The 120,903-nt window shown below is 31.8% G+C and overlaps 13 protein-coding genes, 4 non-coding genes and 1 pseudogene across 33 annotated transcripts in view; 9 read left to right on the top strand and 9 right to left on the bottom strand.

The window, feature by feature from the left end:
• The first annotated feature begins 4,779 nt into the window (after nucleotides 1-4,779).
• LOC105641677 (kinesin-like protein KIN-14B) lies at nucleotides 4,780-24,005 on the top strand. Of its 2 annotated transcripts, XM_089718997.1 has the most exons (23): nucleotides 4,780-5,207; nucleotides 7,390-7,513; nucleotides 7,886-7,972; nucleotides 8,191-8,361; nucleotides 8,523-8,629; nucleotides 9,090-9,221; nucleotides 9,379-9,557; nucleotides 10,598-10,759; nucleotides 11,087-11,178; nucleotides 11,815-11,966; nucleotides 14,166-14,339; nucleotides 14,694-14,840; nucleotides 15,243-15,431; nucleotides 15,701-15,772; nucleotides 16,184-16,239; nucleotides 16,344-16,563; nucleotides 17,145-17,336; nucleotides 17,450-17,641; nucleotides 18,031-18,381; nucleotides 21,181-21,279; nucleotides 21,392-21,532; nucleotides 21,627-21,785; nucleotides 23,284-24,005. In XM_089718997.1, exons 1-23 carry the CDS (start codon nucleotides 4,992-4,994, stop codon nucleotides 23,737-23,739), a joined length of 3,870 nt encoding a protein of 1,289 aa, XP_089575123.1. In that variant the 5' UTR covers nucleotides 4,780-4,991; the 3' UTR covers nucleotides 23,740-24,005. The 2 variants fall into 2 exon arrangements, with proteins under 2 accessions (XP_089575123.1, XP_089575124.1); XM_089718998.1 differs by lacking the exon at nucleotides 4,780-5,207 and having other exon boundaries at nucleotides 7,827-7,972.
• Nucleotides 24,006-24,823: 818 nt separating this feature from the next.
• Nucleotides 24,824-33,516, top strand: LOC105641676 (Alkaline-phosphatase-like family protein). 9 transcript variants are annotated; one of them, XM_037641762.2, is made up of 18 exons: nucleotides 24,824-25,137; nucleotides 25,263-25,362; nucleotides 25,443-25,487; nucleotides 25,579-25,746; nucleotides 25,828-25,912; nucleotides 26,020-26,126; nucleotides 26,547-26,627; nucleotides 27,565-27,617; nucleotides 27,707-27,809; nucleotides 28,178-28,321; nucleotides 29,169-29,265; nucleotides 30,354-30,579; nucleotides 30,705-30,798; nucleotides 30,949-31,632; nucleotides 31,864-31,962; nucleotides 32,394-32,486; nucleotides 32,615-32,898; nucleotides 33,269-33,516. In XM_037641762.2, the coding sequence occupies exons 1-18, from the start codon at nucleotides 25,010-25,012 to the stop codon at nucleotides 33,381-33,383; spliced, it is 2,706 nt and encodes a 901-aa protein (XP_037497690.1). In that variant the 5' UTR covers nucleotides 24,824-25,009; the 3' UTR covers nucleotides 33,384-33,516. The 9 variants fall into 9 exon arrangements, with proteins under 9 accessions (XP_037497690.1, XP_089575540.1, XP_020537988.1 ...); XM_089719414.1 differs by having other exon boundaries at nucleotides 27,552-27,617; nucleotides 27,726-27,809; nucleotides 30,949-31,962; XM_020682329.3 differs by having other exon boundaries at nucleotides 24,825-25,132; nucleotides 30,949-31,962.
• Nucleotides 33,517-36,231: 2,715 nt separating this feature from the next.
• On the top strand, nucleotides 36,232-39,015 carry LOC105641745 (hypothetical protein). The gene is made up of 2 exons (XM_089718765.1): nucleotides 36,232-38,028; nucleotides 38,181-39,015. The coding sequence occupies exon 1, from the start codon at nucleotides 36,596-36,598 to the stop codon at nucleotides 37,409-37,411; it is 816 nt and encodes a 271-aa protein (XP_089574891.1). The 5' UTR covers nucleotides 36,232-36,595; the 3' UTR covers nucleotides 37,412-38,028; nucleotides 38,181-39,015.
• Nucleotides 39,016-39,413: 398 nt separating this feature from the next.
• On the top strand, nucleotides 39,414-40,846 carry LOC105641744 (transcription factor bHLH131-like protein). Its single transcript, XM_012226340.4, has 2 exons — nucleotides 39,414-39,605; nucleotides 40,393-40,846. Exons 1-2 carry the CDS (start codon nucleotides 39,423-39,425, stop codon nucleotides 40,789-40,791), a joined length of 582 nt encoding a protein of 193 aa, XP_012081730.1. The 5' UTR covers nucleotides 39,414-39,422; the 3' UTR covers nucleotides 40,792-40,846.
• A 460-nt stretch (nucleotides 40,847-41,306) lies between these two features.
• LOC105641743 (O-fucosyltransferase 1) lies at nucleotides 41,307-47,000 on the top strand. 4 transcript variants are annotated; one of them, XM_012226338.4, is made up of 9 exons: nucleotides 41,307-41,556; nucleotides 41,682-41,813; nucleotides 42,184-42,262; nucleotides 42,356-42,426; nucleotides 42,706-42,794; nucleotides 43,604-43,721; nucleotides 44,284-44,567; nucleotides 45,982-46,111; nucleotides 46,255-47,000. In XM_012226338.4, exons 1-9 carry the CDS (start codon nucleotides 41,542-41,544, stop codon nucleotides 46,834-46,836), a joined length of 1,500 nt encoding a protein of 499 aa, XP_012081728.1. In that variant the 5' UTR covers nucleotides 41,307-41,541; the 3' UTR covers nucleotides 46,837-47,000. The 4 variants fall into 4 exon arrangements, with proteins under 4 accessions (XP_012081728.1, XP_020537967.1, XP_089574760.1 ...); XM_020682308.3 differs by having other exon boundaries at nucleotides 41,308-41,573; XM_089718634.1 differs by lacking the exon at nucleotides 41,307-41,556 and adding an exon at nucleotides 41,985-42,065 and having other exon boundaries at nucleotides 41,681-41,813; nucleotides 42,356-42,794.
• A 1,500-nt stretch (nucleotides 47,001-48,500) lies between these two features.
• Nucleotides 48,501-49,671, top strand: LOC105641742 (putative long-chain-alcohol O-fatty-acyltransferase 5 pseudogene; annotated as a pseudogene).
• Nucleotides 49,408-52,942, bottom strand: LOC105641675 (ribosomal protein S5 domain protein). 2 transcript variants are annotated; one of them, XM_089718636.1, is made up of 6 exons: nucleotides 52,389-52,942; nucleotides 52,277-52,318; nucleotides 52,080-52,195; nucleotides 51,875-51,980; nucleotides 51,639-51,692; nucleotides 49,408-49,546 (listed from the first exon to the last, which is right to left on the bottom strand). In XM_089718636.1, exons 1-6 carry the CDS (start codon nucleotides 52,650-52,652, stop codon nucleotides 49,514-49,516), a joined length of 615 nt encoding a protein of 204 aa, XP_089574762.1. In that variant the 5' UTR covers nucleotides 52,653-52,942; the 3' UTR covers nucleotides 49,408-49,513. The 2 variants fall into 2 exon arrangements, with proteins under 2 accessions (XP_089574762.1, XP_012081653.1); XM_012226263.4 differs by lacking the exon at nucleotides 49,408-49,546 and adding an exon at nucleotides 50,559-50,938 and having other exon boundaries at nucleotides 52,389-52,920.
• A 227-nt stretch (nucleotides 52,943-53,169) lies between these two features.
• Nucleotides 53,170-59,785, bottom strand: UBP17 (ubiquitin-specific protease 17). Of its 2 annotated transcripts, none has more exons than XM_012226261.4 (11): nucleotides 59,140-59,785; nucleotides 56,952-57,669; nucleotides 56,748-56,833; nucleotides 56,364-56,428; nucleotides 56,090-56,252; nucleotides 55,870-55,984; nucleotides 55,589-55,746; nucleotides 55,035-55,119; nucleotides 54,712-54,924; nucleotides 54,079-54,140; nucleotides 53,170-54,000 (listed from the first exon to the last, which is right to left on the bottom strand). In XM_012226261.4, the coding sequence occupies exons 1-11, from the start codon at nucleotides 59,403-59,405 to the stop codon at nucleotides 53,484-53,486; spliced, it is 2,448 nt and encodes an 815-aa protein (XP_012081651.1). In that variant the 5' UTR covers nucleotides 59,406-59,785; the 3' UTR covers nucleotides 53,170-53,483. The 2 variants fall into 2 exon arrangements, with proteins under 2 accessions (XP_012081651.1, XP_012081650.1); XM_012226260.4 differs by having other exon boundaries at nucleotides 56,343-56,428; nucleotides 59,140-59,784.
• A 1,526-nt stretch (nucleotides 59,786-61,311) lies between these two features.
• Nucleotides 61,312-61,391, top strand: TRNAS-GCU (transfer RNA serine (anticodon GCU)). Its single transcript has one exon. It is a non-coding gene; the product is annotated as a tRNA-Ser (tRNA).
• A 2,127-nt stretch (nucleotides 61,392-63,518) lies between these two features.
• On the top strand, nucleotides 63,519-64,971 carry UCP5 (uncoupling protein 5). Its single transcript, XM_012226259.4, has one exon. The coding sequence runs from the start codon at nucleotides 63,808-63,810 to the stop codon at nucleotides 64,774-64,776; it is 969 nt and encodes a 322-aa protein (XP_012081649.1). The 5' UTR covers nucleotides 63,519-63,807; the 3' UTR covers nucleotides 64,777-64,971.
• Nucleotides 64,972-67,755: 2,784 nt separating this feature from the next.
• Nucleotides 67,756-81,404, bottom strand: LOC105641671 (uncharacterized). Its single transcript, XM_089719047.1, has 23 exons — nucleotides 81,042-81,404; nucleotides 80,918-80,961; nucleotides 80,293-80,811; nucleotides 78,773-79,002; nucleotides 78,626-78,697; nucleotides 77,900-78,037; nucleotides 76,954-77,072; nucleotides 76,549-76,854; nucleotides 75,770-75,857; nucleotides 75,583-75,688; nucleotides 75,397-75,510; nucleotides 75,082-75,245; nucleotides 74,860-74,980; nucleotides 73,911-74,135; nucleotides 73,643-73,830; nucleotides 73,277-73,444; nucleotides 73,089-73,194; nucleotides 71,713-71,850; nucleotides 71,463-71,624; nucleotides 71,175-71,375; nucleotides 70,253-70,447; nucleotides 69,277-69,348; nucleotides 67,756-68,410 (listed from the first exon to the last, which is right to left on the bottom strand). The coding sequence occupies exons 2-23, from the start codon at nucleotides 80,936-80,938 to the stop codon at nucleotides 68,258-68,260; spliced, it is 3,606 nt and encodes a 1,201-aa protein (XP_089575173.1). The 5' UTR covers nucleotides 80,939-80,961; nucleotides 81,042-81,404; the 3' UTR covers nucleotides 67,756-68,257.
• A 5,327-nt stretch (nucleotides 81,405-86,731) lies between these two features.
• LOC105641670 (CURVATURE THYLAKOID 1D-like protein) lies at nucleotides 86,732-90,253 on the bottom strand. Of its 2 annotated transcripts, none has more exons than XM_012226257.4 (5): nucleotides 90,011-90,253; nucleotides 89,688-89,887; nucleotides 87,285-87,389; nucleotides 87,105-87,176; nucleotides 86,732-87,020 (listed from the first exon to the last, which is right to left on the bottom strand). In XM_012226257.4, exons 1-5 carry the CDS (start codon nucleotides 90,132-90,134, stop codon nucleotides 86,949-86,951), a joined length of 573 nt encoding a protein of 190 aa, XP_012081647.1. In that variant the 5' UTR covers nucleotides 90,135-90,253; the 3' UTR covers nucleotides 86,732-86,948. The 2 variants fall into 2 exon arrangements, with proteins under 2 accessions (XP_012081647.1, XP_012081646.1); XM_012226256.4 differs by having other exon boundaries at nucleotides 89,993-90,250.
• LOC119371501 (small nucleolar RNA snoR128) lies at nucleotides 87,912-87,991 on the bottom strand. The gene has a single exon (XR_005179124.1). It is a non-coding gene; the product is annotated as a small nucleolar RNA snoR128 (small nucleolar RNA).
• LOC119371503 (small nucleolar RNA snoR128) lies at nucleotides 88,174-88,257 on the bottom strand. The gene has a single exon (XR_005179126.1). It is a non-coding gene; the product is annotated as a small nucleolar RNA snoR128 (small nucleolar RNA).
• Nucleotides 89,483-89,577, bottom strand: LOC119371502 (small nucleolar RNA snoR128). The gene has a single exon (XR_005179125.1). It is a non-coding gene; the product is annotated as a small nucleolar RNA snoR128 (small nucleolar RNA).
• Nucleotides 90,254-91,806: 1,553 nt separating the features above from the next.
• Nucleotides 91,807-94,718, bottom strand: LOC105641669 (14-3-3-like protein G-BOX factor 14 kappa). Of its 2 annotated transcripts, none has more exons than XM_012226255.4 (4): nucleotides 94,062-94,718; nucleotides 93,287-93,409; nucleotides 92,268-92,384; nucleotides 91,807-92,058 (listed from the first exon to the last, which is right to left on the bottom strand). In XM_012226255.4, exons 1-4 carry the CDS (start codon nucleotides 94,557-94,559, stop codon nucleotides 92,044-92,046), a joined length of 753 nt encoding a protein of 250 aa, XP_012081645.1. In that variant the 5' UTR covers nucleotides 94,560-94,718; the 3' UTR covers nucleotides 91,807-92,043. The 2 variants fall into 2 exon arrangements, with proteins under 2 accessions (XP_012081645.1, XP_012081644.1); XM_012226254.4 differs by having other exon boundaries at nucleotides 91,807-92,064; nucleotides 94,062-94,717.
• A 10,573-nt stretch (nucleotides 94,719-105,291) lies between these two features.
• CYCD2;1 (Cyclin D2;1) lies at nucleotides 105,292-107,861 on the top strand. Its single transcript, XM_012226253.4, has 6 exons — nucleotides 105,292-105,921; nucleotides 106,256-106,342; nucleotides 106,476-106,574; nucleotides 106,711-106,909; nucleotides 107,001-107,128; nucleotides 107,324-107,861. The coding sequence occupies exons 1-6, from the start codon at nucleotides 105,616-105,618 to the stop codon at nucleotides 107,561-107,563; spliced, it is 1,059 nt and encodes a 352-aa protein (XP_012081643.1). The 5' UTR covers nucleotides 105,292-105,615; the 3' UTR covers nucleotides 107,564-107,861.
• A 7,788-nt stretch (nucleotides 107,862-115,649) lies between these two features.
• The window catches only part of PFK5 (phosphofructokinase 5), an 11,232-nt gene continuing 5,978 nt past the window's right edge, over nucleotides 115,650-120,903 (bottom strand). The window contains exons 11-13 of the mRNA XM_089719124.1: nucleotides 120,354-120,434; nucleotides 119,021-119,149; nucleotides 115,650-116,208 (exon numbers count right to left, since the gene is read on the bottom strand). Of these exons, the coding sequence (XP_089575250.1) occupies nucleotides 116,041-116,208; nucleotides 119,021-119,149; nucleotides 120,354-120,434 (378 nt within the window). The 3' untranslated portion in view covers nucleotides 115,650-116,040. The remainder of the gene's footprint in view (nucleotides 116,209-119,020; nucleotides 119,150-120,353; nucleotides 120,435-120,903) is intronic.

Below are 120,903 nucleotides of genomic sequence, written 5' to 3'. Positions count from 1 at the left end.
TCGAACCAAAAAACAATGTAAATAGGTTTTGAAAATATGTTATTGACAACTAAATAAAGAAGCCAATGAGGTATTGGTGGCTAAATTACGGTCCTTAGAACCGAAACCATCGGTTTTGAACCAGTGGGAACCAGAATTGGTCTGAATCGAACCGGTGGTCTATGGTTCGGTTCCAGTTCCACTATTTTTAGAACCGTGAATCGGCCGTCCAAGAACAGGCCTGAACAGGTCGAAGAGTCGGCCGATTCGAAAATGTTCTCTACTTTTTTATTTTACAATTATGCGATTCGCCGAAAAATCGATCGAGAACCGATCGGAAAATTGGCTTGAACTATTGATTTTTGAACTATTAAGGAATCGAAATCAGAATTTAAACCGTTCAGTTCCAAACTGGAACTGAAACCGTCAATTTTTAATTGGATTTCGATTTTAAATTTTTTGAAATCAATACCAACAGTTTTAAATCAAAATTGATGATTCTGAAACCGTGGCCGTGTATACAACGAGGAAATCACCTTCTAAAAAAACAATGAATAAATAAATAAGCTAACGACGCCTCACCAAACGGCAAGTCTTGGTCCTGGGTTTGAACTTCTATGCCCCTTGTGACATCTATCCAAGTCCAATCAATGGGCTTTGCAGTTTCACAGTTGTGAATTTGTAGTTTGTTTCGATTGTAGCGTTGTGATAATATCCTGATATTAAAAAAAATTAAATAACGAATTACTTTATTTTATACATAGTGCGTTTGAAAAAAAAAATAAAAAAAATATTTTTTACCAATAAGATTGAATTCTTGACTTGAGTTCCAAACCCGAAACTGAGTCGCTACTGTTAGAAAATTCAACCAAATAAAACTTCAGGAGTTACTGCTGTTGAAATGGTATCACTTGATCTTATTTTGATGTTAAATGTATAGGATTTTTTTCCCAAAAATTTGATAGCTTTAGTATTGAAAAATATGGTTTTTAACTGAATTAAAAGAGACAAAATTAATATAACAAATAAAAGTTGATTTTTAATATCACCTTATTAAGTGACTTATTATTACTAAAAATATTAAATAATTATAAAGTTTCGGTTGTATTCAACAACTTTTTAATTAACGTTTAACATTTTGACACTTAAAAAGTTACTCGATAACATAATATTTGGACTAGCTTTTATATATTATAGTAACATTTTGTAAAAAGTTAACTTATGTAACATTTAGTTTTTAACGTTCGATGAAAAGCTACTAAAACAGTTATCAGTTAAATACTACTAAAACAACTAACTTTGTCGAACAGACCCAAGTCTAATGTCAATAAAATTTATCGATTTTAGCGATAATAACCGATAATAATGATAATTTTAAGCATTAATCTTGAATTTATAATTATGGAAAATTCTTGACAAGGGATGGAATAATATATTTTAGTGAATAATATTGATACGTGGCAATATAAACAGACACTCAATCACTTAATTATCGATATAATAAATAGTTTTCCTAACAAAAATAAATAAATAAATAATGGTCTCTAACCCATTTGGTTCAACGGTTCACACCAGTTGATAGTTGATAGCTAATGGTTGATGGTTGATAGCAGTTAGCTGATTATAATTCGTGTTTGATAAAATTTGAGTAAATACCATTACCGATAAAATATGAAATAACTATAATAGACATAATTATTTTTATATATTATGATGTGTAATGTATATATATCTTTTTAATTTAAGGTTAATATATTATTTTTTAATGTATAATATCAATTAAAAATTTAAAATAATATTTAAGAAATTTTTTTAAATAAATAATTATAAACAAAATTATCATAAAAAAGTATTAATTTTAAAAAAATAATTTTATAATAATTATCTATTTATCATGATAATGAAATCTAAAATAATATAAATACGAATTAGCTATCAGCTATTACGAAGAATCTATTAAACTATTTTATAGTAACAACAGTTGATTAAAATTTCTATCAGCTCTGATTAAAAAAGCATATGAAACACATATAATTTAGTTATTGGATACGAAACAGTTATTAGTTGTACTGGTTGCACGAATAGTTAAACTAAACACACCAAGTTGTTTATTGGACATTTATAGTTTGCTGCTGTAACCTGTAACGTGTTGTGAGTCCATAATTGAGTTCGTTCCTAATGTTATGGGTGGCCCTGAGAATTTAAACCTTTACCCGTTCACATGCATGCATCAACCCTAAAGTTCTTGTTCATTGGTCCAGGGCACCCACTGCCAAGTTCAGGTTATAACTGTGAAAATAACCTTTCAATCTCTGACTTGAATCCGTATTAGACTTTTAGAAGATCTTGTGCAACGTTTGTAATTATGCTTTTATTAGTTGTAGTTTTATAAATTAGAGTAAACCTACAATACAAAAATACTCTCAATTTTAGTGTTTATTGTAAAATCACTTTAATTTGATATTTTTTAATTGGTGCACTTCATTTTAAAATATAAATACAGTAGTCTCTTTTTTGAATTGAGGCTAGAGTCCTTAAAATAATATAAATGTAAGTCTCACAGTATAATTTTGGATTATCAAAACACACCGTTTTGATGGGGAATTGATTAATTTTGTTGCAACCCATCAAAAAATATTAAAAAAACCAACAAATTATGATTTAAATTCAATGAACAGACCAATAAGAAAAGATTGATTAATGGATTGAAAGTAGAACAACTTCTTTGTTGCGATTAAAATAGACATATCCACTTAGCTAATAACATACTTGGGCTTAAAAATGGGCTTACTGGAAGGCCCACCAAACTTAGATTAGTTTCATTACAAACGAACCTTGTTAGCTATGAATTCGAAATGGTCCAAGTCCAACCAGCATAAAAAACCAATAATTCAAAATTTTTAAGTTAGCTCTAGTCTGAAATTTAATTAAAAATATTAAATATTTAGAAAATAGTAATTTTTTTTTCATAAATTGAGGTTGATTACTCGATTCATGAACGAATAGTTAAAATTCATCGAATGAACCAAAGAGACAAAGCTACTGCTATATGAGACGTAGGAATTTAAGGTAGGTTTTAAACTGGAGCTGGATTTTAGTACATTTTGTGTGAGCTGTTCGGTTAGGACTACGAGTTGTGGATCGCACACATGTTCGCCATGAGTACAATCAATTGAGTTCCAATATGGCATTAATGATTCCCTTTCAAGGCAACCAAAAAGAAAATGCCCCACTCTTCTAAAGTTTGAGCTTTCAACTTATTTAATTTGAAATTCAAATAATAATCATTTTTCACCTACAAATATATATTTTTTAAACATAATAAACTCTATAAATAATTTTTTACACGTGTTTTAACATTTGGGTCGAAAATAGCACTCAAGTAAAATTTTTCTTGCAATAGCAACTCTAGGTTGGTAAAATTTATTTGATAAGCTTATATTATTCAATTAAAGCCAATAAGGAAGTGCGGTTTAGTTAGTCTCTGTTGTAAAAGTTATCATCAATTTAATGAATGTTATTTAAAAGGGAATCTACCCCTTCATGTATAGCTCACGGCATAAAGGAAAAAGTATATAGGAACCTATTTTTATAGGTTGGTCATGCCTTTCTTATGCTTTGATAAACAAAAAAAAAAAAAAAAAAAATCAAAATCAGATATCACGAATTTATCTATGAGTACAATAAATAAATAAATAAATAAAATAGTAAACTCTTAAATGCTTAGACAATACAACTTAGTACTATGTAAAAGTTCAAACATCAAATGAAAGACATCATTATATCCATAATGTCCCCTACAAATCTGTAATCTAATTAACAATGGAGTACTAATAATAAACTCTACATATGAAGATATAATCTCCACAAAATCCAAATATTCATATCACACAAATATTTCAAATCATTATATAGCAATTGATATGGAGGTAATTATCATTGCCTTGCTTTTAAGGATAACATAGATGTATGAGTTTCTTATTATATAGTTGTGTACATTAATTTCAAATCATTATGCCTTTCTTATGCTTTTTATATAAAAAATGACAAAATCAAAATTATAGATCATGAATTGATATATGAATACAATAAATAAATAAATAAATAAGAAATCATTATATACAACTATATTTAATTTCTCAATATACCCCTATTTAATGTATATTTATATTCGAATTGTATATACTACAATGATTAATAGAAGGATATTTTAGGGAAAAAAAGAATAATTTTACTATATTAATTAGTTTTTTCTCCATCTATGTAAAAATTAAATGTTGTTTATAAAACAGGGAGGGAAAGAGTATCAAATATGACAAAATTTTTAAATAACCTTTAGCCTCATTGTTTTTAGTGGATAGGACATAATAAAATCCTGAGGGTCCAGCATCCAATAAGAACCAACCATTACTAACCTGCCAATGCATGTTTGCCAGCTCGGCAAAAGACAAAAGCAGCCAATGCACATTTTTCTTTTTTTTTTTTTTTTTCTTTCTGTTATTTTTTTTTTCAATAATTTTTCCTTGTATGCAGTGATTGATTTAGGCTTGTAAAATTAATTGTTTTAATGAAAGAAATCTAAATACATTACAATAAATAATAAAATGTATAAGAAAGTATTTTGAAAAGAAAGGGAGCGAAGAACAGCGGTCACGTGCACCACATCAACTCCTTATCTGGAAAAACACATGAAGCCCAAAAATACCAAAATCTGATTCGTGAGAGCGAAACGTAACAAAATACCAAACGCACATAAAACTAGTGTTTCTAAGGCCCATACGGTGTCTTCAAATTTTCAAAAGCTCCACAAAACGTCACCGTTTATCCTCCACGTCTCCACTCCAATCCTCCACCATTAAAATCTCCTAAGAGGGAAAACCAAACCAATTAACCAACCAGTAATGCAGAGAAGGAACTCAAATTTTTAGACGATGATGTCTAGAGAATCTACACATTGAGTTTTTTTCTTTTGGGTTTGTTAATTTTTTTAGAGAAACAGCAAGGTAGGTTTAATGGCGGAGCAGAAAAACAGGTGGAACTGGGAGGTCAGTGGTTTTGAGCCTAGGAAGTCATCGTCGTCGTCGGTGGAGCCGGAGGAACATAAAGTGTCTGCGCCGTTCGTCCGAAGGTACTCGATCTCGGCTGCTTCGGTTTTGCCGCGAGAGAATTTGGAGTTGTCGAAGCAGGCTTTGGTTTCTAAAGTTCAGCGACTGAAGGATAAAGTTAAGGTAATTTAGCTCTAGAATGCATTTTTGAATAGTGTGTTTGTTTTTGAGCTTGTTAGTGAGACATTTGTGCGTAACTAGAGGTTTAATGATGGACGAGAGTAGAAATGTGGACAATGTTAGTGGAAATTTGAGTTGCAAAAGACTGATTTAGAATTGTTTTGTTTTTTCACTGTACTTTACTAATGATGAATTAGCAACGGTATGGTGTCCGGTTTTCACTAACTCTAACACTCTGCAAAACATTTCTCTGGAGAAACTGGATTAAATGGCATGAACGGGGCCGCTTTGCAACCAATTTAACTTTTAAGTTTAAAATTATGAGGGTGGTAAACATTTTTAGGATTTGTAAGCATAGGGGCATGTTCAGTTTCATTTTTCCTTACTACTGAAGCAAGAGAATAGCATGTAAGGATTTCTGGGTGTTCTTCTTGTACGTTGTATTACCATTCATGTCCTTCCAATGAATTTAAACGGATTTGGAAGAATGGGCAGACAACAGTGAATTTGGAGGAAACTAAGTTTTGATGGTGCAGGTTGAGGTGAGTTCATGTATGCACAGCATCAACATAAAATGAGTTTTGAGATCAAAACCTTGTTTTCCTTCTTTGCATTGATGCGAATGGGTTAATTTGCAATCTCATTTAGTGTTTTATAAGACTATTTATGGGATCTACCTCCCTTGAGAAGTAAACTGGGAATAAAGGCAGAATTGATATTTATTGGATACAGCTTATAATACGTGACTTTGCAACAGATAATAGTTGTGATTCAGACTTGATTTTGTTGGAAATGGATTAGTCATTTGGGCCTTAAAAGGTGCAACCCTATTGTATTTTTTAGTTTGTTATTTTTTTTAGTCCAATAGACTATTCTTCACAATTTATGATGTACCAAAGTGATTGTTGCTGGAATATAGTAAAGTTGTATGCTGCCGTTCTTGTAAGTCTTCCTAATGTGTAACGAGCTTGCTTTAGTGGGGACTTCAAAACAATCATTTTGATTTGTTGGATGGGTAAAAAGAATTCTGTGTCTGGATGGCCTCTTTTTTGCTATATGGTTGAAGAAAGGTTTGTGGTCATGCTCGGAATTTACTTATGTAGTTATGTGGTCTAGGATACATAATTTATCCATCTCATCATCAACATCAAGCTGTAAAGAAATTTGCAGTTTTGAGCAGTTGAATAAGAACTCATCATCCTTTGGGAATTGGATGTAATTCATGACCACAATGCCTTTTCGGAAAGAATTCCTTGAGGTATTCTCTTTTTGTTTTTTACATTCAATGGTCAGTATCCTCCCTCCCCATGTAGACTTTTTTCTAGAACACCTATATCACCAGTGATCCAGGATTGCCAATTGTGACTTGGCAATGACTAACAGAACTTAGCTATGGTTGGTGAATTAGTGTGTATATGTGTCTGGTTTCTTCTGAGTTTTCCTCCACTCCGTCCATACCCCCCACTTTTTCTACTTAGTAGAAGTCTAGGAAGTCATTTTCCTTCAAATGATTTAGTTATTTCTGTATTGGGAAAGTGTTTTTACTCGCCACTTTATCAAATACTAGAAAATGTAAAAATTAGAAAATATCTTTGAATAAAAAAAACGGGTCCTAGCAGTAAGGTATAATATTATCGCAAAGGGTTAAGGACATTGAGGGATATCATATGCTTTTGACATGCCAATCATCTATTATTTTCAATTAGGACTTTGCTCTGATTGGCATAAACCATTAGACTATTAGAGAAGATTGTAACGTTACTTGTATTATGGGGCAGAATTTATGTTGGTGTACATTCTTTATTGTTTTTCTTTGCCGATGTTCAAACTGCTTTAATATGCATGGATAAAAGGGATGGAGGGGAAGGGAAGGGAGGCAAAAAAAAGTTTCTTATCATGTTAATGATCAATACATTATTAGGTATAATGGATAATTTGAAAAGAGTCATTTTCCCCTTCATTAAGTTGAAAAGGTTTATACCCTGATTCAGGGTGTAAACAATTTCAACTCCTAGGAGGAGAATGAAGGGGTAGTATAACCATCTTTTTCTTCCTCTTTTAGAAACAATAAATGCCAAACAAGATAAGAGAGTGATTTCCTTGCTTTCTTAGCATTGATGCGCACCTTCAATAAATTCTCTTTTACATTAATTGAAAAAAATATGTATTCACATATTCTGAACAGCTTGCAAAGGAAGACTACTTGGAGTTGAGGCAAGAAGCAAGTGATCTACAGGAATATTCTAATGCAAAACTTGAACGAGTAACACGTTATTTAGGTGTTCTTGCTGAGAAAACTCGCAAGCTAGGTAAGGAATCGAGCTCGTCTGTGCTATGCTATTTCCTCTATTATATACTTTCAGAAAGACAGTCTTTCCCCCTTTGGGTGATGATTTGTTCCTCTGCTTGAGTATTTAATTTAATATGTAAATGTATTTCTGAGATTATTTTCTAAGTTTAGGGGCTTTGTATTTGTATGCATACCATAAGTTGACATACATGCTGAACAGAAGTCTGTTTTGGACGTTGTTATATCGTTGAGATTGTGTATGTATAAAATTATTCAAATCTGTAAAGTTTTATGTGCTTCACACTGTCACACCATCTTTGCTTCTTTTCAAGGTTTTGTTGTTGGTGGGTTCTGTTGATGGATTTGAACTTTATCTGAATATAAATGCCAGATCAAGTTGCCCTTGAAACTGAGGCTAGAATATCTCCGTTAATCAATGAGAAGAAAAGGCTGTTTAATGACTTGTTGACGGCCAAAGGTACTATTCTTCTGTAGCTTCGCCCTTCTGAATATATATGCACATAAACTCTCTCTCATGCATACACATTTTTTTTTTTGAGAAGTCATGCATAGACATTCACATGTGTGCAGTATGTTATCTTTTCTAAATTTGCCATTTTTATTCTAAAATATGCTTCATTCAGCTTAAAAGATTCTCATAGCAGTCATTTTTCTGAACTATATTTTCAATTTCAGGAAACATAAAGGTTTTCTGCCGTGCACGACCATTATTTGAAGATGAAGGTTCTTCTGTTGTTGAGTTTCCTGATGACTGCACTGTCCGCATCAATACTGGTGATGACACCTTTGCCAATCCCAAAAAAGATTTTGAATTTGACAGAGTGTATGGACCTCATGTTGGACAAGGTTTGTTTAAAATTTTGCTTATTCTATGTGAAACTTATTTATTTTTTCACTATTGAACAATTCCATAATAAATGGGGTCATTGTGGCACTTCATTTGTTTATTTGTGCTATCTCATGTGCTAGCTTCTTGCTCAAATATCTTGGCATTTTTTGTCATGCAGGTGAACTGTTTAGTGATGTTCAACCATATGTGCAATCAGCTTTGGATGGATACAATGTTTCAATATTTGCATATGGACAAACTCGCTCTGGAAAGACACACACTATGGTTGCTCTCTCTCTCCACATCTTTGTTCATATATCTGTTTGTGTAAACCTATAATGATTGTCTATTTTCTTTGTGCATACTTGCATGATTTTTTTTCCCATGTTAGGTTGATCTTATCTAGTTTCTTAGTGTGGTAAGCTCTGTAATAATATATCACAGCTGCAAATTCTTTGCCCATCACATTAAATATAAAATTGTCTGGAAGAAACTAAATTGGCGTGGTTAAGATAGACTGATTTGTGATATATATATATATCTAATACTGTGGCTGAACTTCCTTTCACCATCTTTTTGTTGAAACTAGCTTTCTGATTTCTAGAGAGACCAGATGATATAGAATTATGTGTTCATATTGATTCTGTGGTTTTCTGGCCTTGCAGTGTTACTTTAATTCCCCTTTTCATGTAGGGTTATAGTATATATTGAACATTGCTTCATTGACATGATTATACTTTCCCAGGAAGGATCTAGCCATGATCGTGGTCTATATGCTCGCTGTTTTGAGGAGTTGTTTGATTTAGTTAACTCTGATTCAACCAGTACATGTCGATTCAATTTCTCTGTTACAGTTTTTGAGCTCTACAATGAACAGGTTATGCATTGATCTCATACTATCATCATACTTCTTTTTTCCATTGATGTATATTTGAGTTTCCTACTTTCAGTTTTTTGCTTTTCAATTGAAGTGTGGCTTTGAATCAACCACATTTCTAAATGCTCTAACGTGGGCCCTTCTCATGCTGCTTTAGATAAGGGATTTACTATCAGAATCACAGACCAGTCTGCAAAAAATTTGCATGGGATCAGTGGAATCTTTTATAGAGCTTGTGCCAGAAAAAGTTGACAACCCTTTAGATTTTTCTAGAGTCTTGAAAGCTGCATTTCAGAGACGGGGAAATGACACATCAAAGTTCAATGTATCACACTTGTATGGCCCATATTTTTGACTTATAAAAGACTCCATTTTTCTCTCTCAGAATACACACACACACACACACACAGACGAGCAAACACATGATTGTTTTTTATAGGGCAATGGTTGATCATTTAACTAGTTTAACCCATGGGAAATATTATAAACCTTAGCTTTTCTATTTAGAAGGAAGTCCCTTAACATTGCTATAGAAGGATACCATGTTAGGTTGTGAAAATTATTCAAATGAATTGACTATTAATATATTACGCCTTCTGAACATAGTCACTTAATTAGGCATGATTAACAATACTGGTTTTCTTCATGAAACTAAACTTTGTTCCTTATTGAATTCATGTATGTCTATTGACTCTCAATAAACACCACTCCAATTAGAGTTCTCAACTAGAAAATTATAGATCTTATAATAAATAGTTAAGATTACATATAAAAGGTGAACTAGAGTTCCACATGTGTGGGCTTTGGGGAGCGTTGATGTATGCAGCCTTTCCCTTGCTTTTATAGAGAGGCTGTTTCCATGGCTCGAACCCTCGGTCTTCAGGTCATAAGCAAAATAACTTTACCATTATACCAAAGCACCCTCATTAAGATATTATATAAGACCTCAAAATATTTGTACCTCCAATCTAAAGTCCATGCATACATGCTTTCCAACACATTTTGAATCATTAAAAGCGTGATTGTAACTCATTAGACTCTGACAAAATAACTAATGGTCCCATTTGGCTTCATTAATAGTAGAACGTAGTTTTGAATAAACCTTTTTTTTGCAACCTCTCGTGTGCTAAAATCACCTGTTCTCTATTTTATTTTTAAGAGTAGCTTTAATGAACAGAAGCATCAAAACTGTAATCCTTAAATCATTTGCATTCATCTTAATAAAAGAAGATCATTACAGAAAAACTTGCTATCTGCAACAAATTTAAGTATGATTATGAGTATTTTAATATATTGAGTGTTTATGCCAAGTGTGTTATGGCCCTTACTTTCTGATCTCTATTTGCTTATTTAAATTTCTTGTCTTCCCTTCTCAGGATCATAACAATACACATATATTATCACAATATAGTCAGTGGAGAAAACTTGTATAGCAAGCTTTCTCTTGTTGATCTAGCAGGAAGTGAAGGTTTAATTACAGAAGATGATAGTGGGGAGCGTGTGACAGACGTTCTGCATGTGATGAAATCACTTTCAGCGTATGTTGTATTAGCTCTTTTGTTCATAGAGTATTTTTTTGGTGCCAATTGGTAGAGTCAAGAATTTTTTAATCTCATGTTCCCGTATTTTTTTCCTGAAAATATAATTGTACATAATCCTATAACTTAAACTCTAACTTTGGCATTAGTCCAAAAAAAAACTAACCTGGCATATTAAACTTCCTTTTTGTATAAGTTACGCTAGATGTACATGGCATGGTGGCGTATTAGGATCCTTTCATCTTGGCATGTAGGACTTGTGTTGTCTGATTTTACCCTTGTCATCTCATTCCATGACCTAATGGCTATGCATATTTCTTATGGCAGGTTGGGAGATGTTATGTCTTCTTTGACTTCAAGGAAGGAAGTTGTTCCTTATGAAAATTCAATGCTCACACAAATACTTGCAGACTCCCTAGGTATCACACTCTTGTGCATAGACAGAATATTTTTTGCACCATTACAATCAGAATTGTAAAAGGAGTGCAAAAATGGTCTAAAGAATGGAATGTATAATAGTTTCTGATTGTGCCCTTAGCATATTACATTTAGTTCATTGTTAGATTGTTTGTTTCCAGGTATATTGTTGCCAGTTATTTAATGCTTAATCCATTACCAATCATTATATTGGGTACAAAGGTAAATTGGTAGGTCGCTGAAAGCTTCAGAATATTTTTAGGTCCTTCTGATGGCAACAATATAATCAGAGATGAATGCTTAATTACAAATATTTTATCTAACTCCAACCAGGACATCACACCGGTGGTGGGGATCATCTATCCCTCTAGTCCTCTGCAATACATGATAATTCTTGTTCTGACTTTTCTTTTGTGTTTTATCTAGTGATCTGTCTTGAATATGTTATTGTTATTGATCTGTTAGAAAAAGGAGGTTCTATAGTTGTTATTTAATAATGTATCAAGTTTGCTTCTTGTCTCATTTTTTCATTGTTTCTTTGTTTCTTTTTTTTTCTTTAACTTCCATTAATTTCTTGCTACTGTATATCTGTTTATAATTCAAGATTCAAATGTATAAACACGTATTTTTTTCTGTAGGTGGAACTGCAAAAACTTTGATGATACTGAATGTGTGTCCAAATGCTGCAAACTTGTCTGAGACATTATCATCCCTTAATTTTTGTTCCAGAGCTCGAAATGCTACGCTGAGCCTTGGAAATCGCGATACAATCAAGAAATGGAGAGATGTGGTAAGTTCTTGTTACTTTTGAATGCATTGGTAATTTCTCATAATTTGTTTAGCAACATTTTCTTTCTGGTATATGTTTTCCTTTTATCAACATGTGCCTTTGGTTGCAGCACAAGTCCAAGGTAAATTCATAGGTATCAAAGAGGGTGACATGTATTTGTTAATTTAGGATAAAATGAGGAGCAGCTTTCTTTTTTTTTTTTTTTTTTTTTTCCTTTCTTTCCCTTTGCACAACTACATGTGGAAAAAGAAAAGAAAAAAGAAAGACAAAACAATTTTTGTCCTCCTATTAAGCTAAATAATAGTAACAAAATTTAGAGGTGCCCCCCTGAAAAGCTCGTATGAGTCCATGGAAGCTGCAAACTGCCTTTCCACACAGCAGATTAATGGCCAGATTTTTGATTTTTGAAATATGCGCATTTGCATCCATCAAATACTCCTTGATACTACATAAAGAAGCACCGATAATAAAGAATTGTGAATATCTCCTATCTCAAACCTTTTCTATTTTAAACCCACAAAAATTTTGACATTTCCACGCTCCTCAAAAACACCGAAAATATGATTCTACATTGTGCGAACCACCTCATAATGTAAAGTTATTTGAAAATGACCTTATATGCTTCCTAAAAATGACGCACCAATGAGAAGATTTTAGTGTTTTGCTAGGCCTTCTTTACTATAATACAAAAATAGCATTCACCTTATGGAGAACTATAAACCAAATAAAAGCTCTTATGTTGAGCAACACTTTTAATTTCTTGAATTATGTTGGCCAAGTGAAAGGACTGGTCATGAGAGGGTCTTGGAATTGCGTCTGAGGATTTTGACAAAACTGAGAGCTACATGAAGGACTTGTCTGGCTGCATGAGGTTCCAATTTCAAGGGACTGAATTTAATAAAAATGGAAAAAATCGAAGCACAAAACCCTTCTTTATATCTTAGCAAGGTGATTAAATATAATAAAGATAGCCTTTTCATCTCCTGGTCATTATGATTCCTATAAATAAAAATTAAATTTCTGGGACAAGACACTAGTGTCACTGAGGAAAAAAGTAGACCATTATGCAAAGCAAAAAATTTATGAAGACTAGTAAATGGATGGGAAAAATATTGCTAACTATAGCCAACATATTCCCAGAAACAGTTGTAGGCCCTTTGCTTTGTGTATGAATGAAAGGAAAGAAAATGGAAATACCAGGGATGAATTTCTATGGGTTCTCATGAATGACTTTTATCCTATCTTCGCATCTTACCATTCTACTAATTCGGTTCCATTTGCTTTTAATTTATTTTTGTTATACTTTTGATTTAATAGGAAGGAGTTGGCAAAAGACAATGAGGCCTGAGTCTGTAAATTAAGTTTGGGCTTGTGATGAAGTCCGACCATTGCCTAAATGACTAGTCACTACCCAATTGGATAGCTGGCCGCCCTTTGTATTTTTCATTCCCAACTAATATGAGATAACATTCAACACTCCTGCTCGAGTGACAAGTACATCCACTTGGTACATGCACTTGAAATAAAGTCCAACACTCCCTCAGACACAATTAGATACCAGGCTAAGCCGGTGGGACTGGACATCTAGACAGGAAATCGGACAACAAGATTAGTCTTTCTCTGATACCATAATTTTGAATAAATAGAAGGAGGTGATACATGACAATGGGGCTTGAGTGTATAAATTAAATTTGGGCTTGTAATGAAGTTCAGCCATTGCCAAAATGACTAGCCACTTGAAATAAAGTCCCACACTCCCTTAGAAATGCAGTTGGATACCTGGCCAAGCCGGTGGGACTGGACATCCAGACGGAAATCAGACAACCAGATCAGACTTGCATTGATACATGTTATAATTTTGGGTTAATAGGAAGGAGGTGGCAAAAGACAAAGGGGCTTGAGTGTATAAATTAAGTTGAGCTTGTAATAAAGTCCAACAATTGCCAAAAATGACTAGTCACTATCCAATAGTATAGTTGACCTGCATCACTTATATGCCTTTTATATTTATTATTCCTAACTAATGTGTGACTACACTCAACAATTTTTTCTATCTTTGAGTTACTGTTGGAAAGGTGACCTTTTAGATGCACAACCATTTTACTTATGTATGCCATATTTTGAAAGTTTCATGCCATCTCTTCATGGATGATGTCATTGTGGAACGTGCTAATTCTTTAATTTGTGATGTTCTTGCAGGCAAACGATGCACGGAAGGAGTTATATGAGAAGGAAAAGGAAATCCAGGATCTGAAACAGGAGGTTTTGGAACTAAAGCAGGAACTTAAGGAGGCAAATGAGCAGTGTGTCCTACTTTACAATGAGGTTCAGAAGGCGTGGAAAGTTTCTTTCACATTGCAATCAGATTTAAAGGTTTTGTGACTTCATTTTTGTATAGTTTTGAGTTATACTGTTTTGGTATTGGTTTTTGTTTTTAAATATTATTGGTCATTAGCCTACTATGTTTCTGTTTCTTTTTTTGCTTAAATGCTTGTATGCATTAGGAGTACAAAGATCCTTGATTTTATTAAAATATGTAATATTTATTTTCCTGAATGATGGCATGCATTCTGAAGATCCACATTTTTTTTTTTTTTTGGGGGGGGGGGGGGGGTTGTTGGGGTGACGGGTAGCTTTAACGTCATTCTACAATTAATTGTGCTGTGCGTCAGTCTTTAGGTAAGCATGATGCCGAGTTGTTACATTGCTCTTGTATAATTGATGCAGTCTGAGAACATCATTCTTGCTGACAAGCATAAGATAGAAAAGGAGCAAAATGCTCAGCTCAGAAATCAAGTAGCTCAACTGTTACAGATGGAGCAGGAGCAGAAAATGCAGATGCAGCAACGAGATTCAACAATTCAGACATTACAGGTTGGTGGTGCATCAATTTTCCTTTATCTCTGAGTATGTGTTGCTACATTTAACATGGTTGATTCTGAAATTATTTGTCCACCTACATGGACTAATTGTTTAGTTCATTGTATTTTGCTAATTTTATGCAAATATACGTTATTAATTTGATATGCAAGGTAGAGTTGTGGTTGCGGATGAAATTTGTTCTTTAATATTCTTTCTGTAGAACTGCTTTGACACTTCTCTCCTCCTTGAACATAGTTCAGCTTGTGTTTTATTCCTAATTTTTATTGACAATAGAGATCAGTTTAATTTATGATTGAAAATAGAAAATTATAATTATGTTTCCAACTTACCGTTCTTCTAGTCAAATTCTATTCTTCATTTGCATCAGGACGTAACGTTCACTTTCTGATGTAGGCCAAAATTAAAAGCATGGAGTCACAACTCAGTGAAGTGCGTAATTCTGGTGTCCCTAGCTCAACATTTGGCTCACAACCTGGGCCTGGAATTTCATCAATTTCCAAGGCAACAGGGGACAGTATAGATTCTTCAATTGTTACTAAGAAACTTGAAGAGGAACTCAAAAAACGTGATGCACTAATTGAGGTGTGCTTCCCATTTAAACACATATTTGGAAATTGGAAATTACTGCACAAACATTGAGCTGCTTGTCAGTGAAAACTCTAGACAATGGATATGCATAAGCATGCTTGCATTTGCTTCCCTATGGTGAAAGAAGGAAAAGAAAAATGGTTGGCAGCTTATGCCTCTTCAATAAAAAAATGGCATTTTTTTTTCATCAGGTCCCATTTATCTAAATCCTACCTCTATGAACTTGCTCCCTTAATGTAGTTTACTCCTCTGTGTTTTTACAGAGATTGCATGAAGAAAATGAGAAATTGTTTGATAGATTAACAGAGAAAGCATCTTTAGCTGGATCTCCTCAGGTACTTTTTTCATCCTGATGTTAGTAAAAACTATTTCACAGCATTGTTCTTGGTACCCTTTATCAGTTTCTTTGTATGTTTGTATGTATGCATCCATGCATGTGCAGACAAGATTATTATTTTTTCTCTTTGCTTCTGGTGACCTTACTGGTTTTCAAAATTAAGTTTATTATGTTTGTAGGCAGATAAGCATGCATTGCAAATGCATTTTTAGGATCAGTGTGTACTGTGAAGGTGGCTCTTATACTTCCAAACTGTAGTGCTTTCAAACCATATTGTTGCTAATGCTTCTTCCTCTTGTGGGCTACCCCATTTAGTGGGATAGTATTGGTTTACTTTTGGTACCAATTCTTCTGTTGTCAATCTAACAAGTGGCTCCATATTTCTGACTTTGTTATTTTTTTTCCTCAGCTGTCAAGTCCATTATCCAAAGGAACAATAAATGTCCAATCTCGGGACATTGGAAGGTGTTATTTTTACACAACTTACAGTAGTTATGCTTGTTTGTTTTTTTTCGTCATTTATTCATATGTTTGTAGTCATCATTTTCATTGTGCTTCTTTTGCATCAGGAATGATTACAACAATAAAGGACGTTCTATGGATGTTGTTCCTTCACCACAAGTGCCAGATAAGATTGATGGCACAGTTGCTTTGGTTAAATCAGGTTCTGAGAAAGTTAAATCGACGCCAGCTGGAGAGTATCTTACAGCTGCTCTAAATGACTTTGATCCTGAACAATATGATAGCCTTGCTGCCATTTCAGATGGAGCAAACAAGCTTTTGATGTTGGTATGGATCTTTGATTGTTCTATTATTCAGTTGGAGTCTGGACAAGTTCCAGTCTCACTATGATTTGTATGTTCTATGAAATTTTATTTCAGTTTGAAATATATTATCATTTTAAACTCTGAATGAAAAGGGGTCCTTCCAATGATTTACTCCCATATGGATAAGGACAGAGATTAGATTTATTGTGGTGTCTGTATCACTAAAAAGCTTACACATTCAAGTTTCTTCATCTTTGTTTATGTTTTTCTTGGAAAATGTTTGTTGGAAAACGGCTGTAGGAATTTTGTTATTTATCAATTCCTCATCCACTGTTCTCTTCTTTTTCTGGTGGTTTAAATTATGCTGTATCAGGGTGGAACTGGTTGTTCGGGGTCAACTTGATGCTTTTTGTCTATCCAGCTATCTAGAGTTAATTACATATATGGTGTGGCTATTTAACCATGCATTTGCTATTATATCTTTCATTTGCCCTGGATGAAAATCTTGCATTGAATAGCCTCACGTTTTGTGTTGGCAAACTGGGGACTTTGTACATTTTGCAACCCTCGAACCCTTCTTGATGGTAACAGCTATTTTTGCAGGTTCTGGCAGCAGTCATTAAAGCTGGTGCTTCTAGAGAGCATGAAATACTTGCTGAAATTAGAGATGCTGTATTCTCTTTTATCCGAAAAATGGAGCCTAGAAGGGTTATGGATACCATGCTAGTTTCCCGGGTCAGAATTTTGTATATAAGATCTCTACTTGCTAGGTCCCCAGAACTGCAGTCCATTAAGGTAAACGCATTAGATGCTGGGCTTTTATTCAGTTCTTTTCTTGAGCAGAGCTGCAGTCACTTGTAGTTTCACTGACATCTCTGTGCATGCCATTTTTCCTGCCACATTTATAGGTTTCTCCTGTTGAGTGCTTTTTAGAAAAGGCTAATACTGGACGTAGTAGAAGTTCCAGCCGAGGTAACAGTCCTGGAAGATCTCCTGTGCGGTATGCAGAAGAACAAATCCAGGGATTTAAAGTGAATATAAAGCCAGAAAAGAAGTCTAAGTTGTCATCAGTTGTTCTGAGAATGCGAGGAATTGATCAGGTAGTTGCTGTCAAATTGGCTTTTTGTTTTTCTTTTTTCCTGTTGTTCCTTCAGTGCTAGATAAAATGTAAACATATAAGCCTGGCTGCCTCCAATGGACAGAAAGTATTCGCATGCAGGGTGCATTAGCAAAATTATGTTTAATCCAACCAAACAGATAAGGAACAAAAGAAAAGGTTCAATATTTGGTTTCGGAAGAATAATGAGAGTTTAATTCTGAAGTGTTCACTTTGCTCATGCTATTGCATTGCCACCAAGTGGTGTTTTAGAACCACGTACTGATGCTTTTGATGATCATATATTTTCTTAATTCCTGTAGTATATAGGAAACAATCTTCTACAAGACTCGTTGCAAACGGGCCCTAAGAATCTTCTTATCATGTCTACAGGATACATGGAGGCAACAGGTTACTGGTGGAAAACTAAGGGAAATACAAGAGGAGGCAAAAAGTTTTGCGACAGGAAACAAGGCTCTTGCTGCTCTCTTTGTTCATACTCCAGCTGGTGAACTGCAGCGTCAGATTAGGTCCTGGCTTGCAGAAAATTTTGAGTTTCTTTCTGTTACAGGAGATGATGCATCAGGGGGCAGCAGCGGGCAGTTAGAACTCCTTTCAACTGCAATCATGGATGGTTGGATGGCTGGACTCGGTGCTGCACTGCCTCCCAACACAGATGCTCTTGGGCAACTTCTGTCTGAGTATGCTAAGCGGGTCTACACTTCCCAATTGCAACATTTAAAGGTGTGCTTTTCATTGATTGAGACTTATTATTAAATTAGATAGCTGTATGTGGCTGAACATGTTATCCAAGGATTGAACCTGGCAATTAGGACTGCAAATGAACCAAGATGCTCGTAAACTGCTTGAAGCTTGGCTTAATAAAAGCTTGCTCAAGCTTCTGTTTTCATGCTTTTTTTTAATGAATGAGCTGAGCTTGAGCCTGAGCTTTGCAAAGCTTGGCTTGTCTAAGCTTGTGAGCTACTCGTTTATATGTGTGTGTGTGTGTAAAGTGTAATATATATATGATTTCATTTAAAACTAGGGGTGTAACTTGGATTGGAACATTCCCATCCAAATTGAAATTCCAAAATCCAAACCAAATATTAATTTGGAATGAAATTTTGAAATACGGAATTTAAAATGGAATGTACTTTTTAAAATGTTGGTATATGGAATATGGAATGGAAACAAACAATAAAATTCCATATTTCAATCCATGTACTAAAATTTTATTTTATTATTCTTTAGTTTGTGATTATATGTTTTAAAATAAAATATTAAATTTAAGATTAGAATAAAATATCTTTAATTTTTCATATTTTTTTAAGAAAACTTCTATTTAATTCTAAAATTACATAGTTTAATAGAATATTTCAACCTTGACCCTAGTTAGTAATAATATATAATATGTGTTTGAATACTTATATACACTTTCTTGGTTTGAAATGTTTTAGTATGCTTAGACTCATAATATATACTCCCTCCGTCCCATAATGTTTGTCCATGTTTCTATTTTTGGATATCCCAAAATGTTTGTCCACTTGACTTAAAATATATTTATTTTTCTTTTATACCCCTCATTATAAATGATTTTAAATTCTAGGAATAATTTTTTTTTGTTTTAGAGGAGGACAATTTTGGAAAAATATAGATATTTTGGATGATGTGACACTATAATTAATGTGTTTTTTAAACATTTTGGGATGGGTGAAGTATTTTTTTGTGGATTTAGCACTTTTGATGGATTTTTTTTTTTAATCATAAAAAGCAGCATTTTTTAATGGATTTGGTGATTACATATATTGGTATATCCTAATATGAATAATATTATCTTTTGTTGATTTTATAATAATATTATTATTAATTATATAAACTGAATTATTAAATGTTAAGAGTGAAGTATACCTACTATTTATAAACATGTAAGATTAAATATTTTGATTTTTAGTTATATATGATATTAATTTATTATTTTAAAATTTTAATTATGTCTTTTTAGCATGTATGTATAAAAATATGGTGATTATTCTTTATTAAATTTAAAAATTTACATTTTAAAAAATGTCACAATGTATTAGATTTGTATTTATGATTAAGAAATTTGGAACTATCAAATTCCAAACCGAATTTCAATGGAATAATATGGAATAAAATTTTAAATTCCAAAAAATATTTGGAATGGAATGAAATACAATTTCAAATTCCAAAATATTTTGGAGCAAAATTGGAATGATGGTCAATCATTCCATACCATCCGAATTACACCCCTATTTACAACTTTTGTTCATAAATATACTTTATAAAAATTAATTGCTAATGTAAATGATTTTCCTTGGTTTCTCATCTATCAAACTCTACAATAGTTAGTATTTATCTACAAGTATAATAATAGAATAGGAAGCTGTACAATTATAGAGGTTCATAGAACAGGAAGTAACAATAACCCCAGTCGACAAAAAATTTAAGCTTGATTAAGCTCATTCAGACTTGCGACTTGCAAGTTTACATGAGCCTGACGATACTTGGCTTGACTAGTTTATTAATGGGAGCCAAGCCTGAAATAACCAATATTGGCTAACCTCAGCTCGATTGCACCCCTCTAGCAATCTCTTGTTGTCCCTCATGTCTGAGTATGTTTGCTTTGCTATTTAAGGGAAGAGCTAGCTGCATTTGCCGCTGAACTTGAGGGAAAAACACTAGAAAACAAATACGGTAAAAATTTCAAGGGCTTTTACTTAATGGACCCACTGGAAATTTTTTAAGAAGATGGGAGAGATGAGTAAGAGAAATTTTATACTTCAATTGAATAATTAATTATTCAAATTTGGACACATTATAGCCTTACATAGTTTACTAATTTAAAAGTTCTCTTTGGCAATGATTCCATTCTAGTAATTATTTGATTGTTTGAAACTTACACTGAGAGTTTGAGAAAGGAAAGCTAACAAAGATGGCGTGCATCCAAGAGTTTATTTACGACTGTTGTTCATGGTTATCTTCATTTTCAGGGCTATATTCAGAAAGTATTCATTCATTCATCCAGCTCAGAATCCCTCATTATCTCGACCTTTGTGCTAGGAATCCCTCAATGAAACAGAAAATGCTGGGAGCTCCTTGATTCTGTGTTTGCTTCAGACTTTAGATCTTTCTGCCAATTGTCTTCTCTCTCTCTAATGTTCGTTACTTCATGGAATCTTAAAAACTAAAAACCTGTGCTAATCGTCCCAAATACTGAAGGTTCACTTTGTTGCATCACTGTATGATTGGTCCGAGTTTATTATATGTTCCAATGGTACCTTACATCAAACTGCCTATTCTTTAATTGTCAGCAGTTATATATTGATGCCAAATGTCATCTGCTATACCTGGTGATGTGGTTTCTTTATGATTGTAACTTAAAAAAAAAAAAAAAATTTTGGCATCTGAAATTTATTTATTTTTCTTCTTTATTTTCTGAATACTCTTTAGTTTTGCTTTTTGGAGGATGTGCTCATGACTGGGCATTATTTGGGATTTTCTGATGTTTCAGTTTGTTCTTAGGATATTGCTGGCACCTTAGCTACTGAGGAGGCAGAAGATGCTACACAAGTAGCAAAACTGCGTTCAGCTCTTGAGTCTGTTGATCATAAAAGAAGAAAGGTAGAGCTCTTCACCTAATTAGCATGCCTTGGTGTTGTCCTTCCATAACTTTTTTTTCCTTGGTTCTTAAAGGTACTATCTTTCTTGGTTTATATTGTTTATTTTTCATTAGATTTTGCAACAATTGAGGGGCGATGTAGCCATGTTAACGTTGGAGGATGGAGGTTCACCTATTCATAATCCTTCTACTGCTGCTGAGGATGCACGATTAGCATCTTTAATTTCTCTGGATGGCATACTGAAGCAAGTGAAGGTTTCCTATCTTTATGAAACTATCCTGTCTTTTATGGTCATTGGGTTGAAAGTGGAGTAAATGACTGACGATGGCCAAATTACTTTTTGAACAGGATATATTGAGACAATCCTCAGTAGATGTCTTGAGTAAAAGTAAGAAGAAATCAATGCTCAGTTCTCTAGATGAACTTGGGGAGCGGATGCCTTCCCTTCTTGAAATTGATCACCCTTGTGCTCAGAGACAACTAGCAGATGCTCGCCATATGGTTGAGGTATATATATATATATATATATATATATATATATATATATATATATATATTATTGTTACTCTCTTTATAGCTGCCAGTTTCTATGCATGGTCCCTGTTTCTTGGGCTGAGACTGGAATGTAAGAAATATGCATATGATTTATTGAAACATTCACATTTGATCGAGGGTTCAACTAACTTAGAAACTTTGTGTTGCACAAATTGATTGGGTTAGTTGAGATAATGGGCCAGAAAGTTTACATTTTGAGGGAAGCGTCCCAACTTCATTTATATATCCTAATCATCTCAACTCAAGTCTATACTTTGTTTCAAAATGCAAATTCTTTGAAATAAAATATATTTAATTCAATTACAATATGGTTTTATTATGTAGATTCCTGCTGTGTCCTCTAAGCAATTAGTAAAGAAAAAGACGAATGGAAATGAACCAAGTTTTATTTTTCAGTGACATTTCTTTCTGAATCAATGTTATCAAATCGCTATTCACCTCATGAGATCATACGAGTTACGATTTCAACATGGAGAAATGTGACATTCGTATACAAAATCGTAATTTTTAAATCATTGTTAAAATCGGATATATTTTATATTGGCACTAAAATTGACTAAATGGAATGTTTTTTTATCAAATGGATAATTTCTGCAATTAAAAAACCCATATGAAGCCCGTAAGGCATCAGCCAAAAACATTGTGTTTAAATGGAATTAGGGATTCCAATTTTGTCTTCTTTCTAATGAATATTTCTAGTTTTTAATTTTATTCTATCTATTTATTGTTGTTATATTATATTTTTGTTATGTTTGATGTGGTGAACTTGGTTTATTTGAGTGAGCAAATATTACTAGAACTGATACGAATTGTATTTTTAATCACCAGTGTAATGTGTGTTATGCAATATGTATCTGGAGCTGTGCTGTTTTAGGTGATTTCTAAAGTCTTCCAACTCTATGATTCGATTTAGTCAATTGTCCACTGGTTCTAGTTAAAAAAGCAATTTTGATAACCTTGTTCTGAACATTAAGTTTATAAGTTTCAAGTAAAGGAATGAGAGTGAACTTGCTCTTCTACAAGGTGATTTTGCTTTTTTCTTGTAAGTCATTTACATGAACAAAACAAAATTATCTTATACTGAAAAAATGTGCCTAGATTTATTCTATCTCGTAGTTGCAGGCTAAACCTATATGAAAAACATTATTAAATGATGGCACAATTTTAACATTCATTAATGGTGAATTTGTGAATTTACCATTCAAGTGAATGTCGGAGTTTGATTTTTGATCATTATCTAGTGATGCCGTCCCATTTTGATAGGCTTAATCTGCTTGACTGATGGACTAAGTTCACCTAATTATTTCTCTGTTATATTTGTAAATCTTGTTGGGTATTTATTAATACTTTATCTTCCAAGTTCAAGAAAAGGTATTTTGTCCAAGTTTGCACTTGATTGCGAGTCAGTTTACTCCCCTCCCCTGACTTTTCTATCTATTTTCCATTGCAGTCAATTCCTGAAGAAGATGATCACCTTCATGATTCAGTACATGGTAGGAAAACATCTGCAGATTTGGGGTCTGGTACAGAAACCGATGTGGCACAGTGGAATGTTTTGCAATTCAACACAGGATCCACAACACCATTTATCATAAAGTGTGGAGCAAATTCAAATTCAGAATTGGTCATTAAAGCAGATGCTCGAGTTCAGGAACCTAAAGGCGGTGAAATAGTAAGAGTTGTTCCAAGACCACCCGTATTAGAAAACTTGAGCTTGGAGGAAATGAAACAAGTATTCTCTCAACTTCCTGAGGCTCTAAGCTTGCTAGCCTTAGCAAGAACAGCAGATGGCACCCGAGCTCGATATTCTAGACTGTATAGAACTTTAGCTATGAAAGTTCCTTCATTGAGGGATCTAGTTGGTGAGCTTGAGAAGGGAGGAGTACTGAAAGACGTGAGATCATGAATGCAATGTGTATGACCTCTACTGTGATGTATTGTGCTTGGATGTGTTAATAATTTTAAATTTTCTATTATTGGTGGGAGAAGGAACTTGGAGGAAGAAGGGTTGCCTTGTATGTCAAAAAAAATTGTTATAGTTCATCATGGGCGGAGAAAATCTTTGTATTTTGAAACTTGTAGTGCAAAGACAATGTATTGTATCACACGTATGCTCTGAAACTATTGTTGATGTAATGGGCAATTTTTTGTAATTTATTAATTTATTCGCAACTTTCTAGTTGCAGTTTTCTGCCCGAAGGATTTTATTTTTTTCTGTAGTTAAAAAATTTTTCCTTACAGAAACACTGAAATCTTTGTCACTCCACTTACAGATACATCTTGGCTTAATATATTATTTTACCTTGAAGATTTCAAGTAGTTCCAATTTCACGAGAAGGTGAGTTGGTGTGAAATTGCAACTGCTAAAACAATATATAAAGCCCTATAGAGCTGCCATTGTTAAGTTCTTACCTATCGAAACCAGAGTAGAAGAGTCTAAATTTTTATTGGAACTTTCAATGAATATATAGTTATTAGACTAATATATTATAAATTGATTAATCATTTTAGGGTGAGAAATGCCATTTGCTTCGGTCTTTTCATCTAAATAATTAAATCTTCAATAAGTCACCAATTTAAACACAGAAAAAAAAAAATTCAAAAATTCCTTAAACAAAATACTAAATAAAGAGAATCTTTATTTTTGCTTCAGCTTTATATCAATATACAACAATACAATAATAAATATAAGTAGTATAATATATGATACTCCCTCCGTCTCATTTTGTTTGCACAATTTCACAAAATACACATTAAAAATTTAATCAATAAAAATATTTTATCATTTTTTCACCTTTTAACTCGTTAAGATATTAATAAAAAATTTTTATTCAATAAATCATCATGAAAATTATTACGAAAAATAGTAATCATAAACATTATATCAAACATTGTAAGATATAAAAAATAATAATAATAAGCAAATATAACGAGATCAATACGGATGAATATGTAATACATATTCAGAGATAGACATAGATACTGATTTTATCGAAAAATTTTAAAATTTAATGGCTATCAGCTAAAGCCTTTCTTTTATATGAACTTGTATACTAATTGCTTATACTCGATTAACGTCGTCTCTGCTCTCGGGTAGCTAACTAGCTAAGTAGCTATATTCTGCTGGTTCATTTACAAACAGCTGAGATCTCTATGAGACTTTGACGAAGAAGAAGATGACCAAAACGACATCGTGTAGTAAATTAACACTATTAACAGTTGCTGCGGTTATCATTCAAATGATCGGTCTCTCCCTCTTCGTCTATGGCTTCTTCCCCGTCAAACCCGCTCTTTCCGGCGTTAGGTTCCATCTTTTCCCCCCACATTTTACATCCTCCGCCGTTTGGTTTCCGAGAAACAATTTTTTTTTTTTTTTTTTTTTTTTTACCTTCTATGTATTTTTTGATAACTGCAATTTGTTAATGGCAGTGGCGGGGAGAGCTTCTACGCACCGGATTGCAATTCCTTTGACAATCAAAGTCAAACAGATGCGATTTTACATCCTCATCAACTAAAATCACTATATCAGGTATCGTTTTCTTCCTTCTCCTTCTCTCTGATAATATTGGTAATCTGGATTTCCTAAATGTGTGTTATAATTATATGTAGGAGCTCTCTGGAATCCCTCCTTTATTTAACCGGTTGATTTTAATGGTATGTGATATGTTCTATTAGTTGCTAATGCTATTGATGTTATTTTATAGAGTTAGTTTCAGTTTGGCGTGTTCAATTTATGTTAGTTTAGGTTATTGATGGTCTTCCAGCAGAATTTGTGCTTGGCAAGGATGGCCAGCCTGCGCGTAAAGATTTGATGGAAGCTATGCCTTATACTCAGTCATTGCTATCTAGTGGAATGGCTATTGGCTACCATGCAAAGGCTGCACCTCCAACTGTTACTATGCCTCGTTTAAAGGTGTATTTTTGTTATGGCATTGCTTTGGTCCAGCTGAAATGGTATGGTAGTTTACTTACCTTTATTAGCATATGATTACAGGCTATGGTTTCTGGGGCAATTGGGGGATTCTTGGACGTGGCTTTTAATTTTAATACGCAGGCTTTATTAGATGACAATCTTCTTGGTTAGTTGAAGTGAATTGTGTCATTAGTATTGAGTTGAGCTTCTTGTGTATTTTTTTTTTTTTTTTTTAGGTTGCTAATTACCAGTTCCAAATTTTTTATGTTGCAGGTCAGTTTTCTAGAATTGGTTGGAAAATGGTGATGCTTGGTGATGAAACATGGCTCAAGTTGTTTCCAGGATTGTTTGTGAGACATGATGGAGTTAGCAGTTTTTTTGTAGGTTTATTTACATCTCTAGCTTTTGTTACATTTCTTTTGTGCTAGTTTACATTGCAGCTTTATCTCTTGAGTTCCCCGAGAGATCATAGGTGCATCTTTTTCAAGTTGATGGCGTTTGGTTAAACTTTTATGTCTTTACATATATTTCATCAGCCATATAACTTGAAAACATAGCTGCGTCTTAATCAAGACTGTGCTGCTGCTTCTTCAAAGCTAACAAAGGTCTTTTTGGTTCCATGATTTCTTGAATCTCTTCTGCCTTAGCTCATGATTTCTGGCTGGGGCAGATGGAAATATTAAGTCATTAAGTAGAATGTTATTTGTCATTTATTTTGGTGTATTAGTGAGCTTCTTTCTTATTTCTGACTCTATTTATAATGTAATTATCACTGCTACTTATATTTGTGCTCGCTACAGGTTAAGGACACAGTACAAGTTGATCAAAATGTTTCTCGGCATCTGGGGAACGAGCTTGGCAGGGATGACTGGAATCTTCTGGTTGGTGTTTTTCGTTCGTTTATATCCAATAATTTAGTTTGAATCTGGCATTTGAAATGGTGGCCCCTTTAAAAAATTAGTATTGAAGTGTTACTACTTCAGCGATATTTCCTTTTAAATCTCTACCATTGCTTTATCTTTTCTGGTCTATTATTTCTAATTTTTTTTTTCTTTCCTCCCTTTATCTGTTTAGAAGGATTTTTTGGGGGCTGGGGAGGACAACAGAGTGTGGAAGTTTTTGCAACTTGTTATGTTTTTATGCTGAATTAAAGGAGTTCTATGTATGAGCTACATATTATGTGCTTCATGTGAATAACCTGAAGAGTTCTGTATATATCTGTCTCCCTTTGTTTTTTGAAGTTTTTATGAGATTTAGCATATCCTATTGCCTTTGCAATTGAAGAGTGCATAACTGAGCTCATAGTAAGTTAGTAACCTGTCAATTTGGGAACCACTCATGTTAAGGCCATCCTATCCTGACTCTTCCTTATGCTTAAAATTGAGACTTGGATACGAGGCAACTGTTCTATAGGAATTGTTAGAAAGTTAAGATTGATTACATTTTAAAATCACAGAATGTAATGGGAAGAGCCATGTTTCTGTTCACAATATTGATCAAGTGAAATTCTCTGCCAGTACTTTTAGTTCATTCTTGGTATTTTAGTCTACCTCCAATGTTCTTCTGTACTCTTTAATTTTACTCCTTTCTTGTCTTATTCTCCTATGCTTGAAAATGAAACTTGAAAATGAAACCTTAATCTTCTGTTGTAGCTCCTCTTTAAAATGGGATGAGGAATACTGATAATAACAAAAATTGAGGAGCATTTTTCATTTGGATTGATATCTATTATATGATTGATTATAATTTATTCAGTTCCTCAGCAGAGTGCTTTACTCTTCTTATGTCATTTGATTTCACTCTAGCTTTTATTTTTAGATTCTTCATTATCTGGGCTTGGATCATGTTGGACATATTGGTGGGCGCAGCAGGTATTTCTAGTCCATTTTTCATCAATATTAATATGGGTTTTGGTTCTTCTTTCTTGAGCTTCAGTTGAATGTTTTGTCAACTATTTTAGTTTTTTGATGGGTCCAAAGCTTATGGAGATGGATGAAGTGGTGAAGGCAATTCATTCAAGCACTATTCAGACTCCGGATGATAATCAAGGATGGACGCTTCTGGTTGGTGCTACATCATTTTTACTCTTGTCAGTTAACTCTTACTTTCGTCAGTTAAAACAAAGGATGTCTATCATGTGAAAAAACATGCAAACACTGCTCAAGTCTAACAAATGATGGTTCATAGATCTTCATAGGGTACAGCAATCAGTTAACTGTTAACACAATTCCTAGCTGTACACAAATCGCTATTTATATTTTTACACTCATCACTGCCATGATACACGTGTCTAACATGCACATAGATTGAGATTTTCTATGTCTGGTTAGAGTGTGGCACTTTCATTGTTGCTTAATCTTTGATGCAATGTTTTCATCTGTATTGATCCATGTGATATTCTCCTGTATCACTTTCTTTCATTCTTATGTAGGTGGTAGTGAGTGATCATGGCATGACTGAGAGTGGTAATCACGGGGGTTCTTCTTATGAAGAAACTGACTCTTTAGCTCTTTTTATTGGCCTGAAAAATCACGTCTTTCATTATGCACCATCTACCCATAATTCTGTTCACCAGGTAAATAAATTATGCAATCTTTTTGCTATTCACATTCACTTACTGTTCCAGAAACTGCCTAGTTCATTGCATCTACATCCCACAAGACATAATATCCTTTTGAAATTTGAGATCAAATGTATTATGTAACAAAATACAATAATATGATCCTTAGTTTTCCATGTTATAAGTGGAGAACCTTGACTTTTTCCTTGGTCTTTCTATTTTATTCCCCACCAAAGTTGCTTAAATTTTTGCTTTTGTCCGTGACAGAAATTTTTTATTTGTGGGTGAAAATTGATTGTTTATACGACTTGTTGATTTTAAAGAACAAAATAATTTGTGCTTCTTCCAAATTGTTTGTCTAGATTTCCATTTTGGGATGTCCAAATGCTTGGAAACAACTACAATTGTCTAATTAAAAAATAAGGTAGTATGAGGTTTATTTGGAGCTTGCTTAGCATAGCTCTGTCCTATGAGCTTCTGTTAGATGCTCCTGAACCTAAATTTCTCTCTTCATGTCTTGACTTTCTTCAATTCCAAAAGTTGTCAAAGTCTATTTTTTTACCTGATTAGAAGCTTTTGTAACTTGCAAGTGATAAATAAAGCCCAGAACTTACCTTGCTGCAAACTGGAAATGAAGGAATCTTGGTGATTTTCTTGATGTGATATTCAGATTCCATCTTTTGAAGATTATGAAAATTCTTTAAAATTGCCAAAAACAGAAACTTGGTTTTTAAATTTCTTCCATTGTGTTTGAACTTTGGTTACCTCCTACTTAAGCTCCCCCTATTTTCAAATTCATTTATTTTTTCTATTGCAGTGTGAGACAAAATTTAATTGTAGCAAATAATTTCAAATGGGCCAGGTTGACATTGCTCCAACTTTAGCTCTACTATATGGTGTGCCAATTCCTAAAAACAATGTGGGTGTCCTGATTTCTGGAACTTTTGATTCTTTGACAGGTCAGTCTATTTAAGTGTCTTTGTTCATGTCTATCTTGTATTAATGATAGAAAATATTATAAAATAAAAGAAAACAAAAAATTAGAGGAAAAATCTTGTTCGTAACTTATTTAGAGGAAATAACAATAGATCTATTCCAAAGAAAGTAAATAGGAAGATACATCTCTGTCGAGACCTGTGATGAGATTAGTCAAAATAAATGGGACAATGCATATTTCCTTAAAAGCACCTGGACTTAATGGACAGGGTTTGGTGGTAGAAAAGATGCCAAAGTAGTTGTGCTTTTTCTTTTTTTTTTTTTATTTATTTTTTTAATTTTTTTTATTGAGATGGAGAGAAATATATAGAAACCGTGTTCTTGTGCCCCTTTGTCTCTTTAAGATACGGTTGGTTTTTTCAGCTTTTTAGAGGCTTTTGTAGGATTATCTTTAAATTTTATTCAAGCTTTGGGGTGTCAATTTTTTTTTTTCAAAAAAAAAAAAAGAACATGTTCCTTGTTTAGTTGTTCTTATCCATGTGGCCTTGGAGGATAGCTTTTCATATCCTCTCTTTCATCCCTCATAAAATTTCTTTTTTAACAAAATATTTGTCGATCCCTCCCTAGTCTTACAGTTTGGTCTAGTGTATTTTGTACTACATGCGATTTCCTTTGGTATTTCTGTAGGACATGCATTTACATGGGAATTAATTTACGTTCACATTGGCTGCATTTTAAATCATATCCTAGCAGAAGAGGATTAATATGTATATCTATCTTGGTAAAGCCATTTATCCATTTGAGGTAGACTAGTTTCTTGGAATGCTTGTGCATTTACAGACTTTTCCAGATCTGGTCATGCATCTGTGTTGGCTCATAGGCAGTTGTTATTTAACCTAAATGGTACAAACTCTTGTTGTTTATTTGCTTCCATAGAAAGATGAATATCCATTCAAACTCATAAATTACAATGGGCAAACAGATTTTTATTGGTTTCATTGTGCTAAGTCATGCATTTCTTCCGACATTTAAAATCAGTATCTGGATCCAGTTTGATGCCGGTATTCGTTTGAAATTTTATATTTTCCATCTGTGCTGCTTGCGAATTCAGATGATCAACAGCTGAGAGCACTGGAGTTGAATTCCTGGCAGTTGCTCAGATTAGTGGAAGCACAATTACCTGGTTTATCATGTGGAAATTTCCCCTGCAATGGTTTCATTGCTGGTCTGGGGCTTGGAAGTGGCGAACGTAGTGACAATATGGAGAAGATACTATGTTGCTTATTTATGAATGCTGCAAATCTTCATGATTCCTGGAAGTCTAAAAAAGAATCAGGGTTGGTTTCTTACATGAGTATCTGATTGATGATTACCATGGAAAAAATATATATTGAATATATTTAAATTGCTGTCTTTGTAATTGAAGCAGTGATATTGGTTTTACCTTAATTGATCTAAATAGGTCTGAAAGCAAGGATGATTATAGCAGCACTGTTGCAGGATATTACGAGTTCCTGAAAACTGCAAGTGAGTGGTTATCACGCAGAGTAACTGATGTATGTATATTCTTTTTCAAAAGTTGAATTGGCTAAAAAAGTCATCTCTCAGGAAAATTAACAAATGTTCATTATATATATATATATATATATATATATATATACTGTAAATAAGATGATTACTATGTTCTATTCCTTCGTTGTTTGCAGAAACCTGTTTCTTTACTTGCTTTTGGGGTTATGGCAGTGGCCTTATCATGTCTGATATTGTTAGGCCTGGTAATTTGCTTGAGCAATGAAGTTTACTTTGAGGAGAAGCAAACCCTCTCTAACACAAGTAATGTCAAGCATAGATGGTGTTTAGATGAGGTCTTTATTTTGGGTGTTGTTTTGATCCTTGTCATGAGTATGGGCTCAAGTTCTATGGTAGAGGAAGAGCATTATATTTGGAATTTTGTTATATCTACATCATATTTGTTATTACTTCGGAAAGCAGTACAGTCTGTTCCTGGGAGAAGTGGAAGTGCATTATGTTTGAAGGGACAGAATCAAAGGAGTAATTTTCAAGTGTATTTCATATTTTTGCTTCTTATTTCTGGACGAATCTTGAGAGGTTGGCATCAGGGTGGTGTAAACTGGACTTATCTTCCAGACATTTCAAAGTGGCTTGAACAGGCTGGGAGTCACAGTATAAGATTAATTCAACTAGCCTCAGGTCTCCTCATGATCAGTTTGGGCTTATTTGCTTTATTTTTGTCTCGATGTGAAAGAAAAATTATTCAACTGGTTGGATTTTGCTTTTTGATATCTGGACTTCTCATTTTATGGCATATTATGGAGTACAAAGACAATGCATTTGTGTCATCCAGTTATGGAGCTACTATATTGGCACAGGTAATCTATGCAATTCTGGGTTTCACTGCAATTGGCACTGTTGTAGCCTTGCCATGGCTTATGCCCATTGGGGTACCTGGTACATATGTTAGACTCAAAACCACCTCATCAAGTTTAGTATCCATTGACATTCAACACAATTCTCTATTGCTGGAATTTAGGGATTTTTCATATTTAATCGGCTTGGCATATGTATTAAGTTGGTGTTTTCTGCAACTGTTGCTGCAACAGCCAATCAATTCAATGCCCATCTTTTTACTTCTCATGCAAGTCTTGACTAGCATGCTGTATTATTCCTACGGCAGGCCACGAAATAAGGAATGGCTTGAGGTTAGTTCCTATATCCTATAGTTTTAGGATTAACAACTAGATATGTTAGCTTGAAGTCTCATTGATTACAACTCAAGAATCTTGCATTATTTAGCCAGATGTATCAAGAACAGGCTGAAGTTGGCAACTATAACATTAGTGAATAAAATATGTGAAACTATGTGATCATGTATATCTTTGATATCTTAAGCTGGTATGAAATGTTTCTAACCAAATTTTGTTCTTGCTGAAGTTAATAAAATTTGTGTTCTCTATAGAATGTGACTGACACTCAGTGAACCTTGTTGTATCTTCTGTACTTAATTATGTTGGTATCAATAAAATAAGTGGACATTGATTTATGTTCTGACAAGTGTTGCAAATTTGTTTATAGAAAGGCTGACTGTGTTTCAAGTACTAATGTTTGGCACCTGTCCTCTCTCTCTCTTCAGGTCGCTTCCTTATACTATATGGGAATGGCAGGCCATTTTGCTCTTGGGAACAGCAATACCTTAGCCACTATTGATGTTGCTGGAGCTTTTATAGTATATAATCTTAACTTTCCACTGCAGTCATTATTTCTGTTTTCAACTTCCAGTTCTATCCATAATATATTTAGACTTAGGCTGCCATGCTTATCTAATTTTCAATGTTGTTTTATGTTCAATGCCAGGGCCTCTCAACTCACTCAACATTACTTTCTGGCATTTTGATGTTCATCATCACCTATGCATCCCCCATGCTAGTTATTCTTAGCATGGTGATATACATTTCTGTGAAGGATACAAGCTACTTAGCAACTACCCAAATTGTAGATTCAGGGCATTTTCTGAAAATGATGCTTGGCTTTCCTTGCCTAGTTCCTCTAGCCTTGAATTCCATTCTGTTGACTGCATACACCATTATATTGCTGTTAATGAGGAACCATTTGTTTGTTTGGAGTGTTTTCTCCCCAAAGTAAGTCACACCAAACTTGCTGTTATTTAATGCTGGGTAGATTATGTGGGATTACAGATTACTAAACAGGGTATTGTTTGTTTATACATTATGCCCTGTTTGGTATAACTGAATTGTACAAAATTTTATACAATATCTTTGGAATTTCATGTTACCCGAATTCAATATTATGAAATCTCAATATAACTAAACCAAATTCTATCTTTTATAACAAATTCTATATTTCAAGTTGATCTGTATTAAAGAAGAGGTTGGCGAATTTATCTCAAGTTCATGTTCATGTTCACGTGACTCAAGAAATTGCTATGGTGCCATCTATGCCAAGAGACAACACCTTTTGCGGTAACTAATGGTTGTTTTGTTACTTCAGGTACTTGTACGTGTGCATGACAACTGTTTGCATTCATATCGGTGTCGTTGTGGTGGCTGCAACAGAGGTTTACATATATTTGGTCCTAGCCTGGAGGAGAAAGAATCAGGTTTGAATCTAATGGCACTAGATAGAGCTTTGCATGCCAAGAAACTCCAGTTACAGTTCTTTTTTAAAACCATCACAGTCCATTTTTTTTTTCCCGTTTCTCCGCCGATTATCTCTCCCCTTCAATTCTTTGATTCTTCAGAAAAATATGTGATATACAATACGATGGACACTTGTAATGAACTGTACAAGAAATTGTTGTATTGCAATAGCCGAGACACAGTAACTTCATGTGGTTAATTGGTCTGGAATAATTTACAAGTCCAATTTTTTACATTGAGCACTTGATATTATGTGGTTTTGTGATCGGAGTTCAATTCAAGTATGATTTCTTATAGAATTATTTCCAATGTATTAGTATTGGGTCTAATACGTCCGTGTTTCTGAATAATGCTTTGTAGGAGAAAAAGGCAAAATTTTATGTAGTAAACACTTTTCCAGTTCCAAAAATTGACATCCAATGACTTAAGCATCAATGATGAAACTTCCAAACAAGAAGCCTATTTTCTGAAAATGATACTATTTTACACTATTAGAATGGAATGTTTTTCTCAACGGGAAAAAAATTTGTTGGATTTAACTGAAATTTATTTAACATTTAAAAGTACGTTTTATTATAAGATGAGAAATATAATTCAAACCAATTTATCGTTTCCTTAAAATTTTTGAAAAATATAATTTGATTAGCTAACTTAAACATCAAATATATACAAAATTATGAAATACTAGGAATATAAACTTAAAATGTTTGTATGTATAACTCCTGAATTTGCAGGGTATGCAATTTACTTCCATTAATCCAACTAAAGAAAAAATTGAAAGGGTGATTCCATTAATTCTTATTCAACCAAGGAAAAAAATTGAAAAGGGTGACATCGATTAAGAAGTTATATACTTTCAATTTTAAATCAAAGTATTTTCATTCTCAATTAACTTTAAAGGAATTTATTTTATGTAACTTTCTATTTTGTAAATTTTAAAATTACAGAGAGCTTAGATATTCTATTAATTAGAAAGTTTATTTATTTGGAAACTCATATATTTTCTTAATTAGTAAGTATGATCTTTTATTTCCTAGTTAATTACTTAGGTTATAGCCTATAAATAGGGCTAACACCACCTCTTATAATGCAGTTTTTGAAGTTAAGAATTTTCACTATATTTGTGTCTCGGATTCTTAGGGATTTTGAGTGAATCGGATCCTTAAAAGTGGTAATTTAGTCGTGTACTTCTATCGTTGCATCTGTAATGAGGTTTTACTCTCGCTAAGATCAGATTCTACCGTATTGTACAACTTTAACATAGACACTAGTAAAGTTGAAGCTATCACTAGTTGGCCTGCACCTCATTCAATGAATGATATTCAAAATTTTCATGGTTTGACATCTTTCTACTGTCAATTTATAAACAACTTCAGCTCTGTTACTCCTCTGATTATTAAAGAAAGAGAAATTTTGAGTGGACTTCAAGTGCTTAAAAGAGTTTTTAGATATTGAGGCAGATGGTATTTGAAGTTGAATACGACGCGTCAAGTATTGGTATTGGAGCCAGGGCTGGGTAATTCTCGATTTCTTTATTGAAAATTGAACTAGATTGACCCTTTTTGGTCGGATTTAGATATTTATTTTAGAATTTCGCTTATCAATCTGCTTGGCTATATAAAACCGTTTGATTTTCAGTTTTAATTCGATTATTTTATATTACTAACCGAATTTATTTTTAAGTTCAAAATAGTTAATTTGATTTGAAATAATTAAATCAAATTGATTAAATTTGGTTTGGATCGGTTACTACACCATTTGATTTCGGATTCAAAATACTATAAAAAAATATTCGAATATACCGAGACTAAGCTAATTCAAACTCACTCCTAATTGAAGCTGTGCTTAGTCAAGAAAGTCGTTCAATTGCTTTCTTTCGTGATAAACTCAATGAATCTAGAAGCAAATACTCAGAGATAAAGAATTCTATGCAATTGTACGTACTTTATTTACTTATGAGAAAAGAATTTGCATTGTACATAGATCATGAAGCTTCAAAGTATTCACATAGCCAACATAAATTTAAAAGATGTAATAACATCACGTGAATTTCTTTCGTCATTCTACAATATTCTTAAAAACAAAAGTCAAATGCTGATAAAGGACTGGACTCCTAACTTCACCCGAAAAATTAATTCATAAAAGGATGACTAAATCCAGCTTTATACACTAGTTCAGGAGACACTCCGCGGGCGATGTGGGACGCATCAAGTGCCCAAAACAAAGTAAGAGATATTCTAAATATTTTCAAAATAAAGTCAGAAAGCATCCATTGGGAATTTATATAATTCCAATTTTACATTAAAGTTGACCTCTACATATTTTCATTTTCAATTAATTTTAATTAGGAATTTATTATATATAACTTACTACTATTTTGAAAATTTTAAATTAAATTTTATTTATTTGAAAGGTCATATATTTTCTTAATTAGTAGGGTTTGCATTTACTATCTTACTTAGTAGGATTTTTATTTGCTATTCTTATCTATTGCAATGCAGTTTTTGAAATAAATAAAAATTCAAAATTTTCTCTCTCTTTCTCTTGGTGGATTCATATGAATTTTGGAGAAGCTGTATTCTTGGAGTTTTAGTATGGTTTAGTTTTGTTAAGATCAAACTCTATCGTATTTATTTATTTATTCTACAGCTCTGCGTATTTTATCATCTTAGTTATACTACAACAATATGGTATGAAGTTTTTGATTCTAACAATGTTAGTTGCATATATTACATAATGCTAGTAAATAGTATGAAATTTACTTCCATTAATCCAATCAATCAAGAATTTGAAGAGCTAAAATAAGGTTTGCATATTGCAAGAGCAAAAATGTTAATGCCAAAACAACAATCTTTTGTTATTTGATATTCAATTCGTGTAAAAATAAAAATTTGAATTTTAAAATCTCAGTCAATACTTGATATATGAATGAGGTACCTTTTAACCTCTTCTATACCAGCCCTGACACAAAGAAAGCTCACAGGAAACGTAACTTCTTTAATACCCTAAACGGCTGACCCTTCTCGGACTCTCTTCTAACCTCGCCTGAATATTGAAATTTAAAAGCTTTCTCAAACAATCTCCTCGACTGGTGCTCTATTCTCTGCTAGTAACTCGACCTGTTTCCCGAACCCGTCCCGCCTTTTAGACCCTTAAAGGCAACTCCTTTTCTTCCAAGATGCATAAAAAATTGAAAGAAAAGAAAACCCAAAACGAAAATGGCGACAAACCACCAGAGGACGCAAATGGGACTTTCTGGACTGTCTGTCCGTACTGTTATTACTTGTATGAATATGAAGGCCTTTACGAGGAGTGTTGTTTAAGGTGTCAAAACTGTAGGAGGGCCTTTCAGGCTGTGGCTGTGGCTGCGCCTCCGGCGGGTATGGTGGTGGAAGGGAAGGAACAATATTATTGTGGAATTGGGTATTTCCCGTTGAAGTACAATTTAGAGTGTTTCTTGGGTGACAAGAAAGGGAAAAGTGGTTTGACTGGTGGTCATGATTCTTTCTTGGATGAAAAGAAAGAAAAAAATGAGGGATTTAGATCTAGTTATGAAAACTTGGTGGTAATTTCTGATGATAGTGATGATGATCTTAGCAATAAAGAGCAAGGAGAAGACACAAATGGGGAAAATGGTGGTTTGGGCTTAGAAAGGTATGTGGTGAAGAGTGGGGTCCATGGAAATGTCAGAGTTGTTGAAGAAGCAAAGTCTGTGATGGAGGGGAATGAGGGAACTGAAGTAAAAAATGATGGTGAAAAGGTGATGAGGAAAGTGAATTCAGTGGCAAGGAACACCAAGAAGCTAATGGGGAGAGGGAAGAAAAATATGAATCTCGAGTCAGGTGGAAATCTTATGATGCCAGGGGCTGAAGAAACTTGTCAAGAAAGTGAAAATGGAAATGTAAGTTTTAAGGAGTCCTTTGATTCTGAGTGCGATTTGGAATTATTTTTGGAAGAGGATGATGTCTATGTTGGTTTCAAGGATGCTGTTTGATGGTGGAAATTGCAAAGATAAGGCTAATTGGAGTTTTGTCCAGAAAAATTATCATACTGTCTATATAATTCTAGTTCTAACAGTAGATGGTGTAGGAAAGAGCAATCGGAGGATTAGAATAAAAATTTGGTTGCTACTTATCATTGTTGAAAGGGGAACTGGGAGTTACCTTATAGTTGCCCAAAATTAATGTGGTTTGATTTCAATGCTGACAAAGAAATGAAATTGTTATGTTATAGTTTTTGACAATCTGCCTGTTTCTGTTTCTTAATTTTGTTTGTATGAGAATGGAAGGAAGTTTCTAGTACTGTTCATTGACTGTTGGTTTTTTTTTTTTTTTTTTAATTTCTGTGATGTCTAAATTGTTGGCTACCCAAACAAACTTATTTCAAGTTATGTATAATCCAGGGGGATGTTCAACTTATTTCTCTATGTGTTGTGTATAATTGATCTCTATACTCTTGACATAGTTTGCTTCCTTGCTTATTTCAAGTTATCATAATCCAGGAACATGATCAAAGCATATTAATTTGCATTGAGCAGCAAACTTCATGCCTCAAACATAAGGAAGCTGAAAGGAAAAGGCGAGTTTGATCAATAATGAGTATGCTAACCAAGTAGGTAACACACTCAACTGCAGAAAGATGTATAAATGATCCATTACTTTTTGTTGTGTATGGAATTCTTTATTCGATTTATTTTGAAATTTATCAATTTGGATTTGAGTGAATCCATATTATTCTGAGTATACAATTGTGCTAAACCACAGGGGAACAAAGCATCTTTGCTTGCATATTTCCTGGTGGGAACAGAAATGTTGAGTGTAGATTAACAAGAAGAGGCAAGGCCAAAGGCCTTTAAAGGTCATGTTCAGCTGTAGAGATAGTGACAATTTGTGGTTGGACCTGGAATGGTTTGTGGGTGCAGATGCAGTTAGATACACATTCCTTTTAGGTTTGACATTATCTAGAATCTGAACTACGCCCTCACCATATTTTGAAATCTAATATATCCCAGCTCTCTTTGTTTGCTTTGCTTGGTATGACATTCATTTCTATCTTTCATGCCACGGTTCGAATGTAATCAGCTCATTATTGGACAAACAAAGCTAAATAGCTGCGGTTCTTGCATAAAAGGAAAGGTATGGGACTTTGATTCTCACAGAGAACCAATGTGAGAAATAGCTAGCTATAATTGTAGAAGGTGAAAGAGATTATTTATTTTATTTCTTTAATTTCTTTTTTGAAGGAAAATAGTTTATGATCATCTTACAATATAATATAATAAAATATTTATTTAAACAATAGTCATAATTAAACTATGCGCAATAATTTATTGATATATTTTTTATTAATAAACTTTAATTATAATGATAAATTTACATTCTAAATAAAAATTTTGAACGGATCCCCGCTAAGCCCTTTAATTTTCTTCAAGATGGAGCTCAGGCAGTCAAGCTCATGTCTTCGCGAATAGAACAAAATGAGTCCCAGAGTTCAATACTACGTCAATTAACATACCATGCTTTGTTCATCCTCAGGCTTTTAAGAATCCGTGTTGGAATTTAATGGAGTCTTGCCACAAAAAGATTCAGTACTCAAATCCTACTCCAATGAATAATGTGAATCACAGTTTTCTCTTTATCACAAAATCTGTGCAGAAGAAGTAAAAAATTGCAATTGCCAACTCTAAATAATTATTAAAGATAATATATCTGCGCAGGACCCATTTGAAGATTGTATTATTTATTAAATTTGATTTGTAATCTTTTCTCATTATGGGATGTATCTTTTATAGTAATCCATCTTATTAATCCTCATTAATTAGCATTTACAGCTCTTCATGTGTACAAATAGCGGAATTGTTTCATCACATTAGGTATCTCTTCCTCTTGCAGTTTCTCTTTCGCTTCTGTATGTGTTGTGTATTGATTGGTTTCTTTTCACTTCTAAAATAGTTTGCTTCTTTGCTTATTTCAAGTTACCATAATCCAGGAACTTGTTCAAAGAAAATGAATTTGCATTCATCTGAAAGCTTCATGGATGCATTGAATTATAGAAGTTCACTTTCCATGTCAAAGGGAGAGGCCAAAGTAGTTTCTGCCCTGAAACATAAGGAAGCTGAGAGGAAAAGGCGAGTTCGAATCAATAATCAGTACGCTAAGCTGCGCAGCTTCCTTCCAAACTTAATAAAAGTAGGTAACACACTCCACTGCAGAAAGATGTACAAATGATCCATTATTTTATGTTGTGTTTGGATTCATAAATTTGAAAGGTGGAATTTGGATTGAACAAAAATTATTGTTTGGATTAGTTAAATTTATGGATTTGGAATTGAGTGAAATCCATAAAAAGTTTTTGTTAGAAAATGGGAGAGGAGAGCTGGTTTTAGCATTTTCAAGGAAACAACAAAAAGTATATCTTAAACACATGACAAAGGAAGAGATAAAGATGAAGAGGAGAAACATAAATTCATTACTCATGGTAAAAGGATTTACAAAGCATAAAAAACAAAGTTTGTTTCTTCTTCCTCTTTCTTCTCATAGCTATCCAGCTCTCTCTCTTTTCTCTTTTTTTTTCTCTCTCAAATCTGTCCCAGCAGCTACATTTATACAAAGAAATGGAATCTTAGTTTTTAACAACTCTCTACCAAACCCAATAACTTAAGTTAAACGAAACTAAGAAGTAAGCTTTGCTGTCATCATTTTGTTCAAGTTTACGAGAAAGGAAAATATCAAAAACACGAGATGAATGACATGGGACAGCCTAAGTGTCACTATTGCTAACAGTTTTAGAATCTTTAAGATGATGAATTTCATACACCTTTAACATGTATGTAATTTCCAATACACCTGATAGACTACTTTTGTTTAAAATTTACAATTCACATTTGCAATTCAAAATTCAATCTTCTCAAATCAAATTCAAAACCCAAATACAATATTATTTTAGTCTGAACAACACAATTGTGCTAAACCACAGAGGAACAAAGCATCAGTTCTTGCAGAGACGATCCAGCGGGTGAAAGAGTTGGAGAATACAGTATCAGAATTGAAAGAAATATATGGTTTTGGTCTATTTCCTGGTGGAAAAGAAACGCTGAGTGTAGAGTACAGCAAGAGGCAAGGACAAAGGCTTGTAAAGGTCATGTTCAGCTGTGACGATAAAGAGAAGCTAATGTCAGATATTGAAAGGGCTGTGATGTCAGGCAAAGGGAAGGTAGTGAGGGTAGAAATAGTGGCAGTGTGTGGTTGGACCAAGAGTGTTTTGTGGGTTCAAGGGATAAATGGGAATAGACAGTTAGATGTTCTGAGAACGGCTTTGGACGCCATTATAGACCCTATAATGCCTAATAGTAAGCCTGCAACATGCAGAGATTGATCATTTGCTATCTTTAAGTGTTGTTTTAGTGAGGAAATTGAGGATTTATACCATAAAATTAAAAATTGCATACATCTAGTTTTAGTTGTAACAGCCAACAAATTCAGATTCCATCTTCTAGGACATGGTTACCTATATTGTAAACATTGTACATGAATTGTAGTTTAAGAATGATATATGATATTCTCAATTAAGCAGTTAGACGGAGACACCGACTAAATATTAAATATATTTACAAATAAAATTATTAGAAACATATTTTTTATTTTATTTAGTAAAATAACATATTAGTTAAATGAAATATTAAGCACTATAGAATAAAAATGATTTAATAATACTATTTTTTCTATTTTATGAATGATGTTGGATTTTTTTAGCAATATAAAATTATTTATAATATTATAATTTATAACAATTATAAATAAAATTTAAATTACATACAAAAATTAAGGAGTACAAATTTGGCCAAAAAAAAGGGCGGGAAACATATATATTACGTTTGGGTAAGAAGACAGCCGGATTGAAAAGTTCAATTCTTTCTTTTTCTATACACGCGTCATCCCCTTATCAATCCTCAAAACTCAACTAATCATTGCTCAGTCAGGGTAGAAAATGCCGGAAGACCAAACCAACATCACAAAATTCATAGAGAGACCGAATGGGAGAATCCATTTTTATTTTAGCCATTACTCTTAACAATTTGAAATTGAATCATTAGAAGCTTCTTGGGTCGGGTTTTTTCCGAAAGAGATGTCAAATGAGAAGGTACGAGACATTTTCCGGTAAAATCTCTCTCTTTCCATTTTCTTTTTCTTTTTGGAAATATTTTTTATGCGTTACTTTCCTTGGTATTTGACGATATTGTTCGTTTACGCGTTTGCTGATGAAAGGTTAGGACACCACAAGCAGCATTCGAAGCAAGCACTATAGGAGGCCTGAAGGGAATGCTCGTGAAGCTATCGATTGCTGTGATTTTTCTCTTGATCTGTACGCGGAGTAGCGGATCCTCTTTTCCATCGGAGGTTAGTTGGAGCTGTATATTGGAAGTTATTTTTGATTGCTTTTAAATTCGTTCCGTTCACAGTAAGGAAATTGTTTTGAGGTTCTCGGAATTTATGGGGAATCTGAAATAGTATGGTCGTGGAAAATTTAACTGTACGAAAAAAAAATGATAGCACTTGCTTTTGTTCTAGGTTTGTATTTTGTCTTGTCAGATCAAATTCTGAACGGATTTGGTTGATTGCTTGGATGATTTTGTGGACTAATTATGAAAGGTTTGCTGTGTATAAGACTTTATTTATTTCCTACTTGCCTGTTCCTTTGGGGTGGTGCTTACTAGTACCCATAATTAATCTGGAATCTGAATGTTCCTTTCTTGCTTTGTTCGAGTAGATCCATGTTGAAGATCTTTGGGAAAGTGCTAATTCAGGTGGCTGGAGGCCATCATCTGCTCCAAGATTTGATTGGCCTCGTATGTCTTCCCTGTTTTCTCAAAGATATAGACCTTGGACAAGTCCCCTGATTGCATAATAATAATATATGTTTTATTCTATTTTTGTGACAGCTCCTCCAAAAGAGACCAATGGATATCTGCGTGTTCGCTGTAATGGTGGTTTTAATCAGCAACGAATTGCGGTTGATATTCTACTCTTTAAACCTGCTTTTTCTCGTCCATATGCTCCCCTTGTAGCTTCCCCCGATTTTCCTCTTATTTTTCCAGTGTGTTACATTGGAGAAAATATGAAGCCATATAAATTCATTTATTTTGATAAATAAGGAATCAATGTGTCTTAATTGCTTATAGCATCAAACTAGATTTTGTGTCAAGCTACATGTGGCCAAGATCAGGATGGTAATGCCTATTCAGTGGATTTTGCTTGAAAATAGTTAATATGCACTACTTTGATGTTACAGATTTGTAATGCCGTCCTTGCAGCTAGAATCATGAATGCTACACTTGTGTTGCCTGAGTTGGATGCTAACTCTTTCTGGCACGAGGACAGGTATCTGTTTCTAGCGTGCGGATTCTTCAAATTTCTGATTTATTTATCTGTTAAATGAAGTATTTAACAATTCTTTTCCGGCTGAATATTTTAAATGAAATCATTAATTGAAGAATTTTTTTAATTGGACCTGGCAGACATCATTGAATTTAGATACATGATTTAATGCAAATTCCTAGTTACTACATAATGGAAGGACTAGATAAGGTAGCATTTGGAGGACACCATATTTTCCTCGGCATTTCCTTTCGGCATTACAATAAACACAATATGACTGGGATCATGAACCGTGATATTACATAGTCTGGAACTGGTGGATAGAAGTTTATATAAAGCTAGCGATTGCAATTTTTTTCTTTCTTTCTGCACAACTCGTGTGATAAAAAGAATTTTGCTGTTCGCATTCTTCATTGGAGTAGAATTTGAATACTCAACCTTTTCCTGGCAAGGTTCCAACTAACTTCCTACATGAGATTCTTGAAAAGCTTGAGGTTGACCAAAGCATAGTTTGTTAATTGGCTTTTTTGGTCACATGGAATTGACAGCATTTAAAGCCTTACTATAATTATCACCTGTCTTCTATATGGAAACGGAGTCTATCTCGTATAATTTGTTACCAAAATCATGATCATACATTGTTGATCGGTAAATATATTGTACAGTAGGACTCGGTAAAATTCCATTTTTCATTCATATGCCTTTTGTAGGATTTGGGTAAATCTATTTCTATTAAGTCACTTTATCAATTTTGACATAATGTTCTAGTGCATATCATGGAATTGAAACATATTGTCTTTTTCTGTGTTCAGTGGCTTCCATGACATTTATGATGTTGAGCATTTTGTCCAGTCACTAAGGTATGATGTACGTATTGTGGAAAGCATACCAGAATTTCGTGAAAATGCCGAGAAGATAGAGTCTTTAGAGGTAGAAAATTTGTAAATTATACCATCTTATCCACGAAACTAAGCAGATCTATTAGCAATATTGACACTTAGGCTGTCCCATCTCATTCGTCTTCTGTTTTTGATATTTTCCTTTCTTGTAAACTTGAACAAAATGATGACAGCAAAGCTTACTTCTTAGTTAGTTTAACTTAAGTTATTGGGTTTGGTAGAGAGTTGGTAAAAACTAGATTGCATTTCTTTGTATAAATGTAGCTGCTGGGACAGATTTGAGAGAAAGAAAAAAACAAAGAGAAAAAGGAGAGAGCTGGATAGCTATGAGAAGAAAGAGGAAGAAGAAAAAAATCTTTGTTTTCTATACTTTGTAAATCCTTTTACTATGAGTAATGAATTTATGTTTTTCCTCTTCATCTTTATCTCTTCCTTTGTTATGTGTTTAAGATATACTTTTTTTTTGTTGCCTTGAAAATGCTAAAACCAGCTCTTCTCTCCCATTTTCTTAGAAGATCATATATTTTAAGCTTCTGAATACTTTTTGCATTACTAATTTTTTCTTCCCTTTTAAATTTTCCTCCTTACCTTAGTTGTGGCCACCTATAGATGCTCCTATTAGATGGTATACAACTGTTGCTTTGGAGAAGATGAAGCAACATGGAGCTATTTATCTAACTCCCTTTTCACATCATTTAGCTGAAGAAATTGACAATGCTGAGTACCGGCGGTTGAGGTGCAGGGTTAACTACCATGCCTTGAGATTTAAGCCACAAATTATGGAGCTGAGTGAATCTATAATTGACAAATTGCAGGCACAAGGTCGCTTCATGGCAATACATCTTCCTTTTGAGATTGATATGCTTGAATTTTTTGGGTGAGATAATCAATTAATTATTTATTGAGAATTAATGTGCATGAGCATGTTCAAAAGATTGGACAAAATTATAATTCCCCCAAGGAAGTCATTTGGATTGATGGAATTTAAATGGGTAAATGATCAAAAAAATCTTGAACTATGGTTATTTTTGTAAATTTAACCAATTCTTTTAATTTTAAGAACTGTATTACTGAACTTATTTTTTAGTTGCAATTATAATTTCTTTTTAATTTTAAGAATCGTACTACTGAAATTATTTTTTAGTTGCAATTATAGCTTCTGTTATGTATATGTTGTAGTTAGTGGGATCTGTGTTTTGACAGCATCATTACCACATGGCCATGCCACGTCAGCTAAAAAAGAGTCAAATAATTGATAATTGATGTCATATGATTTATTTCTTTCAATTTGTTATATTTTTAAAAAGTTATTTATTTTAAAATTAAATTTTGGGTTACAATAATTTATTTTTTAATTTAAAAACTTTCAAATTTAAGTTAAATAGAAAAATATATAATATATTTGTGTGTTATAATGTTATTTTAGTATTTTGAAATTAAATTCTTACTTTTGTAAAATATATTAATTATTTCACATGATTAAACTATAATGAATTATGTGCTAAGTATGTATATATAAATACTGTGAAACAACTTGTATGATATTTTTAAACTTAAAAAAATTGGCTAAAATTGTAAAAATAGGCAAAGTTCAGGCTTTTCTTAGTTATTCGGCTTCTGTTTTTTTTTTTTTTTTTTTTTTTTTGACATGACACGGTGATGTGGTGCTGATGTGTCAAAATGTGGATTCCACTAACGGCAACATAAGCAATTTCATAATGGATATGCTGGATGCTATAATAGCAAAAATAAAAAATAAATTCACTATTACAATTGTTAAAATTAAAAGAATTGTTTAAATTTATAAAAAATAGCATATTTCATGATTTTTTTTTTTTTTATCATTTACCCAATTTAAATACTCTATAGATTTGCCAGGTTCCTCGTTAGATATGCTTATGTCACGTAGGAATTATGAAGCCTCTTAATAAATTATTGGATTAGGTATTTAGATGCATGGTCTGTTTCTTTGTGATTAAATTACTATTTCGTTTTCTTATTGTTTTCTTGATATTTAAACCACCTTAGCGTTCTTCCTCGTAATCTAGCCCTGAAGAAATTTTAAAGTTCTTTGTGTGAGGGGGCTTCTGACATTTGTTTAGTCATGCTTTTGGTGAACTGTTTTAATATTTTCATATGTTTCAATAAAATATGTCATTTACAATCTCACTTGAACTGTTTTCTAGCTTTCGCTGCTACTTACGGGAACTCCTTCAATTCATAATAATGCTTTCTATATGCTGTAGAAGAAAATGATGATGTACTGATTGATGGATGTGAATTTGTTTCAGGTGCTTCAACATATTTACCCATGCAGAGATCAAAACATTAATGAAGAAGTACCTGTATCGCAAGTACGATTTTGTACCGATTTACGGTGATAGGAAATCCAAAAGAAAATGCCTTTTAACTCCAGAAGAGGTAATCTTTTCTGGTTTCAACAACATGTAATCTTTTTTTTTTTTTACTCAATCAAGCTTAGAAATGTTGTTATACATTGTTGGTTGATATCTGACTGCCATTAAATGACATATGTTCTAATGCTGTAATTCTTCTTACTACAGGTTGGACTTATGTTACGGGCAATGGGGTTTGACAATTCCACCCGGGTATATCTATCAGCTGGGGAACTGTTTGGTGGGGAGCGTTTTGTGAAACCATTCAAAGCTCTATTCCCTTGCCATGAGAATCACAATTCTGTTGAAGCCAGGAACACCCCTGGATTGTTAGAATCTGCTGTAGGTTACATGGTCTTTCTCCTTGCTGACATTTTTGTGTTTACAAACGATGGACCAAGAAATTTTGCAAACAATCTTCCGGGCCACCGCCTCTATTCTGGCTTCTGGACTACAATTAGACCTGACACAAAAGGTCTTGCCCCAATTTTCTTTGATCGAAAGAATGGGCGGAGAGCTGGTTTTGAAGAAGCTGTTAGGCGTGTCATGCTCAAAACAAACTTTGGTGGTCCTCACAAACGAGTTGCACCTGAATCATTTTATACAAATCCTTGGCCTGAATGTTTCTGTCAGACAGATGCACAGGATCCTGCTCATAAATGCCCACCAGAGAATGTTTTGCAAATTTTAGAAATCCGGATAGAAAGTGAAGTAACCAGTGATTTAGAATACTTGGATCAATGTTTTTAAAATGAAATGAACACTGAACCAGTTTCATAATTGGGTTGGGGTTGGATCAAGTCAACTTAGTTCACCGGATCATTTTCTAAATGTGATTTTGAGGTACTGTTTGAGAGGTAATGTTATTTGCCTATTCTTATTAATAGAAATTTATTAGTAGAAATTAATAGAAATTCATTTTGTTGTCATTTGTATAAATTACCTGTTCTTATTTGAGAAATATTATATCTTTATCATACTCACGTTAAAACTTTAATTGATATTAAATGGATAAAGTATAAATCTTTACTCAAAATAATGAGTTATAAGTGACTCAAAAGCAATAAGTATGCTATACTAATATTAACCTTATCATCTAAATTTACATTTCACTTGGTATATGTAAAAAAATTGATGATTCTTAATGTTTGTTTCCTTTGTGTATGAGAAAAACTTATCTAGATTGAATTTATGGCTTCATTAATTGATCAAACTAATAAAATTAAAAATTCATATCGAAAGGAGTGTATTTCTTACCATACGCTTAGAAAAAAAAAAGTCGAAATACTAATATGGTTCATAATTAGAGCCATAGACTCGGTTTAGATAAATAATTTTCAATACGCTTAGAAAAAAAAAAAGTCAAAATACTAATATGGTTCATAACTAGAGCCATAGACTCGGTCTAGATAAATAATTTTTAACTTTAAAATATTTATTTAAAACTTACTGATAAAAATTAATATAATTATCAATAAAAATAAATTTTCGTTAATTTTATTATTACTTAAATAATTTTTTCTTTTCAAATGCATGGACAGAAATAGACTTATTTCAATAAGAATCCTTACTTTTATTGATTTAGTCTATTAGTAGGGTAAATAGAACTAGGTAAGTTTTCCCTTTAAAATTATAGTATGTTAGACAATAAAAATATATTGTTTAAATAAATTTAAAATACAATAATTAACTTTAAGAAAACTAAAAATTAACATGCCCACCTCAACATTTATTGAAAGGAGATTAATATTATCCATAATAAATTATCTATCTATTTATCTATAATTATAAATGGTATCAGAGCTTCAAAAATTAACAATTGGCATGATAGCTTATATTTGTACTAAAGGATCTAAATTGGTTTGGAAAAAAATTTTAAAAATGAGGCTTATAAAATTAATTAAATGGTTTGTACTTTGAAGCAAACGTGCATTATAAAATTAATTCTCATCCGCAACTGCATTATTGAAAGATGCAGTTCTTGAAGGAGGCTTTTCATTTAACATGGCAAAGATCCAAGATTCAATTAAGGTTTTTAACAAGGCAATGTTTGCCCCTTCTACCACCACCATGAAGAAAATTCTTGAAACCTAATAGGATTTCCTTAAAATTATTGTTTTAATGCTACCGATAGATTGAAATCCTGAGCCACAATTTAAAAGTTAATTTAAACATTATATTATCGAATACTATAAAAATAACGTTTAGTATTTTAACTAGTCGAAATGCTAAAAACTACTAAAAAAAATTATTGCCGTTTATAGTGTCAATTAATACAAGGATTTATCATTATGGTAATTTCTTCCACCAAAGTATCTTTAACCCTCCATTTGGACGGATTTTACAATTCGTTTTATTAACTCGTCTTCCTCAACATGTAAAACAATATGAGAACATTTCTCTTGATTTTATCGAATTATATATATATATATTCATCATCATCATCAAGAAGAAGGAATAGAATTCAAAGAAGTAATATATCATGCAGAATGAGATACGTAACTTCATCAAGATTTGGGTTTCAGTTTTTATCTCTCTAAGCTATTGCTATGCTTTGGGTCATGAAATTCCAAAGGGACCTAAAAGACTCTTTTGCGTACTCCCAATTATATGCCTATTTCTTTACCTTCCTCTCCATCTTTCTACAATGCATATTGGAGGCCCAACTTCTTTTTTCATTGCTTGGCTTGCAAATTTCAAGCTATTGCTCTTCGCTTTTGACAAAGGCCCTCTATCTTCAACTTCCTCGTTATCTCTTCCCCAGTTTGTTGCTTTAGCTTCTCTACCCATCAACATCCAAAAGAACCCATCTCAAAAATCAACTCTAAATTACACAATAAAAACCTTAGTAGTTGCTCTTTTAATACATGTTTATAACTATAGTGACCATATTCACCCAAAGATTATACCTTTTCTATATTGTCTTCAAGTTTATGTTTCTCTTGAACTAGTCCTAGTCATAGTTGGAGCTCTGGCTCGAGTCTCGTTAGGGCTAGAGCTAGACCCACAGTTCAATGAGCCATATGTTTCAACCTCTTTACAAGACTTTTGGGGCAGAAGATGGAACTTAGTGGTTCCGGGTATACTGCGACCCACTGTTTACGAACCCACCCGCAACCTCTGCACATGTCTTGTCGGCAGGAAATGGGCCCCGGTTCCAGCAATCTTGTGGACATTCCTTGTTTCAGCTCTTATGCATGAACTTGTGTTCTATTACCTTGGACGTAAGAAGCCAACATGGGAACTCACATCTTTTTTTCTCCTCCATGGATTGTGTCTGGCTATTGAGGTTGCTTTGAAGAAGGCAGTTTCCGGTAGGTAGCAGTTGTCACCGTTGATCTCAGGGCCTTTGACAGTAGGATTTGTGACGATTACCGGCTTTTGGCTGTTCTTACCATCATTGCACCGTTGTAACGCTTTTGAGAGGTCATCTGTAGAGTATGCTGCTTTGGTTAGGTTCCTACAAAATGCCAATCGGTATGTTATTCCTACATCAGGGTGAATAGTGTCATGCAATAAGATCTTAAATAAAAATGGTAACTATCAGCTCCATCAAATGATTTATTAGAATCTTTACTTGATTAATTGATTTCTTTATTAAATGAATTCAGTTTTACATTTTAATTGACGAGATTTGTGCATTCACATGTTTGCAAATATATACTATAATACAACATATGTCTATCCTTCGGAGAGTTCCGTTCCAACATGAGATTAATGGGAGACACGTGTACAATTTTACTTCTCACAGAGATTATCAAATTAGAAATAGAAGTCACCAACGAACCCTATTTCAAACAAAATAACAGAGTCATGTACCTATGCAATTCCATTTCCAGAGCAAATAAAACGCCCTCTGTGGTATAGAACAGGCTGGAGTCCGTGACATATGGAGCAAGAATACCGCAGTAATTGGCCATTTTGCATGACACGATTAGCCGGCAACAACTTGCATATGCTAGTAGGCTTGGCCGCTGGTTCAAACTGAACCAGAACCAAACCTTCTGCTTCCAACTAGGGGAACTGGATGAGAATCAGCCGGTCCTTTTGGTTTTGGCCACTTCCAGCTGTTTCTCCCTACTCTTTTTGACTATGTTTTCAAGGCGCCTCTCTTTTTTTTTTTTTTTTTTTGGTTAACTGGATTGGAACCAGCACCAAACCTTCAATAGGAAACAAGGGTTTAATTCTGGTCCAATTTCTCAGAATCAGAGCTGGAACCATTTCCTGGAGCAGGTGGTTCCATTTGCTTTGATTAGAACAGTTTCCGATGAGGCAACCAGGCCACCTCTAGCTAGTACACCTTAAAAGTGTATGACAACATCGTACTCGCAACAATAAGAAATTAGAATGAACAAGCATTGCAGACAAAGGTTCTATTTCTATCCAAATCCAATCAGGTGGAAATGCACGCAACAAGTAAAAGAACAAGATGGCAACTAGGGTTGTGTATTGTTCACTTTGAAGAGAGAATCTCAATAAAAACAAGCTTATATTAAGCAACTCAATAGTGCTTCGTCTATAGCTGCCAAAAATTAATTGTTTAATAAACAAAAAGAAGACTAACTTTAGATTTACATCTAACCTTTTACTATACAAAGGACATGATTTGCTTCAAAAGTGGTGTAGGAGCATACATACTACTCATCACATTCAACAATGTCTGTTCAATGTATGCTTAACATCTAAGTCTCTCTCACCTCTTATAGAATACAAGTTCTCGACTACAGTTAGATTTTATAGCATCCTCCAATTGCTCAACCTGGTCATAATCAACTTTGAAAGAAACAATGGCGATGCCATCTTTACCGGTCTCATAATCCTGCCTGATGTTCTCAACTTGAAAAGATTGTAGCTGTTTCAACCAAGCACTAGATAAGAAAACAGTTGAAGTTGCAAACTCTTCAAAGTTGCTTTTGCAAAGAGGACAAGCTACACCTTTTAAGCATAGAACAGCATAAAACGAAAGCAAAAAAAAAAAAAAAAAAAAAAAAAAAGAAAAGAAAGGAACAAGTGGCAAATGACAAGAAGATGGTATTTAAGGAAGCAATTAAGTGAAGCAGCTGATTTACACCTATATTCTAATTTCCAAAACTGTGTAGTACTGAGTCCAAGTTCTGATGGTGGCCTATGCTGGAGCCAGAAATTATCATGGATGAATTTTAATCACAGAATTTCCAGAAACCATGTAAGCAACTATTGCCTCCTTTACATAACCGTGATGAATAAGTTTTGATCACAAGGTCAAGCTGCTCAAGCAACATGATAGAAAACAGCAAGAAGCAACAAGCTAATTCCAAGAATGTGAAATTATGTAATAGGATTGTTAAGGGATTGATCAACAGAGAGATAATTCAATACAGTTAGAGCAGACAAAGGATTACATGGATAAAGACGTTTAACTGCTTAATGGAGTAATAATACCATTGACACACACCAAAACAACCACTAGAAATGCATCTCAAGAACTACCTCCTTTCTTTTCTAAACAATTGGCAGAATCAGTTCTATCATGTATAAAAAGGAGATCAAAACAGCAGTTACATCATGCTCACCTGATGGTGCAAAATTCCTATGAGATCAAACGGAACCTCCACGCCCATTGCTACCTACGGAATCCAAAATCAATATCTAAATCCAATACAAGTTAAATCCCACTCACAGATATAATATGAATTGACAATTTTCAATTATTCACATGAAATCATCTTGAGTAACTCTTGAATAAATTGGATATTCAACAGAGTCAAATATGCAAATGCATGGAAACCCAACAAAAGAACCAAAATACCTTAGTTTTAACAAGACAAGTTGGGGCATTTCTCAAGCATTCTGATGCAACTCCTCCATAAGCCCTGACCAATCCTCCAGTGCCTAATTTGATACCCCCAAAATACCTACAAATGATTCAATTCCATAATCAAATTAAATTCCAAGCTTTTCAAACCAAACCTAAACACACAAAGAAGGAAACCTGAAATAAAACAATAAACCACCTTATCACTACAACCATAACTCTATCAATTCCAGAAGAATCAATAGCAGATTGTATTGGTTTTCCAGCAGTGCCTGATGGTTCACCATCATCATTAGACCGAAATTGATCTCCAAACTATAACGCCGGAAAAAAAAATGTTAGATTTAAACAAAATAACAAAATCGATTACCTAAAATCAACAATAGAGCGAAGTACCTTATAAGCCCAACAATTATGAGTGGCGCGTGGATCTCTAACCTATAAAAATAGAGTGAATAAATGGTTAGGTTAGATTAAGTCAGGCTCCTTTCTATTTATGTGTTTGTACCTGAGAGAGAAAGGAGAAGGCGGATTGTTCGTCGGAGATAGGACCAGCAATGGCGATGAATTTGCTCTTTTTGATTTCTTTTTCGAAAGTGACTCTCTCTTTGATCGTCGTGTAAGCACCGGCACTGCTACTGCTGCTGCTGCTGCTGCTGGTGGTGACCATTGTTCTCTTGATAGTTGAGATCGCAACTATTGAGGCGGATATATGGTGGCTCAGCTTCTGACAGTGGTGGTGGTAACTGGGTAGCGTTATTGCTGCAGGCATTTGGTTTCCTTTCTAATGGTTTTTGAGAGGCTTCTTTTGGTTTAGCCGATTAGCACCGATCTTGAAGAGATAACGGGCCTTGCCGTTGGTGTTGGGTCACAAATTCGCACGACATCTTTGAAAAATTAAAACAGAAAAAATAAATATTTCCCTCTTTTTTTTTCAAAATTACCTTTTTTTTTATATATATAACAAGAAGGTGTTCCTCCATTATTTTGACGTGAAAGAACCTTTTCGAGTCCTCAAGAGTTATCCTCCCAACAAGAGAGTACTTTCCAATAACGTAGATGGAACTATATGTACAATGCACAATAGATGTTAACTTAGTGATAAATACACTACAATCTGACGCTTTAGACATTAAATGAGATCATCGAAACCAGCATTGTTTTAGATATTTCATCAATCACATTCATCGTTTTAGAAATGGTATATGATATACATAGGAAATTGTAGACAACTGCAATATCTAAAATGGCATTACTACATTTTAGTAACTCCAAATGGAAGTGAAAAGGAATAGAAAGAGTAAAAAGAATTGATGATTAATTTATGTTCCACTTACAGCAACAATGTCTAGAAGCTTAAATTCATCTCAACTCAAACCTCAACAAAACGTTTTGAGTTGATCTATCCCCACTTTCCTCCTAATATGGAAGGGTTAGCCTACACTAATTGTTCCGAGTCAGGTTACCTACTGTTACTACCAAAATTTTGGGGGGGGGGGGGGGGGGGGGGGGTTAACTTTCCACATTCTCTTTTTTTTTTTCTTTTTTCTTTTTTACCTGTATCAGTGTACAAAGAATGCAGGTTTCCATGCCCATCTACATCCTATCTCCAGTCATTCTGTGGAGGCGGTTGTCTCCAACTATCCTTTCTCCTATGCAAATCTGCATCACCATTTCTATACAATGGAGGGGCAGCAGCATCTGATGAAAGCCCGCAATGGCCATGGCCACACCAACCAGGTCCCGCTTCACCAAATAGGAAATCGGAAAAGTCTTCACTCTTCACTGAGCCCTTTGTGCTCGCGGTGCTGCAAGAACTTGCATCAGACCAACTAAAAAGGGAGGAACTCTCACTTGATGAGTCCACAAGATGGAATCTCCAATCATCTGGTTCCAGCAACTTATTACTGATCGAATCATCGGGAGTCATCCGGTATGGGTATTTGCCATGCTTCAGTTGTGGCTTTGATGGATCAGCAGTTGGAAAGTGGGACTTTGACTTTGACTTTGCCTTTGATGTATTAAGGCTGGAAGGTACAGCTTCCAAATTTCTTTTCTCGAGCTTCACTCCGTATGTCTCTACATTACTCTTCAATACAGATGGGGCTCGAGGATGGTGTCTAAAATAAGAGAACTGAAATGTAAATACACACATAAATAAGATTTCATGTCAAACTGAGATGCAAAAAGCATTTTACCTTGCATAAAGGAGCATGTATGCCTCTTCCAATAACACCCTTTCCAATTCTACAGGCATTACCTACAGAAAATCAGGATCCACCAATCAGATAAAATAATTTTGAAAATAAAATTTGACCTCCTTATCATAATTATCAAAAATTGTATAGACAACGTAGTTATACTAAAATACTAATCAACAGGTGTAGGAAACAAAGAATTCATCCTAAATTAATTTTCGTATTTCTCACACTATGCAACCAAAACTTTCTTTCTTCAACAGTCCCATCAAGTCTGTTTGTACCCATTACGAAGAAGAGAAGTGCAAGATAGCAGTTGCGGTTATCTTAACTTAATGCACTATCTAATAAGAATGCCTCTTAAATGTAGGTTATAAGTGCAGTTTTTAATAGTCACATGCCTACAAACATATAATCCTCTAATAACATAGTCATGTCCATGTTCTTTTTCTTTCTCTAAATTCCTCTTCTTCTTCTTTTCTTTTCTTTTTTTTTTTTTTTTTTTTTTTTTGGTAGAGGAGGGGCAAGGGGGGATGAGGGAGAGAAGAGGATGGAGGAGCATCTTCAAAAAGAAACAAAGTTAAAGCCTCCATTTCAAATAGAAATTTTATCAATGAAAGAGAGATTACGTACTATACTATCGTTAACCCCAAACCATTCGCCATGGGAAGTCTTTATGTAACAGACATAATGACCAGTAGAAGTATCATTCAGCATATCCCTATGAACAACCACTGCATAAAGACTATACTGAGGAGATTTATCACTTTTTCCACACATATATGGAGCCATATCAAGGACCTCAGGAAAACGAACTGACTTGTTCAGCTTCCCAAAATTACCAGACTGCAAGAATATAGAACCAGCAATGTTTTAAAATCATATGAAGAGAACAAGTTTATCTTCTGTCAAAAAATTACTATAAATTGTGCGGAATCAATCCAGTACTTAATTACCTGGAACCGCTTTAACACAATTGTAAGGATATTAGGTGCCTCTAATAATGACAGCTTCTTTTTAGCTTTCACATAAGATTTACACCTGATTAAACAACAACAATAATAATAATAATGAGATGAAGAATTCAATTTTTGTGGCCAAAACCTCAAACTGATTAACCTATGTTATAGATGCATTTCTAGGGTCCAAAGAACCTTTTGAATCTATGCGACAAGGAAAGCTAACATGTATGGGTTTGCTTGCACTTTATTTTTCCATTTAACTGTGCTTATACAAATTTGCCTTTACTTAAAAGCAAATACTAACAATAAGAAACTATATTTAATAAATATATGAATTCCACTTCACAGGAGAAAAGAAAAAGGCAATTACATCAAGGAACTAATTTTCTTTGTTTCATAAAAAATAACAATTTTGCTTTTTAAGCATTGCTTTCTGTTATCCAAACCAAACACTGCACGAGTAGCCTAATGGCTAATAGAAAGTAATGAAACTAGCCCTCAAACACCTCTAATTCTTAAGCAACAAATACCCAAGCTACTGAACAAACCTGCTGCAGATGTACTTGTTCCCTCCATCCAACATTTCACAAGCCGTAAATTGCATTAAAGCTTCTTCAAGGGTGTCAATGTCCCCATCTATCTCAACAGTTAAATCCATAATCCGTTCAAATCTTTCAGATTTGCCAAAGCACTTCATGCACGTTATCTGAAAATCCCAATCACAATATTCCAAATGGAAGAAATATAATCAGGACAGTTTGATCTTCAATTGGGTTATAGCAGTTAAATAAGACTGTGAACATTAAAGTACCAACAAAACATAAACAACCTTTGATCGAAGGTAACCCCCAAAAGTTAGTCCTACTAGAGTTGTTTCTTCAGCCAATACGCCCAAAGCTCCAGCTTCCTTGAGGCATACAGACTGCATTGTATCTACAGCATACCTGCCACATCAACAACTAACAGTCATACACATTTTAGAATATATAAATTTTGATACTTCATCGATGGGAATTAACAGACGAGCAACATTTTCATGACCAGTTCACCTCAAGAATTCATGGGCATCTTCTTCTTTCCCATGACCAAGATGACTGCCAATTTTTTCTATCTTTGATAAAATCCTAATTGGTGACAAGGGGGACTCCCCTTCCCTTGCTTTCAGAATCAAAGATTCAAATTCACATATGAAACACCATTCCTTCTTTCGACCTGATAAAGAAGACAAATACCATAAAATGAGGAAACAAATTCTAAGAAACAAGTAACAAATTCTAACATGAATCAGTAATGCAAACTTGCATGTGCCAGAATGGAGCCTACGAACAAAGTAGGAAGTCAGAGGCCGAGTAAACGCCAGGCATTGGAGCACTGTGTTAGCATAACAACTGCAAAAGATTTCAAGTGAAGTTATATTGCTACCAAGAAGAAACTGCATAAGTTGAATGATAAAACTAACTTTTTCTCGGGAAAAGGAAAACAAGAAAAGGATGCTTCTAAGATCCTCTTGTAAAATAAATAAGAAAATGACAACATACAGCCTACTCAAAAAGGCAAACCGCTAGTCCAAACTTCAAGGTTCTAAAAAACAATCAAAATATCAATCTTGTACACTGACTCACAACAGGGCTTAGCATGCATTATAAAATAAAAGGCATGCACCAGTCAAACACCAAAGAGTCTTGGATCTATATTAAAATTCCTTACCTATTCCCACAATTTCTCAGCCCAAATGGGCTTAGTTCTTCGTCACAAGAGTAAAGCTTCTCAAACAGTTCATATGGAAAAATTCTCTGTCAATGAACAAATTGAACAATATTAGTTCAAATCATCTCAGCAAAATATGTGAAGCTCTCATTATAAACATATCATAGTAAACATCAAGCACATTATAGAAATAAAAATAAGCACCTCGTGACTGTGAGATTGCTTCATTTTCAACTGCTGAACTTTCCTCCAGACAGAATTTTTCAAGCCATTAGAAGCATCTCGTGAATGATCACCGGAAGCGTTAGATGACAAAGATCTTGCATGTTTACCCTTAATTACTTGTGAATCGTCTTCCCCATCATCAGTCACAGAATCTAACCTCAAACTGCTCAAGGATGTTGAGCCCTTACACTTTGCAGAATCCGTAACTAACATTTCTGGCAATGCAGCTTTTTTCATGAACTTCTTATTGCCCGATTTTGCTGGCCTGACATCATCAGACATGACCTTGCCATTTGGAAGCTGAGGATCACCATCAACCGCTTCACCATTATAACTGGGTTTCACCTTATTTAACTTACTTGGCCGAGAAACACTATTTACATAAGTGACTGTCTTATTAGACTTTGGAGGAGGCAATTTAGTTTCTTGCATTTCCTCAGAACTAGCCCTACTGCAAGGTATATCAGGCAAAACATCTTCAGAAGGTGTCTCTGATCTGCCTGTACAACTGTAACCAAGTTGTTTATTGGTAGAAACATTGGCTAATAATTCACTTCTCAAAACATGCATTTCAGATTGTTTTTCTGAAGATCTTTCACAAAATTCACTATCAAGTTTCAAATGCATTGCAGTAGTTAGGGGTCGACATTGATCCTTGTGGCCTCGTCTCCAATGAACTATTTGACACTTACCAGAACTACAAAAGAGGCAAATCTGGTGGTCAATACAACAGAAGGGCATAAAATGACAGCAGCTAAGCACATTAAAATGCAAATACAACAGACATTCAGCAAGGAAAAACCAAAAGCCTAAGCAGCCATTTTGTCCAAGCATTTACAATTTTTTTAGCAAATATATTGTAGTCTACATTATAAAACAGTATGAGTAACATAAAGGAAATGAGGTTCATGCTCCTGCCTAAACAGGATGAACTCGATTAAATAACTCCTGCTTACAGGAATGCCTTCTTAAAACGTTCAACAAAAGATATGCAGGAAGTTGCTCAGAGGCATCATATGCTGTAAAAACAGGAAAAAAAAAAAAGAAAAGAAAACATCATAGAGACCAAGCTGCCATATTTAAACCTGTGAATAAACCCACACTAGCTAACCCAACCAAACATAGAAAATAATGGCAATCAGAACATCACGTAGGTAAAACTGTTGGCTCATATTCTTTTGTTTAAGAGCCACCAATGTTAATGTCACGTTTACACTGCTCTCTGTAGAATAACCAAGACGCTGACAGGTGAAATTTCCACATTGGATGGAACAGATACCAGACCTAAAAGTTCTGAATAAGTGTCCATTTTCAACTATTCTACCATATATACCAGTCTTGTCACAGGACATGAATACATAGGCTACAGAAAAGATTAAAGACTATCATAGTTTCTTAAAGCTGGAATTTAACATGTTATCAAATGAAGAATTCCATCAGCTTAATTCTACAGGATTTGCAAGCACAAACAGATTGATACAGACAAACACAAACACATTTATAGCTCCCACCACTCAAATTATCAAGATTCCTATACTGCAACATTCTCCATTCGTCATTCACATGTCCCCATCCCACTTGCAACTTAAAATGGAGAATTTTGAAAGAAGACTTAGTTGAAATAGTCAAAAGCTTAATTATAAGTTTTTCTGGTTGGTTACTATTCTTTGCACAAGGGACAGTTACACATATAGTATAAATACCAAGCAGTTATTCTTTATTGTACAAGTTACATAAAAAGGAAAATATATACACAGGATTATTTTCTTCCTCTTTTTCTTCTTTGGTTATCTTCTTCCTGATTCCATTTCTTACTGGCACGTTCCACATTTTCGTATTCTTTTCAAAATTTCATAACTCCCATCTATTTTGTTTCCCATTTCCACTGGCTGAATCAGAAACAAAAGGCTGAAGCCAAACCAATCGCATTGGCAGTTAACATTAAAAAGGGAGCATAACAATAGCTACAAGAGCACAAATTCCTCCCAAAGATTCACAAATCCTATCCCCACCACCATTTCCACCTTATTTTCTATGATGCAGGTTGCAGGGTATTAAAATAACCCACACAACTTGTAACACGAAATCAAACAGCAAACATGCACATAATAAAATTTACATATCCAATCAATTGAAAGTGCGATGTAAAATATAGCAAAGAACGCACCAGTAATGAACAGATTTGCATTGAGAACAGCGCGTGGTGGTTGGGCAAAAGCAAACGGCGCATTGGTGCGGTTTTGGAAAAGAACTATACTCGTAAACAGCCTCAAATTCTACCAAAGCAGACTCCTTTGAGACCAAATCGACAAGCCGTCTGATCTCCTCCTTCCTAGCCACCGCATTTCGCCACTTATGGTGTAACCAAAGGCAAAACAAGAACACAAAGAAAAAGAAAAGGGTTTGAAACCCAATAATTCCAGGGATAAGCATTTAATTCACTACCCAGTACCAAGAATTAGACCAGAACAGAGAAACCCTAAAATTGTAAATTTGTTATACATGAATTCTAATGGCGGCAATGGGGTGGTAAAAATGGTGGCGCGTGTAGGTTGAGTAATGAAGGGTAAAATGGGATTTTGACACTGTGGAAACTACTGATGATTGGAGCATCTGAAGGTAGAAGAGAGAGTAAGGATTACGCAGAGAGAAATGAAATAAAGCTTACTTTCTTTTTTTTTTTTTTTTTTTTTTTTTGCCTTGGTGTTTGAGGAGTTTCTGGTTTTGGCTTGTCGCGGTAAAAGACAGTGTTTTTGTCGTGTTGGAAAGAAAGAGTTGGATTTGTAGCTGTCCCATGAAAGTGTTGTATTTAATTTTAAATGCTTAAAGCATGTGATTATGGTCCAAAAATCCGTTACACATGAGATATGTATGTGTGTCAGTGTGTGTTGTAACTGTAAAGCTCATCATTCTTCCCATTATGTTTAGTATTTAAGCAAAAATAATGCTTTACCTTAACCAATTATTACTTCACACATCATTCATATTCACTATTTTTTATATACTATTTTAATTTTGTTTTTGTCAACCCTACTAATTCATATATTACAATTGATTAAAGAATATATTAAAAGAAAAAAAAAACTATATAGATTCACAAAGAAAATATGATTTTACATATTAAAACCATCACTTATTATTATTATTTTTATAACCAGGAGGTTAAATTCTTACGAACCATATAGCATAAAACTTTTTTATCATTCCAACAAAATATACTTTCCGAAATAAAATTGAAATTGCTTATCACTCCAACGAACACCTTGTTAGCCACTTATTATTTATTTTGTTAAAATAAAAATTAAAAATTGTTAAATTGAAAGGATTTTATAATGTAAAAAAAAAGTAAAAATTTGATCAAAAACTAAATTTTATCTCAATAAAAAAGCTTTTGGTAAACTATGTAATCTATTTAATGAATAGACAAAGTCACCCTCTTCAATTATAAAATAACATTATATACTACTTTGTAATTATTTAATAATTAGTTTTTGATACAATTGGTTTATCATTTAGCGCGATAAATTATTGATTTAGATTCATACTTTACAATTCAACCAAACAAACGATGCTCAAATCAATAACTTTTTTATTGCCCATAGTGGCAAAGTCACCTTATGAAAATTTATAGTTTTGTGTTTATGTTGACTATATGTTGGCTTAATATTTATATTTAATGCTCTCTCATTCTCAAAATATAAGTCGTTTAAAATTATTATTTGTTTTTAAAATATAAGTCGTTTTGAGTATTTTAAAGTGTAATAAATGATATTTTTTAATTTTACCTATATTTATATTATATATAATAATTATCTTCATAAATCATCCTTAAATTTAACTCAAATTGTCGTTAGTTTTATTATAATTTAAAATAATTAATTGTTTTCGTAATCCCATACAAAAAATCTAAAACGATTTATATTTTAAAATAGAGAAAGTAGTTTATTATTTCTATCTTTAAATCTTAGTTTTAACGTTCATCAAATGCTATATAATTTATTTTTATAAACTCGAGATAGTGTTAGAATATCAATTAATCAAAAAAAAAAAAAAAAACTGAGTTAAAATCAATTACTCCATCTTTATATGATTATCTCATTTTTAGCAACCATGCTTAGTACAATTTTCTTTTTTTTTAATAGATACGAAAATTGTATTATTTCATAAATAAGAAGTAAAAGAGAATCATAAATCCAAAACAACCGACAACAATCAAGATAGAAACATAAAATAAGACATACGTGGGTGTTAAAAAAGCCTTTAAAACCTGTAAAATATAAACAGTTTTTTTGTTTTTTTGGCATATATATTATTAGATTTTAATTCAATGAACAACGACGTCGCTTTGGCCGAGTGGTTAAGGCGTGTGCCTGCTAAGTACATGGGGTTTCCCCGCGAGTTCGAATGTCTCAGGCGACGCATTTGATTTTTGCACTTACTCCCTTCGTTGGAGTCTATATCAGAATTTCCTTCTTCTGTCGCCCTGTCTTTTGGGGCCCAAAGCAGCAGAAATCGCGAGTCAAGGACAGGTGTAAATATAGCCTCCCCTAAATCCAACCTGCTTCGACCTCAACCGGGTTCCTGTTGTGACTCGTCAGAAGTCTTGTCAGATTCCAAATCAAATTTTGACACTTGGACGCAATGAATGGAACGGAACATTAAGCAACGGGCCAGATTGGAAAGTTTCAAGTGGGAATCCAAGTCAATAATAGCACTCGGCCCCAATGAATGGTCGGCCTTCTTTTAATTGGATTTGCCCCTTTTCTCCACCATCCTTTACACATCATTATTCAGCTAATCAGGTTCCTCAAAAGGTCATTTAGGTAATGCGACCATCATCAAGGCATCAACTATCGACTATTAAGGTTAATTATGTAATTAGAATTGGACCACTGACGTCATTTGTTTTATAATCAGCAGTAGATCTGGTGTATTGATTAGAATTACAGCAGATCTGTTTTTTTTTTTTTTTTTGAGCTTTTGCTCCATTTTAACGTACCAAAAACATATCTGCTATTTTAAAGAGAAAAAAAAGCAGTAATTCATTGGCAATATTTAGGGGATTTGTTTAGAATAAAATATCTTTAAGATATTTGAATTGGGTGAGAACGATAAAATAAGGCTTTGACTCCTGAAGTTGTGGATTGGTTATCTTGGTGAAATTGTCATTCACCCATTAAAAAGAGAAGAAGAAGAAGAAGGCATAAATATTAATTAATTTCAACATATAAAATAAAATTGATTTATGGATTTGTAAGAATGTGTAAAATCTTTTAAATATATAATTAAAATATGAAAGTGATATTCTATGAATTTTCAAATGATTATTTTACGTTCTTCAATTCACTTCTCCAACTATATTCTTTATATTTTATATACATGAATCAAAACAATATATTATATTTACGTAACCCCATTTTTAGAGCGTCGAGTAAGAGAAATTACCAATTAAGATTGCATTATAAATTCTGAAAAGCTTCTTTTATGGCTTATTATTATTACTATTAAATCGTCTTTCAAACATTTTATGAATTACATAAAAGTGCAAATTAGATTACGGAACACTTTGGAATTTGCTTTTAAAAAAATTTAATATCACAATAAAATTGATCTGACATATTTGATCTCATGACTCTTATTAGCGAGACATTTGATTAGTTGATAATTAACGTGCACCTAATTACTAGACTAAAAGTATTAAATAAGAGTTTAAGATAAACATTGATAGTTAATAAAAGTCATAATCAATTGTCATCTTCGTAGCTACATTTTCAAAAAAAAAAATCAACTCTTAACCAAATTTTATTTATATTATATTTAAATTTTAATTATATTAACTTTATAAAAATAATTATTGTTTATAAATTAATATTTTATACGATGATTTATTTATGATTATTTAAAACTAATATATAATTATTAGATATTATTCTAAAAAATTTAATTAATACTTTTATTTATAAAATAAAATATAAAAATTCACCTTCAAAATAAATTTTATATATATATATATATATACATGACAATACATAAAAAATAATTACCACCTAATAATTATTTTATATTATAACATCAACTGTTGTTAAATAGCTATCAATTAATGCTATTGATATAAATAGCTAAACTAAATAAACATATCCTACATTCATAAATCATACTCTTTTTAAATTTGATTATTTGTTGTGTAAATATATTTTGGTGTTTTGCTTCTTTTAAGCCATAACATAAGATAGTGATGACTTATTCAATTTGATTTGAAGTTTCATAAAATCATTTAAGAAAAAGAAAAGTAAACCAAAATTATATAAAAATAAATTTCAACTATATAAATATTGTATACTAGACAATTAAACGTAGACTAGCCTTGGAGTTGGCCCAATTTTGGCATGTGCCAGCATAAGCCAGTAGACCCTTCAAAGTCCAAAGAGCAACTCTTAACCGCGTCAAACATTACCCAAAACTTCAAAATTTCACATGTTTTCGCGTAAGAAAAGAAAGCTAATTTGCACCACCTTTCCCCTTCAACGCACACCACCCACTATAAATTCTCCTTTCTCCCCTTCCTCTCAAAACCATCAGTCTCACCTTTTCTCTCTCACCTAACAAATTAGCATATGTCTCAGAGACCTACCGTACCTCACTCTTCTTCTATAGCCTTCGGTCTCCATTCCCATCTCCTGGTTTCCAGTGAGATGAACCCTAATTCCAACTGGTCTTGTATTATTTGTCATTGAAAATTTTTCTAGCGTTTCTTTTTCTGCTTTTCCCGGAAAAAGAAAAACAAGCAAGATATCATTTTTTTGATTGTTTCGATTCTTGAAATCATTCTTGAAAAATGGGTTTGAAAGGTTTTGTTGAAGGAGGCATAGCTTCAATTATTGCTGGTTGCTCTACACATCCTCTTGATCTTATTAAAGTCCGCATGCAACTCCAAGGTGAATCCCACGCGCCGAACCCAGCTCTCCAAACGCTCCGCCCTGCTCTTGCTTTCCACCACGGGGCCACCACCATTCACGTGCCTCAACGACCACTAACGGTTCCACCACCTCGTGTCGGTCCCATTTCTGTCGGTGTCCGTATTGTTCAACAAGAAGGCGTCGCTGCTCTTTTTTCCGGTGTCTCCGCCACCGTCCTCCGCCAGACTCTCTATTCCACCACCCGCATGGGTCTTTACGATATTTTGAAACAAAAATGGACTGATCCTAACACAAAAACCATGCCTTTAGCGAGCAAGATCGCTGCTGGACTTATTGCTGGAGCTATCGGAGCCGCCGTTGGAAACCCTGCAGATGTGGCAATGGTACGCATGCAAGCCGACGGTCGTCTTCCTCCAGCTCAACGTCGGAATTACAAGAGCGTTGTCGACGCCATCACACGTATGGCAAAACAAGAAGGCGTTACTAGCCTGTGGCGCGGCTCATCGCTTACGGTGAACCGCGCTATGCTAGTAACAGCATCACAGCTAGCATCATACGATCAATTCAAAGAAACGATTCTCCAAAAAGGATTGATGCGTGATGGGCTGGGGACCCACGTGACAGCAAGTTTCGCGGCAGGGTTTGTGGCTGCGGTGGCGTCGAATCCGGTGGACGTGATCAAAACAAGAGTGATGAACATGAAGGTGGAGCCAGGGAAGGCGCCGCCGTATGCAGGAGCGTTGGATTGCGCGATCAAGACGGTGAAGGCGGAGGGGCCCTTGGCCCTTTACAAGGGGTTCATACCTACGATCTCAAGGCAAGGGCCGTTTACGATTGTGCTGTTTGTGACCCTAGAACAGGTCAGGAAGGTGTTTAAGGAATTCTGATGATGACGATAATGGAATTTAGCTGGGTTAATTAAGATTTGGAGCTTTTCTCTTTTTTAATAATAATTTTGAGATACTCCTAATCAAAAATATAATTGCGCGTCGATTTGGGAATGTTTGGACCGGGTCTTGCTAGATTTGTACTTCTAGAAGCTATATGAATTGTATATCAATGAAATTACATATTGTCGTTCAGTTTATAGATAAGGAAGAAGATATTTCATAATTATCAACTAAACTAATCTAAATCCTAGAATTTTAGATATTAAAGAAAAAAAATATTCAGACAATTATTTATCTGTTCAATATTATGAAATTTATTAAATTAAATTTATTACTCTTTCCGTTTCACCTTAAAAAAAATCAAAATTTGTTATTTAAGTGTATTAAAAAAAAATATATATATATATAATAACAAGGATGAAAAAGCACAAAGGAGGCCAATAATTGAATTATCAAGATTTTCTTGTCTCCAAATGACCAAACAAAGATCAATCGCATTTGTATGGTGGCAAATAATTGTGGGAACTGGATGACATAATGCTATTAGAATAGCATATTCTTGTTTGTAAGGCTTTGGCCTTCTTTTTCATAAGAAAAAAAAAAAAAAAAGCATTGCCCAGTGTTCTAATAATAGAATCTCCTAATACATTCAAGTTGAAATTCATTCTCTTAATATCGTATTAAAAAAAAATAATTCGAATCAATGCAATATAGAAAAGGGAAATTAATTATGTGATACTCGATGTTTAACCAAATTAATTAATTCATCTTTGTATTTTTTAATATTAATTAATAATCCTATTTAGTCTTTTCATCCAAATTATGAATATTTGCAGTTATAATCATAGGGAAAATACTGAAATACCTTTATATTACTAAATTAACCTGGTCTATTTCTTTTATTTAGAACCATAAAACTCTTATCCATCTCCATCTCTCCTCTTTAATTCTTATGTGCCTCTCTCTTTCTCCATTCTCACCCAATAACCACCAACAGCAAACATGTTATAAAAAAAACCTATTTTTAAGAAAATTTGTATTAAATTTTTAGTTTTATGTTGCTAGTGCAACCACCAGCAAATACATAAATTCAAATCTAAAAAATCATATATTTAAATTTTAAGCCCACAAAATGCATGTACTCAGAAAGAACATTTGATATCCAGATGTAGAGAAGAGAAGAGAGAAAGGAAGAGAAGGAAATGTCATGAGAAATTATTATAGTCATTTTAGATTAATTATCTCACATCTCTCTTACTTTTTGATTCGTTATAATGAAAAAATGTGGACAGAAGGACTAAGTAGTTAGATGAAGGTAAACCTTAAGAACTATTAATTAATATTATCAAATTAAAAGGACAAGTTACTTAATTTGATAAAACGACGAATACTAAATAATCATTTTTGTATAGAAAAAAAAAAGAATTATTTTTATTTTGAACTGATTTCGTTCTAGTTTTAAAAAAAAAAAAAAAAAAAAAAAAAAAGAAAAAGTCATTGATACGACAGATTAGAGTCCGTTAACAGAAGGAAAGAATTGTGCATTGAGATTATGCTAAAATTCCTTGCTTTTGACAGAAGAGTGTAACATTTGCATAAATTGTAATAGACAACAGCTTTGCCACTTGTACAAGGCAAACTAAGTCAAACTCAATTATACAATTATATAATAGTTTAAAGTCTACTGAAATTGCAGCATTATAAAATATAAAATTAATATTTTTATCTAAAAATTAACATTTTGGTTTTGGACATTCTCATTGATTTTATTATTATTATTATTATTATTATTATTATTATATATTTATTAATTTATATTCGTATTCGTATTCGTATTCAAAGCTTTGGTTTACCAAAAGCAAAAAACAGCGTTGTATTGTTTTTTCCTGGAATGGCTCTGAAAGTGGAGAATATACGTTTGAGCAAATTGCTTCAAAGAATGGCGCCTAGATTCGGCTTCATCAAATCAATCTTGCATACGACACGTGGACGATTCATGTCATTTCACTGATGTTCGAATATTTTATATACAATATATATTACCAACGCACCTTTCAATATATATATATATATATATTAGATTTGTGTGTAGACATTACCTAAGCTACTGATGAGGCAGAAGATGCTTCACAAGTAGAACACTTCACATAATTACCATGTCTTGTCCTTCCATCTATCTTTTCCTTGGCTTTATATTATTTATTTTTCATTAGATTTTACAACAATTGAGGGACCACGTACTCATTAGAAAATTTTTAATTATTGATCGATTAAAAAGTGTATAATATCATATAGGACTTTTAATTTTATATTATTAAAGATAATTTAATTGTATTCTAATTAAAAAAACTTCTAATTTTATTGATTGATTAAAAATTATATAATATTATATTCCAATTCTATATATAATAAATCAAATTATGATTTAATATATTATGATTTGAATATTAAAATTTCGATAAGGGAGCTCATGAGAAAACATATTTATAGGGATGAAGAGAGTATTCTACAAAATTAGTTAGGGATTCTCCTAATTAGTTTGGGTCATATAAATATTCCGATACAAAAGCAATTATGTAAATACTTTTAAATCTCGGCCCAACCGTAGAATATTTTTGCCTTTTAGGAAATATATATGTATACATGAAATTGTAAATTACTATCAAACAAAAACTTTAATTTTAATGAAATTTTATATTTTAACTTTTCTAGCATATAATTAATTGAGAAAAAAAATTACAAATTTGACTCATGTTGCAATAAAAAAAATATCATTACCACAGTTCCCATAAAATTAAAGAAGCTATAAAGTTTTTTTTTTTTTTATATATATGAAAGTTCAAGATCATGATTGAACTCTTGCAAAATTAATTGATTGTTGGATGTTCTTTCCACCGTTATATGATATAATATGATATAATAGTAAATAATTATATAAGTATAATTTTTGAAATTTAGAACAATAACTCAAAGAAAGAGAGAAAAAAACTATAAAAATTATAAACTGACTTGTACATACTTGTTTATCTACTATTGGTTTGTCATTTCATGTAGGACACCCTACATTGATTTACAGTTGTATTATATAATTTTTCGAGATGAAGAGAACAAGTCACGTTTCATGCAAATTCCTAAACTCATATGCTTGGTAATTAATTTAGTAATAGTAATTTAAGAATCAACAGAAAATGTAAAAAGAACCAAAGAACAGCGTAGTTAAGATGGGTTGCAATGGAGCTCCCAAAAAATATTGACATTCTTTGAGAAAGAGGAGGAAATTTTACCATGGAGGCCATGGCCACGGGAAAACTTTACAGAAGGGACAAAATTGACTGAACTTTCTTCATTCTGAGGTCGAATGCGTATTACTGGGAAAATGTGTGGTCTTTTGCAACTAAGATTTCCCCTTTGCTTCTTCAATGTAAAAAATGCTGAACCAGAATAAGGATATGAATCTGTATGTACAGGAACCAAGAATCTATAAATAGTAGTTGCTGTCATGATGATTTACTGCGTCTTTACAAAGCACTGATCGAGCTTCCATTATGGATCTTGGTGGCTCCAAGTCTTTCTCTTGTAATGCATTTCCAAGTAATTGCTGCATTTGTGATGCAAATATGTCATCTAAGATCTGCAAGTTCAATAGTAGAGATGTATCAGACAGGATAGATGATGCAATAGAACGGGTAACGAGAAAGGAACAAAAAATGAAAGGATGATTTGAATTCTCAATCACTGGCATATTTGGCTAATGAAAAGTTCACTTATGAAATCAACTTACAGTAGCACTCAAAAGAACAAAAAGCTTATAAAGGAGTTCACTTGTGTATCTGCACCTATAAGCTTTCTTCAAGGTCAAATATAAACAGAAACTATGAAAAGAGAACAATTTCTAGAAGCAGCTTGAGCAAGTTTTATGCTAAAGCAGAAGGATAAACGACTATAGTTTTCACAATCCACTTAAATTTCTGGATATGCTAAAAATTACTCAAGTGTAGTAAAATCAAAGCCCTCAACTCGAAATGCACTATCTCTCTAGCAAATTGAATGTTAATATTATTGCAAGCGAACTACAATGGCAAATAGCATTCTGTTGTTGAAGCATCAGCTGATAAGTATCCTTAACCGAGGTGGCTTCAGGCTTGGACTAAGAAATGTCAACTTTAGAAAAGAAAGAGGGTTCTGTTTGGTGCTTTTCGTGATTACAAACTCATATTTCAGTACAAATGTATTTCTTTCCCACATTTACTTCAATTTCCATCCAAGATAAATTAAAATATATCTTTCAAATGTGCGAAAATCTCAACAAGATAATTGAGCTTTGCATAGGAGTTTGCAGTATTAAATTTTTGCTAATAGAAATTCAGTTGTTCAAGACTGACGATAAAGTTACAAGTTTTTCAGAGCCTCTAATCCAAACTTTCAAAATACAGTCAGATGAAGCAGATTATAAATAGAGAAACAATTATGCAGCTAACTGGTTCAAGGACGACTTACAGAAACAGCAATTCGTGAGCCTTTATACCAAGACCTATTCTCTTTCCTATTTTGCAAAATGCGTAGTATCTCCTGGTTAAAATAATGACAATAATAATAACAACAGTAAGTACAAGCATTTAAACAAGGGATTTTCTAGAATAGATTCAAGGAAATTCAAGTTATGGAAAGTTGCCGGATTACAAAATAATAGCTCCGGTTGGTAATATTTATAATACTTCTAAATAAGTTCTAATATGACTTAGCTCTGGTTACCAATAATTTTAATTCAATCTAATATTTTGTAAAAGTTAGTGGTTTGCAAACTAATAATTCCAGTTGTTAATATCTTGAAATATTTTTAAATATTTTATAAAAGGTAGTTATTTTTTATAAAAATTACTGGATTACAAAATAACAGCTCCGGTTGTTAATATTTGGTAAAAAGTGATTATTTTTTGTAAAAGTTGATGGTTTATAAAATCATAGTTCAAATTACGAATATTTGTAAAAGATGGTTATTTCTTGTAAAAGTTGCCGGATTACAAAATAATAACTTTAGTTGTCAATATTTTGTAATACCTTCTAATATTTTGTAAATTTTTTTTTTTTAATTTATAAAAGTTGGTGGTTCATAAAATAATAGATTCGGTTATCAATATTTTGTAATATTTTCAAATATTTTGTAAAAAAGGCTTTTTTTTTTTTTGTAAAGGAGCTATTTACAAAATGATATGTCCTATTATCAATATTTTGTAATATTTTCAAGCATTTTGTAAAGAATACCTTTGTTTTTGTAAAATGAATGTTTACAAAATAATATGTCCAAATGCCAATATTTTGTAAAAAATCACTATTTTTTTTTGTAAAACTCAAGTAAAACCAAGTAAATTTTACTTAATTTTCCTTGAAGGCATGATAGTAAGTTCCTTTAAACAAAAACCATCAAAACATTCATAAGCATAGAAAAAGTAAGAAAATATTTAATCCAAAATACCTGTCCCATGCGGTCCCAGAAACCTCGGCAAATGGCAACAAACACATGAGGTTCAACAACAGAATGCAGATTATCTATTGTTTTTACCATAAGATCCTTCACAGGCTGCATTCTATTTCGTAAGTCTGACTCCACCATAGTTTCATTTGAATCTTGGATTATGTTCTTCAGTTTTGTTGCATTCTGCATCTTTGTCTGCATCAAATTATGAAACAAAAGCATCACTGAATGTGTGGTCACAATCTCATAGACATAATTGGATGTACAGAAAAACAACACACAAACATAGAATTCCATTATTTTTTTAAAGAAAATAAAAAACCATGTTTCCTTAACATGGAGGGAGGAGATCTCTCGCAACTTTACCAGCCAAATTTAGTCTTAAATGTCTAAGAATAAACTGCATATTTGAAAAAACAATATTATTACTAACCATTGAGCTTTGGAAAGGAAATACGAAACAAAAAACAACAATGGCTGCTAGCCAGAACACATATGAAAGCAAGAACCTATCATGCAAAGAGTAGCCACCATTGCAAAAAGGGGCTCTTCATAACCTGAAGTACATTAGAAATTAGAATTTGAGAGAGCTACTTTCAATGCTATTGACAGTTGCATTTTCAACAGATGAGTAGGGCCTTGAAATAACTTGTCAAAAATTGCACACAAGCTACCAAATGTTAACCATGCTAAAATCACTTAAAGTTGAATCTTATCAATTAAGCATATTATTCACTAGTTCAATGCATACTGCTATTTAGATCTGCCTTCAAAATCTCTTTTTACTGAAGCAAAATAATGTAGAATGAAGTCAGAGAATTTCAATAACCGAATTTTCACTGTTCATAGATGAATAGTCCATTAAATTCTATTTCCAGACCCATAGTTAAAGTAAACTGAATGAAAGTAAAAGAATACCCACATTGTCTACCAGCTTTTCCACAATTGCTTGGAGGTAACTTCTGAATTTGGATCTTAGCAACACAGTGACTTCACTAAGACATTCTCCTGTCACTGTATCTACACCATCAGGGGAGCAAGAAACCCATGATTTCATCTGGATTTCTATCTTGGGCCACAGTACATCCAGCATCCTTTTCATGGAATTCAGAAGAACCCCCAACTGAAACATAATTATAACGTTTTTTATGGATAGAATAAAGAAATACAACCCTTCTAAAATCACATGCAACCTAAAATAGAAGCTCACCTCTTCAGGCACAACATAAACTTCCCCTGCTCGTTTGGCAAACTTCTGCACATATTTAAGGCCAAAGATCTTTGGTGCGAGACTGTCCTTCAAAGGGGACAAGCAATCAGCATACTGCTTGTCCAGAGCTTCAATAATTGCCTTCTCAACATCTGCAATAGCCTTTTGATGGATGCAGATATATGCTATCAGTAGTTGAAACTTATGCCAAAAGAAGTAAAAAGAATCGTAAGATCAAGAAGAAACGTACACTCTCCAAAACAACAGTGTACTCTGGCCAACGTTGAATTATTACTTCATAGTCATTCAGTGTATCCTTCAGTCGCTCATAAATCTCATCAACAAAAGGGGTTGTTGAATGTCGTGTTCTCACACCAGACCACTTTACCTGACAGTAATAAGTGTATAGCAAAATTTACATACTAATAAAAACACCATTCAGTATAAAGTAGAATCTATATGATTTATGTAAGACTGGACAAGAATATACCAATGTTTGTATGTATTCATGCGCCACCAAATATGCCCACACTTTGGACGCATTAAATTAGTAATCATCCAAATTTATGAACTAAAGTTTTCCTTTATATGATCCTTTTTATCATGGACACATTAAATCAGTAATCATCCACATTTATAAAACAAAAGTTCTCCTTGATAATCTCATTTTTAGCATGGATATAATGTTTAAAAATCTTTGCCTTTTTCCTCTTCTTTTCTTCATGTCCCAGTAAGAATCATTTTCCAGACCTTATCATAACAGTTACCAGTATCACCATGATTCACCACTGAATCTACCTCTTTCATAAAGAACAATATTAAAATTTTAAAGTATTAGATTTTTATCTTTCAAGAACTAGCCTTCTAGTTTCTTTTCAAAGTATATTCATAAAGAACAATATTATTATTGGAAAGTGTTAACTTTTTATCTTTCAAGAACTAGCCTTCTAGAAGAGTCCCTAGTGAACTTAATAAAATTTTTAGGACAGCCCCCTATATTTCCAATAATGTTTCATTCATCAAAAGTTGCAAATAGTAACAACTCCCAAGATCAGTCAAATACTATCTTCTTGGTGCACATATCATATGAAATTTATTGTTTTGGCATATTTACGTTCAAATTTATTAGACTAATGAGTTTGGCAGTGTGGCTATTTTTGGTTATTATAATGGCATATAATTCATTAACTTGCATATGGCGAGGGGGGAAAGGGCATACTTTTCCTGAAGATTTGCAGGAACATAAAGATTTTGGATGCTGAAATGACAAAATAACTCTCCTATTATTTGTCTTTGTGAACAAGAATGAAGATTATGCAAAGAGAAGAATATGGCCAAAGGACTGGACGCACAAGGAGTAGCTATATATGTGGATATGCACACAGCCACTCCGTTAAGCCAGCAATTCATAAATTTTGAATTTGCAAACAGGAATGTAAGCATTCTGAAATCTTGACTAAAGTTCATATAATCAAGAAAAAATAGAAAACACATAAAAAAAATAAAATCAGCAACTATGATAATGCGCATTCCTACTACTGAAAATTTAAATGTCATACAGCATAACATCTAAAAAGAATACTGAAGCACAGATTGCTAATCAAAATCACACTGCTAGATTTGTACCTTGTCTAATCTGCACAACTCAAGCAAGGCAAGACGTTTGTCTTGGATCCAGACGGTTATATAAGAGTGGAACAACTCTTTCGCATCAACTCCACCTTTCACAGGACTATTGAATGTAACAAGATAAATGGGATTACAAACACTAGAAATTGATCATATTAACAGTAATGATATGAGAAGAGAATTACTTAATGTTCCAAGAAGCAAGATCCATTTGAAAGTCCGCTGTTGCAATAACAAGTTCAGCTACAGAGGGTGAGGGACTAGAAGGAGGACATGCAATAAGAAACGAGCGCAATCTATTGGAGAGGTCCACACTATATATGGATGCACACAGATTTGGAAGGTCTATAAAACTAAAGACAAAGGAAAAAAACAGCAATGAGTGTCAGGATGGTAACTCATAAATAAGAAGCAAAACCATGTGTCAATTTAAAAAAAAAAAAAAAAAAAAAAAAAAAAAAAAAAAGATTTAATAAATTGCAGTTTTCATAAAATGCCCAAGTAAACAAGCAGGAAGGAGTGAGCTGATACCATACAGCTGATACTTTTACCTGGGAAGCACATGTTGATTATGGATCTGTATGTCGGTGCAAATCTCATTTCTAACACTTAAAATAAGAGATTTCATCTTTTGATAAGAAGTTGAAAGCATCAAGGGATCCATTAATGTGCCCTCGTTATTGCTTATAAATTCATCTGTCTCAGCCAAATGTCTCCTTGACCTTTTTTTGGAAGCAGCCTGAAGGATTTTTGTCATTACATGAAGTAGAAGATGCAAAGCAAAAACGGAAATGAAGAAAAGAAATTAATCTCTAGTACCTGAAAATATCGGCAGAACTTCAACTGTGCCTCAGGACTTAATACATCATGCAGGAGAGAGTAAAGCTTGACAGCTGGTGCCAATGCAGGAGCTGCCAATCCAGTGGCAGGACAAAAAATATCCATTATGCCAGATGGCATTAATTCGTCTAGTGACTTGTAGTTCTCAAAAACCAGGACAAGAATTTGTTGAATTTGATCCTCAACCTCTCCAAGGATGCGATTCTGGTATGCATGTCAAAAATCACTGGCATTAATTTACTTCCTTTTGCAAACTCAATATAGTTACCTCCAGCATCCTCCACATTTAAATATCAGTTTTTGTTAGCAATGAGAAGCATATTTATTCAAGGAAACAGAAACAAGAAAGTAGAATCTTAAATATTAACAGTGTGAAATGTGGAACATTTGAATTATAATTAAAAAAAAAAAAAGAATCAAGTTATAAGTAAACAAGTTATATTCAGGTTGTAAGTAGATAGCCTATCTAAAGCAAGAAATCATACATATATAGGTAAAAAGACATATCCATGTTGCCATAAGTCTGAGATGGCTTAAATGGGAAGACTTGTATAAAGGTCTGTTTTGAGGTTTGTTTTAACAATCCCCTAGTTGGAGTCAAGACTTTCTAAGCACTCTTTTAAGATGTACAGAAACATGACATTACTCAGTAATGAAATGACCCAAAACTAAATATGTGTAGTATCAGAAGAATAAGGAATCCTTTTTCAAAATGACAGATCAACAAATTAACTCATGTTAAGGAAAGTTTGAATCCTTTTGTATATAGAATTCAATTAGGAGTTAGAGTCCTAAATAGTTTGTAGTATCTTGTATATATATATATATATATATATATATATATATATATATATCTCCCTAACTGATAAAATATGACAAGAAATTCATCCTATTCACTTTGAATTACAACTTAAAACTTAAATCACACCTCTTGATGGCTCAACACACTCTTCCTATTACCCTTCATGATTACAGGTTGTAACAGATCATATATTAAGTCGAGACAGTCTTTGGTGGGTGTAGCCACATCCATGATATAGGAAAGGTATCTGCAAGAATCAAAAAAATCAGACAGCAAATTGAAATGCATTATGCAGGAAGATTTCCTAAATTTGCTAAATGGAATTACGCATACTGCCTCATCCGGTACCTTAACTTGGTGTATGCATCTGATATTCCATAATAAGATGCAAATTCAGTTACTAGCCACTTCCATGGGCCATGTAGCAATAAGCTTCTTTGCTGAAAATGTTGAACTTTCATTGCAACTTCCAGAACAAAGTCATATGCCACAGTTTCTGCCACACAACCACACTGAATACACAAGAAACAATACTAATGATTCTTATCTTTTTCTCAATAGTGCTTTCTTGCAATTTATACCAGATGAAGAACAAACAAGAGTGGACTTGTTATAAAACTATAAACTCAAGAAAATTGTTTGAGAATAAAATCCAAAATATACCTTTGGATGATTACTCTCATCTAGAGCAGTTGAATAGTTTACGTACAACTGCATTCTGCCAATGAGATCATGGTCTGGCTCATGGTATATGGGCCACCATCGAAGCTTGTCATTCTGCAGTAAATTGAAATTTAACACGCTACCTTACTTCAGAACACTTAAAAAGTGATAAAATAATGGCCTTACTGGGTCATCAGCAATAGCAGCCACTTGGGCCAAGATACGGCCACAGTACTTTCCTTTGGAATCTTGAACTTCAATGATCAAGTCATCACTATGATTGTCAGGAAAGCTGCATTTCAATAACATAAATTTAATGTTCAAAGAAACAGCAAATAGGAGTAACAATTTGAAAATGAAAAATAACACATACAACATATGAGTTTCACCAGATCCTGTTTGCATTCGAATTGAATCCTCTTCAGGAGAACTTTTCAACCTCACCAAGCAAGTATATGTTTCTGGTAACACCAGGCCACCAAATTGCATTGCATAAAGCAAAAAGAAAATGGGGTCAACCATTTATTTGAATGAATCAAAATGCAAATAAGACAGCTACTGCTCACTATATTGTCATAATTCCAATCAAGATCAATTAATTAGAAAGTTTGGTATTTTTTCCCCTTTTCTAATGGGCCTAAAAAATTGGCAGGGTGAATGATGACTAAGGATCAGGAATCAGGATATGTCAACCACCTAAATTCCAAAGTACATTAAACAATCTAGAAATGATGTTAATTTTTTAAAACTTGTGACTTCTTTTATCAGCACTCCTTTCAACTGTTCATGTGCAGCTAATAGTGTGCCTTTCCACCATCACTCAATTAACTAACTTAAAAAAAAAAAAAAAAAAAAAAAAGGAGTCATAACTACCATTTGCATCATTATTTTGCAGAAGAAACTCATTATATGAAATCAAAAAGTGAATAAGGTGGAAAAGGTTTACAATGTCAATATTATGGATAAAGCTTTTGCAGCTACTATAGGATACTTTCCAATCTTGTAATCTGAATTTATTCTCTGCTGAATTCTGAGAGTTCAAGTATTTTTACTTAGGACTCATCAAATTCCAGCAGCAAATCATATGCTAAGTCGCATCTCAATAAATTGATGCAAAGGTTTACATGCTCAATAATGCAAAGGTTCACATACCTTGCACAGCTGCATATGAGGAGGGGTTGCTGCACAAAGTAGCCACCTCATTTCTCAAGACCTTGGAGACCTGTTTAATATAATGAGTGCTCGCACGCATGTATGCCAAGCTTTGTTGTGAAAAGGAACCATTTGGGGGAATCTGAGGACTGACATGAACTTTCCGCACAGCTTCCCATCCAGAGTGCAATGTTGAATTTAAAGTTGACAACGGGCGACGGAGTGGTTCAAGTTTTAGCATGGATGGGTTTAGAGAAGCAAAACTGCATCCAGGAGGTGGGTCTAAACCCATTTTCACTTTACGTACTGCACAATAATCAATAGTTCAAAAGGAGACAAGGGCTTAAAATGCAAACCAGATATAAAAATAATGAATCTGCTTTCAAGAGGAAAACATAATAGTACCTTGCACTTTCATTTTGCCAAAAGTTCGCTTAGATTTCAGAGCAGCTCCTTCACTTACCAACTGTGAAGTTCGTTTTGCCAAAAGTTCTTCTTCTGATTGTAACAACACTTGCTGCAAACTATTGACATTAAGGAGGAATTTAAAAAAAAAAAAAAAAAATGAAGAAGAAAAGAAAGAAAGAAAGAGAAAACAGGGATGTAATTAAAATGGAAACAAAAATTCAACAAAGCATGTCACAGAACAGTTTCCTCAACTGCATGCTTTAAATTCTGAGGAGAGAAAAATATTCACAATTCTTTAATCATATCACGTCACCACCATCTCCTATATGCAAAGTAAATCTTAAAGTAAATACTGAATCTAAAATACAAACAGTTCTCAAATTTTTAGCAATAAAAAAAAATCAGTTGATGATGAAAGCTTCAGTAATTTTATTCAAGATTCCCACTTCTGAAGATAAGAATCTTGGCTGAAAAGTGAAAATAGTTGGTCCTATGCCAAAAAACACATAATATTTCATGCATAGCACAAGCAAGAAGTTAAGCTAATATAGGTTATATCTTATAAACCCATTTCTATACCCTAGTTAACATTTCTAAGTCATGTTGCACACATCTTAGTATGCTAGCCATAAAATTAAAAGAATAAGAGAATTAAGCAACATACCCTAGTTAACATTTCTAAGTCATGTTGTGCTAGCCATAAAATTAAAAGAATAAGAGAATTAAGCAACAGACTGTAACCACCAGGATTAAAATCACGCAGCAGTAGACAAGCGACAAACAAATAATAGGAAAGTTTACACTTCTAAAGTCACCCTGCACATATCTTCATATGCCAGCCGTTAGTAAAGAACAAAAGAATTATATAACAGATCACAAACCATTGAAATTAAAAAATACTGAGCAGTTCAAAAGAATAAATAAATAACAGGAATGTACCCACCCAAATGAATTGCGCAATGATGCACATTCATCATTTAAGAAGTAGGGAGCTTCTTCAGTGCAACCTTTGGCCCATGAGTGAAGACAAAGTCGAACACATGCATCATAGGAAATCACAGCACACCAAGGACCTTGTGCACTGAATCCAACCATTCAGCATTTAAGAAAAATAAAAAATAAACTAAAACAATGAGGCAACCAATAAAACAAAAGTTAAATTTACTGTTTTATCCCTGTATTTTACCAGAATACGAAAACCTTTCCCCTACATTTTTGAAAATACACAATTTATCCCAATCTTTTGCCTCCGTTATACTATTATACTTTTCTGTAATTTTTAAAACTTTTTCCATTAAAATATACAAATAATTGCCAAAAATACAGGGACAGATTACATAATTTTTCAAATTACTATTTTGTCCTTGACTTTGTCAAAATTAACTAATCTTTTCTTTGTATTTTTTTTTTTTTTTGCAATTATTTGTACTTGTTAGCGAAAAAAGTACAAAAAGTTGATAGAAGGAGATAAAAGTATAATGGAGGCAAATGATAGGCACAAAATACCATATTGTATATTTTTGGCAATGGTGTACATTTTGGCAAAATACAGGCACAAAATCATAATTTTCCTTAAAATACCATATTCAATAGGGATAAATTTATGTTGACCACAGAAATTAAAACTAGAACAACATATGCCAATTGTTACACCTGCTACCTAACCTACCTTGCATGAAATGTTGGGAGGCGGGCAGGCAAAGAACTTGTGGGTGCATTAACTTCTCTACCAGCTCCAATCCTGTCAAGCAAAACAAATGCTTCTAAGTTCCTGCCAAAAATGAATATATTAAGAAATCAAAACCATCATACTAACCTTTCAGATTGGTCAGGAATCCAATTGCTAGAATAAACACTTGTCGATGATTTTGAGTTGTCTATGGCTTTATAACTATTCAAAATTTCAACATGAGATATGTCACTGGCTCTACAAGTTGAAATTTTCCCATCCATTTTTTCAATGTCTACAGTAGAATGGATAGGAGGTGCAGTGGGCATATCTTTATAAAGAAACTTTTTGTTCTTCAATGTTGGATCCTGGAAATTCTGCAACGCATTCATCCAACTTAGAGCAGCTTGGGGGCACAGGATACATGAACTATCAATTTACTCGTAGTCCAAGCAAAACATCACAATATGGTATTTCATAATAATGTTTGCATTTTCAGAAGTATAGCCTGGAAATGAGATACAATTTCATAACCCACCTAAAAATTTATAGGGTTTATATAGAGAAACCTAAACCATATTCTAATCTCAATCATGGCACTTCTTTTGAAATAACCAAAATACACAGATACTTCAGTCATGAGCTGCAGTCACAGCCAATCCATGGAAATCCAGTTACATACATGTAAATTTAACCCAAATATGGAAAAAAAAATTAGTAAAAGTTGTTAATCTTTCCATAGACCTTTTTGTGATGGTCATATTGGTACCTGAGATATAACTAGATGGGTTCCTTTGACCAAGCCACAGTTACATCTCATAAATAAAGTCCAAATTAGTGTTGGTGATGTCCATTTTCTAACTGGCCATGTTACAACTTTGAGAATAGTCTGCTCTTATGATTATTAACCCCAAACTTAAAATTTTACTAACGTGATTTCCTATCTTATTCATTCTTGCCTCACAACTATATAGGCATTATCAAGCACACAGAGCCAACAAATGCAGCCATACCTATAGCTAAACTAACTTGTTTAGGCTAGTACAATTATAGGCCCCAAAGGTTTATATGGCTGGAAAGTCGAAACCAATGGTCCACCCTCTGTACTTGATGTAATGCTGCCCCATGATCTTTACTAAATTACAGGTGTTCAATGGTTCTAAAAGTCAATTGTTTCTGTATTAGATAAGCTCTAATGATAAGAAAAACCTGACTTCTAATAACTAAGAAAATCCCAAAAAGTGCGCAAAATATTCTAAGTTTTGCAAGCTTGATCCTGTATGAAAAAAGTGACAGATACAAGTCATCCAATTTAACTGTGCTGGATTTATATAATCGACTTAATGAAGTCAAGAGTGGTCATTTCTATTCATTTATGTACAGGTTTCTTCAGCAAATATCATGCATAATATTAGGATACCAAACTAGTCACTATATGCAGGCAAGAATGGATCACTGCTAGTTCATTTCCTTTTTATATGATCATGCTCAAGGAAGACCAAAAGAATTTAGTTTCCAAAAATTCCCACATTCTGATATTAGTTATATCATGATGAAAATAAAAATTCAGTAATCAACAGAATGTGTTCAACTGTTATGGAATCCACCCATCATGATAAACAAGCCGTTCCTGTTTTGTACCTAGAGTTACAGTTTGGAAAGAAAACCTGTTTATGGGAGGCAGAATAATTAGTGCTTCTTTGTTGCATAAATGAAGCTTGAGTGCTAATGTCAGAATCTGAAAGTTGATGATCTTCTGCAGCAGCACTTCCCTGTTTCTGCCAAAATGACTCCCCAGACATACTCAAGTTGGAGTGAGTTTTATCAGTAACATAATTCCCATTCCTTTTCATTGGAGAGATATGTCTAGCAGCTGCAATATTGGGAATTTTGTCATCTTGGGGGGATGACTCCAGTGAGTACTGTCCACCATAGATCTCATCTTCTGAGTCAGAAGATGTGTCCATGTCTGATCCAGACCCACCACCTTTCCTACTAACTGGTATGGTTTGAGACGCAGGAACTGCATCAGATGCCAATTGCCTACTTCGGAATTTCGCTGAAGAAGGTAAGCCTAACCCCTGGCCACCCTTTTTTATATGACCAAAAGGGTCAGAACTTGGTTTCTCGGTCAAAATTGAATTGGAAATAACAATCCTCCTGGTAACAATTCCCTGATACACATTCTGTAAACTTAAGTCAGAGCCATATAGTAAACCATACTATATAAAGAAATTCTAAAATTAGACACTACCCATAACCTCAAAGTGAAGGGCGTCAATGTTGGCTCACCTCTCGTCTATCAGTGAACATTGTCTTTCCTTCTTGACCGAAACCTTCAATTCACAAGAAAGAATTCAATGCAAAAACTGAAACCATGACGGTTAAGCAAAACAAAAATAAAATAAAGAGAAACCTTTTTGATTGTTTCAGTGTAGATATTACTTTCCTCTACTTTCTTTAACCTTTCTAGTAACATAACGAAACAAAAGGTTAAAACCTTCAAACACAAAAACCGAACTTCACCTAATCAACAATGACAGTATAAAAAAATTCCAAAAACTCAAATCGAGTGTATCAAATTCTAAAACCAAAACACTACTGCTACTTTTAAATGATCATCCCCAAACAACTAAAAGAAAAGGTTGATAAGATCTAACCAGCGAATACTGAATACTGGACTGAGCAAAATCAATCGCGGATTAAGAAAAATTCACTGCCTTAAAATACACAAACAAGAAAGGAAAAAATCTAATAAAAAAAATATACCCAAAAGACGATATCAATAAAATAACTTACATATAATGTAAAGAAAAAAGACTCTGCAGGAACTCCATTAATGGTTTAATGCAATGAGAAAGAGAGGATAGTAAATTACTTACACTAGAAGTTGAAGAGAGCGCAAAATTAATGGGTTTTTCTTTTGCTCCTGTTAAGTGTATTTGATAGATGTCTTTTTCTTCTCTCTTTTTCCACTGTTTCAAGTTCCCTCTGCTTTGTGATATTTTATTATTTTAAAATGCTTTTTACAGACAAATTCTTTTCTATATATTAATAAATAAATAAAAAAAAATGGAAATTTGGAAATTATAAACGTTATGTTTAAAAAGGAGTGTGTGTGATTTTTAGAAGATTTTTAGAGATAATGAATGATTTATTAGCGTTAATGAAAATATGATCTCATTGTTAACAGAGAGCGTTTAACGGAGACGTGTGGTTAAACGTGTGAAGCTGACGTGGCAAATGGGAACGCGCTCTTTTTTACAACGGTCGAATGTTGTAGTTACTTGCCAGTTTCATTTTCTTCTTTTGTTTTTTAAGGTTTTAGGATTTGTTTGGTCGATCATGCAATATGTGCGTTGCATAAGCACAATAGTTGCTTGTCTTAATTTGATAAAATACTAATTTCTTGCTCTTATTAAAAACTGGCAATTTCTAAAAAATTATTATTATTACTATTATTATTATTATTATTATGAGATTTGTAATATCTTATCTAAAGATTGTATTTATTATAGTAATGCCTAATGCATTCAATAAAAGGTTCAAAATTATTATATATCAATTATATTTTTGCATTATGCAATAGGTTTTTTTTGTCTCAACTTATTTTATTGTTTTATCTAACATGATATATTACTTGATTTAATGAGAATTTCATTTACCAATAAAATTTATCTATAAATTGATAAAAATATATAAAATTTCCTATGTCAATTTATTTATTTATATATATTTCCACTGTTGAGCCGAGGTGATATTTAGGTAAAGTTTTCTCAATACCAGCAACTCTTACCCTTTGTTTGGATTAGTGTAATTTTTTTGAAAGAAATAAAATAATTATGGAAAATATATGGAGAAAAGGTATTTCTTTTGTTTGGGAAAGAGGAGAAAAATATTTGAGGAAATAATATTCACTTATTTTTCATTCGGATCTACATGTTTTGAATCTCTCCAAATTAGAGAGAAAATAACGGAGAAGAGTAGAAATTTTACTCTTTTTTATTAAATTATTTAAATACCTCAAATTAATTAATAAATTTAACATTTTCTTACATACTTCATGTTTTAAGCGAGGATATAATTATTAATTTTTTCATAATAATATTTGTTTTCATCTTTTCCCTTTCCAAATAAAGAAAAATAATTTTTGTCCTTCGTTATATCCTAACATAAATATGGATAATAAATAGAAAGAAAATTGTCGATTCTTCGTTACTTTTCTCTAATATCTTTATTCATCTCCTTTTAGAACGAAGGGTTAGTTTTAAATCCATGACTTTGCAAATAAAATTCACTTAAACATGCATTATATTTCTATTGATATTGGTACAATATTATACTATTATCATTATTGTAGAGACATGGATATAATCGTTACTCTTTCCATATCACTTTAACAATAACATTTCATTGTTTCACAATAATTAAAAAAATTAGAAAATGTTAATTTTATAAAATACATAGTAAAATGTCTAAATTATGCTTTTTAAAATTAAAAACTCTACGATTAATTTTACTACAAAACAAATGCTAATTTATGATTAGAGTAGTATTTTTATTTTATTTTTTCATGCTTTGATATAATGAAATACCTTTAGTTATATATGTATGCAGTGAAAGAAAAATAAATATAAAGAAGAAATTTACACATAATAAATACAGATAAAATTAAAAAATATATATATTAATATACTCTAATTTTCTTTAATCTTACGTAGTACGGGATATTGGTAGTTAACATAGTTGAACAAGAAAAACAAAATAAGTAAAAGGACATTAACTATTTTCTGTTTGGAATTTGAGGTTGAAAATGCCGTAATTAACGGTGGTAATCAGCATGATTCTGGGACCCACATTGATTACGTGTCAAAGGCAGTAGCGACAGCAGCTTTCTGTCCTCAGTGCTGACTGCCTGACTGGGAGTGTGCTGTATCCAGACTTAAAAAGTTGGAATATTTTTATTTTAATAATTGTTCTCTTTTGACGAATGCTTCGCCTTGAAGAAACAAAGAGACGGGCTAACGCTTTGTTTGGTTATGATTTTTTTTTTTTTTTTTTTACAAGTTTTGGAGAGTCCAAATAATTTCCGACTTTTTTTTTCTTGTTGTTTTCTGGAATCAATTTCTCTATTGCTCGCAACAAGAAATTTTGAGGCTAATTACTGGAAAAATAACACTAATGCCAAACAATTCTGAATTTGTTATTCAAACATCCAAACAATGCCCTAATGAAAGCCTAATAAATAGAATAAATGAGACTGCGAGCCGCTTGATCTAATGGCATACACCGACCTTCTGGAAAGCGGGAACATAAAATATAATACTCTCCAAATATCAAAAGAATAATTAATCCTGGAGGTGAACTATAACCTTCTTGTTTTTGTTCGTTTAGCAGTAAAAGTAGGTCCCACGAACTTGAAGTGAATTGGCAATTTTTCTTTTATTTTTACACGTATTATAAACGCAGCTGCATGTATTTTGTAGAATATTGTGGTTCTTATATATATATATATATATATATATATATATATATATATAATCTAGATTATAGAATTTATATGTTTTTTTAGTTTTTTTTTCAGTAACAGTAAATTATATTAAAATTAAAATATACCAAGACTTCTTTTTATAATTATCTACCAAAATATGTATTGGTTAATTGTTGTTCCATATAAATACTTATAATGAGTATCTTTCTCTAAATTTATACATTATTAGAATTTTTTTTTTATTTTCTAATTAAATTTTAAGAACTATTAATTTAACGTATAATAAATGTACTTATGATTTTAATAAAATCACATGCTAATTGGAATTTGGATGAATTAGATGTATAATTTACAATAAAACTTTACTATTTTTTGATATAAAATTTATATATCTAGGTTTTCAAATACTATTAATTTGACAAAAAAATAAAATAAATGATAAAATTGAGGATTTTTAATTATGTGTTTTAAAACTCTTACTTTTAGTTTTTTACTAACATATTTTATACATTGAATATTTGTATGAAAATATAAAATTATTCATATATACTTATCATTCTTTTTTTTTGTATATAATCGAAAAGAAAATTATTTAAATTTAAAAAAAAATTGTAAAACTTAATTCATCACATTTAAGAATAGAGAAAGTCTTTACAATATAGAAAGGCATTTTAATTTCATTTTTTAAATTTTTATCTTCATTAAACATAATTTTAATTAAAAAATTTCAATGGTAGATCCGTATAAAAGAATGGTTTAATAATTTTTTAAAGACAAGGTTTTATCAACTCTATTTTCAATTTTTTATTTTTTATTAAACTGATTTCCATCGCGTGTCCAATTTTTACAATTACTCTTTTTACGTTAATGATTAAGTAATTTTTTAAAAAAATTATCTCCAATTTTAATTTTATAAATTGGGAAAAATAAATGTATAATTCAATTTACATAATCTACTGCTTAGAAATTAAGCCAACAAGTTATGTGAATGTGAGTATTATTTATTTAGTTATTTCAATTTAACTGTTATTATTAAATTTGATTCATAAAAAAAATTTAATTATTCATCCGAACTTTAATTTTTTAATTATTAATGAATTAAATTATTTTTTCAATTGACTTTTCTTTTTTTTTTAAATTAAAAATAATTTACGGCAGCATTGCGGGTGTATCCACTTCTAATTGTCTTGAATGTATCCATACCCAATCTTATGAACCAAATTAAAAATTTTTTTCTATTTTATTGGTCAGGATCACATATTTAAGATGCTTTGAACAAGTCGCATTGATACTGGAAGCATAAATTTAATTGAGAAGAATTACATTTTTTGTTAACATAAAAAATAAATTCTATCCTTATGTATAATAATCTTTATTCTACTAAATTCTATCCTTATGTAATAATAATCTTTATTCTGATAACATCAAATTTGTTAATAGTGATTCACAATAACAAAATGCGTATAAAAGGTCAAATTTAGACGCATTTTTTTTTCTGTATCTCATTATTTTTTCAATTCCATAAAATTTTGTGAAATTCATTTGGAAATCTAAAATGTTGTGTTTGGAATGAAAATTTTCAAACCAATGACTTTTTTTTTTTTTTTTTTTTTTTTAAAGTCTTGTAATAACGTTAGTTGTTATTACTGTGAAACTATAAAAATCGAGTACCAACAATTGTTTTCAAATGCAATTAATTACTTAATATTTTTTAGTTTCCAAATTAATTACTTAAATCAACAAAATTTTTTACATCAATTAAAAATAATTATCATAATAAATGTTATTAATTATATAATTAATTAATTAGCATGAAATATTAGTATACTTATTTATATGAAATTTATTATTTATATTTTAATAAAAAAATAACAAGTTATCATATTGTACATAATAAATATAACTGATGTTTGTAATTTATTTTTGGAAAATTATTGTGTCAAGCGTGTTATAAAATATAAAGACAAATGAATTTTCATTTAAAAATTTATTCCAAATATAATTTTGTGGATTTTAATTAAATCATTTATTTTAAATTGTAACATATCAAATATGACAAATTTCATTTGCAAATGAACTCGTTCTACTTAAAATTCATTTACAAATGAATTCTACTGTCATAATTCATTAGTTAAATTCACCAACTTTGAAAACTACCTTTCTTTTTTAATAAAAATACTTATTTATAAATTGCTTAAATTGTGAAATTCACGAAAAACATACCGTCATTCAATTTCATCATCAGACATGTCAATCGTCCCAGCTAGAAAGTGGTGGCTAATGCGCAGATCAGCTACAATCAGAGGATACCTGAATTGAGTTAGTTTGGAAATAGAGGTAGACTTCTTTGGTTTTTCCCTTTTTTCTGGAATTAGAGATAGACTTTGACGATAAACTTAATACATCAACTATTATGCCAACAAATTAATTGAAAATAATACTCATTTTCATATTAATTAAAATGACAAGAACATATTTGGGCTTTAACTTGTTGAGCTAATCAATTTAGCCCTAATCCGCTGTAACATTCTTTCCCAAAACTTGCAACAAATCTGATTCGAGTCCCAGAAGACTGTAAAACTAATGCAGCTGAAGGCAATATATAGAATATCGCATACATATAAAATTTATATTCATTTCAATCATGGAAAAGAGACATGTTGTCTATTTATTGACATTAGTCATTAACTACTGAAACCTAAATATCGACAAATAACGCATATCTAACTATCATTCAACCAAGTATAGCACACCAAAATTATGGCAAGATATATATATATATATATATATATATATATATATATAGGGAGATATATGTATATGTCTTGCACATCAATCATCGCTTGGGCCAAAAACCTCTTGCTTAAGCTCTTCTATTTTAGCAACCAACTCATCCCGATTTTTCTGCAAAAAAACATGATCACTCTTGGTCAGTATTTCTATTAGTAGTAAATTTTGTCAAGTTCAATTTGCTCTGAGATGACTCACCTTAAACAGTAAATAACGGCTAGTGAACCAGAAGGTGTAGCCAAGACCCACAACTTCCAATAACTTAGGAAACTGAATTCATAGAAAACAAAATCATGTTCAATAAAAGATAATATACAACACCATTCACAATTTTATAAAACCCGAGTCAAAAAAAAAAAAATGTATATGGATATTTACCAATGGAATAGAATCAATAGCACCAACAACAGCTGATGCTAACCACACTGCGACAATGGCACCGCCACCGTACAACAAAATAGAATAGGTATCTTCAGAGTCAAACTGCAAATTTAACAAGCACGTGTTCAATATAACAAAAGCTGACAAACTTAGAAGTTTGATGTGTGACTGAAAACTATAGGTTTTGATGTGATATGACTATGAAGATACTGTCATATGAGAAGGATTTTGTCTTGTTCAAATTCAAATAACTAATTCTTTTGCTTTCCAATACAGTTAAAAGACTTCTCCATCCATAAGGACCCATATAAATATCCTTAATATCATTAGGAATGGAGTTAAAAAAAATCCAAAGAGCTCAAAAGCTAAAATCCAAAGACTCAATATGGACCGACTCTGAATGGGATTGTCCTTTCTTTTTTTTTTTTTTTTTTTTGGTAGAAATGGGATTGTCCTTTAACATTCCACACAAGCAATAAAAAATTTTAGAAATTTATACAAAAACATTTTGATAATGAGATAAATAATCAATGCAAGATTTAGAATTAGTAAGAAAATATATTAAATGGTGAAGTTGAAAGTAATCCTTTTCTTGGAGAAAAAAAAAAAAGGCAAAGATGTGTGTTGCTCAGGTAACCGCTCAGGATGAAATTTCATCAAGTATCACACTAACTTTCGCAACATTTTGGTACTCATCATAGCAACCATTTTGAGGCAGTCTTGTAATGCAAAGATTGGGAATTCAAAAAGTTTTATGGCAAAAAAAAAAAAGGAAAAAAAAAAAAGAAGCAAGAGAATTATAGAATGAGAAGCAAAAATATAAAAAAGACAGAAAACATGTAAGCAGACTCAAAACCGCATGAAAATTAGATTATCTGACCAAGTGGTGCTCAGGTAACCGCTCAGGATTGCATTTCATCAAGCAATTATTATGCAAACTTTCATGAGTTTCTGCTACTCATCATAGCAACCAATATCCATTAAAAATTCATGCATGCGAAAAGAATGAACTTCATTTCATCCATAATCACTGAACTCTGCACTAACTTCGGGCTCTAAACTGAACTCTGCACTAACTTGGGCTCTAAACTGAACTCTGCACCAACTTCGGTCTCTAAATTTCAATTTATATCAGCGACTCACTGAACATTTTTGTAGGCATTTGTGCAAAAGCTTTGATATACTAAGAGAGAATCTATATTTAATTATAGAACCATGAAGGACAAATGTAACTTGGTTATCATATCAAGTTATTTCTATGAAATCCTTTTTGATCCTCTATTCTATTGACATAAAAGGTTAAAGTAATTTTGCTGATACAAATTGATAATTTAGTGACCGTGCTAAAAAAAGCAGAAAGTTCAGCAACCATAGTTGAAATAAGCCACATAAAAGATCATCAAAATGTTAACACCACATTGAAAAGAAAAAAAAAATAATAAAGCATATAGAATCGACAAGGCCAATCAGCCATTCTGACGAGTGAACCATATAATCACCATCATTGTCTTTTACTATTAGAAGCTATTTATGAGAGCGCATGTATGCGCACATGTGAAGTGAGAGAGAGGGCAAAAGCAATTTACAACATACATAAATATTACCATAAGACATACAATTCCCTAATCTTAGTGTACTATGGTTAGTTACAATTGTGACAAAATGACAACAATTAGTACTGGTACAACAGTAAAGAGAATCATGGAAAAACATTTAAAGATAAAATCTTTTTTAGGACTTAACCAGAGCAAATGGAGGACCATCAGAAAAGGGTAAAAGAGGGGAAAGAGGACTAAACAACAAATATAAGAAGTTGCAAAAGCAGATAAGAACAATTGAACTCTTAAAAGAATTCAATTCGTTCAAACTATCTTCACGGAAAACAATGACCGATTGAATTAGAGGAAAATGTAAAAGTTTAATTACAAAACAAATAACTAAAATAGAAGCCAAGAACAATTACATTATGAAAATAATCACAAAACTAAAACCTGTATACTTTTTCAATTGTTCTATCATCCTCCAGTGTTTAATGATTTATGAATACTGAAAAAGATTAAGAATTTCAAACAAAATACCAATACTGTTGTGTTTCTAGCTCTAAAAATAATCAAAGGTGAGAAATGGAAATTTAAGAAAATAAAAGTTTCAGCAAGGCCATTAAAAGAAATACTTGAACTGTAAAACATAAAATGTTGCTCAGGTAACCGCTCAGGATCGACATACACGTCGAAGTTTCATCGAGCAATCAAAATACGCTTTCTACTAATTCATAGCATCATCTTAGCAACTAACTATTCATTTCTATGCACCAATTTTTTTTTAAGCAATTAAGCATATAAAATACAGACTATTGAAGGCATAAAAAAAAAAAAAGCGAATTCAAGTCTGAAAACAAACCTTAAAGTTCAGGTTAGCCAAAAAATCATTTACTTGCTCATCAACTGGAGAATCCTCCTTAGGCAGAGGTTCAGTTGATATGCTTTCGTTATACACTTTCTTTTCACTAGGAGATTCAACCTCCACGGCTACTGCACTATCACGTTCTCCGGTAGCAAAGGTCGAAGTTTCCTCAATTGCCCTTGCCACTGATAGAAATCCTGATAAAGTAAAGCAAAGGCAGTAAAGACAAAGAAATCTAAAATTTCTTTCTATAACACAAAATCCAAAAATGACAAAGGAAAACCTAGGGTTCCGTTTCGTACGGGAGTGGAGGCTGCCACCTTGAATGGAGCGAGGGAATTGGGCTTGCCGGAAAGCGACGGAAGTCTTAGAACGGAGGAGACTAGGGTTTGCGGCGAAAATTTTGGGGAGATTTGAAATGGATTGAGTAGTGCACAGCTCCATTTTGAGGAGGCTGGTTGAGAGGTGTTCAAGCAGTGCTTGCTCAAGAAGTGATATAAAGGCTTTAAATTGAAGACAAGTCTGCTTCGAAATGGACTGTGTTGCTAGGGTTTTCTGTTCCTCCCGTTTTTCTAGGACGGAGTTGAATTTACACTTCTCTCCTTTAATAACGCTAATTAATCTGTTTTTCTTTAATCATTAATTAATTGAAATTGGTTACTACAATTAGGGATAATTAATATTTTATCTCTGTATTTTGTTATAATTAACTACTATTTATTTTAAAATAAAAGAATAACATAATTATTGTTGATAAATTTGAAAATAAAATAATAATTATTTTCAAAATTTTAATAAAAATATAAAATATAAAAATAATAGATGGAATCAAATATTAAAAATAAAATCACTTTTTTTTTTTTAATATACAGGCGAGGCTAGTCTCGAATGTGCTCAGTTGGGCTCCCCTTCATCGAAATTTGGATGCTTACTGCTCAAGTAGTTAGCAGGCTACTCTATTATTTGGACTTGAAGTCCAATCCAAGGTATAAAAAGGCGTGTGGATCATGGGGCACTCTTAAAGATTGGATTCCTCAAAAAAATAAAAAAAAAGGATCCATTTATTATCAAATTAAAATTTAAACTCATATTCTTTTATAGCATTTCAAATTTTCTTTTTTAAATAAATATAGCATTTTAATTTTCAATTTCTAGCCAAAAAAATAATGATTTTAAGTATCTGTTTATTTTTGAGAAATAATTTATCTTTAAAAATTATTTTTAAATAATTTATTTTATGCCATTTGATTGTTATATTGCAATTTAATTAACAAAATATATTAATTTTTTTAATTTATGAGACTAAAATATTTATAGACCTCACATTTTTTTTAACAATTTATTAAACATAAATAAATATATAAAAATAATAAATCATAGTGGTTATCAATGGTTGGCAGTGGTCCTTGATGACCAACATTAATTGGCAGTACGGACATGGGATTTAATGTGTTAAACAAAATTTACCCTTAATAAGGAGAAATATTTTACTTAAAAAATTTTTAATTTCAACTTTAGTGAAAGACATTTTCTATTAATTCTTCTGAATGTCTCAAACATTAAAAAAAAAAAATAAATTGAACAAAATACTTTAGATACTCTCTCTATCTATAAATATAAGTCATCTACAAATATTTATCACCTTGAGAAAAACAAAGAGTAATTAATGAACTTTCTAAATCTTACCCTTATATATATATATTTTAAACACATTAATCTAAAATCAATTTTCATCAAACTAATAACATTAATAGGGTGCCATGATGAAATTCTTCATCGACAACCAAGCAATTCCATGTGCAAATATTGTGAATAGTAATACCTGATAAACATTATTGGTTCATAAGTTGACAAAACGAGGCCAACAATTATATTCCTCGATTGGAATCATGAAAAATTGAAAATTATATGGACACGCCAAGCTGGTTAATTGGATTTACATGCTAAGTACATGGTGTCCAACTGGAAACACGCGAGCATCTGCCCAATCTTTGTTCAGCAAAATGATATAACACGTAAGAAAGAAATGCATATTATTTTTACGAGTAAAACAAGAATTGAAACATGGGCATCACAGACAGACATGTAGGTTACTATTCAGAATCAAAATACCACCTTAAGAAAGTATATATGATATTTATAACCAGAATTTGAAGATTCATCACTACTATGATTGATCAATTACTCAACAGGGAATTGAAATTCGTTCATTTCTAACCATAGCTAGCGCGATCTTTGGAACTGTCGGGATGCTGAAACCAAAGCAAATTTTACACAAACATGCCATAATTTAGATTACAGTTCATAAGAATTCTAGCTCACCACTTGGAAGAGCCAAGAGAATTCCTTCCATCTATGCCTCATCTATCTGCTCCTGCATCAAACCCCACGATGCTTGCAGCTTTAGTTATTTCCATGTCAAACAGGGAAGGAAAATTGAAAAAAGATCATAACTGGCTAAAACAGATATTTGTTTTGCTAATGCTAGATTCAACAATCCAGGATTTATCTTTAGTTTTAGAATGCTAAAGCAAAAATGTTTAGTACATGAACACCCAATCATGTAGTTACACTGACCTGCATATCTGAAGTCCAGAGAGTAAGGTTATCCCTTAGCAGTTGCATGATGAGAGTACTATCTTTGTAGGATTCCTCACCCAAAGTGTCCAGCTCAGCAATGGCTTCCTCAAATGCCTGAAATTGAAAGTAAAAAGAAAATTCGATTTAAACAAGTCAAATTGATAAATTATTAAATAACATCCAGTAAGTTATGGATCTATTTAAAAAAATGTAAGCACAAGAATGACATCAATGACAACTGCTTCATGTGGCAATGTAATTAGCATATCAGTTAGAATCAAGACACATGCCAGATATGCCAACACATATGAATATTCTGATCGGGTTATGCATTCTGCTAGAATTCAATAATAACCATGTGCCGTTTCCAGCTCCTGCAGATGGCTAAAGTGCAGAGGTTATTCATGGTAACCAAAAGCTAGCTGTTAGTTAAATAAACTACAGAACCTGAAAGAAGGTCGAATATTTGCTTGTACATAGTAACATTCATGCTGTTAAATTCATCCATGACCCAGTTTATAAGCGGTGTAGGAACCTACAAGTCAGATTTCCCAGGGATTGGGCAAATATAAGAGCCATCTTTAGTGTATTATAGGAGCACAAAACATAGGCAAGCCAAGATTGGATATAGCCCTTTTACTTTAGTATGAATGTGCTCATCTTTCTTTGTGCCTTAGCTTCTATGCCAAGCTGTTGCGCTTTAGCCATATCAAGTCGACAAGCCATTTATCACTGTTCTTAATATAATTAGGCCACATCCTATGTCCAAGGAGTCAAGCACATAGCAAAAAGAGGATGAAACACATGCAAAATTATTTTCTTACATTTTAAGAGAATGAGACAAAAAATTGGCATAATCATGTTGATATATGTATTCAATTCTGACACATTTCTCTAACGCAAGAAGGAAAGATGTTTCTATCATGATGAATAAAAAAGATCCTCTAGCAAACCAAAAACTTATAGAAATAAAAAAGTTCCGATAAAATTCCAACAATAATAAGGATGGAGCGAACCTGCTTTGCCATGCTACAAGCCTTTTCTGATGAATTGAGTATCTCATAGTAAAACACTGAGTAATTAAGTGCCAACCCCAACCTTATAGGGTGCGTTGGTGAAAGCTCGGCAAGAGCAATATCCTTCACGCCCAAAATAAAAAAGAGAAAACAAGTTAGAGAAGCTATTAGCAAAAGCTCATCTTCTTGATCGAAGAAGAACAACCTGAAAAATACAAATATGATTACTTAATCCACATGCACCAGCCACTTTGATAAAAAGTAGAGAACAAAATATAACCATCAAAACAACTTAGAGAACGACAGAGCAGCAGAAGGGTACCAAATAAACATCATTAATTGCACAAACGGGACATGCAAGCAATCAGTATCCAGGCCATGCTCAAATTTCACCATATGCAGAATAAATCACAAGACAAAACTGACTTCCATAATTAGATAAGCTGTTTATACGCAAATCAAAACTATTTTTACACAATGGAACTGAACAGCTCAAACAATGCACATAGATTCCTAATTCATCCACCTCCAATACCAAAAGATGCATCCTATTATAGAAAAACATGATACATCTCCATACCATTTTAATATTACCAACTTGAGTTATTTCCTTTTTAAATGAGAGATACGTAACTTAGCAGCACAAGTATCAGTAACAGAACAAGTATCAATAACAGACTTTATAATGTATGGTTACAAACACTATATATCTGGAAATTCCAAACTCTAAATTGGCGCTAAACTCTGTAGGAAAATTGAAATCATCAGTCATTACCTGAGCAGCCTTGTAAGCCAGCATAGTATCCTCAGCAGCAGCTTTCCTCTCATCCCCAACTTTAAACTCCGCCAAGTACCTATGATAATCTCCCTTCATCTTCAAGTAAAACACCTTGGATTCACTCGCCGCTGCCGACGCAATCAAATTAGAGTCCAGATTCTTCAAAATTCCGGCGCAAACAGCCGATAACTCGGTCTCAATCTTCGATCTATACCCTTCCACAAGCGCCACGTGCTCCTCGTTCTTGCGACTCTCCTCCTTCTGTTCGATCGACGACACGATCCTCCAAGCAGCGCGAAGAGAGCCGATTACGTTCTTGTAGGCCACAGAGAGAAGATTCCGCTCCTCGACGGTAAGCTCAGAGCCAGGAGTTGAGGAAATGACAAGCTTTTCCATGAACTGGACCATCTCCTCATACCGTTCGGCTTGCTCGGCTAGTTTGGCCATGTAAACGCACTGGTCTCTGGTTAGTGTTTCCGGCATCAGAATAGCCATAAGGGAATCAGAGAAAAAGAGCAAGAGAGAAAAAGTATTTGTTTTCAGGTTAGTTTTTGAATTTGTAAGGTGAATGGATTCTTGAATTTGAACGGAGCAGAAGGGATTTTGGTTGGCTTGAACAGGGGAGAGAGAGTGTGGGTACTCGCGAGTATGACAAAAAATGGAAGTACTCGCTTTAAAAAGACACCAAGGAATTCTAGTAATGTAAATAGCGGAACTAAGGAGGGTATTATTGTGATTTAATACAGAGTTTGAAATCCCACGATGTCGTTTCTGATGGCATTCGCGAGTAGGAGGTGGTAATGGGATTTAGTTCGTGGGAGAAAGAGACTAATAGATAATTAATAAGAAAAGGAAATAGAAAGGGATGACATGGAGCAGAGTCGGATTCATTCCCCCATTGGTCGCTGCCACAAGTCAAATTTCAGGTTGAAATTGGAAGTTTCTTAAGCCCACGGAAAAGAGCCCAAGAGAACATTTACTCGCTCTTGGGCTTTGTCATTATGTATATCGTTTAAGATTTTCCAATCCACTAATCATTGACGTGGGCCCACAATCTTCAGCCTGATTGAATCCTAGTGTGTTTCTAATAATTTGTATACAAGGTATTGGGCCTTGCATAGCTAGGGCCCAATAGTTTTGCATTTTATTTTACTTGTACAATATAGAAAGTTGCAATAATATTAATTAATAGGATTCCTGATTAATTAGGGTAGTCCTTATATTTTAACCTTGTATAATTATGTTTTTTAAGGTGAAGATGAAACCTTGTCTCTCTTTTCTTTGTAAGTTTACATTTTTATGCTCTCTTTCTCACAATTCTTAGAAGATTTTGAAGAATCCATAAATTTAATGTAAAGCTTGTGTCTAGCTCAATAAAAAGAGAGCAGATTCCATGATAATCCTTTATTCTTACGAAAGTAGTCATTTAATAAATTAAGGATTATAATATATAAGAAAAATTTTACACCTATTAATCTCCATAAACAAAAACTAAGATATCAACTAATATTCTCAAAACTTAGCAATTAATCAATATAAAAACTAGCCATTTAAGTGCACTCCCAACCGATTGGCTTTGAGTTAAAATAGTTGTGTCCACTTATGAGTTGAGTTTAGAGCCTATTCGGCAACAGTGTTTCAGACCCCTTTTAGTGTTTTAACTCTGTCTATCAATTAGATTGTTTCAGAGGCTTTTTAGTGTTTTGACTTTGTCTATCAATTATATTGTTCGGTAACTTAATATTTATAATATCTGTAAGAGGTTTAGGAAATGTTACATCAAACGTTATAGCGTTTGAATTAGCTTTTAGAGGTTATAGTAACATTTTGTAAAAAGTTAACTTATGTAACATTCAGCTTTTACCGTTGTATGAAAAGTTATTCAAATAGTTAACAGCTACTAAAACAACTAATTTTGCTGAACAGACACTAAAACAATTAAAAGTTGTTAGAATAGCTAACAACTACCACAACAACTAGTATTGCCGAATAGACCCTTATTATTAGAGGAAACGATTGCAACCGCTGTGATTGGAGAGCTTAAATTTATATAAATCAAGTATTGAGACTAAGTTAAATTCCATGTTTGATTGTGAAATTTAGGCTTAATTTCGCCTGCGATTACTCAACTATAGCACATATCACATTGTCATTCCATGGATTCAATCCGTCTCAAAAATTCCTCAACTCCTATTTGTGTGAAACAAAAGTGACTTATACACTGAATTTCGGTAAGTCTAGGTTGGAAAGCCTACATGGAATGCCTAGTCACGTTTTAATTTTTATTTTCCACATTAGCCTTAAGAATCAACTTTGTATTTCTTCTCACATTCTCTACCCTGGCTGGCCAACCTTTTAGTCGTTCGACGACCTCTCTCGACCTTTGTCATCTCTTCTTAATAATCATCATTAAGCCTCTAATTTCTTCTACTTCTTCTTATACTGTAATTTCAAATGGCAAACTGAGAAATGGGATTGTATAATTTCATTATTTTTTTCTATCCTAATGACGTTATTGTCAATTCTTCCAGCATCAACTAGGATCTTCCTTAACCCATCATCAATTCCACTGGGTTTATTCTCTAATAACGTCATTGCCACTGCCACTGCCGCCTCTTAGGATAATTTTATGATACTTTCTGATTGCTGCGCCTATCAAAAGCTTGATGCCTTAAATAAAATTAAGTAGTACTCTAATATGCTCTCAACGATGAACTCAACGAAGAAACACCGGAACTGGCACTCAAATCTGAGGAAATTACACAATGATTTGTCCATTATGGTACCATTATCCAAAAATCAAATCCATTAGGATTGCCAAGTTAGATATTGCAGATTTCAAGCTTTAATTGCAATTAATTAACAGGAAAAGTCTTACAAATTTTAAAATTGAAATTAGCATTTGAAAAATAAGAAAAATTCCCCTTAGTCTTCTCCTTCTTTTCCTAATAGCTTTAGAAGCAAAAACCAAAAATGGTAATAATGATCCATCGGGAAGGATTTGAAATACCTTCTTTTCCTTATGTGCAATTATTAATTATTATGATCATTTGCCAAAATAAGAAAACTTTACTATTGTGTTATTCTCTTCTTTTCCTTATTGCTCTAGAAGCAAAAATCAAAAATGGTAATAATGCCTCCAACTGGAAGGATTTGAAATGCCTTATTTTCCTTACCTATGATTATTAATTTATTATCATCTCAATTTCAAGAAAAAAAAAGAAAAACGCTTAATTGTTTGATATAAATTTGGTATAAAATATAAAATTCATTTGTGAATGAATTCTAGTAGAATTCATTTGTGAATGAAGTTTCATGTTTGGTATGATTAATTTAAAAAATGTAATTCAATTGAATTCTACATATTCATGTATTAAATAAATTCATAATTCTTTTGCTTTTGCTTTCTAAAATATCCTTGAAACAGTAATTTCACATAAATAAATAATAAGTACCAATTATATTATGTTATGCTATATAATTTTTATATTTTTATTAAAATAAATATATAAAACAAAAAAAATTAATAAAATTATTGCATGTAATTTAGTGATAAATATATATTTAACTTGAGCATTTCTCCTCAATAGTGAAAAAAATGCTAAAAACTATTAAAATAAAAGATGAAAAATATTAAAATAAAAAAACACAATAATAAGAAAATAGTTTTCTAAAAAAATAAATTTTTATATGATTTTTTTAGATGAATTTTTTAAATGATTTTGGTCAAGTTTAATAAAATAAATAAGTTAAATTTGACTTTGTAGAAAGAGAAGGGTTGTTTTATCATAAAAAGTTGGATTGTTTAATTTTTGTGAAATTTGATGTAGTTATATTCAATCATGGAATTGAAATTTATATATTTTTTATTCCAAACACAAAAATATAGATTTCTAATTTTATAAAATTTTATGGAATTCATTTGTTTCGAACAAAGGTTAATTACCAAAAAGAAAAGGAAAAATTTACAACTAATGTGTGGGTACCTATTTCCATATTAAATTTTCTTCTAATCCAAAGCTTTTTGAATTGCTTTTAATCAATTCATTCGCCGGTCTTCACCTCTCTGACCGACATTCGTTGTCGCATCTGGTAACGAGGACAATATGAAGGATTGAAAAACAAACATTGTGGCAATTAGCGTCGATCTCGTCAGCGGAAATGAACATGAAACCAATTTGGGAATCAAAGTAGAGGAGAAAGGTAGTATCATAGTGAGAGAAGAAAGATTTGTTAGGGTTCTTGACAAAGACGTATTAGGAGAAGGTAAAGTTAACGGCGTTGTTTAAACCGATTGATAAAAGAGAAAAGAATAAGAGAGAGATTGTAAATGGGGCAAAAGAGAGAAAATGAGATTATTTTTTCACATTCTCCAAAATATGATGTGGCCTTTTAAAATAATATTAATATTAAAGTTGATTTCTCGCTCCACAATATTTTTCTGGTGTGGTTTCGCCGTAAAATTGGTTAAAATTATTTTTCTGCTACACAAATCAGGATTGAGGAATTTTTATGGGACGAATTGAATTTGAGAGACCGCAATGGGATATTTATTATAATCAAGGGACAAAGGGCGAAATTAAGCCATCAAATTTAAGTCAACTCTTATGGTAACATTATATTTGTAATTTGTATAACTAATTTTTTTAATACATGAAATACAAAAGACAAATACTTTACTTATCAAAATGAAAAAAAAAAAAAAAAGAAGCAATAAAGATCCAAAAAGAGGCATTTGTAATTAGAAAGAACTTACCTGCATTCGGTTACACTGAACCAATGAAAAACAGTTTTTTGCTCAAATAAGAGTATTCATGATCATGCACTAGAAAAAATATGGATAAATAGTAACAATTTTGTAAAATAATCCTTTTTAATTGGCTTAGTATATGAATAATCTAATATATCATATGTAAGCAAGTCTTATCCCGATAGTATTTAGAGCAGAGATGTTTTCATACAATGCTAGAGCCATAAATGAATGCTTTTGATAAAATATTAATTGACACTCAACATTATAAAGAATAGGGAGTGTTTATATAGTGAGAGGAAGCACTTTTGAGAACTCGAATCTCTAACTCTTCACACTTGGCCCTTTACTTCTAAAATATAACGCCAAAATGGGTGTTTTTCTTGGACCACGGCCTATGACTCATGTCCAAGAGATATGCACGCATTTGGTTCCTAACTTTGAATTTAAGACAACCACTTTCAAAGGAAACGAAAACAAGGATTTGATCATACTCGTGACGTGGTTTTTGTAGTAGCAAAGTGGTGTTTTGAGAGCCAACCACCAAAGAAATAAATATTAATGGGTAGTCGGATTAGCAAAAATATGTTGTATTTTTATATGTATTCGGAGATTTGAAATCTAGAGTTGTTATTGTTAGAAAAATTTTACTTGAATACCACTTTGAATCGAGCGTGGAGAAACACATACACAAAAAAAATATATATATATAACTATTATTTTACATATATTTATGCATATATAATAATTAAATAGATAAGCAAGAAGAAAGAAAAAGCATCTCTAGGAAGCAAGATATAGAAGAAAAGGGTTAGAGACTTGTGTTAATTAGTTAATTGAAGTCTTCAAGAGGGGAAAGAACAAGAGCAAGTATCCTAAGGTGTTACGGAAATGATGACTAATTATTTTACAATTCTCAATACCTTTTGTTTTTTTCTCTTTCTTTCATGTCTTAGTTTACAATTCTCAACACAAACGACTTCCTTTTCATTTTCTTTTTGTCGTTTTGGAATCGAGAGGAGGTTTGAATAAAGATGGTTACAACTTGGAATTTGATTTTGATATGTACATGCATGGTTTGAAATGAAGGTGAGAATTCTAAGGTCATGTGCTTCGTATGGGGAGGACAAAGTATCAACATCGAAGTCATTCTTTAAGTAGTAATCACCTTCTTGGATTCTAAAATTAATTTGAGGTCATCTTATTTTTATTATTGTTTTAGACAATTTCTAAAAAATTTTGGTCAAGCATTGTTCATCTCGTTAACCTAAAAATTCATTATTGAATGCAAAATTTTATTATTGTTGTAAAGTGATGTGGACTCCTTAATTTTGGTTTGAAATATATGTGTGTACAAAATAATAAGCAAATGGCCTAATCTTAATATATAAATAAATATTAAAATATTTTTATATTTTAAAATATTATTACAATTTTTAGATTCTTATTTAGTCTAGTTTGATTCCTTCAGGGGAAATAATCAATTACCTATTAAATTTTAGACTTTAATTTTTATTAGACTCTAGATTTATCTTTTCTTGTGGAAGGAATAGCGCTGTTACTTGTAGTTGACTCGTTCTTGATTTCAAAGATCTATTTAATTTTTTTGCAATTGTGAATATGATTGATATCTAGCTCGCTAACAATCTATTTATATTTGAATATTAATGTTTTATCTTAATTCTGGTTTTTTTTTTCAAAAAAGAAAAAAAAATTCAGTTCATTTTTTAATTTATGGCCTGCATGATTTAATTATTTATATGGATCGATAACGGTAGCTGATTATGGTCAATTTATACATATTGGTACTTAATAAAATTTTTAATTACAGTTGAAAATTTAAAATGTAAAATGAAGGTAAATGATGTAAGTACTTTTATATATTATTAGTTCTTTTTATGACATGCGACGTATGTTGATTATATTCGTTATATACTCATTTAGTTTATATAATTAAAATATAAATTCTTATTTAGATTGTAATAAATACAGTAGTTTTTATATGTTAAAGCAAAATATTTCTTTTAGTTATATGTCTTGCACTATAATATCTTATTGAAAAAAAATTGATATATTTATTTCTCTCTTTAAAATAGCAATTTAAATATGAAATATATCATTTATATTATCTTCAATATATTGGTTCACATAGTTTTTATTATACGCTAGTTGTTTCTATTTTTTGTTTAAGTAGTTGCTTTTATTTTTTTTTTTTTGTTTAAAACCAAATTAATTTATAAAAATCATCATATACCTTTTATTTTATATTTTATAATTAACTTACATGTTTGGGTAATAACTTTCACTATAATCTCTTTGAGTAAATAAATATACTTTAACATTAAAAAACTAATAAATCAAATTAAATATTTATAAATAATAATTATTTTTAATTTTATTTTTTTAGCTAATCAAAATCATAAAATCATTTAAAAAATTTATTAATAAAATTATATTTCTTAATAGAAAGAATATGATTTAAATTAAATAAGGTATCAATATAATTAATCAAACTCGAGATATTTAAAAATGATATTTTTTATCTTATTTTTTCCCAACCAAATTAGCGTGTGATTTATAATTAAAAAAAAAAATTAACCTTAACATTTTTAAATCAAATCTTAATTATTTAGATATATTTATTTAAAATAAATTAAAAATATATATTTTCAAATGCCTCACATTTACATGTATCGATTTAAAATAATAATGTTAAAGATAAATTACAATAATAGTAAATAAAAATTAATTATAATAAATTATTAAAATTATTAAAATTATTATTAATATTTATATAATAATATAATAAATAAAATATAATTAGTTAGACATAACAAGATAATAATAGTAAAAATTTTAAATTTTAAATGCTTAATTACCTATATATATTTATCTATTAAAAAAACATTTAGATATTACATATATTTTTATTTTAAAATTTTTTAATTATCTATGATTAAGGTTATTTTAGAGTATCTTAAATTTTATAAATACAATATAGGAAATCTCATTATTTCCCCTTATTCTCAATTTTATATATAGTATAAACAATGTATATATATTGTTTTTTCATTTTAATATGAATATATTAATTTTTATTTTAATATATTATATACATAAAAAAATTAATTAAAATTTTGAAAATATATTTAAAAATTTATAAATAAAAATACCATAAAAATATTAATTTGAAAAAAAAATTTATTAGTTGTTATTTTATGAGGTTAATAAAATCTAAATCTAAATATATTATAAATACAAATATATAAGATGAAACCAACAACTCTTTGAAATTTGTCTCAGATTTGAGCTGTTGATTGGAAAACTTACCAAATATCTTAAATCAGCAATCAAAAATTTCTATCAGAGATCAGCGGTTAATTAAAAAAACTTAACAAATACTATAAATCAACAATGGCAAATACCCTAAATAAGCAATCAAAAATCTCTATCAGATATCAATTGTATATTAAAAAACTTACCAAATACCCTAAATTAGCAATCAAAAATTTATATCAAATATTAATTGTTGATGGAAAAACTTACCAAATACTCACTTATAAGGATACCGTCATTGTCATAAGAATAAAACTTTTTTTTTATTGTTTTTTATTTCCTTCATTCTATAATTAAAAAAATTTAAAAAAAAAATGTTTAAGAAACCACCACTAACAGTTGCTCAAAAACCCCCATTGAGTGGATGTTACTTGAGGAATTTTTTTTTTTAATTTTTACTTCTTTCAAAAATTTGAAAAATATAGGAATTCTTAGCAAAATCTCTAGCTCTAAGCAGTTTCTTGAGATTTTTTTACTTTTTTATTAATTTTTCTACATTTAAAAATTGAAAAATAAAGAAATGCTCAAAAAATCCAATGCTAATGGCAGCTTCTTGATCATTTTTCAATTTGTTTCCATCCTTGACTTTTCTCCTTAGTTTCAATAAATAAATAGAGATAAAATACAAATCTAACATGTTTTTATTTTGTTGTATAGGAAGTTTGATATCAAACCACTAATACAAACAATAAAAAACACAATCTTATTTTGAAGTATCTAGTCGAATTGACAGAACATAATGCATATGTCATAGGCGATAGTTTGATCCAATCGGTGGCCATTCATGGCCACTATTCGATTCCATGCTCTTTTAACAAGTTCAATTTGATATGCTTTAAATTTTCTCCTGTCAGAAAGTAGATCTGCATAATTGCTCAAATAATAAAATATCATAAATAAATCACCATAATGGTAATTATAATAATCCAGAGACTGTCATGGACTGTCATAATGATTAGATCTGAAAATAAAATCGCAAGATATGAGCAACAATAATCAACATATAAATAACAATAACTCAAATATATATATACATATATAACAAATCAATGAATAATTCAAAAAAAAAAAAAAAAAACACAAAAAGACAAAGGGGATCACCGGTGGGTTGTGGAAGAAGAAAATGGGACTTTTAGGTCTTGAGAGAAAAGGAGAGATGAATTAATGTCCGGGCCAAATAATATAATATAATGATAATTGATGGATTAAATAATTAAAATTTGAAAATCGAGGCCCTTAGTGGTGTATTTGATAAAATTCTAGGGACTAAATAGTAATCATCCACTCTTGAATTTATGTATTTTTTTTTATTTTATTAGGAGGTCCAACGGGGGGAAAGAACATTATGGATATACATATGTATTTATTAGTTCTATTGGATGAATAGGAGACTCGTAGAACTTAATTGGCGATAATCTTATAGTTGAGAGAATTCGAACTCAAAACATCTCACTTCTTACAACTTCTGTAAGAGATAAAGAAAACCAATTACAGTACAACTGATTAACACGTGTATTTATTAATTAGATGAGTTAAATTTTTAATTAATAATTTGGGTATTGAAACAGTAATTTCTATTAAATCTTCAAACTCTATCAAGATTTTCATGTGAAATGCATGACATGAAAATCAAACTTGGTTCTTGAATTCCACCAATATATTTAATTTTTTGTATTCATATAAAGGCCGAGGCAGTAGAAAACCACTATTAATTGTGCAAAATAAAACTATAAAGAGTGTTTTAAGTGATTAAACTTTGAATTTCAACTTTGCTATAATTTGGACACTGACATATTTGTAGTCCTAATCCTATAATGCAATAACGACTTCAATTGAAAAGTTAGATGTAATACAAGAAACGTTAAACGGCTTTTTTTTTTTTTTTTTTTTTGTAATATATTTCTTTTCTGTTATTTTTCCTTTAAAAATATTGTTCAATACTTAAAAATAAATATTCAGCTATGTGAATTTTAAATTCTAATGCTTACTTAGGATATATCAAGTGAAAGGAATATCGAAATCACATGATAATTAGGATATAATTAACGATTTTTTATTTGTAATTAATTAGTAATTAATCAAGTTTTCCTACTTGATCACAACTAGCATACCCTTTATGCAGCTTTTCCTTTTTAATATTTTTTTTTAATTAAATAAAATCTCTTTATTAACCTTGGTCAATGGTCAATATGATGAACAACATCAGTCAAATACGAAGGAGGGGAAAATCCCCATTCACTTACAGTAGACACAACACAACAACCCTTTTTAATTAAACTCTTTTGAAATTAAATTTTCAAATTAATGAGAATTAAATCAAATCCATTAATTAAAATTTATAATGAAATGGATAAAAACTTTATGAGTATGTTAAAAAATGTTTATAACAATTTTCTTTTTTTTTTTTTATCATAGACATTAGGACCATGTAATTATAGTGCTCTATATCATAATTAATTAGCACAATTTGTTTTTAGCGTTAGGAAAAAGGAATTTAAATCTAAATTGATTGTTGAGTTGTATAAATATTTGTTGTACAGTTATATTTAATTGTGCAATTAGCGCAATTTATTTATTATTGAAGTAAACACGGCTTTATGTTTACTAACTTGTTAAAAAGTAATGATTTGTCTATTATAAGAACGGCTTTATCCGCTGTTAGATTATTATATGTTCTTCATTTATCATTATTGTGGAACATCAATAAATTTCATTTAACGAATTTCTAATTAAATAAACATATAAAAATTTCAATAATTTTATTGATAATGCTTATGTAACTCGAGTTAGTATTTGGATAAAATAAATTTTTTATGTACATTTTAAATTAATAATGTTTTTTTTTGTTGATAAAAAAAAAGACTGAGTTCAAAATTTTATAATTAACAATTTATATTTATGACTATTGATTTTTTTCAATACAATTTCATTATGTTATTTTTATTTTCTCCTAATTATACATTGTATACATTTTTTTAATAAATAACATTGTTTATTAATCACTCTAAATAGAATTTCAATGGAATTTTTATTAAATAAAAAGAAAATATAAACAGCCGTCAAGAGGTTGTTGTGGGTTGTGACAGTGATTGCAAATCTTCTTAAGAGCCAATCTTTATTTCCTTTTTTTTTCAGATATATTTTTTGGAGTTAATTTCGTTTCTTTTTCTGTTCTTTCTATCTACAAGGCGCCTTATTTCTCTCCTTTTACCCTAGAAATTGTATTGTAATTGTATGTACACTTTGTCTACATAAAGGTCTTCTCCTTGCAACTCCCCTTCTCAGCCTCCACAACCTCACTCTCTCTCTCTGTTCCCATCTCTATCTGTATCTGGGTCTAATCGCATACATCACATAAAGAAGCAGAAAAGTTTGTTATCCCCTCTATTGACAAAACCCATACCGAAATCTCTGATTGATGAGATTTTGTTGGGTTTTGGTCTCAGTATCATTGATTCATTAAAAATGGCACAAAATCTTCTATGTGGAGAGAATGTAAATACTTGTTTTAATGATGATCTTGATTGCAATGCCACAGATGAGTTTGGGAATTCCGTTTCATGGCAAAATCATAATCACAGCCAAGAACATTGTATGGACAATGATCCTTGTAAATCTTTGATGGGTTTTGTCATCGATAACGATGATACAGTTAAGGATATGATTCGAAGGGAAAAAGAACTTTTGCCTAGAGATGATTATCTTAAGAGATTAAGAAGTGGGGATTTGGATTTGAGTGTTAGGAGGGAAGCTCTTGATTGGATTTTGAAGGTTGGTTTATTTCTTATTATTTAATTGGTAATCGAAATGGTGTGTTTAGATTTTGCTCTTTTGATCCATTGAGTTGTGCTTTAACTCTTCTGGTTTTTGATAGGATCCTCATTTCGAAAGAACAATGTGGTCTTCATTTTAACATAATTTTGAACTTCTAATTGAAATTCAAGTCTTTCCATCTGATTTCCCCTGATTCTGAATAAGGGTTACTTCTGCATTTTGACTAATCAATTTCCAAGTTGTTATTAAAAGGATTTAAATTGTTGAAAGTCTCTTTTTGAATTTCTTTTCCTTTAATTGTCACTGATTTTTCTGTACAAATGATCAACAGGCTCGAGCTCATTACAATTTTGGACCATTGAGTGTTTGCCTATCTATGAATTTCTTGGATAGATTCTTATCACTCTATGAATTGCCTGTAAGTGTCGCAAATTAGCAATCTTTCTGTTAAAATCTCACTACAGTGTGTTTTATTGCTAATCACATTGATATTTGATTCTTGCTGTTTTTTCTTTTCTTTTTGTTTTTTGTGTCTCTATTGGCATATACAGAAGGGGATAGCTTGGACTGGGCAATTGTTAGCTGTAGCTTGTTTATCAATAGCGGCAAAAATGGATGAGGCTAAAGTGCCTTTTCCTGTAGATTTACAGGTACTAATAGAATCAAATGTTTAAATTTCTTAATGACAATTTGATTTGTTGAGTTTGGGTCATGATTTTTATGTTCTTTTTAATCCATTGTCTTAATAATGTTGTTCTTTTTCGTTACTTTCTTTTTTCTGGGTAGGTAGGAGATCCCAAATTTGTGTTTGTAGCTAAAGCTGTACAAAGAATGGAGCTTTTGGTATTGACCACATTGGAATGGAGAATGCAAGCTTTAACTCCTTGCTCCTTCATAGACTATTTCCTAAGCAAGATCAATGGCAATCAACAGTCAACATCACTTATGATTAAATCATTGCAAGTGATATTGAGCACAGTTAAAGGTCTGTCGTTTTATGTAGTTTTTTAATGTACTTGGTTGTCGTTTTGGATTAATGGATCTTGACACATTTTCTGACTGGGAATTGAATGTAGGTATTGACTTCTTGGAATTCAGGCCTTCAGAGATATCTGCAGCTGTTGCAATATCAGTTTCAGGAGAAGACCAAACAGTAGACATTGAAAAGGCAGTGCGTTGTTTCAGTTTCGTCCAAATAGAAAAGGTTAAAAATTGATAAAGAAACATTTTTTGGGTTGTGGTGGCCTACTAAAAAAGAAAAACAAATGAAAGTTCAAGGACGACAAATTTGCTTTTGCATATGAAAATCTTTAAGTTTGATCTTTTTACCAATTTGATGAGTTCTTGAAATTGAGATTTTTTTTTCCCATTTTTTTTTTTTTTTTGAACTTTTTGGCAGGATAGAGTGTTGAAGTGTATTGAACTGATTAAAGACTACTCATTGAGTAGTGATAATGTGGGAAGAAGTGTCTCAGCTTCTTCAAGTGTGCCTCAGAGTCCAAATGGGGTGTTGGAAGCTGCATGCTTGAGCTATAAAAGTGATGATATAACAGTTGGGTCATGTGCAAACTCTTCACATAATGACGTTAAGAGAAGGAAAAAAACCATCAGCCCATTTCAAGTGGAGCACAAGCCATAAGATCGTCATATATTTATTTATTTATTTCTTTTGTATGTTCTTTGGACACACAACACAGGAAAGAGAGAGAGAGAGAGAGAGAGAGAGAGAGAATTTTCTCTTGGATGAATAAATAAAACAGTTTGTAAGAAAATTCAAGAGCCTCCGTTGTTAGGCAATGAGGTTAATGTGTTGTCTTTAGGGAATTAAACATTTTTTCTTTTATATTTTATTTATTTATACATGTATACACAGAGAGAAAGAGAGGAAAAGTGGAAATATATATATATATATATAATTTTTATTTTTCCCCTTTCAATTGAAATCTAAATTTGTTTTTGTTTTTTTCCTTTGTGAAACAATTAATTGCAAGTTTTCAAGTAGTTAATCCAACTCATCAACATAATTTTATACACTCAAAACGTTGTCGTTTAGCCATCTCTGGTGGACCCACAGTACTTTTTGGTTAATGAACTTGCAGTGCTTTTTGTTAAAAGAGTTGAGAGTTGAAGCAGAGTGTGACCAGTCAACATAATGTTTTTTAAGAGTTAAATTCATTGATTAAATAAGGATCTTATTTCATATGAAAAGCTGAGATCATGTCCCACTAATAATATATATATATATATATATACCAATTATTTTTTTTCCCAAGGAGTTAAACACGTGACATTTTTTTTTAATTAGTCTCCATTTACTATGTACTGAAATTAATTAATTAAATGCAAAATCATAAATTTTAAGACATAATAATCAATAATATATAAAACAATAATTATTTGACTGAATAATGATTAAATAAATAATTAGCTCAATTATAATTTTCCCACGGGATGAAATGGTGATCAAAATCTCAAATTTTTATTTGACTATATAAATAAATAGAATTACAAAAATAAATAAAATTAACTAATAGAATATTTTATTTTGTAACTTTATTCTAGTATATTTTTTAAAATAGTTTAACATTATAATTACAATTTATGAAATGTTATCTACATTTGTCAAATTAAATTTGAATATTTTAAATTTTAAAATTACTTATATATAAATCAATTATATAAAAATTAAAAATATTTTAATAAAAATTGAGATATAAAATTGTAAAAAACTAAATATTTATTATTAATATTTATTTATACACTTGTCATTTCATCTCCCTTTGTTAATTGTCATTTAAGTCGTAACTGTATTTTCCCTCGATTCCCATTAAAATATTTTTATTATTATAATTATTGATTGTTATTTATTATTTCTATCATGATGTTGTCATCATTTAAAATAAAATAAAAATTTAACATCATAAATTTGAATTTTACAAGTTTTAAAATTATTTGTTTACAAATAAGTTACATGAATATTAGAAAAGAATTTTAATAAAAAGTAAAATACTAAAATTAAATATTAAATATTAAAAATTAATATAAAATTATGCATAGCACAAGCATATGGCTAGTATTGTTTATATGTCATTTGACAACTTATTTTCTTATTATGCTCTTATTTAATTTGCAACTTTATTAAAAAAAATATATTAGTATTACTATACTATTAAACATAAATTGGAAAAACAAAAGTAGGATATTAAGGGAAAATTTTATGATTTAACTATATTAATTATATTTTCTTAATCTGCTTGAAAACTAATCAATGTCTATTTTTATGGACTGATAGTAATATTTAAAACTAAAAAAGTTTAAAATTTAAAATTTTATATTTTTATATTTGACATAAATATTTTTATTAAGAAGGGACATAAATAAAAATTTATTTTAGAAAATTTGATATGATTAAATTCAATTCAATTATGTTATTACAAATAAATAAATAAATAAATAAATATATATATATGTATATAATTCAGCTATACAAATTGAAAAATGATTAAACCTTATGTAAATCTTTACCATAATTCAAAATGAGATTAAAATTGCATCATGTGTTTTTTTCGCCCATTTGTAAATTGAGGTTCCATTTTCTCCAATAATTTTTGTTTATAGTTCCAAATAATTGAACTTCAATGTTAAATATAATACTTTATTTTCAAGGATTGAATATCATTAATTTAAATTATTAGGTTTTAGGTCATTGTTTAATTATAAATTTCCATTCTAGATGATTTGTAAAAAAAATTAAAATAAAATCTATAAAGAGCGATTCAAATGGTAAGTAATGCCTGAATTCAGTATAAAATTATGTATTCAATCTGCGAAATGTATTTATGGAATGGACAATTACAAATCTTAAAATGAAAATACTAATTGATGGATTGAAATTAAATAGATAAGACAAAAACTCATTCCAATTAATACCATCTAGGGTTTCATTCTTTCTTCGATTTCTTTTTATTTTTTTAAATAATAAAAGGAACATAATTTCTTTTATTTTTTATAAGGGAATACAAATTAGGGAAAACAGTTTAGAAGGAAGAAATTGAACCAACAAAAGAAGCAAAGAAGGAAGTGCATGAATATTTGGATTGCAATGTAGCTATATACAGAAGAATACAACACACCACATTTATTTGAGAGAGACATTTACTGGAAAATTCATTAATAGTTTTAAAAATTTTAAATTTATATCTGATGAGAGATATTGAAAGTAGGACTGCTTTTAGTTTATAAATCTCAAAATTATTTTCGCAATTTGATTTCCTATAATATAAAATTCCTAAATTTTACATGATTTATTATTTTTTACTTTATGAAATTCAGCAGATTAAATTATTATTTTCATTTATTTTATTTTTTGCTCCAGGTTTTCTACTTAAAAAATATATATTCGTATACATTAACATATAGTTTTATCACATAATTATTTATTTATTAATCATCACATATCAACCAATATATTTATCAAGAATCATCTTTATTGTCATATAGTTAAAATAGATGGAATAAAGAAACAATAAATATAACAAGAAAAAGAGTATTATTTAGTAGTGAAACCAATCCGTATCAATAATGCTTTTATTATTTTTTTTTTAAACAAACCCTTAATTACAAATTTAGTAGTGAAATAATGATTGGTATTATTTAGTTTTGTTTTCCTTTTTCTTTTACTTGATGGATTTTATTTGATTATAGTTGATAATAACATTAATTTATCTTTGTTTGTCACAAAAACAATTTAATAAAAATATGTGAAATTTTGATCGCAGGGCCCACATAGGGGCGACTCTTCTAGTGTGGAAATTCCTATACCCAAAGCTCAAACTCGAGACCTTTGGTTAAGGGAAAAGGAGTGTAAACCACTACGGTTTTAGTGATTAACAAAAGTTGATAAATTTTTTTTGTTCAACCACTATTATTATTATTATTATTATTATTATTATTATTATTATTATTATTATTATTAGGATTTCATTAAAAAAATTCAATCAATACAAATAATACAAGGACATGATTTGACTAAATATAAAATAAAAACAATTATAACTAAAATAATTATTATTCGCTGATCCAATAAGTAATCCTAACAGAAGTTGGAAAGAAGAAAACTTAGATAAATTTGTTTTATATTGTGGTGCTTCTTAATATTATTAAGGAACTCACTCTTGGAAAACAACTTGAAAAAAAAGGATTGAAAATCAAGAAAACAACTTGAAGAAATAAAGAAGAGCTTTTATATATTTGTATTTTCTTAATTTTGTAAAACTTGTGGGACGTTGCAAGTATTAAACTTGTAATGTCTTTTTAGTTAGCTTGTCAAAATTAGATTTTAGGTTTCAAAAATTAGCCTTCAAAACTGGAGAGGTTACAAGTGAGTGTTAAAACTTTGGTTATTATATATAATTAACCAAATTTATTTTTAAGCTTAAAATTACTAATTTGACTTATAATAACTGAATCTAAATCAAACCGATAAAATTCGATTTGAATCAATTTTTATACGATTCAATTCTGGATTTAACTATTATAAAAATATATTCAGATATATAGAAATTAAGCTAATTAAGAAGAAGATGATTTTTTTTTTTTTTTTCTGTTGTTGGTTGTTTTTCTAGGTTTGCTTTGTTCATTACGGAGGGGCTAAACCGAAGAGGGACATACAATCATAAAATTCTGTTTTGATTTAATAAAAAAATAAAATAAATAAATTATTACCGTACTAATAATAATGAGAAAGGTATAATTATAACTTTTTTAAAAAATTATTATTTTAATATATTTAAATATAGCCGAGTAGTTAAATCCAAAGTCCACCGAACCCGAAAAAAGAAGAAAAAAATCACTATCCGAATCTAAAAAAAGGTCCGAAATCACTATTTGAAGTCGTTTATTAAGTGTATAAAACTGCTAAAATCAGGTGGGATCAATATCCAAATCCAATGGATGGGTAAAATTTCCATCCTCCCATCAATCATTTCTTGCAATATAAGATATTAGAGCTATTAAATAAATAAAAAAAGACACTAAAGGAAATTTATATTATATTATATAGACTTTTTGGCATTTTGGCAGGATGAAAAATAAATATTATTTTGTACAAAAAGAAGTAAAAAGATGGATCAATAAGGTACAAAAGCTTAGAAAGTAGCTACGTGCTTAAGTCTTTACTCTTTCCTCAGTCTGACTGTAATTTCAACAAAAAGTACACAGTTAAGTACAAAAAAAGCACAAATTAAAAAAAAAAAAAGTACAAATAAAAAAAAAATAAAAAGCAATTATATCCAATGCTGACCAGTACTACAGTCTACAGATATGAAAAGCATATGTCAACATGGAATTTTTTATAAATAAAATAAACCCATTATTAAATTAATTAATTAAATATCCCCATAGCTTACACCAATATATGCATGGCATATGAGACGAAACAACAGTGGCATCTACAGTCCACACGTGTCTTGATAAATGTAACTGAATAATAATTTAAGTATAAGGAAAGAAAAACAAAATGGAGCACCATTTTTATCCAGTGTGGCATTTTTTATACAATGAGATATTAGATTGACTTTGACCTATTTTCAAAAAAAAAAAAAGAGTTGACTTAGACCCTATTACTAGAAATCAAAACTAAAATCAGAATCGAATCCCCAATATTTTTGTAAAAGTTCCTTGAATTTTGATTTTGGTGAGATTTCAATCAAATTCAAATTCGCCATTTCTTAGTGGAAGTTTTTTTCTATTTTTTTCAAATTGATTTAAACTAAATTGAAATCCGCGGTTAGACTTTAATTTTTAAAAAGACTGTCCTAATTCTTAGGACCAAAGCACCAAAATCGAAACTAGTTAAATTGATTTCAATTTCATCACTCCATTGTTTTTTGTTGTTTTGTCATCAGTTAGTGTTTACAAGGAAGGTATAACACTCTCTAGTAGGCAGTAATGCTATTTAAGCATACTAACACATTACACTTTTTAGATACAAATTAAAGCCCAATAAGGGCAATCCAACCCATAAAGGTCAAAATACAATTACAAATTACAAACTGCTTATTGGTGAGTTGGGGTCAGCAAATGGTCAGTTTGGTTAAAATTGAATCAAACCGAGATAAAAAATAAAAATCAAAGTTTTTTTATCAATAGACTAAATCAAAATTGCTTTCTGAATTGAATTGATTCAAACTAGTTGGTTCGATTAATTTTGATTAGTTTTGCCCTTTTCGTTTGATTTTAAACCCGACCAATAGATTTTTATCAAATAGACTCAAACCAAATATGAAGTCAGTTCAAATCTAGTAAACAAATAACCGAACCGAAATGAGTGGGTTTGATTTGGTCATTAGGTTTGCACAGCCCTATTGGTGAGGATAGGAATTGAACCCATAGTTTTGGACCAATTTAATTCTGAAATATTAATTGAACTATATTTTTCAATTATTTTTACATTCCACAGAAAATTATACTATATTTTTCATAATTAAACATGCTTAGAGCACATCTCATCTCCCTAGGCGTAAATATGTTAATCGTCCTTTCTCTTCTGTGCTGGATTTCTGTCTTTTGATGTAAATGTGTAACTAACTTGTTGCTTGCTTGTGGGGACCTGAAAACCAATAGTCACTGCCCCTGCAACTGCAGCAGACTGGCTTTTCGTTGGTGGAGGTTTTAAGGCTCGATCAGATTTCTAACATGCTCTGTTTCTCATGCACACACATACAGTAGAATGATATGTAGGAGAAAATGAGTATGAGTAGCACTAGACCAGCCCAGGACCCAAGAACAAGAGAACTTTTCTTGTGCTTCTCTGTCCATTGCCAGATCAACAGTTAAAAATGTAATTTCGTACTCTTTAGTGTTATTAATTAATGAGAAGGGAGTAGTAATACTGATACATGTTTTTCCATTAAAGAGCTGACATCTAATTCTGAACCTATACAATAGAAAAATTGTTGTGTCGTGTTTCATTTTTTAGCTATTTAAAGAAATATAGTTAATTTTTACCAAAAAAAAAAAAAAAAAGAAATATGGTTAATTTTAGAGTAAAATACTTTTATATTCTTGAATTATAGTCAAATTAACACTTACATCCTTCTAATATTAACAAATAGCTTTGAAGTACCTAATTTACCATTTCGTTCTATAATTATATCCTCCTGTCCATTTAACTCAAATTCACCGTTAAAAATAAAAAATTCACAAGTTACTCTTATAGTGTGAAATTGTGTGATCCAATTCTTAATTTTGATTAACATAAAAACTAAGTCAAGCCACCGTTTGTATTATAATTTTTTAACCAATGATGGCCCATCGTCAGATTTGGCAACACCTGAGGGCAGTTCATATCAATCTATCAATCTATCATATCAGTTCATATCAATCAAATACTATTGTCTGTATCTTCCCTTTCTTCGTTTTCGTAACTTGTTTTAATTTTTCTATTAAGTAGAAAAAGCTAGAACAAAAAGGTTTGGATTTTATAGAAAAGATATTTTAAATAAAATTCAGATACCCAATACAAATTTGGGTTCCTCTGATTCTCAAGTCCACAACCAAAATCCTCAAATTCCTTTTCCATTCTAAACCCATCAGTATTGCAAGGGAAAAGACAACCACTCAATACTAGCGATATCTCAGAATTTGCTATCTCCTCTCAAGCTTTACATTCCTTTTTAATTTCCAGACTCATCTTATCGTCCCCCCCTTCAAGTCCGACTCAGCCCGTCTCAATCTCTCCAAAATAGGGGAGAGATATCATCCATGGTAGTTGAAGCTAGAGGGTTCTGTTTAGTAGCAGAGAACTAGATTTGATAATTGGTAGTGGTTTTGATTTTAGAGAAAGTAGTATGGAGGAGATGGAGAAACATAAGGAGAGCAACTTGGGAAGTTACTTATATTCTTCCTACTTATTTTTTTTTATTTTGTTTTTATTTTTAACAGTAAATTTGAATTGTAATGAACGGAAGAACATATAAGATGGAATGATAAATTGGGAACTTCAAAACTATTCATTAATACTAAAAGGACGTAAGTGGTAATTTAACTATAATTTAGTAATGAATAAGTATTTAACTCTTAATTTTAACATGACTCAATTAAGGAAAGTTACTTTTTGATTTGCTTCGTATCAAATCCACTAATGCTATTTAGCATTTGATATTATTGTATAAAATATCAATCAACAAATATTTTTCATTTATGTAGGAAAATTGTTTCATAATTTTCATAATTTGGAATAAGACTTGAGATTTGAAAATTTTTAAAATAATTTTCCTTTTAAATACATTTTTATTTTAATAATTGATTTAAATATTAATTTTAATTGGATAATAATTTACACTATTTAGTTAGTAGAATTCTACATTAGTACATAGTGTCTAATTAAGGATTCTACTAGGTGCTATGAAACCCATTATTCAATTAAAATTAATATTTTAGTTAATTATTAAAATAACAAAACAATTTTAAGAAAAAAAAATAATTTTTAAAAACAAACTACAGGACCCTATATGTCTTTAAAAAAAGGCCTGTTCAATAAAAGTTTGAAACCAGGTAGTAGTTAGTTGTACTTTCTGCTTTTAATATCATTAAAGTACCTGGCTTGACTGATCACATCTGCCGACTGCCGGTGACCTTCGCTGGGAGTCAAACTTGCAGTTACTTTTATTAGCAGCTTACGGTATCTCCTGCATCATACATTCTGTTCTCTGTCCAAACAAAAATGACAAATTTCTAGGAGAGATTCTTAAAATTAAATAGGAATTCGAGCTAGTTTACATAAACTCAGTCTAGTAATGTAATGAACTGCAAAAATTTTGATGTATGAATAAATACAGTTACAAGCAAATTATACAATGGATCAGAGTCGAGCACGAATCGCTCGGGTAATTTCCTATACCATCTTATTACAATGGTGCCTAGGTGATTCAGAAAACTGGCACATGAAATACTACTATACACTAAATAATTTATCTCATTTTGAGGAAAATTAATCCTCTATTATTTGAACAGCCTAAAATGAGAAGTTTCTAGCTGATTGATGTCCACTTAAGCTGGCATTCTGTGACTGAATAAAAATTTAGTTCTTTTGCATAAATTAGAAGGTTTTGGTAATTATATGAAGTCAGGTTGGCCTGTTGAAGTCAAGCAACGATGCCACATGCGGCTGTTAGGATCTACTGCCCTAGGATAAGAAATAACTTCAGGAATGGGAAAGTAGACGTAGTGAGTGTTGCATATGCCTACTGTAATTCCGCTGTAGCCAGCAAATGCACCATGGACCTGCCGAAACGATAAATTTAGATTAAAACTCCATACAAAAATAAAGTAACCTGCTAATAAGTGGATGATGTACAGTTTTTGAACTTACATGAGTTTGTTTGGTTCTGAAAATTTGTAACCATAAAGAGAATTAAATCAAAAGGAATTTCATTTTATTTAGTTCAGTTTTGCTTCTTAGTTCGACCGATTTCCTGTGTCTTTTGAGAGAAAATTACATTTTGTCTCAATGAAACCAAACTAACGATAAATTTTGAAAGTAAACATATTCCATTAGCTAGGCAAAATAATAATAATAATAATAATAATAATAATAACTCTCATCCAGCCCTACCCAACTACTTTTAACAATTGATCTAATTTCGTTGATTCTCCAAAAAAACAAAACCATAACTGGACCAAGCCAACCTACACAGTGAACTAATTAATGCAGATTTTGGTTCTTCAAGAACCAATGTTAATGTTGAATCTACCAATATATATGGCTGGCAGCTTGACCTAGCTCAGTCATCAGCTGGAAAGCCAGGTTGTCCTACCAAGATTAACCCTCTCCAACCCCACCCCCCAATTCCCAACTCTAGTAAGCCAAGAAGGAAACTTCTGAAGCATTTGGAATCTTTGGGCCAAGCTATCGATATAAGCTGGAATAACTAGCTACTCAGGCATACAGGGAGATATTATTTCCTTGCTGAAGTAGACTTCCAGAAACTTTATTACAAATAAAAGAAATTTTGAAAATGATAAATAAACTACAAAATCAAACCAGTTGTACTGTTACTTATTTAACCAGTCCAACATGCCAGTCTTTTCCAGATTCCGAAACTAAATCATAAAACCTAATAATTGTATGATTATGAAAAAAAAAAATGTGACTAGCACGTTGTTATAATATCTAAAATATCAAATCTAGAGTTAACAAATCCAATTTCATCCATTAGCTAACGCTGTATGTAGTAACATACAAGATATGAAATAGCTTATGGTATCTTAAGTACTAACATGAGAAGCTATATGGCAGTTGCTTTCAAGTGTCCCAAATGTCTCTAAACAATTGAATCCCTTTGTTTCTATTCTGCTCTCTTCATAGTTAAATCCACACTTACGTCAAGAAGAAGCAGAACTTTTGAGACAATTTCCCTATATTTGGTTATAGGTCTACCTCTGCCTTGATTAACACCCTTTACCATTGATATATTAGACTTACAAAGGGGAGCACATGAGAGTCTACATAGGATATAACTAAACCATCTCAGATATCCTTCTCTCATTTTATCCTCGACTTGCGCTACTTGCACCCTTTAGCAGGCATGGTCATTTCTACATCTTGTCCAATCTTGTGTAATCACATATCTATTATAATATCTGCATTTTTTCAATATTCATCTTGGGATATGATGGGTATTTGAGGCCCAACATTCTCTCTTGTTTGACAATGCAAGTCTCACTGTCATTCTAAATAACTTGCCTTTCACTTTGTTAGATATCTTCCTATAGCACAGTTGTATTTCTCCTCCATTTGCATCCATCTTATTTTAATTCTATGGATTATATCTTCATCTACCATGCACCCTTCTTAAATATAGAGTCTAGATACCTGAATTGATTGTACTCAGACACCGTAATACCGTCTAATCTGACCTCACATCCATTTTATGGCCAAACTAGCAGTGCATGTATTCTGTCTTACCACTCAACCTGAAACCCTTGGTTAACTCGGAAGAGAATTTGGTTTACTCTCTCATTAGATGATTCCAATGAGAGTAAATCAAAGTTGGAATCATCAATTAAGACAATATTATCTGCCAATAACAAGCATCATAGGACATCTTCTTGTGTACTACTGGTAAGCTCATCCATAACTAGGTTAAACAAGATTTAGACTATCTAACCTATTAAGCCATCTAGAAGTTTAGTATTCGAATTTAGCGAAGAAAGGCATTGAGCATGTAAATACATGGCAGGCTGAGCAATCTGCCAACTAGTGCTTCTACAGTAGGTAGATCACAAGTGTTTATTGAGTTTTAAAGTTTAGATTTGGAAAGGGACTAGGGTGATTAGAGTGAGAATAGAAGAGAATTTGATTGCTGTGAGAGTGCTACAAACAGTAACTTAGGCAATGGAATGCAGCACTTGAAAGAAGGAAAGAAGGAAGAAGAAGAAAAAAATAGAGAGATGACTGAACTCTCATCATTTATGCAAAAGCCTTTGCTTGTTCCACAAGGATCATAGCATGGGAAATTTCCTAAATAATCACTGAATAGGAAAGTGAATAACTTTCTAAATGAGAAGGTTCCTACTGAATAAAAAAATTCCTAAATTCTAACAACTCTAATTTCCTAATAGGAAGTTACATGGTACCTGAAATAAAATTGGAAAAAAGAAATCTCAAACAAGATGCCAGCCAAGCAGAGTAATAACCCCTTACAAGTTCAGTTCACAGTTTTATTATTCAGAAAATTATATCAGATAAAATGCCCTACAATCTATAAATCAATTAAACCTTAGTCCCAAACCTATTTGTGGCTCGTTATATGTATCAGGAAATTTTCAAAATATAAACAGATACCAGCTAGTTCAAGAAAAAAATTGTAGTGTTGTTGCTCCTATACTTGCAAATATCTTTCTTCAGTTATCCTTAATCTATCATGAACTATTGCTTCTGTCACTAACATTCAGGTCGATTATTGCTAAGTTTCCAGCATAAAAATCTTTACTAGTAAAATTACTAACCAAGCACTGAAATATCTGCTCAGTTGTTAAAACTTTAAAGTACACATTTACATTAGTAATTGGAGAAAGAGGAAGGGACACTCACAGCATTTTGTCCAAGAACAGTACATAAGATTCCATCTGATGCATTTGCACGGCATGCGCGGATCATGTATGTTGGATCAATGTACTTCACATCAGCGTGGACACCAATCTCCTTAAAATATTTTTTTGTCTGACAGAAATAATATTGGATTCTTGTCATAACATATTGAACAAAAATAAATTTCGAAATGCAGATAATCAAGATTTGTGAGTGAAAGTATGTGCAAATTATAAAGCTATTTATTAATCAATTAAGTTGACTTGCATTTCTCTAGCAAGGATAGCTTACGTACACCTGCATTATCCATAGCAAATCCCCCCACCAAATATGTATATATATCCTTCCCTCAACCATCCTCCTTCCCTCTTCCCTTCACTCATACCAAAAGAAGGGGTAAAGAGAAGTAGTTCACAAAGCCCAATAAACACCTATTACTACTCTTAGATTGCACAACTACCACACAGAAACATCTGTAGACATTGGAGTCTGTTTTCTCAACAGAAGTTAGGCAATAGCACATGTAACATAATGTAAAAATTATCAAAGAATATAAAAAGATTCACTGGTCCAATTCTTCCTCTATTTGGCGACGCAAGTTTCCTGTGATTCCTATGAGAAGTACACATGCCATTTGAATCATATAGTTTTGATTACTAATCATTATCTGATACATGAATTACAGTCGCATGATAAAATAGATTGGAATAATTCATTGGATAAATGATTTGAAGCACGACGGTTCAAAATCCTTGGTTTCTGAACAGTCCTACCAACAAGTTAAAATAACTAATAAATAGCTGTTTTAATTAATAAAATAGCTAATAAATTAGAAGATGAAGTTGTGCAGGTTGGATTTTGAACAGTCCAAGTTTGAAGGATAAACCCAAAGAGATCATGAGATGTTTATGGAGGCAACATAAGCCTGGCTCAGTGGCCTGCGTCAATCTTGTGAAAATATATGCTGCTTTCTTTAAACACAAGTGCAAAAATAATAATTTATGCAAGAGCATTAATACAGCAACTGTAAGACATGGATTAAATTACATAGTATGTAATGAATGACCAAAATAGCATAATATAACATGCATCTCAATTGATGTGATTAATGGATCAGGATGATATTTGAAGTTATACATGGTTGATTGGAAAATGGCAGGTTAAAGATGTTAATGCCTTCATGGGAACCAAAAGACGATTTGATGTTTAATCCAGTCAACTACATGTTCTACTAGCCAAATTTTATTTATTTTTATTATACATATATATTTTTGAACTGGTACTAGGCATGTTAACCTGATTGTCACAAACCATTCACAAATAAACAATCACTAACCTCTTGTTGAATGTGTACCCCAATATCTCCAAGCACAATGTTTCCAGATGCGTCAGTAGCATTAGTTTTCCGAAGAAAACTCTGCATCAAAAAGCAACACCATTATGCATTTCACACTGTAACGTGTTACTTTTTTCTCTATAAAGTCATAAGCTTACTCCCTTCCCCACATAAAAGGCTCAGAAACAATATCCATTAAAGGAGGAAATTGCTCAGGCTGAAAATCCTTTTTGATGAATTTTGTGGTTCAGAAAAGGAGACAATATTTTATTTGTAGCCATACATTTTAATGGAATGGCTTAGCCATAAAGCAAAATACTCTTGTTTGAAGAAATTGAATTTAAAATTAGCCCACACATACAATGAGAAGATGGTGCATAATCAATGAGTGGAAGTATTTATTATTCTCATATAAAGGGGAACAGGTGATACTGGAATAGAAGGGTAAAACTAAAATTTCGAAGAAAGATGAAGAATTTGAAACTTGTACAAGAAACTGTCAATTTGGGGATAAGTGATTAATAGAAAAAAAAAAGAATAAAATAAAGCA

Source organism: Jatropha curcas, chromosome 3, assembly GCF_041381405.1.
Source record: "Jatropha curcas cultivar XTBG-Jc1 chromosome 3, XTBG_Jcur_1.0, whole genome shotgun sequence".
Taxonomy (NCBI): Eukaryota; Viridiplantae; Streptophyta; class Magnoliopsida; order Malpighiales; family Euphorbiaceae; genus Jatropha; species Jatropha curcas.
This window is presented reverse-complemented; position numbering and strand designations above follow the sequence as displayed.

Bases quoted from the DNA above. Each gene is read 5' to 3' on its own strand.
- LOC105641669 (XM_012226254.4), bottom strand. From the start codon at position 94,559: ATGGCTATTCTGATGCCGGAAACACTAACCAGAGACCAGTGCGTTTAC. The intron at 93,410-94,061 runs GTAATGACTGAT...TTGGGCGTGAAG, and splicing joins TGGCTTACAAGGCTGCTCAG to GATATTGCTCTTGCCGAGCT. The intron at 92,385-93,286 runs GTTCGCTCCATC...TTTCAATTTCAG, and splicing joins CTTGTAGCATGGCAAAGCAG to GCATTTGAGGAAGCCATTGC.
- LOC105641670 (XM_012226256.4), bottom strand. From the start codon at position 90,134: ATGGAGCTGTGCACTACTCAATCCATTTCAAATCTCCCCAAAATTTTC. The intron at 89,888-89,992 runs GTACGAAACGGA...TTACTTTATCAG, and splicing joins AGGTGGCAGCCTCCACTCCC to GATTTCTATCAGTGGCAAGG. The intron at 87,390-89,687 runs GTTTGTTTTCAG...TTAAATTTGCAG, and splicing joins TGGCTAACCTGAACTTTAAG to TTTGACTCTGAAGATACCTA.
- LOC105641744 (XM_012226340.4), top strand. From the start codon at position 39,423: ATGAATTTGCATTCATCTGAAAGCTTCATGGATGCATTGAATTATAGA. The intron at 39,606-40,392 runs GTAGGTAACACA...GCTAAACCACAG, and splicing joins TCCTTCCAAACTTAATAAAA to AGGAACAAAGCATCAGTTCT.
- UBP17 (XM_012226260.4), bottom strand. From the start codon at position 59,405: ATGCTTATCCCTGGAATTATTGGGTTTCAAACCCTTTTCTTTTTCTTT. The intron at 55,120-55,588 runs GTTTGTTCAGTA...TTGTTTAATCAG, and splicing joins AACAAGTACATCTGCAGCAG to GTGTAAATCTTATGTGAAAG. The intron at 54,925-55,034 runs GTAATTAAGTAC...ATATTCTTGCAG, and splicing joins TTGTGTTAAAGCGGTTCCAG to TCTGGTAATTTTGGGAAGCT.
- LOC105641745 (XM_089718765.1), top strand. From the start codon at position 36,596: ATGCATAAAAAATTGAAAGAAAAGAAAACCCAAAACGAAAATGGCGAC.
- UCP5 (XM_012226259.4), top strand. From the start codon at position 63,808: ATGGGTTTGAAAGGTTTTGTTGAAGGAGGCATAGCTTCAATTATTGCT.
- LOC105641677 (XM_089718997.1), top strand. From the start codon at position 4,992: ATGGCGGAGCAGAAAAACAGGTGGAACTGGGAGGTCAGTGGTTTTGAG. The intron at 14,340-14,693 runs GTTTTGTGACTT...TAATTGATGCAG, and splicing joins CATTGCAATCAGATTTAAAG to TCTGAGAACATCATTCTTGC. The intron at 15,773-16,183 runs GTACTTTTTTCA...TTTTTTCCTCAG, and splicing joins CTTTAGCTGGATCTCCTCAG to CTGTCAAGTCCATTATCCAA.
- LOC105641676 (XM_012226264.4), top strand. From the start codon at position 25,010: ATGACCAAAACGACATCGTGTAGTAAATTAACACTATTAACAGTTGCT. The intron at 25,138-25,262 runs GTTCCATCTTTT...TGTTAATGGCAG, and splicing joins CCCGCTCTTTCCGGCGTTAG to TGGCGGGGAGAGCTTCTACG. The intron at 29,266-30,353 runs GTCAGTCTATTT...TTGCGAATTCAG, and splicing joins AACTTTTGATTCTTTGACAG to ATGATCAACAGCTGAGAGCA.
- LOC105641671 (XM_089719047.1), bottom strand. From the start codon at position 80,938: ATGTTCACTGATAGACGAGAG. The intron at 75,858-76,548 runs GTATGTGAACCT...TGGTGTTACCAG, and splicing joins CTCATATGCAGCTGTGCAAG to AAACATATACTTGCTTGGTG. The intron at 69,349-70,252 runs GTATTTTGGATT...TATTTTAACCAG, and splicing joins TCTGGGACCGCATGGGACAG to GAGATACTACGCATTTTGCA.
- LOC105641743 (XM_012226338.4), top strand. The intron at 41,814-42,183 runs GTTAGTTGGAGC...TTGTTCGAGTAG, and splicing joins GATCCTCTTTTCCATCGGAG to ATCCATGTTGAAGATCTTTG. The intron at 43,722-44,283 runs GTAGAAAATTTG...TCCTTACCTTAG, and splicing joins AGAAGATAGAGTCTTTAGAG to TTGTGGCCACCTATAGATGC.
- LOC105641675 (XM_012226263.4), bottom strand. From the start codon at position 52,652: ATGCCTGCAGCAATAACGCTACCCAGTTACCACCACCACTGTCAGAAG. The intron at 51,981-52,079 runs GTGGTTTATTGT...AATCATTTGTAG, and splicing joins GTTATGGTTGTAGTGATAAG to GTATTTTGGGGGTATCAAAT. The intron at 50,939-51,638 runs GTGAGCATGATG...TGGTTGAAACAG, and splicing joins TAGGAATTTTGCACCATCAG to CTACAATCTTTTCAAGTTGA.